This window comes from Dermacentor silvarum, chromosome 5 (assembly GCF_013339745.2).
Source record: "Dermacentor silvarum isolate Dsil-2018 chromosome 5, BIME_Dsil_1.4, whole genome shotgun sequence".
In the NCBI taxonomy this organism is placed as follows: Eukaryota; Metazoa; Arthropoda; class Arachnida; order Ixodida; family Ixodidae; genus Dermacentor; species Dermacentor silvarum.
Window position 1 is genome coordinate 169,469,296 of NC_051158.1, and position 144,179 is coordinate 169,613,474.

At 45.7% G+C, this 144,179-nt stretch overlaps 2 protein-coding genes and 1 long non-coding RNA gene across 12 annotated transcripts in view; 2 read left to right on the forward strand and 1 right to left on the reverse strand.

Annotated features, from left to right (window-relative positions):
- LOC119453884 (uncharacterized) overlaps positions 1-12,675 on the forward strand; it is a 231,062-nt gene extending 218,387 nt beyond the window's left edge. For all 10 annotated transcript variants that reach the window (XM_049666972.1, XM_049666976.1, XM_049666973.1 and 7 more), the window contains 7 exons: positions 342-389; positions 791-844; positions 1,247-1,309; positions 1,488-1,538; positions 2,696-2,841; positions 8,540-8,762; positions 11,641-12,675. In XM_049666972.1, the coding sequence (XP_049522929.1) occupies positions 342-389; positions 791-844; positions 1,247-1,309; positions 1,488-1,538; positions 2,696-2,841; positions 8,540-8,762; positions 11,641-11,756 (701 nt within the window). In that variant the 3' untranslated portion in view covers positions 11,757-12,675. The remainder of the gene's footprint in view (positions 1-341; positions 390-790; positions 845-1,246; positions 1,310-1,487; positions 1,539-2,695; positions 2,842-8,539; positions 8,763-11,640) is intronic.
- A 27,115-nt stretch (positions 12,676-39,790) lies between these two features.
- On the forward strand, positions 39,791-88,737 carry LOC119453887 (zinc finger protein 239-like). Its single transcript, XM_037715937.2, has 4 exons — positions 39,791-39,971; positions 49,810-50,016; positions 81,053-81,934; positions 88,097-88,737. Exons 1-3 carry the CDS (start codon positions 39,947-39,949, stop codon positions 81,706-81,708), a joined length of 888 nt encoding a protein of 295 aa, XP_037571865.1. The 5' UTR covers positions 39,791-39,946; the 3' UTR covers positions 81,709-81,934; positions 88,097-88,737.
- Positions 81,128-90,466, reverse strand: LOC125945278 (uncharacterized). Its single transcript, XR_007466776.1, has 3 exons — positions 90,412-90,466; positions 87,564-87,647; positions 81,128-81,255 (listed from the first exon to the last, which is right to left on the reverse strand). It is a non-coding gene; the product is annotated as an uncharacterized LOC125945278 (long non-coding RNA).
- Positions 90,467-144,179: the final 53,713 nt, after the last annotated feature.

The window sequence follows — 144,179 nt, forward strand, 5'->3', positions numbered from 1 at the left end:
AGTAAAGTGCTATTCTGCGAAGCGCTCCATGTGGCAATCTCATGTAGCTTTTCTATTAGTATCACTGATACTCACTATTTCTTGCCATTTTAGGAGGGCACTTTGTCAAAATGCAGTGGTTACATTTGATGTAGAAGTGGCAAAAATGTTGCTATGAAACTCTGCCAAATGAGAAGCATATATATCACATATTACAGAAATTCGAGGCTTGTTGCATAAACAAAGAATGTGACATGTTTCTATACACCGCTCCAAACATTGACCTTTTTCTGCTCTAACAAATGTTAACAAATTTTAATCGCGAGAAATGTATCTAAGGCGGACTATTTTTTGTTGTTCAGCCCCAAGTGAGACTGCAGTCACAGCTTCACATGGCAAGAGCAAGTCCTGTAAGAAAATGTTTTTGTCATGTTTAGTACTTGTTTGTTTCATTTATTACCTTTAGCATGCCAATCAAGTGTGCATAGATACTTTTAAGCCTAAGCTTGGCCACAGTGGCACCATTTTGATGGGGGCGAAATGCGAAAACAACCGTATATACTTAGAGTTAGGTCCGTATTAAAGATCCCCAGGTGATCCAAATTATTCTGGAGTCCCCCATTACGGTGTGCCTCATAATTAAATTGTGGTTTTGGCATGTAAAACCCCATAATAAAATTTTTTTAAGAGAATGCTTGAGGAAGCAGTATGCTGGGTATATAATGCATTCATAATTTTTCGGGGGCTTGTTAAATATGCTTTGTGGTTATGCAAGAAAGTCTAAATGTGCAATTTTTTTGTTTTTTGACAGTTACCAGACTCCTTTCAGCCAGAGCTGTGCCGGGTAATGTGCAAGAACAGCATTGTAAGCAATTTTTTTGTGATACATGCATTCTTCTTCTTTAGTATTTCAATCTGCTTTTCTGTGCTGCCAAAGTACAATTTGACAGTCTGTCTAGAACAAAATGACCGTTATCTTGTGACTGCATATATTGTCTCATTATGTCTTGCTGACAATGCCTGCTACATGTCCTGTGTCTTGTGGTGGTGCAGGCCAGCCTGGTCAGCACTTTTTTCTCAAGTGTGCTACTTGTTGTGAGCAGTGTAGAAATGAGTTCTTAAATGTGACCTAAGCACACCCTTCAATGTGTTAGATGCAGCCTGATGAAGCAGCAAACAGGCTGCACAGTGCATGTAAAATTTACATTGTATTCGAATAACTTAAAATTTCTGACTGTGGGAATTATGTTTACACTTTTACTTGTAGTGCCACCACCTGGTGCACCCACTGCCTGCCCTGCGTCAGCAGGTGTTGGTGCAAGCCAATCTGGTAAGAAAGCATTTTGTGATATGTGCTGCTGGTTTGCTACTGGAAGTGCATTGAAGATTTATTTAATGCATCATCTGTAAAATACTTTGGTGTCATGTCTTTAAGCAGCTAAATTTCATAACCTGTAACTGGATAGCAGATACAAATATTTTTTTGTGTTGCTCCAACTTGTTGCCAGGGCCACCAGATGCCCTGAGTAAGGAGGCTGTCCAAGACAGTGACAGTTTGGGTAAGAAACCTTTAGCGCATTTTCTTATGACTGGGCAGTAGAGGCTGTACTTGACGTTCTGCTGCCTAACATGAGGTCAGCTTGACCCCTGGCCATACCGTGGCTTCATTCATCGAATTCAGCATGCTTTAGGGTTCACCACTCATTTGCACATCTGCTCCTTGCCTGTTTATCTGTTCTACCCATTCTCAAAAAAGACGCTTGACATAATTAGTGCAAAAAAAAACCTTAAAATGCAATTTGTCGCCTTTGAATACTGATTTACTAGTGTGTCGCAATTGTTTAGTTTAGCACATACATCCACCGTTTGTCGTTCACTTCGAATACAGTGTAAACCACTCAGCACTTACATAAAGTAGTGACGAAAAAGTTCCATAATATACGCATTTGTGCATACGAGCAGGGTCGCACGTCAAACTGAGACAAGCCGATATGAGCAGCTGGGCCCTTTCAAGAATGGCAACTGGGAGCTGTTCGTTTTGATATATCTGGGTCAAGGAAGATCTGGCTCTCACTTTGCACACTTTATCATGCATACAGTCAAACCTCAATATAACAAAGTTATACTTGCAGCGAAAAACTTCATTATATCAAGGTTTCGTTAATTCAATGGAACTAAGATGGGGAAATAAAAATTGTTCGTTACATCGCGAATTTCGTTAAATCGAGGTTTTTATATCTAGGTTTGACTGTGTATATACACACACACACACACACAACTTGTGTTCGGTTTATGTTGCAAATGCAGTGTTAAAGGAACCATCACTTGTTGCCAGTTAAGCATAAGAGGCAAACAGGGCATTTTGGTAATTGAGAAATGTGTCACCATAAGAGCACACACAGATCCTCCACGGTTGTTCATGATGGAAGCATCGGTGAAGGCGACTGGCAGCCTTCAATCGGTGATGTACCGATGGCACCACCATGTAGTGTCGCTGGTTGCCACTTGTGTATGCTCTGTACGAAGCTAAGGGTGGCTCATTTCAAATCGCTGTGGCCAAAACTAAACAACTAAAGAAGTTTCCTTTGTCGTGCATTTCAGTTTAAGAAGCCTGTTTCAACTTGCTTTCAGTTCGAGCTACTGAGGATTCATTGTATTAGTAATATTATGATTGTGTAGCTTCAGATTTTATAATCATTATGCTGTGTTGTGTTAGGTGACCTGGAGCCTGGCAGTAGCCAGGGAGAATTTGGCGGCAGCCAGGAAGAATTAAGCAGCAGCCAGGAAGAATTAAGCTGCAGCCAGGAAATTGCTTTGGGTCTGGAAGACACTGCTATTGGGTCTACGAGAGATGATGGCAAGGTGATCACTTCGAATGTTATAGAATTGAGCTTGCCGAAATGTATGGATGATAAGCAGGATGTCCTTCTCAACATAGCGCTTGTTCTACAAAACAGAAAGACTTATTGGGGAAAGAATGAAGTTTCTTTCAAGAGAAAACTAACTCCTGCATCTCAACTGCACAGGTTTCAGGCTATTTTCACAAGTTTGAGTAGCTTTGTGGCAAAATTCAGCAGAAGTTGCCAGGTGAATTGCTCTTTTGTTATTTCAGTGTGATTGATTTTTTTGTATGTATCTGAATAATGCCGTATCTTCTTGTGCAAATGCTACACTTCTAAATCTAGGCCTAAATATTCTGCAAAGAAAATTCTCTGTGGACCTCTTTTTTGGGGGGTCCACGCCCCCTTTTTTGCAGACGCACACCACATTAGCCATGGCCAAATTGTGGTATCTTCGTAGTACCAACACGTACGGTATATGCGCATATGCATGCACCTGAGAAAACATTCTGTGATACAGAAAACGTGGCAATTTTAGTGACATAGCTTTTCTGTTTCACTTTTTCTGTAGTTTCACTAAAATACTCTGTTAATAACTTTTTCATCATTTTACATAATTGAGCTTTAATGGGAATAACTGGACTCCCTTCCTGCTTGCAGTTTTCAGGGAGTGCGTGTGTACACAGTTGCTATAATGCAGTTGTGCAACCAGATCAACAAGTGTGGAAAACCATTGTTACACGAAGGTACAACACATCTGGCCCTACATATTGAAGTATCAACTGTACCCTGTATTGCTTTGAGTGGCCCACAAGGAAGTTTTTTTTTTTTTCCAAAAAATTCTGACTGATTGACTTGTGTATACGAGATCTGTCTGCCTACACTTATGCAGGTGGTGAAGCAGCACACAATTGTTGATTGAGGATGGTAAAGAAACACTCGCAACTCATTTTACAAGCAGTTTCTGTGGCAAAATTTTCACTTAATTCTATTCTGCACTTAACCGCAAGTGCACCAATACTAAGGCGTAGAGCTATTCTTAGGCACTTTCAGAAATACATGAAATGAAATAAGTACATATTTCATTAAAACTAAGAAGTTCCTGTAGATAGCAATGAGATGAATCTGCTGTAAAAAGATGTGACAGAATTGTACTTGTCTGCACACAACCATCGCTTTAATAATACAAGTTTTCTTGTTGAATATAGAGTTTACATTTTCAATGCATTTTCAATGAAAACCAGTCCAGAGTGTAACATTGACTAATTTACTTTATGTCAAAAGCCTGTTGGACTCGTTGAAAAGTAAACAAGTTTGTCTAACCACTAAAATAATGTTTAGTCCCAAAATTAAAGGTTCAAGATATTTATCACATGGTAAAGTGCAGTTAAAATCTGAAATTGTCAGTTTTAACTGGCTCAGTGAAAAATAAATATATGGCTGAGCAATTATTTCAGTAAAACATTTTTTAAAGCTATGTGATGCTTTCGATAACTACCAGTGTTAGGAAAAATGCACAGAAATGGCAACTGTTGCAAAAATACAAGTGCAAGTTTTTAATATCAAAAGCTGCACCTTGGTGGTATGGCTAAAATGTCTAAAAATATCATTCTGTACTCAAGTTCAAGTACTGCAGACGATACAAGTTGGAATTTCTTAAATATATAACAGTAAAACCTCGATAATTCGAACTCGGTTAATTCGAAATTTCGGTTAATTCGAAGAATTTGAGCGGTCCCGTCATTCTCAATGCAAATTCTACCGGATAATTTGAATGGCCCGCGCGGCTCTATTCGGATAATTCGAAGTTTCCGGCTAGTAGCAACGTGCGGCGGTTAGGTTAGGGCAATCCGTACAGTCGCCAACCGATTTTCCGAGCTCGTGGGGACTGAAAAATAGTCCGGAAAACTCGTTCGGCCGAAAAAAAAAGTCATTAGTGCGGCTTTAAAAAAAATCTTTAATAATGCCCTGACTCATACTACGCTTGGAGAGGATCGACTTGCTTGGATTTGCGCAGCAATGACGTCGTCTCCGTGTACAGTCGACACGAACGCCACCGCGTTGGCTATCTCCGCCAACGGAGTTCGCCATGGAGATCCAAGAAACGAGCTTCGCACCGCTTAGCTCTCGCGAAGGTACAGGAGGTAGCGCCGATCACTGAGACATGGGTCTCCGAGACACCTGCTCGGTGTACACGCCACGTTCAAAATAGCAACCGAAACTTGAGAGAAAAAAAAAAAAAACAAAAAAACTCACTGAAATAACACGCATGGTGTCAGCGCGCACGAGCGAGCGCGGCCGCCGCAGCCCACAGCGAGCGAAGGTTCGTGCGGTCTATCGCTGCGAGCGGCGAGAGCACAGCCCATACGAAAGGTCAGAGCCGTCTGGAGATCGCTTTCAAGATACGCTGCGCGCGAGAAACCGTTCCGGCGCAAAGTACGCAGTTGTTAGAAGAGTAGAAGTCGCCCGAGGGAGGAAGTCGCCTCCGCCGTGCGTTCGCTCTCCATGAAAGCGCGCGTCCCCCGCGCGCTGTCACTCGCACATACGGCGGGCGCGCGGCGATGATCTTATCGCCCTTGGACTTTGTATGGATCCGCAGGGCGGCGACGCCGACGGCGAAAATCCGCTTGAAGTGTCCATATAATTGCTGTCGCAAAAAAAAAAAAAAAAAAAAAGTCCCACAATAAATGGTTACAACGATGGCATGGCCTCCGAGACTGGAGGATTGCGCGAGCTCTCTATTGATAGCGCGCGTTCTGATCTTGGAGGCTATACATCGAGTCACTGGAATTCAAGCCAGTGCAAAATCCAACATGGCGGCCTCCAAGATTAGGTAGCGCGGCTAGGAAAGAGCGATTTAGTCCGCAAAATCGAACTTTGGGGTCTCAATTCGTCCGAAAAATTGGGTGCGAAAATGCATGAACTCAATGGGAACCCTGATGGTGCATTTTTGAAGTCCGGAATATCCAGCAAGTCCAAAATTCTGGAGTCAAGCACCACCACGCCCGCTTTCGCGGCAGTTATCGATTCCGTGAACATCGTCCGCAACTTTGTTGAGTGCAGTGCGGGTGATATTTGTATGCTACGTTTTTTGAGCCAGCTGGAGAGCATGGCACTAGGGGCGGCGAACCAGCGCGCCAAGTAATCCCGCATCGGTGATTACTTTGAGTAATTTTTCTCGGACATGGAAAATAAAGGTGATTTCTTTTTGCGGCAAGTTCTTGCTCGTTTTCTTTTTTTATTCATTTCGGTTAATTCGAAAATCCGCTTAATTCGAAGAATTTTCGCGGTCCGGCGACCTTCGAATTATCGAGGTTTTACTGTATATATATCAGTAATGGGCAGGTTTACAACAGTTTTTCAAAGCGATGCGGTCCCAGTTTGGAGTTCAGTGAGCAATGATGGAATAAATAAATGAAATGTTCCCCGGCCTTGCACAGCTGTTTGGAACATAGGTTGCAACTCTTCTTTATGTTGTGCAAGAATGCTTTTGGCCGTCAAAGTTGATCGTACTTAAAGACGATGATGTTTGCATGGGAACGACTGATAACGTAATAATAGCTAGTCACCATAAAGGGGGAGAGGGGGCTCTGTAGGAGCCTTAACTGCTAGCCTCTTACATGGCAAGAACTTATGCCATCACCTGTGACAAGAAACAGTCCAAGCTCCTGAGAACTCGTCTTCCACATGGTGACAGAGGTCCATGAAAGTCTGTGTTTTGTGATGCTGTGCCATCAAATTAAAAATGGGTGTATTTTATGTCCAGTAGCAGGGTCATATGTGAGGTCATTCATTAATGCTTACTGAAATTCCTTGGAAATTTGCTGATAAATCGGTGCACCATCAAATTGAGATGTTTTGTAATCTCGTCAGATGTCAAAATTAATCTGTAGCCTCCGTTGTTCTCTACTGACCCACTGGCAAAGAGTGTTGTTACTGGGTCAGTCAAGCACTGGTAATGCTGATAGCCATATCTGCACATCAAGAGCACTGCTCTGCTCCATTATGACACTGTTAACAACTACAGACAGATAATTTTATCTGAGTTGCAACTGGTGTGAGCTAACACCTCCAAAATTAAGTGATGCCATCCAGAGCAGTTGCTGCAATTTTTCCTGAAATGGAAAATGCAATTGAGACACATATTCTAAAAACATTTTGTCATGGTTTAACAAATACTATGCTTTTGTAGCTTCATTTATCTTAGATAATAATAAGCCACATACGCCCATTTTGTTTAAGGAAACAATTTTATTCTTTCAACATGGTACACATTTAAAAGTTCCAATATTCTAAAGTATGGCTCACGCTGGCTACCAGCTCACTCAATTTTATATGTATTTGTGAATTGTTTTTTGATAAAGTTTGTTTCAGTGATTGGAGCAACTTATTTAATTAAACCCTGCCCTCTAGGAAATGAGGTATCTTTCATTCTTAAAAAAAAAAAAAAAGTTATGTCTCGAGGCACACCTTCAGACTGGTTTCTGCTGTAAATTTTAGCCTTACAATTAACCCTTTGCGGTCCGTTGTCGGGCAGGGTCCGACAACGCAACGCGGCCGTAGCGGTCTGCTGTCGGGCTCCGCCCGCCAAGGGTGTTCGGGGGTTAAATTTCGCGGTTTTTCTCACTGCGATTCGTGCGCATTCTCTGTATACATGATGCACCATCTCTTGAGGGATAAATAAACATTGTTTGTTGAAGTTTACTTCTTTTTGCACTAGGGTGCAGCACAATGTTCAGCACGGCTGCTGGATACCCGAGCGTTCTCACTTGCGCGCGCAACCGCATGTTCACGCGGTTCGCTGAGAAGCATGACCACATTTTCACCGCGTGCGTTTTACGGTGGTGCGTTTAGTGAAAGCTTCTAGGGGTTTCCATTGTCAATAACTTTATTTTGAGGCGCACACAGCTGCAGAATCATGCTGAGAAAGAACAGCGACACCTGCAGTACCGCCGCAACCTCATTCTACAGCTGGTGGTTGACGTGAGGGCTAGAGCCAAAAATCGAGGTTTGTCTGCGCGGAAGGAGTGCGAGGAAAGGCTAGATCGGAGGAGCCATTTCAGCTACAAGCTCCCAGGCCAAAGCAGCAAGGACTGTGCCGCTTGTAGCGATCAAAAAACAAAAAGAGGCAGCAGGGAAACTGTTTTTCTGCAAAACCTGCAGTAACAACCCTGGCCTGCACCCAGGAGAATGCTTCGAGCAGTATCACACGCTGCTCAAGTATACGTAGAAGTGTTCCCTGCAGAATGCAAGCGAAAAAATATATATATCCTGTGAGTTTTTCTTCCTCAGTTGGTGGTTTTGTTAGCGGTGCCACAAACTAGCAAAATAGTTTCGGACCGGAACAGCCGGAAAGTGGGTAAAAGTTTCGGACCGCAAAGGATTAATGAGAAAACTTAACGGACAAATTAAGGTGAGGAAATAGTTTTCATTAGCCACTAGCACAAATAGATTATCTTCATGGTTGAAAAAATCTTATCATCATCAAAAATCTTATCAGGATAACTTATCAAAGAATAACTCACCTCTTTGCAAGAATGTCATGGTAAAACCTAGCCCTAACTTGAGGTGTGCTTAGCTGTTGCAAGTGTGTGCAGTGCTCCACATTTGACACAGCACTATTGTATATTGTATGCAGTATTAGGGTTATGCAGGTGCAGTGTTGTTTTGCATATGTGCATGTTAGCAATTTTGATGTTAGCCCTTCCCTGTGCATGCAGGTCTACGCTGGCAGTGGATACTGGCTGGACAAAGAAGCATGGGGCATGCTTATGAAATCCCCCAGCGATTCGATGTTCTGCCGGTTGGCGTCCATGGTGTATTGGACACCGGACCAACTAAGGTCTCGTAGCGTGACCGGGTCATTGTCAAACAGATACAGGTCGTTTGGGAATACCGAGGCGAAGCCAGCGCTTTCGCCGCAGAAAGTCGCTTCTCTGAAAGGTATGGATGCCTTACATTGGATGCTTTTACATGCCATTGTTACTAATCATTTCCCTTCTATTAATACTTTCACTGGCCGATCATTTGCACTTGGTGGGCATTGCAAACAAGTTTGAATAATCAAGGGAATGCACCAGAGAACTCTCTTCATTCTTGAAATGGCCGGCTTGTCAACACGTTGCTGCACACGCATACACTTGCATGCCACATGGTTGGTCTGTGTTTAAGCCATCACTACAGATAGATGAAACACTCGATGCGTGCACCAAATATGCATTCCCCTAGCAATTTTAACAGATGTGCTGCGCTAGCCAAATGATGATGGGTTTCTTTGCAGGTGTAGTACTGTCGTTTCTGCATTATGGAAGTGGTCGATCTGCTATTTGAAACTGCTTGTTGGTTCTGAGCACGAAAAATTTGTTACAGCAAGTAATGTAATTATACCCACGACAGTATATATTGGCCACTTAAGACACAAAAGAACTAAGACTGAGCTTGTGGGATATTCACACAACAAACTTGCACTTTCAGGCTTGACAGCTTGGTTTCTTGTAGTTTGGGTACAGTTGGGTATTGAATTGACTAGGCTAAAGCGGCAGCGTTCTTGCACTTTCGATTTCAAGCAAGTTCTGGTAGTGTATCAAAAAGAAAATTAATTCTGCTGATCTTGGTGGCCGAATTAGCATGCATTTGTGTAAACTAATTTTAATATACTGGAAGGAAGGTTCTCGGGTGTCCAGAATTTAGCTATTCGTTATATTTACATCAATTGGGTGAGTGGCAGTGCTGAACATCTGTCCCAATAATTCGAGCTTGTCAAAATTGGCTGTGTATAAATTATCTGTCAGTAGCTATTCATTTTAACAGTACCTGCCATTTAATTTATGCTACACCTGATGAGTGCAAAATATTTTGACCATTTGTAAGAAATTTCTCACATCTTATTAAAGCTACTACAGTGGTGGTAAGTAATCATAATTGTGTTCACGGAAGTGAAGTAGAGTTCCATAGCCTCCTCAGGCACTTTGTCTAGAATACAGTCGAATCTCGATAATTCGAACTCGAAGGGGCCTGGAAATTTGTTCGAATGAAAAGAAGTTGTATTAAAGAAAGGACATATTTTTGAAGTATTCAAACATCATAGCACATGCACGAACGGTGGAGTCGTGAAATATCGCGGCGCCAACCACCCACGCCGGCCAACACTCGGTTCCCGATAGCGGCAGCAAACGAAACTTCAGGGAGCGGACGGCGCGACGGGTGGGCGCGCGCGGAGAAGGTGAGGGAGGAGGGCGGCAGGGAAGCGGATTTGGCCTCGGCAACTCCGCCGCTTCGGTGGCAGTGGCTTTGGTGGCTCCTCTCGCCCTCTCTCTCAGCTCCCTCACAGCTCCTTCCCCTTCGACTGTCCCCGTGCGCGCCTGCCGCCGGTACAGCCGGCCGGCGCCTGCTTAACGCGCTCCCTGAAGTTTCGTTGTCTGTCGTTATCGGGAAGCGAGCATTTGCCGGCGTGGGCAGTTTCGTTGGCTGGACTGGGCCTCTGCCACTGCATTAGAGGTCACTCCTAAGCTTTTGCTTTATGGTGGTGTTGGAGCAATGCCGGTCGGAGGCGCCGCCGCGTTATTTGGCGCGCTGCTGAGAGCATTGTCGGTCCACGGTATGTTCGAATTAACCATTGCAAATGCTTTTGCGTTTGAATTACCGAGCGTTTTCGCTTAATGAAATACACAAAACTTTGACGGGACCACAGCGTCAGTTAGAATAAACCGGCAGTTCGAATTAAGCATGTTCAAATTAACGAGATTCGACTGTAGTATGTGCCAAGGTGATGCCTTGAACTTGCAAGCGCTATAAAGAAAACAGTCGCACTTAGAGCATGCCGCACATGTGTTATGATTTTTGTAAATATAGTCTTGTCGTACATTTGTAAATATATGTTATAGTAACGTGCAGGAAAAGCTACATGTCCGCAATGTTTCTGCTGGTGGCAACTTGGTTTCATTGCTTTTTATGTGCTGCAGTGATGGGGGAGAATGCACGCTTGTTTTTTTTATGGCCTCGCAGGTACCATTCGGCCACATGATGCACTGTGCTTATTCATTCAAAACTGCCTAAACCTGTAGAACTGGTTCAGGCTACAAGGGCATTTATTGTACGAGTGATGCACATGCACCCGTGGCTGCATCCTCTCAGGTGCGGAGAGCAAGTCAAGGACATGAAATTAGCAACAAGGAATGGCATTTTCCATACCACAATGACATTGTAGCATTACGTGGACTGAAGGCTTTGTGGCAGTGCTGCCAGCATTATTATACTCACACAGTGCATCATAGTTCTTGATCAACAACTTCCAATAATTTGAGCTTCACTTTATTTGAGCAATTCTTGCTCTCCAGTTCTGATTAATTAAATATCCATGCATATAAGCCTTACATTTGTGGCATTAATATATTCGTAGTGAAAAAGAATTCTGAACGTGCAGTGGGATCGAGTAACGATAATAACTGAGGCTTAAGTTCTAAAGCATGCATGCACTATGAATGTCACTGGATTGGATTCCCGAGTAGTACTTTCTGGCCATGTTTGGTCAGCATAATGTCAGAACATGAGGTTTGTGCCTTCTGCACCTGTTTCATTCAGACTGCTCTTGTGGCCGAGAAAAAGATCCTACCATGTCATGCTGTATAGCAGTTTCATTGCTAATTAGCCAGTATGTTAAGGGCTTTGGTCTGTACTTTGGAAAAGGCAGGAGCTGCTTTGCTATTGTTTGGTGTGGAGCTGAAATTTCTCCATAAATTTGTTACCAATACCTAACGCTCCAACATCATGGAGTGTACTCTTAAACGTGTGTGCCCTGATATGATGCACTGTTTTTGCACAGCCGTTTTCCGCATCTTCATTGGGGACGCCGTGCCCGAAGACACCAGAGAAAAGCGACTGAAGTGTGTGAGGAGGCACCTGGCACAGAAGCTGGGGGACATGCAGAGGAAGAACTGATCCTGACAGGCTGTGGGATTTCCGCCATGGGATTTCCGCCAACTAAATTCTAGCCAAGGTTGAAGACATTGTATAGCGTTGTAGAGTGTTGGTATAGCATACTAGAGGTTGGATTGCGCAACATTTCAATGAGGCACACAGAAGAGAAACACACACAACAGAGCACTTTGTTGTTGTGTGTTTCTCTTCTGTGGGTCCCGTCGAAATGTTGCGCAATCCAACCTCTAAAATCATTCTGTTCATTAATAAAACAAACCTGAAATATGTCATTGTCATCATGTCAAAATCAAGTAGTCGTATAGACATAAATCATTCATTCACTTTTTACAGCAGTCGCATTAATAAACCATATTAAATCTACTGGCGCAAATGTAGAGCAAAATGTCGGTTCCAACCAAGCTGATACTTAAAGTACCGCTGGCCATGAGTAGGCAGGCAAAAAACAAATGCAAGCCTAAGCTCTTAGGTAACCATGAGCAGGCATTGATGAGCAGACTGGCACGTGCAGACTGATACGTGCAGACCGATAAATGCAGGCCCATACATGCAGGCCGATACATGCAAGCCCAAATTACGTGTTCCTTTAGACTGAAAGCCTGTTGGATTATTTTGACTGGGCAGCGAGTCTCTTAGTTATGCCTAAGTCAGTATATTAGTGTAAAAATATAAATATAGACCAATGCGGAATATAAGTCAACCCATGTTCGAGGTCAATAAAATTCAAACAAAATTTGAATTCTTTGATGCAGTTACTTTGTTTTATCAATATGCTCTGTCAAGAAGACGACGTGCCTCCGTCCAGCAGCATCACCAACGCTCAGCTCGCGCTGCTGGTTGTTGGTCTCTTGAGACAGTGCCTCATGCTGCCTTGCTGTTCCTTGAACTCATAGCATCCTTGAAGGACACTGTCAATAAACCTCTTATCGATTGGTGGAGGTTACTGGTGTCCCTTGTCGCCTGCGCCCTGGAGCTTCGCACCCGCATGCCCATCATGCCTGACAACACCGACCTGCCGGCACCTTGGGCCCTGTCCGTCATCTGCACCGGGGTTCCTCGCCAACGTGACCCGAAGGTGTTCAGTGGTACAGGTGACACATACGTGGAGGACTGGTTTACATCTTACGAATGGGTGAGCGCTCATAACAAGCGGGATGACGCCACGAAGTTGACCAACGTTGTATTTTATCTTACTGGCGTTCTTACTTATATTTTATCTTACTCGCGTTCCATAATCACGAAAGCAACATTCCGACGTGGTCAGCTTTCAAGACGTCATTCACTGAAGTATTTGGTCGACCTGCTGTCCGCAACTGCGCGCTGAATAGCGCTTGCGCGCCAGGGCACATCCAACAGGAGAAACTTTCACGAGTTACATTGAAAAAGTTGTTGACCTTTGTAAACATGTCAAAGCCGCCATGCCCAAGCTGATAAAATTCAGCCCATTCTCAAAGGCATCGATGACTGCACATTCCAGATGCTACTGGTCAGGAATCCGCGCACCGTTTCTGAAGTCGTCACCTTATGTCAGAGCTACGTCAATTGAGGAAGGAACGCACCTTGACTCGGCAGCCCGAGTCAAATGCCGACTCGCTATCAAGTCTTGTTGCTGTTCCCGAGGACTCTCTGCTGCTTCAGCAGATCAGGCTTCGTGTGCGAGTAAGTTGCCCGTCAACTTTCCTTGGTCCCCTTCACTCAGGAGCTGTCCTCTCATCTGCCGCCAACGCTTCGCACTGTCATTGCCAAAGAGGTTGCTCAAGCTGTTCCCGTCACTCACCACCAACAGCCCGTGGCTCTTACCTATATGCAGGCAGCGCAGCCTGTAGTTGCGCCCCCTACTTACATGCAGATAGTGCATAGACCTTCCCCACCATCAATCTTCACCGCCCGCCGCTCCTACTGCAACTTGGGGCGGGCCGAGAGTCAGCAATCCTTGGGCGGACACCTGACAATCATCCCATTTGTCACGCCTGCTGCACTCCAGAGCAGGTCGCTCGCTATTGCCACCGTCGCCTTCCAACTTCAAGCGACACTGCTTGGCCGTTTCACTACAGCAGTCAGCTCATGTGCCAATCCGCTCCTGGTCCCTCAAAGCGGTATATTTCTAATGATGCCCCTGCATTTCTGTCGTGCTGCTCAGCATTTCCATCGTGTCGCTGAGCATCTCCTTGTTGACGATCGATCTCCCCAATGCATTGCTGACCCACACCCTCCAACCAGGAAAACTAAACGCCGCAGTTCAAGAGGCAAGAACTGCGCCATCATCGAACTGCCCAAGTCCTCGCTCCTTTTCCGCTAACATGGTCGCAGTATCTGTCGAAGGTGTTTCTACATTTGCGCTTGTGAACACTGGCGCCGCCGTTTCTGTTATAGCCACCAAACTCTGCCGTCCTCTGCGCAAGGTGACCATGCCTCTCTCTGGTCTGTCGCTTTACACGGCAAGTGCACAGCACGTTACACCTCTTGCAGCCTGTACTGCCCGTGTGCTTATACAAGGCATTATGTACATTGTCGAGTTTATTGTTCTTTCTGCTTGCTCACATGACGTCATCATGGGGTGGGACTTTCTATCCTGTCATAATGCTGTCATCAACTGCGGACACACAGAAGTGGAATTTTCACTGCTGTGTGACGCACCATCCCACGAACCTGTTGATCGGCCGCCTAAACTGGTCGTGCGCGACACCGACATTGCGCCTGGCTCATTTGCCCTTGTCCCTGTCTTCAGCGGTGCCATCACCGATGCAGCGGCCTTCTTTACACCGTCTGATATCTTCGTGAGTCTCAAAGCTGTTCCACTGCCTTTTGCAACGCTTGACATCACCGCCGGCCGTAGCAATCATTTTGTGTTTTTGTGTACAATCCCCTTTCTGCATCTGTTACGTTGCTTATTGGCGAATGTCTCGGCCGCGTGGAACACTTTGACTCTTCGTTCTTTGTTACTGTGCCAGACGAATCTTGCTCTATTGACTACGAAGAATTACATGCCCTTTCAAGAACTTCATGGCTTCATTGCGGCTCAGCTGCTTTATCCTGTGGCACTTTTTCAGCCTGGAGGCCTTCATTTGGTCTTTGAGCAGCTGGCCTTTCGCTGGTTTGTGCACCGTGAGCTTGAGATCCTCTTTCACGAGTCGCTGCATGGTCGAGCTGCTAACTCTGTGCTCTCGGGCCAGTTTTCTCATGCTTCTCAGTGGATTTCTCTTGATTTCCTTGCTGACGGCCAATTTTAGCTCACGGGTTTTTGCCCGTGAGCTGAAATGCAAGCAAGGGTGTTTCAGTGAACACTTTCAAAAATTCCTAAAGGTTGCCTGTCGCGGATAGCACAATTCTAGTTCATGAGCTGGTCTATTCGAAGAGGTGGACATTACTTGCAGAAGAAATTGAAATGCATAATCGAATAATTGACAGAAATTCACTAATTAAGTTTCTAACTAATTACCTGATGGCCATATTGCAATTTACAAATTGTAGCCGTGGAGTTCGCAGGTGGATTCACTTGGAACGAATTCTCGGGATGACACCAGTTTCGCGATAATTCCCGAACTTTGCGGAGAAATTCATTGGCGTTCCAGTTAGGTTCTTAACAAAACGTTGCTTTATGCATTGAAGCACAAAATTAACTGTAACCAAATTCAGTCATTTGCATGTGGGGAGCTGCCATAGGTCATGTTGGCTTTTTCTTGCAGATGTGTTGTAGTCATGTTTACCTGCACAAGTATGTGTGGTTGTGATCACGTACATGAGGTGATATATTGCTATGAACACGCTGCGCGTTGTTATGAACGCACTGCCCGTTGTTCTGTATGCGATGCGGCCCTCAGCCGCGAAGGCTTCACCGCCGCGCTGTGGCCATGTCTAAACACGCAGCCCCTGTGCAGTGCCCTCTCCCTTGCTGGCACCCCTCTTGCGAGCTGCAACCTCACATGCAGAGCTGCAACCTCCTCCGGTGGATATAAAAAGCCTCTGGCATTCAGCGCCTTTTTCGTCATCATGCTTCCTCCTTGTTAAGAAGTAAAAGCATTATTCTTTGGTTACCTCATGTCTCGTCACTGTCGGGATCTCCTCCAGCCCACACCTTCTGCCCTCGTGTCATGCTACCCATGGGAGCCTGGTACCTCTTGTAAGAGCTGGACGGCAGCTGCGGGATGGCAGCGGACCTTGCAACTTGTGCCAACTGAACCAGTGTGGCCTGTGGACCTCGCAAGGAAGCCCGTGACTGCAGCTACGTGAGTGTCGGACTTTTCCCCTTTGAGATTTGCCAGGCTTTTGAGATTAGCGGTAAAGCTTGAAGCTGGCAGGTTGTCTTTATCAATAATTAGCCTTTTGGATTATTGTACTTGCTGAGAGGTGATAAAGAATAAATAGGGAGAAGGTTTCAGTGTCCGAGCCAGGCATGGATCTCAATTCTCTGCGCAAGCCTGAATTGTTATTGCTATGTGCAGCTATATGGGTGGAAGCGGCAAACGCCATGCGCAAGCCGCAAATCATCCAGGCTTGACTTGCCTTGGAAGCAGATGACAGCGAGCTCATTGAATGTTGGGAAGTTGTCAAAGAGCGTGAGGCGTGCTGATGAGAAAGAAAAACAGTTGCACGAGCTCGAATTAAAGCGCTTAGAGCTAGAATTGCAGGAAGCGAAGGCGACGAGTGTTGAAATGCAACCCCCAGCCGCAGAAGCCAGCGAAAATTTTAGTATGAAGGGTCTGATGCAGCCGTTCCAGGTAGGAGAGGACATTGGAATGTCTCTCGTGAACTTTGAAAGGACATGCCAAAGTTCCCTAAAGCGTCGTGTTCGCAGCGCCTGTTGGACGTATTGCCGTGTCACGTAGCGGACGAGATGGGGAGACTTAGTGTGGAGCAGTATGAGGATTACAATGTTGTAAAATCCAGTCTTTTGAAGAGGTACCTCTTGTCTTCAGAAGGGTTTCGGCAGCGCTTTAAAGAAGCCACGAAGTTGAAAGACGAGTCGTATGTTGAGTTCGGATACAACTTAAAGCTCGACTTTGTCGAATGGCTTAAGAGCGCGAAAGTCTACAGAGACATGGTGAAGTTGGCAGTCAAGTGCTTGTGCCTTGAGCAGTTTTACAGCACGATCCCTGACCGAATGTGCTTATTGATCCTCAACAGGCCCAATGTGACCTCAGTTGCAAAAGTGGCTGAGCTCGTTGAGGAATACATGTCACGCCACGTTTCGCATCCAAGTGAAGGGCAGATGCATGGTCATAATGTCTACAAGATACAGGTGGAATTTGCTCGCGCTTTGCGATGGTTGTGGATGGTGTGGACATTTAGGCGTTAAGAAAAGCAAGATGCGCACCTACTTCTGGAGGAGTTTTATTGGCCGGGTAGCTTAAGAGACGTGAAGGAGTTCGTGCAATCTTGTGACAGTTGTCAACGCATGGGTAAGCCGCACAACAAATGTAAAGTTCGGCCCCACTGTTTTGAGTTTCGGTCTCAAAAATGCGCCGTATTGCTTCTCCAGTCTCATGAGCTAAGTGCTGCGCAGTATGGAAAAGTTCGATGGTGTTTACCAATAGCTGGGAGGAGCACCTAGTTCATCTAAGGAGCGTGTTTTCCATGCTGAGAGATGCTGGGCTTACGAATAAAGCTGAAAAATGTCAGCTAGGTCGCCAGGAGGCCAACTACCTGGGGCACGTTGTAGGAAATGGTATCTGCCGACCCTCTGAGGTAAAGTTGACGGCTATCTCGTCATACCCTCAGCCGAAAACTAAGAGCGACATTTGGGCATTTCTAGGCCTCACAGGATATTACAGGCAGTATAAACTGCAATATTCTGAAATAGCTTCCCCCTCACCGATGCTTTGCACAAAACCAGCCGGAACAAGTTGTATGGAACGATGCAAAAGAGAACGCGTTCCAGTAAAGAAAGCGCTTTTGAGTAATTCCATTTTCAACCCCTCGAATTAAAACATGGAGTTTATAATACAGAGTGATACAAGAAACATGGGCATAGGCGCGGTGCTTTGTTAGAAAGGTGAAGAGGGAAATGAGCATCCGATCGTGTAGTATCGGCAGGAAATAAACTGCCCGAGAACAAGCTTACTGTGCTTCTGAAAAATAATGTGCCTGTCTTGTATGAGTGATTCAGAAACTATCCTGCTATGTGTCGGGCTCAAAGTTCGTAGTCGAAACTGACCATTGTCCTCTGTCCTGGCTGAAAAATATGTCCGAAAAAAAAAAAACGGGCGGCTTCTTCGCTGGAGCCTCGCACTGCAGCCATTTAATTTTGAAATACAATATAAGAAAGGAAAAATGAACGGCAATGCAGATGGCTTAAGTCGCTGCTTCTAATAACAAGTGCACCTGGATGTGATCTGAATTTCGCCTGTTAGGGTGGTTGACAAAATGTCATTGAACTGTTCAAAGGGGATAGTTGTTCCTTTGATTTAGAGAATTGGTGGTTCTGGCGAACGCATTGGGCTGTGAATCTTTGTACCTATCGCCTGCCAGTTTTTTTGTTTGCTTAAGATTAGCCTGGTAGATGTCTGGGGGAATTGTCTGGTGCTTGCTGGTTGTTTTCAGTGGCATGCCTCTAGTGAAGCAACATAGGCAGCAGGACCACAACTGAAAATGGGTGAGGACAGATCCGCTTTTCAGGGATCACAACTGTCGGAGAAAATGTGAAGCTGGGCGTACATAGTGGTGTCTGCTAATCAGTGTTGCTGTGTCACCTTGCCGTGGTGCGGTTCTCACTTCCCAGGCGGATAATGTTGCTACAGCTGCCAACGCTAAGGGCCACACCGCCATTCCACATCAAGGTCAAGCGGCCCGGCAACTTGCATTTCGGTTTCCTGCAAGGCATCCCTCTGGACAGTGGCTGCAAACCCTTGTCCATCACGATAGATTCAACCCCAGCGGAGAAGCTGTTATGAACGCACTGTGCGTTGTTGTGAACGCACTGCGTGTTATGAATGCACTGCGGCCCTCAGCTGCAAGGGCTTCTCCGGTGACCATTCATTGCCGAGCTGTGGGCATGTCGGAACACGCAGCCCCTGTGCAGTGCTCTCTCTTTTGCTGGCACCCCTTTCGCACCCGGACATGCAGAGCTCCAACCTCCTCCGGTGGATATTAAAGGCCAGTGCCTCTGGCATTCAGCACCTTTTTGTCATCATGCTTCATCCTCGTTAAGAAGTAAAAGCATTATTCTTTGGCTACCTCATGCCTCGTCACTGTCAGGATCTCCTCCAGCCCATACCTTCGGCCCTCGTGTAACGCTACCCATGAGAGCCTGGTACCTCTTGTAACAATATTGATGTTTATTTGTAATAAACGCCAGTTGGAAGTCCGCGCTTGTCCTCGTCGCCTCTTTTTGTGTTTCGTGTCTGTTTTTGCGCTCGTTGTAATACCAACTAGCCCGACCTCACGCCTTACTTCAGGAACTTCTTTGAATAATCTTGGTCGAGGCAAGTACTCCGCTATACATGGTGACTAGTGCTGCCATAAAACAGCCACACAGATACGGTTTCTTTAAATGCATTTTTTGTCATCTGGCACTGCCTCTTTCTTTAGCACCTTTACAGGTTTTTCTCGAACTGAACCTATTTTCTGTAAAACTTGACGCAACTTTGATTTTAAAAAATTCAGGAGAGTTGGCAGGTATGCAGGGAGTACAAAAGTGACCATATGTTGTTATAGAATGAACTGTGAAGTCACTTCACAGGATATCCAACGCGACTGAACAAATCATTGCACCATAGTAGGATGTAGCTGCAGCTGGCTGTGTTGGAGGTTGCAGGGTCATTTGTTGTAATGAGATTGCAGTGCATTCTAGCCACCATGCTCATGTGTGATTCCTTCGTGTGAAGATGCAAGAAAATTGCAAGTGCTCATCGTTCAACTATGCTTTGCGAAAACCAAGCACGAGGGTGGACCCCAAATGTAACCAGAAACTAAGATTTTTCACACTTGCCTGCCTTGTTATGCATCCAGATGTTTAAGTAATGTTAGGTTATACCGGCTAGTGTGTTAATTTGCATTGTGCTTTGCAGAGGGAGAGGTTTGTTTGGACCATTCCTTGTCAGTTCCAGCAGTCATTTGCCACAGTTTTGTGATGGCAGATCACAAGCAGCAGAGTGCATGTCAGATAGTTTTAATTTGAGCAAAACTACAGCTAAAGATGTTGTCATGCTTTGTTAAGCCTATAAAGACGACGCTGAGTAAAAAAATTCGGCAAGTAGTCTTCTCAGATAAAGAATGGTGAGTTATCACTGAAAAAAAAAAAGCTACCATATTTTTCCATGTATAACACACCAAAAATTCAGAAAAATTAAAGTGGTGGTGCAGATTAAATAAACATAGATCTTAGGTGTGGCTTCAAGGTAACAAAGCGTGCGCTCCGATAACAAAGCATGCGCCGCACTTCAGAGCAAAGTTCTCCACCATTCAAACTCGTTATCTCGGGAACCCCACCCTCCTCCGACCCCTGCGTGTTGAAACTCCCTTCTCCCCACCTTCATGGTCGCCCATTCTCCTCTGTACGGGTTGCCATTTTGTGTTTAGCAGTTGGCGAATAATGCACACAGCATGAGCAAAGTAAAACTTGAATCACGATAAGCTGCTCTCAATGGCCCAGCAGCATCTCCTGAAAGTGGGAACAGAGTCACTGGCCGAAGATACGACATGGGAAAGTCACTTATCCCCGAATGGAAATTGTCTTTGAAAAAATTTAAGGGCTGTATGGCATGTATTTCAGTGGGTTATATGGGCATGCTTTCTTTTTTTATCCTGTCTGTTCGGAAAGGGGGTGCGGGTATAAGGTATGTCCTAGCTAGCTCTTTACAATCTCAAGTTACGAAAACGTTGCCAAAGTTCGGCATGTGATCAACAAGAAGAAACCCGCTCATGAAATCTAATATGAGATAAATTTGTCATGCAAGTGCCGGCCACCAAACCTCGTGTGCTCATTGAGGATCATAAACTAAGCTGGGTCGAAGCTTTTTGATACAGTTCTCTAAGGGCTGTTGAAATTCATGAAAATCTTCAAAGATTCCAAATTCTTTTACTTCATGATTTTTTTTTTACCTTTCTGGAAAATTACTTCTTGGTAAATATAGGGGTGGACTTCACAAACAGGGTCATGAACCATTCAAATACAGAAATATTGTGTAAATCAAAAAGGACCACTAGGTGTCCTCTGTTCCATCATACTGAAATCGCCCTCAAAGCTCCCAAATCAAAAAAGAAAAATCTCATCATTATCTGTGTTCTTTTTTGCATTTCATAATAAATTTACTTTTGTTTTATTTGTGCAGCATCAAGGCCTTCTATTTCTCCATCAACAGCGAATAGTGACACTTCACAGCAGGGATGCCTCCACCAAGATCATCTCTGCGATTATGAGGCTTATAAACTGTTACGTCTGGAAGCACACGCCAAGGTCCATACTGGCGAGCGTCTGTTTAAATGCCATTTGTGCTCTCGGAGCTTCTCAAGAAAAGCCAACCTAAAGAGGCACCTGCTGGTCCATACTGGTGAGCGTCCATTTAAATGCAATTTGTGCCCTGAGCGTTTCTCAAAAAAGGATGCCCTGAAGGGGCACCTATACATCCACACTGGTGAGAAGCCATTTCAGTGCCCTTCATGCCCTAAAGGCTTCGTGAGTAAGTTTAGCATGAAGAAACACCTGCGCACTCACACAGGTGAGAAGCCATTTCAGTGCCCTTCATGCACTCGGAGATTCTCACAGAAGAGTGCCATGAAGCAACACCTGAGCATTCATACAGATGACCGACCGCACCGTTGCTCTGTGTGCTCCAGGTCCTTTGCGCGGGCTAATTACTTGGGCAGACATAGGAGAAAACATCACAGTGATACTTTAGAGTAAGTTATTAAGTTTCTCATATAAATATAGCCTGGAGGAACACTCGTGCATTCACATTGGCTACTGACCAAACTACTGCACCATCTGCTGCAAGTCCTTTGTGCAGGTTTTGTCCTTGAGCATACATAAGAAAACACAGCACCATGATACAGTAGAGTAGGTCAACAGCCATGTTGAACTAAAGTTTGAATTTGGAATCTACAGACGTGTAGCATGCTGCAGCGTGTTCTGTTGCATCAGGTAGCTCAAGTGTCCTCATACGCTCTTAAAGGGGCCCTTGAACACTTTTCGGGTCACCATATTTGCTCTAGATCTATTCTCAGGATGTCATATAACATAGAGCAAAAGAAAAGATGACAATCGACCCACACAAACCCATGTTATCGCTCGTAAAAAATTCAAGATACAAGCAAAGTGAGAGCTAAGCTCAACCTGCACTGGAATTTTAGCTGCTCCAAATGCCACATTTCATTCTGCCTTGAAGTCATGTGGTGATGCCAATATCTGCGGGGCGTTAGCGGAAGTCGGCACGCCATGGTTGCCAAGCCTGCTCTGTCTGTTCATGGCATATGCATGGCTTCTATGATCTGGCGGCGCACTGTCTAATCTGGGAGGTGGAGAAGATGTGGACCGAATGAGCTAGGAATAAAAAAAGATAACAGCGGCGGCCGTGTTATGTGGGCGCGCGGGTGTTGCCCAGGTGACGGAGAAATCTTTGCTCGACCACTCATTTACGGTTGAGCACTATCTTCACTGCTGTCAGTTTAAGCAGGGTTCCGTAAATTAAGTTCAGAGCTTTCAAGCTTTATGTTCACATGCGAGTTTCCGCCATTCCTACCCGTACGTGCACATACAAACTTGGTAGGCGTTCGCAGTAGTTGCCGCGGCTCATCGCCCAAGAAACCAAACTCCGCTTTACACGCACTGCTGCCAGATCTGCCTGTGTGCACGATCGCAAGCCCCATCTCCGTCTCATCATCTACTGGTACGAACATATCAAGGGCAAGTCTTCAGCGACGGCATGCCTCCTGACACCCCTGCCAGATAGGCCTAATCAGCGTGCCTCATTGGGAGTCGGCGACCAAAGTTGTGTATTTGTGCCAAATAATTGAAATGTGTCGCATTCGCAGATAATTGAAATGTGTTGCAGTGGTTGTATGGCACTTAGAAAGCGGGGAAACCACATCAGTAACAAAAGGGAGGGCGTGGGCAACACTCGAATGGTGGCGACTTCTTTCGCAGTCTCTATGTTTTCGATATTGTATGCATTCGAATCGGTGTGAGAAATAGCACAAGGTACTGTATGACATCCGAAGTTTTGATCACCATTCTACGTAAGTTCCGTGGGGTTGATAGCGGCGTCGGGGGGAATTCGAATAATCGAGCAGATCTGAAAATTTTTTCAGCGACTTACTTTCCTCTGTCACGTTTTTTTGTTTTGTTTTACTTAGTCCACTTCATGCAAAGACCACGGGTGCCCACACATAAACCTTCCAACATTAATAAATTTAGGCGGATGCAAGTAGCCTGGTCCCATGCTTCGATCTTCAGATACGTGCGGCAGCTTGGTCTACATGTTTTGCACTACTGCAGACTTAGAAAAATGTTGTTTTGGCTGTAATGTGCATATTTGCAATTCTGGCGACTTACGCTATGAGCGGTCTGTGCTGTATTGCAAGGGTATAAGGATTATTACTATTACACTACTATAACTATCAAAGTAACATCTTAACCTTCTTGTGAGTTAAGGGTTAGATCCGGATAAAGCATGGTGCAATCTGGCGGCACTGTCTGAACTTTTTGGCGACATTTCTATAATCATGGGCCGTCTACCTGGAATTGGCTATAACGAATGCATATTCAAGCTCCTAGCTTATCAATATCAAGAAATCAATATATCGGAGGTTTTCAACATTGTAAGGACAATGAAATTACCCAGAACATTCAGGTGTGGAATGGGTAAACATTATAAAACCACGGCCGCTGGATAAAAAAAAAGGTGCAACCTGCCGCGTGCATCGAAAACGGTGTGATCCGCCGCGGCGCGACACGTCGGGGGCTGTTGTCTGACATCGGCATAGCAAATGCGTCAGGAAGGCGCTTGGAACGCCGTCGCGCGTGCAAGCCGATGCGTTCCATCGCCGATGGCTAGCGCCGTTCAGCCCAGCCAAGTGGCCGACAATGCAACTACGGATGTCACGTTTGCTCCCATTGCAGCGCGCCCGATGCGGCAGGCCGCACCTTTTTTTTATCCAGCAGCCTTGATAAAACAAACTGAAATTTTTATACCTATCATTAGAAGATGTTTCATCACACATTTGTCTTGGACGTATATCCAGAAGTGCTGAAGACAGGGTGATATTATCTTACAAAATCAGTGATCTGAATGCAATATATATTTACCGTCGTATGTCTATCTTGTTATGTATAAACCACTTTTTTATGAAAAGCCCATTGTGAAATGAATCATAGCATTTCTTAAGAATTATAACAGTAACTATAAAGCAAAAAGGTATTTATAAACGTGAACTTACATAGTGGAGCAGGCTATACTGCTGAGAGAGTCTGGCTTTCTCGGCCCTTACCGTGGTCATTTGCTCTTTCCAAAGAACCCTGTTTGTGTGAACAATCTGTTTGTCTGTTTTCTAGTGCTCTGTGCTTTTAATAAACGACGTTTCATAACATGGCAATGTAATGACAGAAAGCTGCTAACATTAGAGCTAGGAACTGATCACCGTTTTATATTAGTACTTGTGTAAGGGACTGTTAATTATTCGAAAAGTGTTCAATATTTGATTTGATTTCTTTGTTGTACTGTTTGATATTATCTAAAAATTACTGTTTGCATGCCCCTATGAAATATGTATGTTCAGTGTGTAATGCATTGTAATGCTTCTGTTTACACTTCAGATGTCTGAATGATTTGCTTTCTAAGTTCTGTTATAAAATGTTGTGTGTTTCTTTGTCTTTCTTTGTGTAGTGTTTCTTGATTTACATCAAACCTGGATATAATGTACACAGGTATCACAAAATATGGGATGTAAATAATCAGATATAAAATTCGATTTGTCATGCTTTATTTGTGTGTATTCTCCTTCTACCGTGAAGTTGAGAATTAGGGATCCTTCACAGTATCGATTATAACCATGCATTTATTTGGTTGGAGATAATATATTCTGGCAGCAAAACATTATTCACACGAAATGAGAGTAAAAGTGAGTTATTTTTGCATTTTGTATGCTACATGCAATGTAGTAGGTAAATCTCACTTTAAAAGGTAGGTGAAATGTTTTTTGCACAGTTCATTATGCAACTTTACCAACCAGCCCAACTTGTCACATTTGTCACCATCCTGCATGTGGCAATTCCTTTAGACACCAAAAAGAGCTGCTCACGGGGCACACTAGTGTCTGGTATCGGCAGGCATATCTTTGCAAGTCAACAGTAAGCACCATAACATAAGGTATGGTGCCTATGGTGTGGTGCCTACTGTTGGCTTGCAAAGATATTCTGAAACTGAAGGGAATTGTCATGGAGCGGCATAGTTTTGAGTCATCGACACGCCCATTAACGGCACCAAAAACGGTGCGGCATATAGTTTCGAGATAGCGACATGCCGATTAACGGGCGTCAAAAACGTCGTGGTCTCACGGTTTGGCATATAGTTTCGAGATAGCGACACGCCAATTAACGGGTGTCAAAAATGTCGTGGTCTCACGGTTTAGCATATAGTTTCGAGATAGCGACACGCCGATTAACGGGTGTCAAAAACGTTGTGGTCTCGCAGTGCGGCATAGTTTCGGGACAGCGACACGCCGATTAACGGGAGCCGTATGGCCGGCGGCCGCTGTTGCTTCTGTGCTGATCAACGGCCTATAGTTTGGAAGGTCACGCGCAAGTTGCGCCAGTTGATGAGCGACGCTACTGCGCGAGTTCGTGACAAGTTGTGTTTTGTTTGACAGCAGTGCTTTGCTTTCAAGGCACGTTTGGTAAGTTGCATTCATTATTAATTTCTCTGATGATACTTTGGAACAACTTTTTTAGGAATGTTCTGTTAGGCAGAGGGCAGTGTTGGTCCAACGCCTCCTCTAAATATATGCCAGTCAAACAGGTGGTGGGAGCACTGCCAAATCCTCTCCTACCACCCTCTCAGGGTGACCGCTAGAGGCACTGAGATCTGACATTACGCTCCCTCCTCTGGTGGTAGGCCCAAAGCCTCCGTAAGCAGCAGTCGTGGTACTGCAGTGTGTTTAGCGTGTGTGCTGGCTTGTTCCAAGCTTATCGAGGCTTCTCTTAACGCTAAATACTGCAATTATGCGGTATTGTTGTGTGCCGTGGTGCACGCAGAGTTAGCGTAAAAAGGAGCCAGGTGTCTCGTTTCACGAGAAAGAAGAGCAAACCCGAGAACTTTATTACATAGAAAACTTACCATGCACTCGTGATAACAACAAAGTCGAATGTCAAGTCGAAACCTGCTTCTTGTCAGAAAATTCGAGTTTGTTTCGACGAGGAAAATGTCAAGTGGGGCCCCAATTAAATCCTTGTTTGGATTCCTGCGCAGAAGTGCCGGGGGCAATGATGCGCTGGATGTAAAAAGTGCTGTATACGGGCTGGAAAAGATGCTCAAGAGTGGAATTGTTTTTGCTGCGAGTAGCAATGTGCAAAGTTCATCCTCTTTCTCTGCCAATAAAAAGAAAAACCTAATTCCAGCTAACTAGCACTGCCACCCGTTCGATGATGCGATGGAGAAGCTTCTTAAAGTAGCAGAGGAGAACTGTATGAGCAATGCGTCAGCACAATGCCGCTCGGTTCAAACCCGGACATGACCAGTGTAGCTTTAATGGGAGGGTTCATCGTTCGCGTGGCAAGTGAGCGAATCCTATGCGAAAATTCCATTTTGTTCCTGCAGGCGCTTAAAAGCAACAATCCCCTACACAGTCTCATGGCTCACCAGGACCTAGGAGGACTTTACTACCCGAGCGAGAAGCTGGTAAAGCCCAAACCGCATGAGAGTGATTTTGTGCGCGACGGTGACAGCTCAAGCGACGAAACGGGTTGTCACATGAACAGATCGCTGGTTCTTGTCGCTCGATCGCTCAGTTCTGGAAATCTAGAATTAGTCGCCCATCACCCGGAAGTGCTATGAGCGACTAGCCAATAGCACGAAGCCAGAACAGGATGTACATCAGTCAAGTACTACCAATTGTCGCACGGAACGAGCAAACGACAAAATTTTCATATATATATATATATATATATATATATGTGTGTGCAAGGATAAGAACCTAGTGCAAGACTTAAAGTATTTATGCTGCTGTTTACAGTAAAACACATCAACCTAAATTAATAAAGCATGCGTCACGCTAGTTTCGGCACATATTTGCTGCCCTCATACCGGCAATACAGGGAAGACGTCGCTCAAAGTCGTCGCCCGCGTGCGATACGACTTGTAGGCGACGAGCGAACGTGACAGCCACCTCCGTCGCGTCGCTTGGCGTTGTCGAGCACAAGATTGTGTGCATGTGGTTTATACTTGAATGTTCTGAGAGGGCTTCGGAGAGTTGCCAATACCGCGCTCTAAAACAGAAGTTCTATTGCTAAGCCGTTAGAAGTCTGCGTTGAAAGCAGCGTTCGGGCTCTCATGGAACTTCCTGTGCTCCGTTGCGAAACGTGCGATGAAAAGCAAAGAAAGATGGTTCTCCAAACCAAAGAAGTTTATGAGGCCCATTTTCACGAACTATGCAATTGGAGTGACGGACAGAAACCGGGCGACTAAGCTTCTTGAGCGGAAACCATTGTCCCGCAGACTGTTGAAGCTATAGCTGGACAAGTCCGTGTTGTTCTTCATGAGGAAGTAGACAATGCGTGATCATTTCAGTTGCCCATGGTAAGCGTGAAGTAAACACAGTTTATACCTGCGTCTCTAGTATGCGGCATCCTTCGTTTTTGCATGTTTATCGAAACAGACCGATCGCTCTTCCCGCTTGGTGCCGCTCCGGTACTGCAAGCTGCTTATGATTTCCTTGGCACTGATGCGAAAGATACTTAAGATCTACATGTGATAGTCTGCTAGCAGCCGCAGCAAATGTTTAAATTATAATGCCCGAAATGTTGGAACGAGAAGCCGCTGCTGTGTCCCGCCCATTGGAACGGCCTTTCCCTGCCCATAGAAGTGCCGTGCAAGACAGTGTCGGAGCGTGGCGCCACCCCTCGGTGAAAGCGCCAAATCCGCAGCAGAACGTCAACAATGGAAGAGCCAGTCGTCTGCCTGGCATCTAGCTAGAGGAGGCGTTGGTTGGTCTCTTCTGATCGTGGTAGGGGCAAATAAATTTTCGAGTTAATTTGATGTTTGCTTTCAGGAAAACGTGACAGCTGAACGCTCGAGAAAGGATAGCGTCAGTGGTTTTTTTTCGCAGATATATGTAGATAGTTCGCATGAGTTTGCGTTAAACTTAGACTTTCTTTTCGGATTTCGCGAGTTCTGAACCGGTTATTCTGCAGACTAATTAAGCTGATTTTAGAAATCGCTGGATGGTTGTTCCCGCACGTAGAGTACCGCGTCTTAGAAACGGGCTGCGCAGATTGCTTTTAGTAATGGTATACTCTACAGATTTCTTCTCTCTTCGATGTATTATGTAAGGGTATCTCTAAGGCTGTGCGTGTCTCGCACATGTATTTAGAAGACGGCAGCATTTGAGTTTCATTTATTGCATGGAAGTACTTATAAATAAGCACGAATCTTGTAGTCCTGAATGCGCAATTTGCGCAAGATTTAGTTTTTTGTTTCTTTAATGCGTGAGTCGCAAGCAAGAGTTTGGACCGCAAAGTGAAAGCGAGTCTGTAGTACACCCGTGAAGTCAACGAGGCTCTCAATGGCACTATTATGTGCGTTAATAATGGATGTAGAGTACGAACATATGCCATTTCAATTCTCAATGATTTAGGGTCATTCCGCAGTTAAGTTGGAGGAATTTGGTGTTGTATGCATAGACATGTCGTGTTCTGTTCGATTTTTTTTTTATGCGTGAGTCGCACTTAAGAGTTTTGACCACAATGTGAAAGCGACTATGATAGTACAGAGGCCAGTGGGCGCGCGTAGGGAGCTGTGGGAACTAAAGCCCCTCCATCCACGCGCCACCGACACTTTAGTGGGAACCGATGCCACCAACGCTTTAGTGGGCTTTAATGGGAACGTTGCTCTAGTTCCAGTGACAGCAGTGGTCCAGTGACAGCCTGTCCAGTGACAGCTGTGGTCCAGTGACAGCCTGTGGCTGTCACTGGACTTTCGGCAATGCGCTCCTGTGCATGAGATCAGAGGCAAGGTCGATAGGTTCGAGCAAGGTTGGAAGTTAAGCAGCAAGGGGTAGGTAGACTTGCTCTGGGAGCACACGGAAATGCACCAAATCAGGGGGTACAGGGTGACATGGGATGGACGTCATTCGAGGGCATGGAAGCCAGCAGCAAGATAGAATTTGAGGAGTGGTTGAGAGAAATGGCAGAAAAGCGGTGGTCAAGGAGAGTTTTCAGTTATTTGTACATGAGGAATGTTGACACAAAATGGAGGAAGCTGACCAGAAAATTGTCAATCAAATATTTGGACTGCAGGAGGCGTGCAGACTAGGAAACAGCGGTTAAGAAAAAAGGTTAAAGAAACAGAGGGGTCTGTGGAAAACATGGTTGCAGACGAAATCGGCACTGGGAACATACCGAACTTTCAAGCAAGAAATTGCCAAAGAAAATATCTACGATAATTCTAGAGGAAGCTCTTTGTTGTTTGAAGCCATGACAGGAGTATTGATGACTAAGATGTACTGAGTCAAGTACCAAGGGAAAGACACGTTGTGCGGTGCGTGTGGAGAGGAAGAGGAAACGGCTGAGCACCTCATACTTTTCTGTAAAGGGCTTAACCCTACAGTGCAAAGCAACGGGGCTGCTTTTTCAAAGCATTGGGGTTTAAAGACAATGGAGGCAAAATAGACTTTATGCGGGTAGAAAAAGTGTTGCAGTTTCACCCGAAAGGTGAAGCATCAACTGCGATAGCAACTTAGTACAGAGCTATACGGAGTAAAGATAGCAGTTTTATAAGCTGTATAAACTTGGACATGCAGCAGCACCAGCAACGTGCAGAACTGTTGTCGACGCCGTCGCCGTTTTGCCCGCGTTCGCACCAAACATGTGCGGCGTTGGTGACTGTTACTGGGGCCTCTGGGGGCAGCTCGGAGGTTTTAAACGAGATAAGAACGGGAAACTCGTCGAGCAGTGTCGGAAGTCTTTAACACCTTCTCGCCTCGCAACGTTTTTATATAACTAAGGATTTGGTGCGGCAGCTAAACGTCACCTCCCCTCCCTCCCTCCCGTCCCCCCACGGCCTTTCGCGCGACGGAAGAAATTGCGTTTGCTCTATATATATATGATGATTGTAAAGGAGGAAAGAGACGCTTGATTCTGCAGCCCTTCAGGGAGCATGGCGAAGAATGCACGTTTGTGCTCCGCCATGCGTTCGCTCCACGTGAAAGCGCGCGTCCCTTGCGCTCTTTCACTCGCACATAGAGCGTCTGGCGCGCGGCGGCGATTTCATCGCCGTTGACGTCCCAGACAACATAGTGACATGCTCAGGACGGGCTCAGTACGTACAATTGAGTACGTATGGACGTCCTCAAGGCATCCCCACATGAGCCTCAAAACATCCCTCTCAAGTCCACATGTCCGGCCTCGGCACGTCCTCAGGAAGGATTCGAGGATCTTTACAGTACGCATTCAGGACATTTTGAAGACCTAGGCATTTGCTGCGCCCAGTAAATATCCTTTTATTTTGTTCACTGAAGTTCACTGTTTTTCGTCCACTAAGTGAGAAATTCATGCTTAAAACTGCAATACGCACTTACTGCTTGACAGAGCATACTTTTGAGCCCCGTTGCACAGGGCTCAGTATATGGCCGCACGAAATGAAAATGTAGACCCATAGCGATGCACACAAACCTATTTCATTAATTTCGCTTAATAACGGTGTATGTCAAGGCTGAAAGTAGCGTGATAAAGCCAGGAGACTTCACCGTTTGAAATGTCTTCGTCCGAAAACACAGAACAGCGAGAGCCCATAAGAGGTGCTGGGGGAACTACAAAATGGGTTCCGGAAACAAAGAAGGTTAGAAGATAATCTGTTCTCATTGACGCAGTGTATTGAAATAGCAGAAAAGGAACACAGGTCCCTATGGCTCGCATTACTGGATATCAATGGAGCCTATGGCAGTGTAATTCAAAAGGATTTGTGGGACATACTGGGCACTCTAGGTGTGGAAGATGGAGTAAGTAATCTTTTAAACGATATCTATAAAAGTAACAAGGTGCTTATAAAATGGGAAAACAAGGTATTTGAGCCTATAGAGATACAGCAGGGGATTAGGCAGGGGTGCCCTCTGTCACCTTTGTTGTTCATGCTGTATTTACAAGGATTAGAGAAAAAATTACAGAGGAGTGGACTTGACTTCAACCTTTCCTTTTTCAAGCAAGGAGAATGGATTAAACAGTCATTACCAGGACTGATGTACGCGGATGACATTGTACTTATGGCTGACAGCAAGGAAGACTTGCAGGGATTAATGGACATATGTGGTAAAGAGGGAGATAGCTTAGGTTTGAAGTTTAGTAAAAAAAAATTATCAGTCATGATTTTTAATGATAATCAGGGCAGCGAGCATAGGATACAGGAGGTTACGGTGGAGGTAATGGATAAGCACAAATATCTTGGAGTGTGGATAAACAATGGGGCTGAGTACCTAACGGAACATGAAAAATATGTAACGGCTGAAGATAGCAGGAATGCAGCTGTGATGAAAAATAGGGCACTGTGGAATTACAATAGGTATGTAGTGGTGAGAGGGATTTGGAAAGAGGTGATGGTCCCTAGTTAGACTTTCCGCAATGCGGTCCTGTGCATGAGATCAAAGGTTGGCAGTTAAGCAGCGAGGGGTAGGTAGGCTTGCTTTGGGAGCACACGGAAATCACCAAATCAAGGGGCACAGGGTGACATGGGATGGACGTCATTCGAGGGCAGGGAAGCCAGCAGCAAGATAGAATTTGAGGAGCGATTGAGAGAAATGGCAGAAAAGCAGAGGGCAAGAAGAGTTTTCAATTATTTGTACATGAGGAATGTTGACACAAAATAGAGGAAGCTGACCAGAAAATTGTCAATCAAATATTTGGACTGTAGGAGGGGTGCAAACCAGGAAACAACGGTTAAGAAAAAGGTTAAGGAAACAGAGAGGGGTCTGTGGAAAACAGGGATGCAGACGAAATCAGCACTGGGAACATACAGAACTTTGAAGCAAGAAATTGCCAAAGAAAATATGTATGATAATTCTAGGGGAAGCTCTTTGTTGTTTGAAGCCAGGACGGGAGTATTGCAGACTAAGATGTACCGAGTCAAGTATCAAGGTATAGACACGTTGTGCTGTGCGTGTGGAGAAGAAGAGGAAACAGCTGAACACCTCATACTTTTCTGTAAAGGCCTTAACCCTACAGTGCAAAGCAACGGGGCTGATTTTTTCAAAGCATTGGGGTTTAGGGACAGTGAAGGCAATATAGACTTTAAGCGGGTAGAAATAACCAAACGGAGGTTATCTGATTGGTGGATAAAATCAAGGCAGGGGTGTAATTTCACCCACCACCAAGTACAATATATGTTAATAGTCATGGCTAGGTGGCGTATGCCACCGCCCGATTTAGAAGGTTCAGCCTCATCCATCCATCCATCGGGAAGGCAGGCAGCCGAAATGAGCGCATCGCCAGCCTCGCGTCGGCTGCCATCTCTACCACCGAAGTGAAAGTGAGCCCGTTTCGGATATCGCGCGCTTTCTGTGAGCGTCAAAGAATAAATCTTTATCATGAAAACAATGTTATGTCAGCCCACATGCTTACTCCTGTGAAGTTTTACGGGCTCAGTTCGTATCGTATCGAGATTCAAACGCGTTTTGTCTGTGCACATTTCGTGAAGCGGCTCGGGGTGTTAGGGGCTTGTGGGGGGCTTCGAAATAATTTTGATGGCTTCGGGTTCTTTAACGCGCACTGACATCATACGGCACACGGGCGCCTTGCATTACGCCTCCCTGAAAATGAGATCGTCATCCTCGAGATCAGCAATCACCCTATGCGTGCCATAGGACCTTTAAACTGCAGATGCATTACCTGACAACGTTTCGACGTATTTACAAACCACTTTTTTTTCTTCTGCGCTTGCAGCAGTAGCGCATCCAGGATCTCTGCCAGGGGGGGGGTGACAGTTTGCCTTAGTTGGCCAATACCATCTAAATAGCTAGCACTAATTTCAATGTCTTCACGGGAAATTGTTAAAAAATTCGCTTTTTGTTCAAGTTTACGAGTGTGCAGACGATTGCGCGTCTTACATCTTAGTTGCAGTACTCAAAGGCGCAAGGAAAGAAAAGGGGTTAAACAAAAAGGGGGGAGGGGGGTTAACTCCGCCTCAGGGCAGGGGTTACAACCCTCCTTCCCCCCCGTCGGTGCGCCACTCGCTTGCAGACATGTAGCATTTCATTTTGACGCTCATATAATCATTGCAGAGAGTGAAGCAATAGATCTGGTCATGACATCACTTATTTACAAGTGAGGGGGAAAATATGGGAAACTTTACAACCCAAAAAATTTCAGTGTTTTCCGTTTCTTCTCACTTGGATCCCTGCTGATTCACACTTTTAAGCAAAAAGTTAATCCTTGTGAGGCAATAAAAACGTATAACTGATGCTGTCAGGGCAGCAGAATGGTCTCGGCAACGAATTTTGGGTATATCACCAATAGACTGCAAAATCTCGGCCACACCTTTGGCATGCAAGCGTGTTACACTGAATGCACGAGTGAGTTATTTTTCAAGGGCATTGACCAGCTTATCCAAGGTCCCACTCTTTGGATGCCTCTGATGGAAGTTCTCTGGGGAATATTGCCTTTATCGCTAACACATGCTGCTTTGCAGTCTTAACATGATACTTAGTAGCGCAAAACTCGAAATAAAAGACAACAGTAAAAGACGAGAGGAAAGGAAAGACTCGTCTTTCGCTGTTGTCTTTTATTTCGAGTTTTGCGCTACTAAGTATCATGTTCAGTAAACATCAACTCGCCCAAGAAGAAGCTATTCTGAAGTACTTTGCAGTCTTCACTATGTGTGGTTAAAACACGCCTTCTCGCCACATAACCTGCAATGTAATAGACTAGCCGTGCGTCGCTGCGGTGCTCAACATAACTTTGGTGCCAACTAGAGTGTACTAGAATACGGTCGAGTGGGACGAGCGGCTGGGGCGGTGAATGCTTTGCAGTAGAGCACTGCACGGGCCTGATTTTTCGGCCCGAGCCCGGCCCGGGCCCACTTGTATATGACCGAGACCAGCCCGGGCCCAGCCCGGGCCCGTGGTTCCAAGCCCGGGCCCGACCCGGGCCCGTGTTACTGAGCCCGGGCCCGGCCCGGGCCCGAGCGTTCATTGCTAAGCTTAGCTAGGGCCCGCATGTGCATGACCAGGCCTGGCCTGTAAAAAAAAAATTCTTTTTTTTTACTTACAGATTGTACCGTATCTGTCAGCCTCACCTTCTCGAGGTTTAATCATCTGCAGTATATAGGCAATAAAAGGCCGAAATCTTTGTTTCTCCCACGGCAACATCAGTAATCCGGCCCATTGCCTGTGCTACTATTTTCCTGGTGGTGCGCATGCACTTACCTTGATTTTTACGATATGGTTCTATGATGTCATTTAGCATGCAAATATACAGGGCGTTTCATTTTAGCTGAACCAAATTTTTAAAGATTGCCTGTGGCAGATAGCACACTTATAATCCTTGACCTAAACTACTCGATGAGGCGGCGATTACGTCCACGAGAAATCAAAACGCCTATAATTGAAGACTTACCATAATTACGCCAATGAACGTTTTAATTAATTATTTTATGGCACATCTTTCAATCTACGAATTATAGCCGCCGAGTTCGCAAGGCGTATCCACTTGGAATGAATTCTCAGGACTACACCAGTTTCGAGATAATTTTCAGTGTCCGACGAAATCAATCAAATCAAATTAATTTATTGTCCAGTTTACATGCTGGACGGTCATTTTGGACTAAAAGCTACATATGTAGCTTGACGTGACCCATGAGACCAGGCAAGGCAATAGTACAGCAAACAGTGTGCACACATGCACAATAATTCCCATATATTTCTAGCTATGTCTGGAATTCGTCATAGACGAAATAGCTATGAACGGAAAGACAAAGAATATTTGCGTCCCGGCGAGTTAACAGAATTGGAAAAAGTTTTAACAGAATGCATTTTAAACAACACTACAATATCAATAATAGCTATACAAAACAACGCAACACCAGCTATACAACATAGCATGAGACTGAATTTTACAAGATCAACATTTGCTAAGAAAACGAAACAGGATTTACAATATATACTCAGAACCATACACAAAAGCAGAATAATAATCACATCAGATACATTACAAGCGACCAAAGTGTTAGCTGAGTTCTTTCTTACTGAAATTACTGTCATTCTTATATCTGTTCAAAGTGAATGGTAGGTCATGTATTAACGATTGATGCTTATAGAGTTGTTCTTCTTTCTGGGGTTTTACGTGCCAAAACCAGTTCTGATTATGAGGCACGCAGTAGTGGAGGGCTCCGGATTAATTTTGACCACCTGGGGTTCTTTAACGTGCACTACAACGCAAGCACACAGGCGTTTTTGCATTTCGCCTTTATCGAAATGCGGCCGCCGGGGCCGGGATTCGACCCGCGACCTTGTGCTCAGCAGCGCAACGCCTTAGCTGACTGAGCCACCCCGGCGCGTTGATGCTTATAGAGTGTTCTGAAGTATGGAATTGACCATATCTCAGGATTTTTTGTGTTCGCTTTAATGCGACGACGCTCTAAGGAGGCTAATTGTTTTATGTAGTTCCAAGCTAATTCTGATATGGATGGCCTAATAGATGGTCAGAACGCCTTATTGAATATTGAACATAATTACGCAAATTAACTTTTTCATTAATTATTTTACGGCACATCTTTCAACCTACGAATTCTAGCCGCCGAGTTCGCAAGGCGTATCCACTTGGAACGAATTCTCAGGACTGAACCAGTTTCGAGATATTAATTTTCAAAGTGTCCGACGAAATGCATGGGCGTTCCAGTTAATTTTTTGAGGAAAACGCTGTTTTATGCATTGAAGCACAAAAGCAACTGGCCTTAGCTCTAAAATAATGCCATAGTATCGACACTGGTAATAGTGCGATCGCAAAAGCGGTAACATGGAAATGGTTTGAGGAGTGGTTCTTTGTATAATTTATTTTTACTTACGCGGAAACAATGTTTGTTTTTGCGGAAAAGAAAAAAAAAATTAGCATAGTCAATTGCACTGGCGGCGCAATGCTAAAGAGACAGCGGAGATGATGGGCACCTAGCTAGTCCTGGCTTTTGGGCTAGACTAAGCACTACCAAGTCATCCCCAGCATTTCCCGGAATTTATTTATTGATTGATTATCGATTAGCTATTGATTGGCTATCGGTCGATTGTAAGATCTTGGCCACGTATTTTGGCTAGGCTAAGCACTACAAAGTCATCCCCAGCATTTTCAGGAATTTATTGATTATTGATCGATTATCGACTAGCTATTGATTTGCTATCATTTGCCTATGGATAGGCAATTAGTACCCACCATTTTTAGCTAGACTTAACCAGGCTCAGCTTTGCTAGTTCACAGGTGTGTGTGCCATTGCGCTTGGACCCTTTCTGCACTGCTGCCAGGATCGGCCCACATTTTTGGATTCAGCGGACACATTAGGCCCGGCTGAAACAGCTCCGCTGTTAAAAATGAGAACTTCATCTGGTTTACTATTTTCTTTGATAAGATATAGTCATGTGATAAGATATACACTTAAGAGAGCAGTGTGGATCTGAGAACAAACGGGGATAACCGATATTCTAGTTGACATTAAGCGGAAAAAATGGAGCTGGACCGGCCATGTAATGCGTAGGATGGATAACCGATGGACCATTAGAGCTACAGAATGGATACCAAGAGAAGGGAAGCGCAGTCCAGGACGGCAGAAAACGAGGTGGGTTGATGAAGTTAGGAAATTCGCAGGTGCAAGTTGGAATCAGGTAGCGCAAGACAGGGTTAATTGGAGATCGCAGGGAGAGGCCTTCGTCCTGCAGTGGACATAAATATAGGCTGATGATGATGACAGTCATCTTGCACGTGTCACTTCAGCTTGGCACAGAATGCACTGAACCATGCAATGCATAACGGTCGCGTGTGCTCGAAAGCCTCATTAGGCCATTCAATGAGCGGGCCCGAGTCTGGCCCGCGGCCTCAAGCCGGAGCCCGTGCAGTGCTCGAATTTGCAGTGAGGCGCCCGACGTGGAAAAATACTGGGGCGGCGCTGCGGTCGAAGTGGATTGGGCCGCATCAAGGTCGCGCCGTTGGAAACTGCTGGCGATACTGCTCGGCAGGGTCATTCGTACTACTTCGCGCGCTGGTATTTGCGTTCAGACCGCTCAAATGGTGTTCATAATTGTATATGACATGTATTTATGCCTTAACAATAAATTCCTTTCCTTTCTCTTCTTTATTTTTTAATATTTTCTAATGCCGCTCGGTGATTGCGCGTGCATTGCGGGCGCAGTGTCGGCTTTCATTCTACTACGTTATTGTACGGTTCCCTTTGGAGAAAAAAAGATATTTTTCTCGTTCTTCAAGCAGCGTATGTATCTCTCGTGTGTATTGTTGCGCATATAGCTTTCCATCATAGGTTTTGCGAAACGCAGACGGAGAAACATATGTAACCTTCCTGCTTGCCGCTTCAAACAAGTAAAGCATATCTGCCCCATCCGGCGCCTTGCACTCATATTTACGGGAAGCATTGTTATAGATAAAAAAAGAGTAAACTGCAGCGCAACATTCCATTCAAGTTTCCGCCTTTCTCGCGTAGCAGAATGCGAAGGGGTCATTTATTGCGGTAGGACCTCGAGCGCCGAAAACGGTTTTAGTTAGCCATTCTATACGCTAATCTTTGGCCGTAAGCCATACGTGGGATTTTTTTCCAGTCGATACTTAAGAAAAAAAAAAAAAAAAGCCTGCGCAGTAGCCTAATGAGTGGCTATATAGTGGATAAGCCGTTGCCCTGATAAACTGGAGCTCGCGGAATTAGATGAGAACGAAATGGAAAAAGACTCGTGTACTTCTATTTAGGTGCACGTTAAACAACCCCAGGGGGCAAAAACTAAACCGGGTGCCTCATAATCATATCGTGGTTTTGCCACGTAAAACCGAAGAATTTGCTTATATTAAAACAAGAAAAAGAAAAAAAAAAAGCAGGTGTCTGCGTTCTTCGGCTTATTTCTGGGGGTGTAAACAACATAGATTATTCTCGAGTCTGATTTCCAAGGAAAACATGTTACGCATATCCTATATTTCATGCATAAATGTAATGCCGTTCCCAAATATATGACCGCTCAACTCAGCAGCTTGTATATTATAAACGGCTGCGTTCAGTTATCCGGTGCACTATCATAACGACCATAATGAAACAAAGGAACGGCATTATGTGCAGATCTGTTGCGTTCGTTGAAGAAGATAAGTGTGGTACCACATGGGGCACTCAGTTTTAATGGGTTGCAAACATGGTGAGACTGTCAAAAATTCTTGTCTAAATCAAGTTAGCATATTTACAGGTTGCCCCAAAACGGGACGTTTATATTGAATGAGAGCTAGGAACTTGTTAATTAGGACTTATTAACACCCGTCCGTTAATTATCTCAGGAACTGCGCCTCTGCGCAACAGCCACGACTCTCCGGCGGCAAAATCATTCGGAATAACAGTCCTCACTTGCATGCAGTCACTCACCTTTGAGATTTCAATAGTGCTCTCATGCGTTACATTCCAACGGAAATGTCATAATATTCATAGCCGGCAAAACCATCTTATATATATGGTTTTGCCTGCTATGAATATTATTTCTGCGAATGCGTTTTGTTTTATGTGCAGTATTCACTAATACGTGTGTTTGTTACTGCAAACACGTGCGCTTATTCCGGTCGGGAGTGCTCACTTTTTCAATTATTGCATTTAGAATATTTGTTATTTTTTCCCTTACATATATATCCTGAATATATATGTCTATGTACCCTTTGATTTAATTACCTGAAAATACATTGGTCATTCTTCGCGCCACGCAGTTAATAAACCTGGTTTATTTCACTCTAATATTTTTTTCTTCGATCATTGTCCCTGATCAATATCCATCAACAAGAAGCGCGCGTAAAATGACACGATATCAATAATAAAATTTTCATACGTAGCCTTCATGGTGCGGAGGTACCAGTTACTTAGAGGACAGTGGTAAAAACAGCAGTTCACCTGGCTAAAACTACATTTGGCACCGACCCTCAAGAGTCATAGGCGCACCGGAGCAACTAAAACATAAAAAAAAAAAAAAAAATGCACTGCACAGAGGTTCTGCGAGAAAAACTGGGCGCCCGCCAGCGTCCGCGTAGCGAACGCGCGCTCGCTAGCAGACGACGCGCTTGACAACGACAGCAAAATTGAAGACGTCGCGTTCTATAATCTATGCCTCAAATATATATGTTTGGTAAAATGGTGTAAACATAAATTTGCAGTTGAAATAAAGCGCTATTTTAAGAGCGTACTATGCGCAATTGGCCTCGGTGCCCGCAGCGAAAGTACGTTGAATATGCCGCGGAGCGCGTGTCCGCCCCAATCCAGTTCGCTCGCAGCGCCCTCGCACTCTTTTCCACACGCGGCGCCTCAGTGGCAGAGCGCCGTTCGGCCCACTCGACCACTGTCTAGTACACTCTATATAGTGCCAACATAACTAGAGTGACCTAGAATGTCACTCTAACATAACAAACTGCCGAGTTCTCCTGCGTTGGCCCTTACGATCGCTCGAGCCCATTTGGCGAACGCTTGTTTGCAGGCAGGGGCACGGAAGAGAGATACTTTTTCTGGGGTTTTCCTGTACCCAGTATCACATCCAAGCACAAAGCACCAATTTTTCGCTGACGACTGCATCTCGCCCTCGAATGACGGAATGTCGCGAGACCATATTCCAAAACAGGCGACGAGACTTAACTGACAGCGCGCTGGCACGGAGGCGCAGACCAACGTGGCTTTACCGCGTCGCGAGCGACAGCGCCACATTCCCCCTGGTGGCATCGGTGCGCAAGGGGGTCACGCGCGCCCGAAGGAAAGCGCCGCCGGTATTCACACCTCCCCTTCTAGCCACTCTAGCACAGCTGCCGGTGCTACCGAAACCTAACATGTATTTAGGATGCTATGCCACAACGCATGTGGAACAATGGTGAGAGTACTACTAGGAGTTTTGCACGATTACCCGAACCTTGGGTACTACACCGCGATTGCGAAGTCAGGCTCTCGGAATGCCAGTTAACGCGAAACGGTTGCTGATGTCTCGCAGAGATCGCAGGATAATCTATTCGTGCCTTCGATGAACACTGCTGCAGCCTTAGTTGAAATAGAGTGCCACTGTTAGTAAGGTGCGACAGCTAGGCGTGTGTTGCAGTGTCTTTATGCGGAGGTGACGGGTTGGTTGTGCTCACTATTCTACCACACATGGCTGCATTTCTTTCCCGTCCTCACTGCTTGTGCTGACCACGTTGCGGGCGTCAGCACTTTCCATTTGTGGCACTCAAATAGTGACAGTATATTTCCTGCACTTAAAGCTTACTAGCAGCTCTTATGTGTGGGCTGTGGTGTTATGTCATGCTATGTTTACGTAGTAAGTGAGCAGGTAAACAAACTCGCGTCACTGCTGTTGTCGCTTACGAGCCCTTTCAAAGGTAAACATGAACGAGTGCACGAAACAGCTCATCGCTCTATTATAAACACGGTCGTTTCTTTTGATGTTCACGTATCATGTGCGTAACTTTGCATTCGTGATCGACAATGTAAACAACATCAAGAAGGCAGATAACACAGGCACTACGTCTGCCTCAATGTTAGTCTGTGCTGTTTTGAGGATATCAATTACGAACTAAACCTAGACCAACTCGATACACTCGTGAAGCATACAGCTAAAAGAAATTTTCCCCCCGTGTATGAGGAGCATGCTTCAATTTGTGGCAGTTACGGGGTGAAATGCCCGGAGCCCATATCCCTGGCCGTGTGTTTTTGTTTTACTGTGCTGCTGCTGATGCAGGCTGTCTCTGCATCATTGACAACAAATAGCCACAAGTGCTGATTGCGGCTGGTTGGCTCAGTCCAGAATTTGGTATGTATATCCATTTGCTAAGGGCATGCTGTTGCTTGTATGCTTGTGCTGCTCGAGTAACACAGGATTTAATTAATGGTGGCTTGAGTGATGTGTGACATCCTATCATTATATTGTGCTATACAGGTGGCAAGGCTTGTTCACAGATTAAGCTATTAGGGTTTGCCCTAATGTTGGAAGTTCCCGCAATGTTTTCAACTCGCATAAAAAATTCTGTATACCAAAACACTTATAATATTGTATTGTATTGGATTTGATGCCTGATGCTATAGACAGTAGAAGAAGAATCCAGAAAATTTGGTTCCAGCTGTCCCGAGACAATAAATCGTAGAGGAAGAATTGTGTTGCAAGCTACCAACAATCATTCTCGATCAGCAGTGAGCTGGTTTTCTATGGGAACACAGTTGTTCACCAATGTGTTTAGCATCAGGGGCACTATCACTTGCCAATTGCATCCCGAGCGTCTGACTTAGTCATAAGGTTGTGCCTGTTTGCAGGACGCAATGACTGCGCCATGAGCAATGCGTATGAATGGTGCGTGAAAGTTTTAGTTTAGGTTAGGCCTCGTGCACAGGGAATGCCAGTCGGCCGAAACCACGTCAGAAATAGCTGTGCAGGCTAGCAGGTATGCTCAAACGTCTCAGTATTTATCTGAGTTGAGATTGGCACGTGTTGGTATGGTGGTGTTATCTTGCAGCTTTGCCACGCCACTTCGTCTGGGCTTTCTGTGTAGCAGTCATTTCATTCTGGCGTGGACGTGTGGCTACGGTGAAATCTTTTAATGCGGATAGCTTTTTCTTTGGCTCTTTTGGCCATTTTTGTTGTTAGTTGGAGGTCTGTGATGGTTGGTGGTCAGACTCGGCAAGGAAAGCATTCGTTCGCGTGTTTCTTTTGTTCGTTCACCCACTCGTTCCTAGTTTGGGCCATTCGATTACATTGACAATCGTCTATGGTTCCTGCACAATTTCTTTCACACAAGTTCACACTCCTAATTTGCTGAACAAAGGGCCAGCAATTGTACCAACAATAGCTTAGGGCTTGTACTCTTGCTTGCTAACATTGTGGAAATTTCATAGGTCAAAATGCATCTTTGATAAGGTTCTATCTCTCCTCCCTTATTGCAGCAACTTGTTTATCATTCTGTATTCATAACATGGTGCTTTTATGAATAATTTATTAAGGTATCTCTTTTTTTATCACAGCAAAATGCCTGAAGTCCACTGTCACCTTTTGTAAACAGGGGTTATGACAAAATGAGTCCGGCTAATATCAACACTGCATAGGCTAACATGTTCCCATGTCAGATGTGTTTGTCTCCTCTCCTCCAACCACACCAGCCATGTCCTGTGAAATTTGTCTATATTACTGTGTCTTATCATTGTTTGTTAAGCTAATTTTATCACGACAGTTCATCTGATTGCCTCCACGAAGGTGAAGTTTTCGTCCCTTCCCATTATCTTGTCAAACCATATTGGTCTTTCCATTTTGTACACTGGCTGCAGTGCTTGCAATCTTGGATTTTTGCAATGCTTGCATTCTTGGATGTGGTCATTCCAGATTCTCTCTCCTATTAATTCTACACATTCACCTCAGTGTCCTCATTCAGTCTTTTATGTGTTTTTGAATATTTTACTTGTTAACACTCATTTGCCTTGTATACATCATTCCTTGGAAAAACACTTTTATGTTGCACGTTTTATGTTTTATATTGAGCAACACGAAGCTGTGTAGGGAGTTTTTCATGTTGCTCTACTATTTTCTCATTGACACTTTTCATCTAATTATAATATTTGAGAAGTTGATTAAGACTTAGGTGGAATGCAAAAAATATTCTCAGTATCTTGAAACGACGGCTAACAACATTACATTGGTTTGGTCCAGCTACGAGGCATTTGCATATTTTTAAATCTTAGTGCATGATAGTTGAGACACCCTGAATACACATACATGCTCTCTCATCCACTTTCTACCTCTACCACGAACCGTCTTTTCACACCTCAGACAAACTTTTTCAACTTTGACACTCCTAATGGTAACGCATTAAAACATTAATATTTGACTTTGTGAAGTGCAGTGATTGGTTCTGCCATACAGAGAAGCATGCCAAATGTGGATAGGGGCCTAGTAAGCGTTCCTTATACACGTGCGCACCGCCATCTCCAGAAAAAACACGATTTTTTTCGAAAAAGATCGATTTTGTGTTTTGTCATGTTTTATATTTCTCCAAGCTCCTCCTTTATGTACTAAAAAATCGAAGCTGAGAATCAACTAGAAGTTAGTAAAAAATGGAAAAAGCACTTGTGGTGGCTCGTGAAAGTACTAATTTGCCCAAATTTCACGCACACGTCATTTCGCTCCGCAGCGTTGCCTGCTCTTGAATTTAGCGGGTATGTAGGCCTAACCCTCTTCTCCCAGAGCCCACTTTGGCAGCGTCACATTCTTGCTGAAAATATGAAAAAAAAAAAAAAATTGTTTCCCCACCGAAGTTCAGCGTCGCGAAATTTTTGTTTTAACTTTCAAACGGGGTTTTCTCAATTCATTTTGTAGCTTCTTCAGAGTTTGTGCACTAAAATTTGTGCAATTTATGTAGTCTGATCATAATGAAATTTGGCATGCTTATGCTTTAACATGCCCTGAATTCAAAAAACAACATATTCAGTAAGATAATTTTAAAAATTTCTTTGTTCAGAATGGTACAATTGAAACTCATTGTTGGAATATTTTTCTAGACTAAAACACAAAAGTTACACTATTTTTTTACCTTTATTGAATTCTACTATTCATTGGGATCTATTTGTTAGTGTTTTATTGTGCTCACTGCTGTCACCTAAGCTTGAACAAAAATGCATTGTTCTTATTGTGCAAAGAATTGACCAAATGAGCTATGAAAAACTAAAAGCAGATTTGAAAAGAGGAGATCAAACTCTGTAATGATGAAAGTTTCATTGAGATGTCATAAATATTTAAGGAAAAGTGTGTCTGAGAAGCATCTCCCCTTAAGAGGAGCAGGAAGGAGCCTCCAGCATGCGCTTGATCACATTACTGCGCACTCACCTGCCCCCTCCCTTCTGGCACGAGCTCGATCACGTCTTCTGCAACATTGGGCATACGTGTCAAGCCACCATCCTTCTCAGCTTACCCTCGCATGTTTTTCCTTGCACCCACAGCAAATGAGGCACAATCTTATCCCACTTGGACCTTATGTGGAACCTAGGCTTTTTCTGTCCATGTTTGCTCAGATGGAGGAAAGATAACAGTTATTCAATGCAAGCCCAGTGACAGTTTTGGTTTTGCATGCTGTACCACACAATTGATCGGGCGCTATATTATAATGGGGCTCTCCTTAGTTCGAACCTCACGTTATTTGAATAAATTTCCGGTCCTCTTAGAGTTTGAATTAACGAGATTCTAATGTATAATTAACTGAATAATCAGTAGCCTGACAAGAGAATGAGAACTCAGGATTGGCAGTGATCCTCTAAAGTTTGTTAAAAGGTGCATTCACGTAAGCAAATTAGTCAGAGGTCATGAGAAGGAAATGTACAAAACAGAGCTTGGAATGCATCTACAGGAATTATAAAGTCGTGATTGTCAATGTGCTGCTCTTTAAAATAAAATTGTACAATCATACTGTTCTACCTGTAACCACATAAAGCCAACAGACAACGAAGCCAAGGAAAGCATCGGGGAAATTAAGTCTAGTTAAAATTAGAATGTAGAAAATAATGAAGAAAAGGGGGGAGAAATGGGAAAGTGGACGAAAAGATAACTTGTCGCCAGCGAGAGCCGAACCCGCAACCTCCGCATTACGCATGCGTTGCACTACCAATTGTGCTACGGCGACGGCCATCAATTCGTACACTAACTTGGGTATTTATGTTTACTAGATCTAGCCCTAGGAGTGTTAGCCAGCGCCACTTAGAACCATGGTGGGCGGATGTGGAACATCCTTTTTAGCCCAAATCCACATCCGCCTACAAAGTAGGTACACAAAGACAGCAATGTGGATTAGGGAGCAAATGGGACTAGCAGATATTCAAGTTCAGGTTAACCCTTTGAGGGTCAAAGACGCAAATATCTAGCACTGCGAACAAGTCCCACGTTGTTGATGCCGTTTATTTACGGCTCAGTCTGTATGTTTGTAAAATGTGTTTTTAACTCTTTGTCGTCGAGCAAGTGCCTTCACTGTCTGTGGATGCAAGTATGTTTTTTCTTCGCTCCATGTCCTCTTGGCTTTCATTCCACAGCTTTTTTATGCTGGTGTTACGGTGACCACTTGTGCATCCATGCTTCCTGGGCACGCGGCCGTTAGTTTTCGTTTTGTCTCGTGGGCTGTTTCCGTTCATTGCACTAGTAAAAACGGATGTCTATCTGTTTCTATTCTCTAAAAGGGTTACTGCTAGATGCTTGTCGATTGCTCACAGGTAGGCACTGGTACATACAAGTGATGCCACGGTATACGAATGATGCTGACATGTCTGTGTTTCTTTTCTCGAGACTCGTCATAACTGATTGCCCTGTGTTTGTGATGAGAGGAAGGATTACTGCAAGTTTCTGACTCGTTTGGTTTTGCTGATAGGCGCAGAACCATTGGATTTTCTTGCATGTGCTCATATACAAGATTAGATTATGCCATGGGCGTGCACGCTGGTTGCTCTGCTTTAAGTAAGGCGAGTCGTGATTCCTTCGATGATAACTACTGCCCAAGTGCCGAATCGGAATACATCTATTTCAGTGTATCTACTTCTTTATTCTTATATTTATGCAAACCCATCTGTATTTATGAATAAAAAATCTATGTTTACCCATGAAAAATATGTTTTGTCACTTTATTGTAACTGTAAAAAGTTGCAGTAACTTTTTTGCAAGATAGGTAGGTGAGTCTAAAAATTTTAAGTCTTCATTAAAGAAATTCTACCCGGGGGGTTGCATTTGGCAAAAAAATAACCCTTCAAAGGGTTACGAGCAAGAAAATTGATGGTGCATCCATTCTTTGAAGATGATTGGTGACTTTAATGTCATTAGCAATCCTATTATTTGCACACAATTGTTGATTGTATGTTTTATATGATGAACAATATGAAAAGTGCACGTACCCTGTGACCCAACTTGGCATCAAAGAGGTTCAATGAACAGCGGCAAATGCCCAGTGACCCAAGTTGGTGTCAGAGTGGTTCAGTGAAGAGCAGTACGTACCCATTATGACTGTGGAGCACTTGACCAAGGCGGTGGTTAGAGCAGCAGAACAGCAGAGGGTGCTATCAATCTTTGGATCTGGACAGGCTGCCACTGGAAATTGAACGTGGTGTGGGCATTTGTTAAGCGATTCTTTGTCATCTGTACATGATCATCATCACGTGGGGTTCACATGGGGTTCTTCATCATCGCTTGTGGGGTTTTCTGTTGAGTGTGATCTGTGCTTTGGGCCTGGTCGGTTTGCCCCATCTCCAACGCGTAATAAACATCGTGATAACTGCTGTATCAGAAGTGGTGGAGGTGCAGGGTACCGACCACGCCCAAAGCAAGATTTAACACATGAAACCTCTCTAGTGAAGCTAGCTTAGTGGGGCTCTTTGAGGTATTATCAGGCATTGCCCGAGATACCATTGGCCGTAATGAGGTTAGAAAAATGTGAAGCTTATACAGAGCTGACTGATGGCCACACCCTCTGCTACAGAGGTCTTCTAGACAAGAGGGAATATAGCGTAGGATTTCTAATTCATAGGGACATAGCGGGCAACATTGATGAATTTACAGTAATGACATGCGTGTGAATAGTTTCTTTTCGGTGAATGTGTTTCCCGGGCCAATCTCTTGTTACAATGTTGTCACTCAGTCTAAGACACACCTTTCTCTATCGGTAGTTTCTCGAACGTTATCGCTGGTTCTATTCGTTATCTGTTGTCACTGAACCTTGTGTAATCAGATTCTATGTACCACACGAATTATGTAGTACTTTCTGGAAGGCATGAACGCACCAGCGATTACACTGGAACCTTGGACAAGTCATGTATCAAAGCCGATGCGCTTGATCCGCAGATCAGATTTTGACGAACGATGAGTGTGCTTACCACAATCATTGTGTTGAGTGGTACTTGTGCTGGGCACGGGTTAGCCGAATGCGTTGTGCCACTGGTTGTTCACCATCAATACAACGTGGCAGTATTAATAGAAGGGTGACAGTCATAATAAAACTTAATACGAGATATGGATTACAGGTAGCACTAGCCTACTCTCCAACCTCCAGTGATGATGATGGAGAAATAGAACAGTTTTATGAGGATGTTGAATTAGCAATGAGACAGGTGCAAACTCGGTGTGTTGAAGTCGTGGGTGATCTTAAAGCCGAAGTGGGGGGAAATTGGGTGGCAGAACGGCGAACCGGCAATTATGGCATCAACTCTGTGAATAGTGGACGAGAGATGTTGGTAGAATTCATAGAGGGGAATCGCTTCCGAATGCTGAATACCCTCTTCCGGAAGTGCAATAACAGGAAGTGGACCTGGAAAAGCCTTAATGGGGAAACAAGAAATGAAATAGATTTCATACTCTGTTCTGACCCTAGCATAGTGCAGGATGTAGAAGTGTTAGGTTGGGTAAATGGCAGTGATCATAGGTTAGTGATGTTCTCAGATCGTAGGTTGGTGTTTATTCTCAGTTTGAAGAGAGAAAGACCAAATAAGTTAAGAGGAAATAAGCCAGCCTAGACGTGGTCAGGGTAAAAGTAGATGAATTCAGGCTGGTGCGCTCAAACAAATATGCAGCTTTAGAACAGAAATATAAAGATAACATAAAGATAATGAATGAAACCGTAGCTAGGCTGATTTCAGAAGCAGAAATAGAAGTGAGAGGTAAGGCACAAAGGCAACAAAGAATGTAATAAATAAAAGAGAAACCATGAAAGTGCACAAACTGCAGGCATTATCGAATCGTGAGCAGGAGTTTACTGCTATCATTGAAAATTAAAGGGCACAATAATTGTATTCTACCTGTACTAACAGATGGGGCAGAAACTTGGAGGTTAGCGAAGATGCTGGAGAACAATTTAAGGACGACGCAATGAGCGACGGAACAAAAAAAAAAAAAGGTGGTTAAGTGTAACTTGAAGAGATAGGAAGAGAGCAGTGTGGATATGAGAGCAAACAGGGGTAGCTGACTTTCTAATTGACATGAAGAGGAAGAAACTAGCTGGGCAGGCCACGTAAGGCATAGGGCAGATAAAAAGTGGTCTATTAGAGTTACAGAATGAGTGCTAAGGAAAGGAAAACACAGTTGAGAACGGCGGAAAGTTAGGTGGAATAATGAAAGCAAGAAATTAGCTGGCACAACTTGAAATCGGCTAGCTCAAGACGGGTAATTGCAGATCACTGGGAGAGGCTGCCCAGAGTCATTGAAGAGAGGCACATACCCAGTGACCCAACTTGGGTTCAAAGAAGTTTGTCGAAGTACCGAATGTTACATGCTCAGTGATCCAAGTTGGGCCGACAGTTGGTTTTGAACCATTTTCCTCAGCACAGCAGCCAGATGCTCTACCCATTTGACCATAGACTACCCAGTTACCCAAGTTGGCCTAAAAGAGGTTAAGTGCAGACATACAGACATACGCACAGACCTACCACTAACTGGGTGAAGTCCTTAAAGAATGCTATTGCATTATAAGTGAACTTTAGTGGGCAATGTAATGTGTAGGGCAGGTCACCGACAGTCCATCAGGGTTTAGGTACCAATAGAACTGACGCGCAATCGTGGACAGCAGACAACTAGGTAGTGTTATGAAACTGAAAATTTGCAAGCGTAGGATGGAATCAGCTGGCACAAGACATAGGGCGATTGGGGATACTACAGTGGATATAAAATAGACTGATGGCAATAACCTTAGGATCTTGCAATAACTTTTTATTGCGATAGCAATTATATGGACACTTCAACCGGGTTTCTGCCGTCGCCGTCGCCGTGAGGTTCCGTATAGATTCCAAGGGCGATAAAATCGTCGCCACGCGCCGTATGCGCGAGCGAAAGCGCGCGCTATCACGGAGAGCAAACGCATGGCGGAAAGCAAACGTGACCGTCAGCGGGGCGATGCTGTGCTCGACATCTCAGGGAGGCGGGGCGACGCTGTGCTCCGGCACCAAAGGCGTATCTTGCAACCGGGCATAACGGGAACTTGCCACTTAATCTCCCACGCGAAAGCAAGAAATCGGGAAGGCAGCGCGGGGAGGGAGGGGGGGGGGGGGCGCAGCTTTTACTCTGCCAACAACTGCGTTCATACTTTGCCCAGCTGTGGCCGTCGCCTGCACCATCTCTTATCTCCACATGGCTCTGACCTTTGTATGTGCTGTGCATCTGCCGCTCAGTTTCCTTTGAAGCGATAGACCGCACGGACCTTGCCCGCTGCGGCGGCTGCGCTTGCTGCCAGCGTTTTGACAGTCATCTGCGGTCATTCAGTGTGATCTATTCATGTTTGCTTGTGCGCGCTGACACCACGCTTGTTAATTCTGTTAGTAAGCGGATGTGTCCAAGTTTACGCAGCCGATAAAACTACTATCCCTACTCCGAATAGCTCTCTACTAATTTGCTATCGCAATTGATGCTTCGCCTTTCGGGTGAAACTGCAACTTTTTTGTTAGTTAGACTCCAGCAATAGCTTTATAATCTATTTTAGATGAAAAAAAAAAGTCTGAGATATGTCCGGCTGTCGTAAACTTTTCACAGAAAAGAGATTGCCTTGCTTTTGAGTATGCGGTGTGGATTGTCCCTTATAGCCCTTTAGGAATACTGAACCGAAAGGCTTATTTTGTGTTCCATGGCTATGCATTGTAAAGTGCCCCTGCATTTGTTATATTGTTGTATTTACCTCTTGTTCTCGATGCTGTCACAGGAATACAATCACTCCAATTATTTTCTGCAGGCCTCACAAATGCGATGAGCCTAGCTGAAAGTATCACTACCAATACGGCATGCCACACCCCTTCCAAGGTCATCAGTCAGGTCGAGGTTGGCCTGCAGTGCAGCTTGCTTCTGGTTGACAAGTCTGTCGAGTGCTCCTTGAAACCATGGGGCGTGTCGAGGAGCATGCAGACTATGGAGGCTGGGGATCAGTTAAGCTCCATCTCAGGTAGGCAGTGACTGGCACTTCTCTTACTTTTGCTTGCTTGTGTGAGTTTGTGATAAATGGGCAAGGGGGGGGGGGGGGTCTGCCTAGCCTGGTACGACTTGTTCAAGTGTGTACGGTCGAACATCGATACAACACACCTCGATTTAACGAAATTCGCGATATAACCAACTATTGTTATTTCCCAATCTTAGTTCTAGTGAATTAACGAAACCTCGATATAGAGAAATTCTCGATATGATGAAGTTTTTCGCTGCAATTACAACTTCTTTATATTGAGGTTTGACTGTATGACATTCTGCTACTGAGGACAAATTAGCAGGTTTGTGATTCTTGTCGGCATTCTGATTGGGGCAGAATGCAAGAATACGGCTTTACCTAGCACATTGAAGCACCTTAGATGGTAGAGCTTAATCCAGAGCCCTCTTGTGATGGTGGTGTTGCAGCCCTTTTGTTGCTGTATGATAACGTTACACCCAGAGTCTCTTAGTTATGCCAAAATCTATATAAAATAGCGTAAAACATGAATATAGATCAATGCTTCCGGAATGTAAGTCGACTCCAGTGTTTGAGGTGAATAAAATTTTAAAAATTCGAATTCTTTGATGCCGTTAACTACAAAACATACTTTGGTTTATGAATATGCTCCTATATTGAGGGAGGTGAAAAGCGCACGAGAACAGTCGGGATTCTTGTTCTTGGACAGCTATGAATCACGACATCCCACAGCACATCATCGTTGATGACTAAGCAGGACTAGACGTGCACAATACTGTCATTGCGCAATGAGCAGCAAGCATTGGAAGTGCACGCCAGCTATCACTTCAGCCGACCTGTAGGTGTCTTCTGGTGACTGCTGGCCATGCACTCCTTTTGATCTTCCCCTGTCGATAGCAGTTTCATTTTTTTGTGCAGTGTTTTGCAGACTGCAGTGGCCGACGAGACCTCTTTCGTACTGCCAATTTTTCCCAGCGCATAGTTGTTCTTCCACTGCACTCTTGTTACAGTGTGCTAAAAGCTCATCCGCCTTTGCTGATGTGAAAAGACGAGCCTTTTCACTTTGAGAAGCGAGACACTAGTGAGCAAATTCAATTGCCTTTGCACTGAATTGAATCTGCTGTTATCGGTAGAACTCATGCGCGGCGCTCACAAAGAAATGCCACCACGGTGTCTTCAAGTTGACTGTCAACAGTGTAGGCATTGCCCAACAAAGCTTCCAGTGTTTCACACTTACACTGTTTCACTTTCTGTTCAGAGAGACCAATTGGTGCTCTGTCACAAACCATGTCTTGATGCAATTTGACAAGCAGGTACATCATTGAATGGAGATTTCAAGTGTGCAAACAAATTTCAAATATCTCATCTTGAGAAGAAGATATGGCAAAATGCCATATTGCAATTACCTAATTTCTTATGGGTTGTTATAGTAATTTATTATTTGAAGAGTTACTTTTTGGAAATGTGTGCAGTAATACCTCGTTAATTCGGATCTCAAGGGAGTAAAAAAAAAATGTCTGAATTATCCGAATGTCAAATTATCGAGGGTACCAGACAAAATATAAACATATGCTTACTACGTCAACACCCTTTTATTTGCTGAATGAATGAGCAAACCTTGCTTCTATTTTGCAGAAAAGCAGTGCAGAAGCTGCAATTATCGTCATCTCGTGACTGGCTGGCTCTCGCAGTGTGGCCATGGCACGCGCCCTTATCCGAGACACACTTTTTAATATCGTGCACACATCCCGCTCATTTTTTCACTAGTGAGCTGGTCGCCAACAGATCATCAGTCCATCACGACGTAGCCGGTGCTCTTCATCCTTGACAGCTTTGCACCGAGTCAAAATGAAACAACTGTTTGCCGCAACTGCTGTGGACGAAACTGCGGCCGGTATCGATGCGATCATGGACGGTGACCTTGTGGCTCTGAAGGCATGCAGCCGACGAATGCACCAATTCAAAACGGAATTACTGCCTGCAGCAACTGCTGCAGACGAAACCGCGGTTATAGAGGCAATCATGGATAACGACTAGACAGTTATGAAGGCATGGGACTGACATGACTCAAAACGAAACTACTGTTTGACGCAACCGCTGCGGACCAAGCCGTGGTTGCTATCAGCTAGATTATGGATGGCATTTATGGACCAGTATCGTCGTTGGCTTGCTCCAGTCCGAATTAACCAGTGCACGTGCAATTTTGTGCTGAATAACGAAGGTTTGCTGTCATAGGGCTTTGTACATTTTTTGAAGGGAGGGAGCAGGGACGCCAAATTATCCGAATTTCTGTAATAGCGGAGGCCGAATTTACTAGGCTTTTAGTGTAGTTATTCTCAAATGTCCACCACATAGGCTAAAAGCTAATAAAATTTATATACAGTTATTCTATTGATCAAAACGAACTTTCAAAGTTGCAGATAAGAAATTACCTTACTTTAATTAGCTTACACATCATCTAATTACAAATGTATCAAGATTATAAAAAATTTAGGAAAGCTTTAGCCTGTAGTTGAGTTTTTACTAAAAAAAATTATACCAAGATTGTTTGTACTTTCACAGAGACATCCTCAAAACTTCCGTAACGCAGAGGCACCTCACGAAAGAACCATAGCTGAGAAAATCGCATTCAAAATTTTGCAAGTGTTGTAAATTTTATCAATTGAGCCTATGATAAAAAGAAAGGCTTTGGAATGAAGCTCAGCTTTTGATGAACACAATGAAACCACATTTATTTAAATCAGTTGAGTCAAATGTGAGGCACATTGATTAGCTTTTTTTTTTATAAACATGGGCAGTTTCTCTGCTCGTATGTAACAGCATTAATTTTCAAAGTGCGAAAAGGGCACTTGCGCCGCGAAAATCACCACGGTTAACGATATGCACACGAAGCCCATGTTGTGTTCAACAAGAATTGCATTAAAAAATTAAATTATGGGGTTTTACGTGCTAAAACCACGATCTGATTATGAGGCACGCCGTAGTGGGGGACTCCGGAAATTTGGACCACCTGGGGTTCTTTAACGTGCACCTAAGTCAAAGTACACGGATGTTTTTGCATTTCGCCCCCATTGAAATGCGGCTGTCGTGACCAGGATTCGATCCCGCGACTTCATGCTCAGCAGCCCAACACCATAGCCACTGAGCAACCACGGCATGTCACGGACACGAATGCGCTGTCTCTGCTAATGGTGACATTATAGATGCACCTAGTCTCTAAACAGGATTAGACAGGCAGAACCCGCGGCTGTGCGGAGAGTCGCGAGAACAAGTACTGCTGCACCCTCTGTGGTCCTGTACAGTTTGCTAAGTAAAACGGCACGCAAGCAACGTCTGCATCGTTACCTAATCCATGACTCCATGACACAGGGCTTTGCCTTGCTAGAGCTAAACTGCTGACGCAGTATCGGACTGCACGACGCATTGAAGACATTTGCGGTCCAGCGCGATCCAATCACTGGCTCGTCTGATCTTTGCGACAAACGCTTCCTCTTTCTTGCCACATGATAACTGTTGTGCTTTGCTTTCCGTACGCGAGTCCGGTTTTGAACTTCTTAAAACAAGCGTTGAATAATCACTGTTTGCAATCATGGTGTGATCAACGAGGAAATGGCAGATCACCTTCGAAGCAGGCCTAGCAGGTGCGTGCCTAGCAATTGTGCCTGCAGCGTTGTTGCACTATTGGCGTAGCAACAGCCAATCATAAGGCGCCTGTCAGCAGGCTGGCGCGATGAGCCAATTGCAGGGCCGCTTGCAACACAAACTTCGTCAGACTGGCCCCTGATTTTATTGCGATAGCAATTATATGGACACTCAAAGAGGATTTCTGCCGTCGGCGTCGCCATCGTCGTTGCCATCGCTGTGAGGTTCCGTATGACGTCAACGGCGATAAAAGCGTCGCCGTGCGCCAGACGCTGTATGTGCGAGTGAAAGGACACGAGGGATGCGCGCATTCACGGAGAGCGAATGCACGGCGGAGAACAAACGCGCATTCTGCGCCGTGCTCTCTGAAGGGCTGCAGAATTAAGCGTCTCTTTCCTCCTTTACAATCGCCATATATATATATACAGAGCAAACGCAACTTCTTCCGTCGCGCGAAAAGTTGTGGGGGGACGGGAGGGAGGGGAGGTGACGTTTAGCTGCGGCACCAAATGCGTAGTTATATAAAAATGTTGTGAGGCGAGAAGGTGGTAAAGACTTCCGACGCTGATCGACGAGTTCCCGTTCTGATCTCGTTGAAAACCTCCGAGCCGCCCTCAGAGGCCCTGGCAACAGTCACCAACACCGCGCGCGTTCGGTGCGAACTCGGGCAGAACGGTGACGGCGTCGACAGCAATTCTGCGCGTTGCTGGTGCTACTGCATGTCCAAGTTTATACAGCTGATAAAACTACCATCCTTACTTCGTATAGCTCTCTACTAAGTTGCTATCGCAATTGATGCTTCGCCTTTCCGGTGAAACTGCGACATTTTTTTATTGGGCTTGCACTCTTCCTATGTGGCCATTGTAGACGAGGAGTTCAGGAGCTAAAAGGCGGAACTTTGAGCTTTTGAACGATACCAAGATGTTGGTGCTTAGTGGCGGGAAAGACTGAAGATGGCTCCGTGAACTCTGGTGTTTCTGCTTGATTATGGGCTCTTTTTTGCCATCTGTGCTGACGAAATAATTTTTTTGAGAGTGCGTTTTCAGCTAAATCATTTTGATAAAACATAAATTGAGCATTGTTGATGCCGAAACAAAACGTTTCCAAAAGAAAAAAAAAAGAAAAGCTACTGAGTCTGGGTGTCCACACAGTGATGCTACCGATTGCACCGAACCCTGCTACATCCTGCTGCATTTTAGAAATATATGAGAAATCTGCGCCCATCCTGCACCGAAAAGGTTACTCGGGTTTTTGAAAGCCGAACTTAGTCCTCTAGCACCCTTTTTCCGCACCATCGAAAGCGACATGGCGTGGACCAGCAGCTGCGTTAACTTCGCGGTGGACAGAGTCGAGCCTCCAAATTAAGCCTGGATTGTACCGGTCTTTCATTCTTGGATTCTTGTCTGTTTTGAATACCTTCCACACCACCGCGTGCAGGCTCCTTAGGCAACAGGATAGCATCGCTTTTCAGGCAGCAGCGAGCGATCGCGCTGCCACCGAGCAAGACCCCGCGCTCCTCTCTTGTATGATTAATCTAAAATTATAATTGAAGTTTCAGACGCTATATAGTGTCTTGTTCGATTTTTCTGACATAATGCACACAATGTCTGTGGCAGTCAGCAATTTTTACACTATTCACTTTGTCCCCTATCCCTCCCTTTGGTTGGTGAGGCAATTGAGCGGCTCTAAAAATGACGTACAGCGGCTACCAAGATATTGGTCGACTCTGCACAAAAGAGCAACTTTTGCCACACGATACTGACAAAGCCCTGCTGGTTAAGCCAGAGCTTAAGCTGGTTGCATCATATGGTCATAACGAAAATTCACTGCCAGCCGACATGGTGGCAGCCGCACAGCAGGTTGTCACGGTTAGATGGCCTCATGTTTGTTCAGACCAGTAAAGCACCTCAGTGATCGGGCGTGAGATTGCGCACTAGACTGTTGGCCAGAGCCAGAGAGAGACGACATGCTGGCAGCTACCACGAACGCTTTCGCCAAACTGAATGCATGCATCACAGCCTAATCGGCCAGTGTTGCAGAGTCAAAGGTCACGTTCATATAGTATCTGCATTTCACAATGGTTTGCGAGGCACATCAAGCTGCGGGACAAACGAAAGCAAACCGCCTCTCGGTGTCCGGCGTGGCAGTATTTCAAGTATGCAGTATATCAGTCAAGCACAGTACAAAGCAGTTAGTTGCCCACTAAGGTTGCCGTTTCTGCACTGCCCGCACAATTATTTGGACATTCTTGCGAGAAATTCAAAAAGGTTTGTCAGAGACTTTCTTTATGAAGTTTTATGCTCAGTATGCTAATTTAACATTCTGAGGCGAAAGTCCTGACAGAGACAAACCCTCCAAGTGACGTACAGTAAAACTTTGATAATTCAAACTTGGTTAATTCGAAATTTCTGCTAATTCGAAGAATTTGAGCGGCCCCGTCATTTTCAATGCAAATTTTACCGGATAAGTTGAATGGCCCGCGGAGCTCTATTCGGATAATTCGAAGTTTGCGGCTGGTAGCAACGTGCGGCTGTTAGGTTAGGGCGCTTCGTACAGTCGCCAACCGATTTTTCGAGCTCCTAGGGGCTGAAAAATAGTCCGAAAAACTCGTTCGGCCGAAAAAAAATTATTAGTGCGGCTTAAAAAAAAACTAATAATGCCCTGCCTCATACTACGCTCTGAGGGGATCAACTTGCTTGGATTTGCGCAGCAGTGACGTCGTCTCTGTGTACAGTCGACACGAACGTCACCGCGTTGACAATCTCCGCCAACGGAGTTCGCCATGGAGATCGAAGAAACGAGCTTCGCACTGCTTAGCTCTCGCGAACACACAGGAGGTAGCGCCGATCACCGAGACATCGGTCTCCGAGACACCTGCTCAGTGTACACGCCACGTTCAAAATAGCAACCGAAACTTTAGAGAAAAAAAAGCTAACTGAATTAACAAGCGTGGTGTCAGCGTGCACAAGCAAACATGAATAGATCACACCTGACGACTGCAGACAACCACGGTCAAAACGGTGGCGCAAATGAGCGCAGCCACCGCAGCAAGCGAAGGTTCGTGCGGTCTATCGCTTCAACGGCAACTGAGCGGCGAAAGCACAGCGCATACAAAGGTCAGAGCCGGCTGGAGATCGCTTTCAAGATAGGGTGAGCGCAAGAACCCGCTTTGGCGTACGCAGTTAGAAGAGTAGAAGTCGCCCCCCCCCTTCCTTCCTCCTTCCTTTCGCGTGCGAGATTGCGGCCCCTTGCACGCGGTCGGTTGCAGGTTACGCATTTGGTGCCGCAGCACAGCGCCGCCCCATACCACACGTCCTTTCGTGCGACTGAGGGAGTCGCGTTTGCGCTGTGCCGTGCATTCGTTCTCCATGAAAGTGCGCGTCTCCCGCGCGCTGTCACTCGCACATACGATGCCCGGCGATGATTTTATCGCCCTTGCACTATAGGAAACCTCACGGCAGCGACGCCGACGGCAGAAATCCGCTTGTAGTGTCCATATAATTACAATCGCAATAAAAATAATAAATGGTTACAACGATAGTGCTGAGCGTATATACTAGAAAGAAAAAGAAAGTGCAGTACTCTGGAGCGTTTTGTCAATCCAGGAAGAGTGGGCATGGCCTCCAATACTGGAGGATGGCGCGAGCTCTCTATTGATAGCGCGCACATTCCAATCTTGGAGGCTATACAGCGAGCCACTGGAATCCAAGCCAGTGCAAAATCCAACATGGTGGCCTCCAAGATTGGGTAGCGCGGCTCAGAAAGAGCGATTTAGTCCGGAAAATAGAACTTTGGGGTCTCAATTCGTCCAAAAAATTGGGTGCAAAAATGCATGAACTCAATGGGAACCCTGACAGTGCATTTTTGAAGTCCAGAATATCCAGCAAGTCCATATTTTTGGAGTCGAGCACCCCCACGCCTGCTTTCGCGGCAGTTATCGATTCCGTGAACATCGTCCACAACTTTGTTGAGTGCAGTGCGGGTGATATTTGTATGCTAAGTGTTGTGAGCCAGCTGGAGAGCATGGTACTAGGGGGCGGCGAACTACCGTGCCAAGTAACCCCGCATCAGTGATTACTTCGAGTAATCTTTCTCAGACATGGAAAATAAAGGTGATTTCTTTTTGCAGCAAGTTCTTGCTTGTTTTCTTTTATTTTTATTCATTTCGGTTAATTCGAAAATTCGCTTAATTCGAAGAATTTTCGTAGTCCGGCGACCTTCGAATTATCGAGGTTTTACTGTAGGTGATTATGTAGCACGGCAGGCTAGAAATCTGGCAAAGCTTGTAGCAGCTGCACTACTGCCCTCCATCAGCTGACATTTCCCTGCAATAAGCTACATCAATTGTGGGTATTGGTGGTGGCCTTTGTCTAGAATCATATCTATGACTGCGAAATTTTCCTACTGAGTGTCATATTTGATAATTATCTCGGAACAGAAGGGTTTTTGAAGAATCAAAATGTAGCTCTCTTCAAGATGATCACTGAAGTTTTTAATGTAAACATAATTGCCATAGGAAACGGTATAAATGAAAATATATTTACATACTACTTACAGCGAGCTGTAGCACTGCCAAGATAGCGGAAAGACAATCTTTTCAATAGTCGTTAAGATTAGAAGTAGTGACCGCGGTTGGTGAAAAGCTGATGATTAGTGCCGTGATGTAAAATCGCGTCTTGCATCAAGAAGTCGGCGATGTCTGTAGCGAAACTGGTCTGGAGAGGTCTTGTGATAGCGTTAAGGGTCGCATAATCAGTAGCAATGGCAATCCATTTATTGCCAGCGGTGGAGAGAGGGAAGGGGCCGAGAAGGTTGAGGCCAACGCGAAAAAATGGCTCAGCTGTCATGTCAACAGGCTGGAGGAGCCCAGCTAGTAAAAGAGCTGGCCTTTTCCGTCGTTGGCATGACTCGCAGGCAGCGACATAACGGTGAGCAGAATGGTAGAAACCGGGCCAGAAAAAGCACCACTGTACACGGTCATACTTCCTGGAGACATCAAGGTGGTCGGCTGTAGGGACATCATGCAGTTGCTTGAGTACGGTCGCCCGAAGATGTGCGCGAATAATGAGTTGTAGTTCCTGCCCCTCGGGGTGCATGTTCCGGCGATATAATGTGCCATTTACAATGACGAACAGGCAAAGTGACCAGTCCGATGAACCAGACTGCAGGCGGTTGATGAGGTCATTTAGAAACGTGTCCCGCCGTTGCTCGTCACCAATGTGGCTGAAAGCAGAGAGCGAGAAAAGGCCCGTCGGTGTATCCTCCGTGGTAGCATCTGGGGCATCATTGGGGTGCTGAGACAAGCAGGCGGCGTCCTGGTGTGGTGGGCCGGACTTGTACACCACAGTGTATGTGAATTCCTGAAGATGTGCAGCCAAGCGACCTAGACATCCTGTGGGGTTCTTGAGGCTCGAAAGCCAGCGCAGAGAGTGGTGTTCAGTGGTAACAGTAAAAGGCCACTCGTATAAGTAAGGGCGAAATTTGCTAACTGCCCAAACAAATGGAATAATTGCGCTTGGCAGGGGAAAGACGCCTGCTGGCGTACGCAAAAATGGGATCATAGCCACGTTGGCATTGGGCTAAAACAGCGCCAATGCCATAGCCACTCGCGTGTGTGCGTACTTCAGTTGGAGCATTGGCATCGATCGAAGTGGGCAAAAATCGGTGGGGTAGTCAGCAGCGTAATATGGTTTGAAAAGGCTATGGCTTGAGTGAGACCCTACAAAAATCTAGCGTCTTTCATGAGAAGGATCTGTTAGTGGACGGGCTATGTCTGTAAAATTTTTGACAAATTGGTGGAAATACGAGCACAAGCCCACCATAGGTCTGCAGTGTGGGAGAATACTCACTCACACTCACTAGCCATAATTTTTTCCAGGCCCCACACTCACCTCCACTCACACTCACAGCACTCGCTCGCACTCACTTCCACTCACACTCACTGGCACTCACTCGCACTCACCTCCACTCACACTCACAGACACTCACTCGCACTCACCTGCACTCACACTCACTGGCACTCACTCGCACTCGCACACCTCCACTCACTCACAGACACTCACTCGCACTCATCTCCACTCACACTCACTCGCACTCATCTCCACTCACACTCACTCGCACTCGCACTCACTTCCACTCACATTCACTGGCACTCACTTGCACTCACCCCTATGAAACGAACGCGAGTGTGAGTGAGTGCACACTTGAGTCACTGTGCCGAACTATACCGCTTACAATTCGTGTATATTCATAACGAAGCTTCCAATTTAGTACTTGTTGCATGGGGAGTGCGCCAAGGCAGTGTTTTGGACCCAGTTTTATTTTTAATATACATAAATGATTTGCCTTCCCGATTACATGGTAACATTCATATATTCCCTGACTACTGTATTTCGTACCGTGAAATTAATCACAGTGATAATCACCATATACAAAATTCTGCCTTTTCTTGGTGTCAGGAGTGGCAGATGACTCTAAATGCCCAAAAATCTGTAACGCTAACAGTAAGAAAGAAACAGATATCTGCGTTTACTTACATTATTAATGACACACCTCTCACTTGTGCATTTCAGCGTAAATATTTAGGTGTCACTTTAGCATACACTCTCCGATGGGAAAGCCATGTTAACAAAATAACCTCAAGTGGAAATCAATGTACATGCTGAGCACTAAAGCGACTCTTCTTTCTGAGAAGACAGCTTTGTCTTGCGCCCCCAGATAAAATTTGCTGGCTTACAAAATGCTTGTTCGAACAGTGCTGGAGCACGCCAATATTGTTTGGTTTCCGTACACAAATAAACTCTTTGCAAGAATGGAAGGGATGCAGAGGAAGGCAATAAGGTTCTGTTTTAATAAGTACAAGTTAACGGATTCATTGACTGAATTATTAAAAAGAGCTGGTTTATTAACACTGCAAAGTAGAGCAAAACTAACACGACTAAAGTTTTCGTTTCAATTTATTCATGTTGTCATAAACATTGGCGTCAGCCCCAACCTCTCTCTGTCCATCTCTCTGTCATTGACATTAGATGTGTGCATGCTTGCCGCCCATGCTCGCTAAGCTCCCCTTCGGTCGGATTGAGCCAAGAGAGTGGGAAATAGTGGGAGAGATTGACTGTCCGTATACTTAGTCAACCACTTAACGCCGAAACAAACAAAAAAGGGAGAACAAAGCGGTATCTATCATTGCATCTTCACTTTTTCTACATATATGCGAGCGTGCGTGTCTGTTACTCCGTGCTAACTTGGCTAGTCCCGCTTCCGCTCTGCTTGTTTATATAAGGAGCCTGTATGTGTACGTTTAAGAGGGAAGCAGGAAACAAATGAGCCATTCCACCCTCTGAAGGCGGATGATCAGCGAAGGTGTAGCAAATCACACGCTATTAAGCGTCTTCACTCAGTGGAAGGGATGGCAAATTTGCCGGTCATAATTTGGATATGTCTGCCATCAGCGCTCCAGCCCATACATATTCCCTGGCGTGTTAAAGAAAATGTCGCAGTTTCGCCCGACAGGCGAAGCTTCGATTGCAATAGCAAATTAGTAGAGAGCTATACGAAGCAAGGATAGTAGTTTAATGGGCCGTATAAACTTGTAAACATTCACCTACCAACTAAATAGACAAGCACGGTGTCACGCGCGCACAGGTAAACATGAACGCATCTCGCTCGATGACCGCGGAAACTTGCTGTCAGAACGCTGGAGTAAGGAGGCGCAGCTATAGCCGCGAGTGAATTGACCTTACTTCATGCCGCCTCTCGCTTCAAAGCGAACTAAACGTCGAAAACAGCACATACGAAGTTACCGGCCTTAGTTGAACATAGTTCACGTCACAAATCGCCTTGAAGAGGAGGCCCGCGCGGGCACGCACTTTTTCCACGTCGCAGATCGCTTTCGAGATACGACACCCACGCGGCCGCCGCCGGAGCAAGGCGACCCTACCCCCCCTCTCCTTCCCCCCCCCCCCCTCTGTGCCTGATGCATGACAGAAGCAGCGCGCTTACACCCCGCATTTTCCCTTGCGTGCGTGAGATTGAGCAGCAGGTGTCGGCTGACCCTCGCAAGCTTGCACTCGCATACGCAGCGTACCACCGGCACGCGGCGACGATTTTACCGTGTTTGGACTTTATACGGAACCTCACAACGATGTCCACGACCACGGCAGAAGTTCGCTTGGAGTGTCCATATAATTGCTATCGCAATATAATATATCCGCTCATTTCATTATACATTGTCTCACTCATGCCTGAACCTTGGATTATAACAACCTTAGTGAGCGGTTTCTATCTTGGCGTGCACAATCTGCTAGCGCGATGAGTCATCACCGCGAGTGAGCTTGTACACACAATGCGCCTCCATTTTTCTGCAAGCAAGGTGAACTGATATCACCTCTGCTTATTATTCAAGCACTCACCACGTTCACACTCACCTGCACTCACACTCACGTTCACACTCGCCACGTTCACACTCACAGCACTCAGTCACGTTCACACTCATCTCCACTCACACTCACAGGCACTCATTCTTGATATAAGCGCGAAGAAGACACGGACGCAGGCGGAAGAACGCTAACGAAGTAGAGTTCTTCTTTCTTTTTTCTTGTTTAAATTTTAGCGGCTTCACCATTTCCTGATTAGATTTGTCTGGTAACTGCTATCCTTTTGACCATGTGATGTTTTCTTTGCTACGGTTTTCGCAATCACTTATATATATGTTTGTTATTCCCAATAAAGATTTAGTTGTGAGTTAGCGCTCGTCCTGTTTTCTTCCGCCTCCGTCCGTGTCTTCTTCGCGCTTATATCAAGAATATGTTACCGTACCAACTCGCCCAACTATCCATTCTTATGCAGTCACAGGCACTCACCACGTTCACACTCACTTCCACTCACACTCATTGGCTCTCACCTCCCCTCACTGGCTCTCGCCTCTACTCACACTCACTGGCACTCACTCACACTCACTGGCACTCACTCACACTCACTGGCACTCACTCACACTCACTGGCACTCACCTCCACTCACTCACACTCACCTGCACTCACACTCACCGGCACTCACTTACACTCACTGGCACTCACTCTCACTCACCTGCACTCACACTCACTCACCTCCACTCACACTCACCGGCACTCACTGGCGCTCACTCTCATTCGCACTCACTTCCACTCACACGCACTGGCACTCACGCGCACTCTCACTCACTTCCACTCACAGTCACTGGCACTCACTCGCACTCACACTCTCTCCACTCACACTCACTGGCACTCACTCGCACTCACCTCCACTCACAGGCACTCACTCGCACTTGCACTCACCTGCACTCACACTCACTGGCACTCACTGGCACTCACTTGCACTCACACTCACTGGTACTCACTCACACTCGCACTCACCTGCACTCACACTCACTGGTACTCAGTGAGTACTCAGTGAGTACTCAGTGAGTACTCAGTGAGTACTCAGTGAGTCAGTGCGCCGACCTATGAAGCCCACAAAGCTTCAAACATCCTTGGTACAGGTTGGTACAGGAAACTTGATGACAGCAAGAACCTTGGCGGGATCGGGACAGACGCCAGTTGAGCTGACGAGATGCCTGAGGACGGTAATTTGGTGGCGACCGAAGTGGCATTTCGAAGAATTAAGTTGTAGCCCAGCCGGGCGAAACACCCATAGGATGGATGAAAGACGTGTGAGGTGTGGGACAGATGTCGAGGAGAACACAATCACGTCGTCCAGGTAGCACAGGCAGATAGACCATTTAAAGCTGTGCAACAGCATGTCCATCATTCGCTCAAATGTGGCTAAGGCATTGCACAAGCCAAAAAGCATAACTCTGAACTGATAGAGGTCGTCAGCTGTAACAAATGCTGTCTTTTCATGGTTCGTGTCGTCGACGGCGATCTGCCACTAACCGGAGCGCAAGTCGATGGATAAAAAATAGGTCGCGCCGTGAAGGCCATCCAGAGCATCATCAATTCTTGGAAGAGGATAGACATCCTTTTTGGTGGTCTTATTGAGATGCTGATAATCAACGCAGAATCGCCAACTGTTGTTTTTCTTTTTAACTAAGACAACAGGGGAAGCCCACGAACTCGCGGACAGTTCAATAATGCCTTTGAAAGCATTGTGTCAACCTGTTGTTGAATAAGTTGGTGCTCGGATGGTGACACGAGGTAAGGTTGCCGGTGAATCGGAGGCTCATCGCCAGTATGTACACGATGTTTGACGAGAGGGGTTTGACCTAAGGGACGGCCACCAAAGTTGAAGATGTCGGAGTATGTGACGAGCAAATGACGGAGGTTGTCTACTTGCAAGGGCAGAAGGCCCGGGGCAATAATCTTAGTGATATCACTATACCGACGGAGAAGTGATGCGACAGTGGAAAGAATTGCTGACGTAGGATCAGGTGACAGTGATGAAATCTGGCACTCATCTGATGGTGACAGAGTGGCCAAAACTATGCCTTGGGGAAGAACTTGTGGACAGAGTCCGAAGTTCAAGGGGGGCAGCCAAGTCTGGTTGGTCGCAACAGTCAACAGTGGGGGGAAAGGAACCGTGCAGCAAAAAGACTCCGGTAGACGGAGTAACCACATAGCCACTATCCAGTACACTGGGGCAGGGTACAGCAACAATACAGGTGAGTGCTTGAGGCGGCAAACAAACTAACTCGGCACAAGAGAGCTGTCTCTGGACTGCGTCAGGAACGTCTGGTGAAGCGGGAAAGTCAAGTTCAACGACGACACCAGCCGAGCAGTCAATTACAGCAGAGTGGTCAGTCAAGAAATCAAGTCCAAGGATTACGCCATGAGGGCAGTGGCGAAGAACATGAAACAACATGGAAGTGTGGCAGCCAGCGACGCTCACGCGTGCGGTGCACATTCCAAGCACGGCCGGAGTTCCACCGTCAGCGACACGCACAACGCGAGACTCGGGAGTTTTTAGCACTTTGTTTAAGCGTTCACAGAGATCAGAGCTCATGATACAAATATGTGCACCAGTGTTGATAAAGGCAGTAACGGGTAGGCCATCCACTTCTACGGCATGTTGGTTCTTGTGCATGGGCAAGGTTAAAAGAGGCTTTGCAGGTCGTGGGTGCAATGCAGTGTCACCTCCGGGAGCTACATTGCTCAGGTTTCCTTGGAAGAGCGGCCAGAGGGGTGCAGCAATAAATAGCGTCGGGGCAGAGGTGACCGGCACGACGATTGTGCGGAGAAGGTGAACAGCTGGAGCTGGCGGGTTGCTGCTGGAGCGTCTTGGAGCGGTGAGTTGTTACGAGCAGGAAACTGCAGGGGCTAATTGTCGTTGCGGCGAATGTAAAAAAATTAGCGAGGGGAGGAAGGTTGGCAATACTGGCAGTAACGGGAAATATGTCAAATGCCGTGGCAATGAAAACATATGGGCTTATCGTCCTGGGTTCTCCACTGGGCCAGGTCACGATAGCGGTACAACATTGCTGTATTTCTATGAGGCGGAAGAACAGAACTGACCCGAGGGTGAGGAGGGGCGGTAACAGGCTGGAGTCCTACGTTAGCCAGCTCTTCCCTAATGACGGCTTAGATTTCAAAGACTGTCAGTCGAGAATCGTCGGAAGGGCGTGCGAAATAGGACTGTGGTGACATCGCCTCAATAACACGACGCACCATGTGGACAAGGCTATCAGTGGTCGGTTGCTGATTGGGCGGCTGAACGTCCGCGCAGGACTATGTAGCGGTGTTGGGAAGCGGCATGAATTGTTGGGCAATGCGGTGACTGTTCAGTACTTCAAAATGCCTGCATTCTTTGATAGTGTCTTCAACGGTCAAGCAGTCATTAAAGACCAGCAAGTTGAATGCATCATCAGCAGTGCTTTTCAGGATGTGACTTTGTCTGCCTCAGTCATGGTGGCATCAACTCGGCGGCAAAGGGCGATAACGTCAAGGATGTATGACACATACGACTCCGTGGGAGATTAGGCGCGACAGGAAAGATCTTTCGAATCGGCGTACTGGCGGCCAATTGGTTTGCCAAATAGGTCACAAAGCTTCTGCTTACATAGATCACAGCTGGTCAGCTCTGTTTTGTAAGTGTCAAACCAGACGCGCGTTATCCTGTTGAGGTAGGAAGCGACATTGGCGAGTGTCACTGTCGGGTCCCACCGATCGTTCCTTGCGACATGCTCGTTATTCCCAAGCCAGTCGTTGAGGTCGACATTGTCGGTGCCGCAAAAAGAGCCAGGGTCGCGGGGTTGGATCAAGATCACCGGCTGAGGTGGTGGTGTTGCAGTTGACACAATATCCCCGCTTGTTGACATGGTGGAACTTGCCAGGACACGTCAGTTGCGCAGTTCCGTCTTGAGTAGTACCTAGCACCTACGCCAAAATGCCACGGGAAACGGTTTAAATGCAAATATATTTACAAACCATTTACAGCGAGCAGTAGCACTGCCAAGATGCGCGGAAAGACTAATCTTTTCAATCATCGTTTTCTTCATCTCAGTGGCCAACGTCGTCTTTATCACATTGCGTCCCCCCCCAAAGATCATTTTGTTTGCCAGCTCTATTTGTTCTGCCATAGCAGATAAACTACCTATGCAAGCAACTATTTGAGTGGGTAGCCTTGGTTTTAACAAAATTACTGATATTTTAACTTGTATAATGTGGAGATGATGAGTTGCGATAACGCAAAAAATCAAAAAAATAAAAATAGCCAATTTTATTTAGGGACACAAGTAAAGAGGATGCCTATCTGATGCTGTGCTTTATTATCAGCAAAGTTATTCACAGAGTGCTCCGTCTTAAAGCATACATTTATAGCAGTGAGATGTTCTTCTTTTTTCTGGGGTTTTACGTGCCAAAACCAGTTCTGATTATGAGGCACGCCGTAGTGGAGGGCTCCATCGAAATGCGGCCGCCGCGGCCGGGATTCGATCCCCCTACCTCGTGCTCAGCAACGCAATGCCTTAGCTAACTGAGCCACCCCGGCGGGTGGTGAGATGTTCTCAAAACACCTCCGAAGTCTTCACGCAGCATGTCTAAGTGCTTCCATGCTTTTCTAAGCCACTGAAGTGGTCTTTAACCATATCTTAGGCACCACCACTTCGTCGCAGTCTGCAGTAAGGACTGCGATGAAGGGGGTGGGATAATAATAGTGTTTGGATTGAGTTTATGAACGAATGACCACTTACTGCTTTCACATAACTTGCCCACTGCATAAGCTCCATTTAATAAAGTTTGCAATTGCTTTCATAAATGTGCTCCGAAGATCTGTTTTACTGCGTCAAAATGCATTTTGATGCAGTAAATGCATTTGATGCAGTTTAAAATCTGCTCCAACATGGCATGTGCCAGTAGCATCACTGTCCAAAACACGTGGAAAGAGCTGGCGGACGCTCATAGAACAAGCCAACTCGAGAGACTCAAGCTGACCAAGCCGGTAAGAGACAACCCAAGAAGTCTGGGATGTGGAGTAGAAGGCCATATAGGCAAGAAATTAATATTGTTGCATCTATGAAACAACATCAAAGGTAACATGCTTCCCGAGTATCATAGGGGAAAAAGAACGGCAAGAATCGAGAAGCTCGGAAAGGCGTACGAAGATGACGATGAACGTTATGCAGGCGCCGCAAAGTACAGAGAGATGGAGGTGCACGCTGCCAGCGTGACGAACAGTAGAGAACAGCTCGTGGTCATGTTGGTTGGCACCTGGGACAGGGACTCAGCCAAAGAGGCAGTGATCGCCCTCGCAGCTATCACAACGAGGGGGCATGAGCAAGTAGTGGGGATAACGGACTCGCAAACGGCGGGTAGGCACCGCCAACTTGGAAGGATAAGTGCTCTGGTTTCAGACGTACTCAAAGGACTGAGGACCTCCCAGATATACACAAGTCTGGAATCCGGGGCACGAGTCTCTGGCGGAGAACGGGGCGGCACATGCCGCAGCCCGAGAACACACTCTTCGGGCTAACCTGCTGGAAGTTGACGCTGCGGAGGACCTGGACAAAGGCATACCCAGACAATACATCGAAATCGTGGCGCATTACAGACTCGGCAGAAGAAGGTATCTTCCACCACAAGCCAAATTGATGAGAGAGGATGCCATTGCATGGACAAACATGTTTACACACGGGACACTGTTGGATGCGATGTATCCGACATGCTATGACTACGCCTGCAATAAATGCTCAGTGCCATGCACTACCATATGGTATTGCAGTGCGCACACAATGTGACACTGCCTCCAATCCCCTAACCCTCTGCCCCAGAGCAATGGGAGGCCCTGCTGACCAGCGCAGGCCCTAAGGGCCAGTTTCGACTCATGGGCAGAGTGTGACGAGTGGCGAGGGACCACAGCATTCCCGAGTGAGGACGCCGCCTACCTGGGGATGATCTTCGTTGTCTGCTGTTTAAATAAATATTATTACGTGGGAGCGTATATGCCCCGTCTTTGAGGATTCGCGATGCGGGTGTATGAAGCTTGGCAATAAAAGGTGGTACAGCTCCAAGAATGAGGTCAACGGTGAAGTAACAGACGCCGAAACAGGAATGAACACAGGTTTATTGAGTTAGACGTTTAAGTAGTCAACTGTGGTGTGACGTCATGTCACTCAGGCATCCACGTGTGCGCTCGTGGCATTCGCTGATACTACAATTCCTTCCCCTTAAGGGGAGCTCTAGAAACGGTCTGGCGCCTTGCGACGCCGGTTTGATCTGCGCACTGGAATTGCCAGAGGCCCAGCATTGGCAGTATCTACGTCGTGCTCTTCCGGGACTCCAGTGTTTGCAGCTCCTGTTTCGTGCTCTTCGATTGCCGAGGGAATGGGGATGGTGTCCGAAAAGTCTGCCAGAGAGTCTGCATTTTCGTTTGTCGGGGCCAACACTTCTTTTCCTTCGGCGCCTTCCTCGTCCAACGATGTTGGTAGGTGACCATCCGAGCGGTGCCTTAGCTGATCTTCATGACACTTACATAATTCACCATCTTCCGTCTTGACCGTGCTCAGGCGGGATCCCCTGGTATTCTGTATCACTGCACGATCTCCAGCTGGTGCCTGCCCCATAGCTCTTGCACCATATGGGTTCTCCGGGCGAATGTTTGCGGGGAAGTGTACCTGCGGCAGAAAAAGGTTGTGACACCACATTATCCAACAGCGAACATGGTTCAAAACCAAGAAGCATGAAGCCTGGTGTCTTTCCGTTTCGGAGTGGGGTGCGCTGATAACGCAGTAGCCATCGGGCCAGGCATCTTTCGAGGCTACCATGCACATTTTTGTGCAGCCCTTCTTTAACAGTGCGCACTGCCCTCTCAGCCAGCCCCTTGGATTGCGGATGATATGGAGGGGATCGTAGGTGTAGGATGCCATTATCTTCCATGAATTGGCGGAACTGTCTACTTGTAAACTGGGGCCCATTGTCGGACACAACTGTTCGTGGCAACCCAAATCTGCTGAAAATGCCCCGCAAGGCTTCGACAGTGTTATTTGCGCTGGTTATTTTCAGTGGAACAACCTCGATCCATTTGGTATGTGAATCCACTACGATCATCAACATCCGCCCTTCGACTGGCCCTGCGAAATCAAAGTTAATTCTTGACCATTGCTCAAATGTGTCCGGCCACGGCACCGGCTCTTGCGCGCTGGCATGCTGCAGTTTTGCTGACACACTGCACCTGCGTGCACAATATTCTGGATATCCTTGTCAAGTCCGGGATACCAGAAAAGTGCCCAAGCCAGATTTTTCATCGCAGTCATGCCTTGATGGGTATCGTGCAGCAGCTGCAGCATTGATTTCCGAGCAGCGGCGGGTATCACGGCCCGATGGCCCCAATAAAGGATACTGTGGCTGCACGTCAGCTCGTCTTTCTTCTGGAACAAAGGCCGCAATGCTTCTTGTGCTGCCGACAATTTTCTTGGCCAGCCTTCCTGAACATAACACATGACCGGCCTGAGCATGCCATCACGTGCCGTCATTTCGGCCAAATTGTGCGCCGACACAAGTCCGGAGTCCAGGTGGTCTGCCAGCAGCACATACTCTCGTTCGTCTTTCAGCATTGACTTCACTGTCTTGTCATCATGTGGCACTTGCGCGGGAAGACGGCTCCAAGCGTCGGCCACAATTATGTCTTTTCCCGGTTTGTACTGAATTGAGTACTTGTAACCACCCAGTAAAAGAGCTCAATGCTATATACTTGCTGCTGCCAAGGGTGGTATTGGTTTATCGGGGCTAAAAAGGCGCATCAGCGGCTTATGATCCGTGACCAATGTAAAATTGTTTCCCAGCAAATACTGGCGGAACTTCGTCACGCCGAATACCACCGCTAAGGCTTCGCGCTCAACCTGAGCGTAATTTCGCTCGGCTGAAGAGAGGGTGCGAGATCGAAACCCGATTGGTTGGTTTACGCTGTCCACTCTGTGGTACAAGACTGCCCTGACGCCGCTTGAGGATGCGTCCGTTTCCAAGATGAGGGGTTTGGTTGGGTCATAGTGGGTCAAAACCTTCACCTCCTTTATCAACCGCTTCACTGCCTCGTATGCCTCCTCTTGCTTAGCTTCCCATTGCCAAGGCACGTCTTTTCTTAACAACTCGTATAGCGGCGCAAGTACTGTAGCCAAGTCCCCCAAGAATGCATTGTAATACGTAACCAGACCTAGTAGTGTGCGTAGTTCTGTAACACCCGTAGGTCGAGGCATTCGTAAGAGCGCGTCGATGTTTTCTGTCTTTGGCCTCAGGCCTTTTGCGCTAATGCAATGACCAAGGAATTCCACCTCCGGCTGGCGAAATCTGCATTTGAGCGGGTGCAGTTTAACACCGGCTTCCCTTAACCGCTGGAACACCTTGCGCAACGTGTCACAATTTCCTCTTTTCTCGGCGACCACCACATCGTCCAGGTATACTTGTACACCCGGTAGACCTTGCAATATAGTTTCCATTCGCTTCTGAAAAACCGCTGGTGCCGACGCTACCCCGAACGGTAGCTGGTTGAAGCAATGCAACCCTTTTGGCGTGTTTACCACAAGCAGCTTCTTTGTCGCGTCATCTATCGGTAGTTGGTTGTATGCATCCTTCAAATCTGTTGTACTGAATACTTCCCCTTCGTTGAGCTTCTCAAATATATCCCTTATCTTTGGCAGCAAATATTGTTCCGTGTGGCATGCTGTATTGACGGTCGTTCTAAAATCGCCACACAAGCGGATGGAACCGTCCTTGACGATGGGAACGAGTGGCGCCGCCCACTCGGCACTGGTGACCTGTGTCAATATGCCCGTGTCAACCAGCCTTCCGATTTCTTCATTTACAGGTTCTCGTAGCGCGTACGGTACAGAACGGGCCTTACAGAATCGCGGTATGCTTCCTTCGCGCAACTGTAAATGAACCGGAGGCCCCTTGATTAATCCTAGCCCTGGAGAAAACAGATCGGCATATTCTGCCCTCAGCGTGGCAGCAATAGAATTTTCGTCCACGTTGAGCACTGGGCCTCCAGTCAGCTGAATTGCTTGAATTATATCTCGCCCACAGAGGTTTGGACCTGAGCAGCCGAGCACCACTAGCGTCGCGTTGACAGTTTTTCCAGTGTAGGTGACAGGAACTTCCAGCTGTCCTTTCACAGGTAGTCTACCGTGGAAGCAACTCAGTTGAAACGACGACTTGTCGAGCATGGGCCAACGGTGATGGTGCTGGGCGTAAGTTGGCCATGTCACTATTGACACTGGTGACCCGGTGTCCACTTGCATCTTCCGGGCACCCCTTTCCACTGTAGCATTCGCCATATAGGCCCGACCAGTCCTCTCGACGACTCACGGAGGTGTAACAGGAGCTGTCTGTAGTCCTCGCTGTCGTAGGTTGAATCCTCACAATGAGCTACATTTTCTTGGCGTGGCTTGGATTTGCACATTGCAGCCAGGTGTCCCCTCCTCCGACGAGAAACACTCAGCATGGCGGTACCTGCATTTGGCGGTCTTGTGGGAGTCACTACCACAGCAAAGGCAGCCGGTCTGGTGCTCGTTGCTGGACTCAGCCATCCGGCTTGGCTGCGGCCTTCTGACGAACTTCTGCCGCTCTTGCTTTGTTCGTACTGCGTGGATGCCCTCTGTGATTGGTGCATCTCCCATCTGTTGTACGTTGCGTGCCGCCATCTCGGCAGCTATCACCGCATCCTCTGCTTCCTGCAGCGTGAGCGCGTGCCTTGCTAGCAGATTATGACGCACTCCAGCATCCCGTATACCGCAGACAAGCCTGTCGCGCACAAATCCTATCTAGCGCCTGGCCAAAATTGCACCTATTAGCCATCTTCTGTAGTTCGACAATGAAATCGCTTGTCGACTCGTCGATTTGTTGATTCCTTGTGAAAAAACGATAAGATTCCGCTATCTCGTTTCTTTTCAGTGCAAAGTGCTCAGCCAGTTTTTGAACTGCTGCTTCGTACGTCGGATCCTGAATCTTGTCAGGTGCACAACGCCCTGCCAAGAGATCTATCGTCTTGGTACTAAGGGCGGCAGCAAGTAAGGCCCAACGCTTCTTCGGATCGACAATCTCATGGGCTTCGAAGAAAGCTTCTAATCGCACCTGATATGCTTCCCACTTGTCGTCCCCTTCGTCAAAAATAGGAGGCCCGGCATGCGTTGCTATGCTTTACCCTGGCCGTGGGGGTTAATCACCTTGTCGCCACTGAAGTAACAGACGCCGAAACAGGAATGAACACAGGTTTATTGAGTTAGACATTTAAGTAGTCAACTGTGGCGTGACATCATGTCACTCAGGCATCCACGCATGCGCTCGTGGCATTCGCTGATACTACAAACGGCACAGCTGTTACAGTGGCTGATGGATAACCTAGATAAGAAAAGGCGAGCAGGGCTGCGGATGACACCATTGGCACAGCTTGCGTGGTGCCAACTTGCACAGGTAGCACGGCGTGGAGCGAATGACTTCAGCACCCGACATAACTTGGTGCTCGGAGAGATAGGTAATCAGTTCTGTATTGGCGCTTGGAAAGAACAGTTGGTGGTTTATCGCTGAGAAGTGGTATAGACAGAGCGGTTCCTTTTCGTGATCTTGCAGCTGAATGGCAAGCTAGAAGGACCGAGATGCAACAGAAGTGCTGTCTAGAACAACACGAGTCTACCAATCCGGAAGTCATTGCTCTAGTTGGAAGATAAAGAAGAAGGTGGAGCAGAAGCAGGAAGTATTATCCAGGAATAGGAACTATTAAGCATTGCTTTGGGTTCTAGATAAGAAGCCCAGATATGTACGACGTACTGTGTAACCTGGATACAGAAAACAAGTTTGTAACAGCTCAGTCAAGGTTTACAACTAGAATGTGTGGTCTTTGTTAGACGGTTATTGTTGCACAACATTAGTTGCTCCAGCAATAAACATCCCAGGAACACATGGTCTCACAGGTTGTACACATCCGAAAACAGCATGTTTAATAACTGCATCTAATCCGGTTCCAGAAAAATGAAAATGACAATTTTGTGGTGTGTTATTGTAACATTTTCCGACACACAAAAGCATTCATTGATACCAGATGGTTCTGGTCTCACTGATGATGTATGAGTCACACGGGACCAACGTGTTACTACAAGTTTCTTTCAAGGGGGCGCAGCAAAAATGTCTTACACCATTAAGTTACAAAGAGAATGTATCACAAAACATGGTTACATCGAATAAAAATAGCAGCCACTGCTGATATTTGAATGTCAAAAAACGTGAAAATGCCCCAAAAGTTAGCTTTTCTGCACGGTGGCCAGTCGAGCTGCCAACACCGCCTCAAAAAATAAAATAAAAATAATAATAAATAAATGAAAGCAAAGAAAAAGCTAATCTGTGCCTGTGCAGCTCTACCGCAACAGTAAGTTAGGGCCTAACTAGCTCACTGTAAAACTTTGCAACCACGCTATGAGTGTGCAATCCCCCCCCCCCCCCCCCCTACAGATAATGATCCGGGCTCACTCGCACAGCGATTGCCATTGTTTCGTTGCGTTGTTTTCGCTTCTGTTTTCTTCGTTTTTGCATGATGGCTAGTGTGAAGATGCAGAATCTGCTGTTCACCGTGAAGGTAGAAATTATCGAGATGAGCGCAGAGAGAAATGAAATCTGACGTTGCTGCTGCATCTGAGGTCACATTAAGAAGGAAATGATTCGAAACTGCTTCTAGCGGGTGGGGGAGTCCTGCTGGTTTCCACGGTCCCTGTGACCATTGTGAAAAGCGTTTGACCAGTGCAACGAATCGGTCGCTGGCTTCCAAGCACTTTCAAGCAAGTTGTCAGCATTTCCAGAAGCCACTGATGGGTCAACGGTCCACAAGCTTGTGTCCGCGGACATTGTTCTGTTTACTGCATTATACAATTACACTAAGGTCAAAGTAAAAGAAACGGACACAAATGTCCGCAATGTGTGTCAGTTTTTTTTTTATTCTTTTGTGTAACAATATAGCACACCTGCCGCGGTGGCCCAGTCAGCTACGGCGTTGCGCTGCTGAGCACGAGATCGCGGGATTGAATCCCAGCCACGGCTGCCGCATTTCGATGGAAGCCAAATGCAAAAACGCCTATGTGCTTGCGTTGTAGTGCACGTTAAAGAACCCCAGGTGGTCAAAATTAATCCGGAGCCCTCCACTACGGCATGCCTCATTATCAGAACTGGTTTTGGCACGTAAAACCCCAGAAAGAATAACAATATAGCCCAGTAAACAGAACGATGTCATTCCAAGTGGCCCCTGTCGAAGCCGTATTGTCCACGGATGAAGGTGCTGCGATCACTGGAGGGCTTGAGAACGAGGAGGGAGCCATTTGGGGTTGAAAATTTAGGTCCTGATCCGGCTGGATCCCAATTGAAAGTGCCCATGTGGTACGAGTATTAGCCCATGTCATCAATAAAGTGCTGTTTTAAATGGTACATGCTTTTATGTTATGCAATTCTTTAGAATGTTTGTATTCAATGTGGCCTTTGTCGAAATGTTTTTTTTTTCCGCAAGTTCAGTATTGTGAGGGTCGACTGTACTATTATGATTAATGCATATGTCTGCAATCAAAGGCTTCGTGCAGGAATGAGAATGAATACAAGAAATGAAGGAACATACTTGGACCCAAGGTTAAAAATAAAGGTATTTGTTCAAGAAGCATTATAAACATAAGAAAGCAAGGGTTGCCAAACTTTGATTGAACTAAGCAGGACAAGACTAATGATTTAGGAGTGAAGCTGAAGACTCATTTAAAGAAAGCGATTGAACAGCGGTGTACCAAAAGTTAACTCTGCAGAGAGGAGTTAAAATTTTGCTTTGTCATTGTATCTTATATCTTATGAAAGAGAGGTATAGCAGTGGTAGCACAGTACTAGCAGTGGTGTACCAAAACTTCACTTTACAGAGAGGAAGCTTAATTTTCCTTTCTCGTGGTATCTTACAGTCTAATTTGATCAAAGGGAAGTACAGTAACAGAACTTCAGTGATCTCTTCCTACCACGCATGCTTGTAGCAAGCAAACCTAATTTCCTCCCTGACACTGTAAATCTTGCTTATTTGCTATGAGTGAAGAATGAGCCTGATATTAAGATTCTATGGGATATTTCCCTATAGTTTTGTGTTGTGAACGAGATGATGGGCAGGGAGGCATAATGACTTCTCACCAACAGTCAATCACTAGGAGTTGCAGCAGAGCCATCTTTAACCATTGTGACTATGCGACTGGCATGCTGCCCACTCATTCAACACAAGTGCAAGCACTTGGGGAAGGAGCCACTTCATTGGCACTTCTGCAGTCGGAGCTTTTCGCAAAAAAGCAGCTTTAAAGGGTCCCTGTCAAAATCTGGCCATTTTGAGCTGACAAGTGTAGTGCATACGATATGTGCTAACGATCGTGTATGCAAAGCATTGCAAAGTATTGCAATGCTGAGCGCAGTGAAATGAACTTTTCAAACATTTCTAACTAAACACTGTGCACCCTTCTTCTCGTGGGCGCCGCATTCTTAGCCGCTGAGTCGACGTCAATCTCACTAGTGCACCTACGTAAATTGCAGTGCTGTGAGGTTACTTACAGTGACACCAGACTTTGTAAATTACTGAAGGCAACATCAGCTATTTGTTTAATCTGTTGCTTCAGTAGAGGATTTAAAGTATATATAAATTATAAAACCTACAAAATAAATGTCTGCAAGCCTTTGTTTTACTCCGTGCCATAGCTAGAGGGACATGCTTCCGTTTTGTCTGCTTGTTCTCACATCGTGCAGAAAACAACTCTACCTGCCATGTTTTACCCATTTTCGATGCGTGATTGTGCTCTTTGATCTGCTTGTGTCTGCCTCAGTGCTTGTGACCATGGCACTGACTTATACCACTAAACAGGTGTTCTTGTGCAGAGCGCGCAAAATCGTGCACTGAGCAAAATGAGACAAATGCGAGATTGTTACTGGAAGTGCACCACTCAGCAAAAACGAGAGAAAGAGAAAAAAAAATGAAAGAAAGAAGGCGGAACCCGAGACGTATTTGTCACGCAATCCTCTGGCTATGCTATGGGAGAATTCAGGGAAGGGATTTCGCTTGCAGAGGCTAGATGGGGGCAAATGGAGAGAGTGTCCATGTTGGCGGTGACACTCGCTTCTGAAATCATGGGTTCATGGCACTTCAAATATTTGTCTCTGCTATTAATGAACCTATTTGAAAAAATTGTTGCCGTAGAACACTCCTTAGAGGGCATGTAACAACTTACAGTGCACAAAATTTGCTATGTGGCCTGGTAAGGGGCCCCTTAAGACACAATAGTGCAGGTTACTCATGTGATGCATTGGAACATGGAATTGCAATACAGTGGAACCCCATTGACACGTTCCTGGTCGTTGCGCTTTCCCGGCTGCTACATCGTGTTTTCATGGTACCGACCTAAATCCCATCAACGCGACTAGCAAGTTGCAGCAAGTGACTCGCGTGTTACAAGTGACCGAAGCTTGCAATAAGCGGCCAAAGTTGCACAAGCATATTGAAAGAAAGCGTGCACAAAGCACTTGAAGCACCCAAAGAAGTATGCAGAGGAGAAAAATGATCAAGAACCACGTGCACCAGACCACTGAGCTTATGGGCCCATTTATTTTGGGGCTTCCAAGGGTCTTGTAAGCATTGCATAATTGCCACTTCACCTTATTCAGCTTTGCTACGATAGAGCTGTGTTATGCAGTGAAGCATATCAAAGTTGAAAGTGACCACTTTCATGGAACATTTTATGTCCCTCCTTTAGTTATACGCACGTGCACACTCTGTCACCGATCAAGGTACGAGCACCAAGATTTCTAATAACTGTGCTGGCAGCCATTCAGAGCTGTTTGTGGCATTGCTGGGGTGATTTGCAGCCTTCGTAACGGTTACATTTTCCTGCCTGTTACGTTTTTTTTGTTGTTGCGCTCTTGAAAAACCTACCAGCTGGATTGTACTGTATTTACCGCAGAGTAAAAAAAACTAGTCATTTCGGCGCATCTGATAGAGGTAAAAGGACTGGAACTAGGCTTCTAAATGCGTCTTCAATACGCTGCACGGCATTCTGATGTGTCGGGGAAATACCTGCCAGCCTGTGAACATTGAAATGCATAAAAATTCTGCTGTCGTGACAAAGGGGGGGGGGGCAGACGTGAAAGCGAACATTTACTTACACAGACTGACAATGGAAAGGTTTATGATACCCATTTCTTTTTTTTTCGGAAAAGTTACTACTCAGTGTGTCGAATACTGCGATGGTGACACGGAAAACGTTGAGCATTCTTTATCTGCATTCTATCTGAAGTTGCGTTTGTGTTTCTTAATCTTTATGTTGGAAACAGTAAGAGGTGAGTGTGATGGCAATAGTATGGGGACTTTGGTGAGAAGCATATGACGAGTATGGCCCTTACTTAATGCAAATTATGTAATGTTTCATTTATTAAGGTGATGTTCATGCACTTCATGGTTCCGGAACTGCTGCTTTGTTATTTCCGTAATAACTGCTACATCCTGTTGTTTCCTGTCCAACTGCTTTGACCATATACAAGTGAAGCCCAAGTTTTTTACAACGAAGCTGTTAAGGGCCCAGTCTTCGATGGTTGCGTCCAGATGTAGAAAAAAACTCTCATTGGCCATATGCTGTGTGTGCGAGTGAAAGCACGCTAGGGACGCGCGCTTTCACGGCGAGCGAACGCACGGCGTAGCGCAAACGTGACTTCTTCCGTTGTGCGAAAGGACGTGGGGGGCGACATTTAGCTGCGGCACCAAATGCGTATTTTGCGACTGGGTGCAAGGGGAACTAGTGACTCAATCTCCCACGCGAAAGGAGGACAGTGGGAAGGCAGCGCGGGAGGGAGGGCTTGCAGCTTCTGCTCTGTGAGCAACTTGTACTTTGCACGGCGCCGGGCAGTTGCGCGCGCCGTATCTTGAAAGCGATCTGCAACACGGCTCCTACCGCTATGGTACACCACCATAGGGTGTACGGCAAAGGTTGGCACATTTTTCATAAACACGTCACCAATGCCATGTGCGTTTGGTGCGAACACGGGCAAAACGCCGCCATCGTCGAGAACAGTTCTATGCGTTGTTTGTGTGACATTGGTGACGTGTTTATGAAGAACGTGCCTACCTTTGCCGTACACCCTATGGAGGCGTACCGTAGCGACCATAAGGCCATGGTCCCTGTCTGTGGTCACTAAATAAATGAAAACCACCGGATCATATATATTTCTCATTCTTTAATAGTTCGAATAACCAATTACACCATCTTTATATCTTTATAGTCATAATTGGAAATATACATAATACCCACCATAGTCGCTGGTCTTCCATCTCCACCCCAGTGGAAGGGCTGACAGATTTTTTTAGCCAAGCCAACCTTTCGAATTCGAAAGGACACTCGTAACGGTGAACTGTACTTTTACATGATTGGCAGTTCAGCATGTTGTGATTCGGAAGCATGTCTGCTCTTGAAAATCGGAGCGAGCTCTGAAAATAACTTTAGCTTGAGTGTGCGATCAGAACTTAGATTTATGCGAACTAGCATGTGAAGCATCGTAATGTGTGTTGCCATGAAATTAGAGTAACCATGGTTCTGCAGTTTTACTCGCTGCGTCAATGCCTATGCCTGTAAGTGTGAACTTTTCTTAAATTGTAATAAATTTAGAATGAAGTGAAAATTCCTAGAGAATATAAAGAAAGCGATTTTAAATAATAGATATGGAACACTATGTATAGTAATCTGTGGTCACTTGGTAATAATACAGCCTTAGCACCACAGTGCCACTTCAAAGCAAACTGTTTTTTGCAACTATCTTACCAATTTAAAATTGTGATTTCTACTTGAACCACAAACGGCATGTGCGATTCCTAGGCATTCTCATTCCCACCAAAATCATGACACTTCCTGGACAGTTCTCTTTTAAGTGTGCCCTGAGAAAATACCTTTTATGGGATGCATGCACACTTTGTTAATAATTCACCTTAAGACTGACAAGCAATGCATAATCTTGAGATCACAGTGACTTTTCCAGTGACTGAGGACTTCACTTGCATCAGGAACGTCTCCAAATAATCTTGCTCGAGGCAAGTGCCCTGCTAATATATGGTGACTAGTGCTGCCACAAAATAGTGACACAAATGCTGTCACAATCACCTTTTTATATGCATTTTTGTCATCTGGCACTACCCCTTTCTTCAGCACCTTTAAAGGCTTTCTCGAACTGAATCTATATTTCGTAAAACGTGACAGAATTTTCTTAACGAGACGTTCAGGAGAGTTCGCAGGTATGGAGAGAGAACAACTGGATTGTTGTTATAGAATGAACTGTAAAGTCACTTTCGCAGGATATCCAACACGATTTAACAAATTATTGCACCATAATAGGATGTAGCTGGCTGTGTTGGAGGTTGCAGGGTCATTTGTTGTAATGAGATTGCAGTGCATTCTAGCCACCGTGTTCATGTGTGATTCCTTCGTGTGAAGATGCAAGAAAATTGAAAGTGCTCATCGTTCAACTGTGCTTTGCGAAAACCAAGCACGAGGGTGGACCCCAAATGTGATCAGAAACTTAACATTTTGCACACTTGCCTGCCTTGTTCTGCATCCAGCTGTTTGAGTAATGTTAGGTTATACCGGTACGGTGCAGAGGGAGAGGTTTGTTTGGCAAATGGACTGCTGCAATTGACAAGGAATGCTCCACAGTTTTGTGATGGCAGAGCACAAGGAGCAGAGTGCGTGTGAAGTTTCACTTTGAGCAAGACTGCAACTAAAGATGTCATACTTTGTTATGCCCATAAGGACGACACTGAGTAAAGCCCAGGTCGGCAAGTAGTTTTCTCAGATAAACAATGGTGAGTTGTCACTCAAAAAGAAGCTATTTATTTTTGTGCATATAACTCACACTAAAAATTAAAAAAAATAACAATAAGGTCAGGGTGTGGCTTCCACAAATTTCGATCTGAGGTGTGCCTTAATGGCAGCACAGCATGTGCTGCCTTGCAGCCCCACTTCAGGGCAAGGATTTTCACCATTCAAACTTTCGTTATCTCCTTGGGAACCCCACCCTTCTTCCACCGCTGTGTGTTGAAGCTCTCTTCTCCCCACCTTCATTGTCGCTCATTCTTCTGCTCTTTACGGGTTGCCATTTTGTGTTTAGCATTTGGCAAATAGTGCACACGGCGCTGGCAAAGTAGAACTTGAATCACGATAAGTTGAGCTCAACGGCACAGCAGCATCTCTGAAAAGGGGGGAACAGAGTCACTGGCCGAAGATACTACATGGGCAAGTCGTTTATCCCCGAATAGAGACTGTTTTTGTAACCATTTGAGCGTTGTATGTAGTTATTTCTGCGGGTTATACGCACCTACTATTTGTTTCTTTCCGGGCTGTTATGAAAGGGGGTGCAGGCTTTATGTGTTGGCAATTTATACACAGAAAAATACAGTATGTCCTCGCTGCCTTTTACTATCTCAAGCTATAAAAAGGTTTGCTAAAGTTCGGCATATGATAAAAAAGGTGAAACCTGCTGATGAAGTTTTATATGAGACAAGTTTGTCGTGCCAGCAAATCATTACAACTTTAGCAAGTGCCAGATACGGCCACCAAACCTCGAGTGCTCATTGAGGATCAGAGAGCAAGGTGGGTCAGTTTTTTGGCATGGTTTTATAAGGGTGGTTGAAATCTGTGAATATTTTGACACTCCACAGCCTCTCATTTTGTAGTATTTTACCTTTCTGAAAAATTGTCTTTTGGTGAAAACATGGGTGGGCTTCACAAACACGGTCGTGAAGCATTTAAATACAGAAATAATGAGTTAATCAAAAAGGACCACTAGGTGTTCTTTGTTCCATCATGCCTGCAATAGCCAACAATACATTCCAAATCAATAAAAGAACGCTCATTTACTTTAGTATCTGTCTTCTTTTTTTGCATTTCATAATAAAATCTCCATTTGTTTTATTTGTGCAGTATCGAGGCTTTGTATTTCTCCATCAACAGCCAGTGGTGACAACTCGCAGCAGGGATGCCTCCACCGATGTCGGCTCTGTGATTTTGAGGCTGATGAACTGTTTCGTCTGGAAGAACATGCCAGGGTTCACACTGGCGAGGGTCTGTTTCAATGCCATTTGTGCCTTCAGAGCTTCTCAAAAAGGAGCACCCTAAACAGGCACCTGTTCATCCATACTGGCCAGCGTCCATTTGTGTGCCATTTGTGCTCTCGGTGCTTCTCATCAAGGGACACCCTGAAGGTACACCTGAGGGTCCACGCTGGTGAGCGGCCATTTCAGTGCCCTTCATGCCTTCAGAGATTCTCACAGAAGTCCAAGCTGAAGGAACACCTGCGCACCCACACAGGCGAGAAGCCATATCAGTGCCCTTCATGCCCTCGGAGCTTCTCGCGTAAGTCCATCATGAAGCTACACTTGCACACCCATACAGGCGAGAAGCCATATCAGTGCCCTTCGTGCCTTCAAAGATTCTCACAGAGGAGTGCCATGAAGCAACACCTGAGCATTCATACTGATGAGCGACCACACCGTTGCACTGTCTGCTCCAAGTCTTTTGCGCGGGCTGGTTACTTGAGCAGACATAAGAGAAAATATCACCATGATACTGTAGAGTAGGTTAAGTTTCTCATAGCCTATAGAAACACATGTGCATTCACACTGGTCACTGACCAAACCATTGCACCATCTACTGCAAGTCCTTTTTGCAGGGTTAGTGCTTGAGAATACATAAGAAAACACAGCACCACGATACAGTAGAGTAGGTCAACAGCCATGTTGAACTAATGTTTGAATTTGGAATCTACAGACGTGTAGCATGCTGCAGGGTGTTCTGTTGCACCAGGTAGCTCAAGTGTCCTCATACATTCTTAAAGGGGCCCTTGAACACTTTTCGGCTCACCGTATTTGCTCTGGATCTATTCTCAGCATGCCATATAACATAGAGAAAAAGAAAATATGTCAATCGACCCACACAAAGTCAAGTTATGTTGTTGCTCCAAAAAATTAAAAATACAGTCAAACCTCTATATAATGAAGCTTCTAAAATCTGCAATTTCCTTTGTTATATCGAAATTTCTTTATATTGTGACTGTTCATTATTCAAAAAGTATTCAATATTCAATTTGATTCTTTTGTTGAACTGTTTGATGCGATCTCATGAATTTACTGTTTGCACGCCTCTATAAGATATGTGTGTTCAGTGTAATGCATTCTAATGCTTATTAGTATTACACTACAGATGTCTGAATGATCTGCTTTCTAAGTTCAATTTTTTTCAGTATTGTTTTTTTTGTTACATGTAAACTTGTTCTGTTAGGCTCATTCGTGTATTTGTTGCCTTTAGTTCTGGTATAGTATGTGGTTCATCATGGAGACTCTTCATCTTATTCTGTTCGCACCTTTTTTTTGCAGATAGGTACTTCTTTAAAACAATTGATTGTTTAAGAAGTTTGCTTGCCACTGTGTTTCATCAGATCACCGAATAAATGCCTGTGTGCAATGTATATTTGTTGTCTGTGCTTGGTATTTTAGTACTCGCATGACAGGATGCAGTGTATTGATATTAGCATTTTATTGTTGCCTCAAGGACTGCAAGAGAAGTTGAGTGATGGCAGTTGGAAGTTCATTATTAGCACAGAAGGCACTTGTTATAACAGATATGCATGAGTAATTTAAGTCTTCAGTCAAATGTCAAGTCCCTCATTCCTAATTCATTACTCCATTTTATATCAACTAATGTATCGGCGTTTCTGTAAGCACTAGTGCGACTCATATCTGTAGAAATATTTGTACTCGTATAAAATTAACATTTTGAGTAAGCACGCAATAACACCTGCAATGTATAAAACATTATTGCACAGAAGGCAAGAAATTGGGCGGATCCTGTCTTTCAGTGTTCAGAAAGATTTTCTGAATTGCAGTTGTACTAGTCTCTCATAAGGAAGTTCCTCAACAACAAAATTATTGCACAGGAAATGTCTTTAAGTTTAATAAATCCAAGAATTAACTGTTTTAAGGATGTGCGAATATTTGAACCTTTTGAATAAGCACTTCGTAAATACAAATATTTTTTCAACATTCTTCAAATACTTAAAACATCTGTGCACAAATAAACCTCAAATTGAAGCAGTACAATAAATTTCATCCCCGTGGGCATGGTATAGGCATAAAATATGAGAATGTGCATAGCAGAGGAGGCTAGATACGTTTCTCAGGGAGCTAGACTTTCCTGGCTATACAGTGATCATTTGCACTCTCCGAAGAGCCCTGTGTATGCGAGCAAACTCATTTGTTTCTCATGTTTCATTTGTGTTTTTAGTAAACAGTGCTTCATAACGTGCGATGTAATGACAGGAACTTGCTAATGTTGTGAACACTAGGATGTGCGGATTGTTTTATACATATTTTGATAGTAGCTGTTTATTTTTCTAAATCTACTCTAAACATGTTCTACATTTGACTTCATTCACTTCTGGCACTGTTGGATTCAATTCAATATGAAAAATTACTTTTACACACCCCTAGTTTTGATCTATACTGGGCAACAATGTAGCTGCATGCAATAAATAAACATGAAACTTTTTGCTTTTTGGCTTGTTTCTCACCTGAGGATTACCTTCACATCCACTCAGCCGTTCTAGTGCAACTTACGCCTTCAGACTTCACGTTACAACCATGTGCTCCATCTTAAAGCATACATTTATAGCAGCAGTGAGATGTTCTTAAAACACCTCTGAAGTATGCACACGGCATGTCTAAGTGCTTCCATGCTTTTCTAAGCCACTGAAGTGGTCATTAAGCACATCTTAAGTACCACCACTTCGTCGCAATCTGTAGTAAGGACTGTGGTGAAGGGCGTGGGTAATTATAGTGTTTGGATTGAGTTTGTGAATGAGTGACCACTTACTGCTTTCATATAACTTGCCCACTGCAAAAGCTCCATTTAATAAAGTTTGCAATCGCTTTCATAAAAGTGCTCCGAAGATCTGTTTTACTGTGTCAAGCATTTATAGCTGTTCAAAATGTGCTCCAACATGGCATGCGCCAGTAGCATCACTGTCCAAAACACGTGGAAAGAGCTGGCGGACGCTCATAGAACAAGCCAACTCGAGAGACTCAAGCTGACCAAGCCGGTAAGAGACAACCCAAGAAGTCTGGGATGTGGAGTAGAAGGCCATATAGGCAAGAAATTAATATTGTTGCATCTATGAAACAACATCAAAGGTAACATGCTTCCCGAGTATCATAGGGGAAAAAGAACGGCAAGAATCGAGAAGCTCGGAAAGGCGTACGAAGATGACGATGAACGTTATGCAGGCGCCGCAAAGTACAGAGAGATGGAGGTGCACGCTGCCAGCGTGACGAACAGTAGAGAACAGCTCGTGGTCATGTTGGTTGGCACCTGGGACAGGGACTCAGCCAAAGAGGCAGTGATCGCCCTCGCAGCTATCGCAACGAGGGGGCATGAGCAAGTAGTGGGGATAACGGACTCGCAAACGGCGGGTAGGCACCGCCAACTTGGAAGGATAAATGCTCTGGTTTCAGACGTACTCAAAGGACTGAGGACCTCCCAGATATACACAAGTCTGGAATCCGGGGCACGAGTCTCTGGCGGAGAACGGGGCGGCACATGCCGCAGCCCGAGAACACACTCTTCGGGCTAACCTGCTGGAAGTTGACGCTGCGGAGGACCTGGACAAAGGCATACCCAGACAATACATCGAAATCGTGGCGCATTACAGACTCGGCAGAAGAAGGTATCTTCCACCACAAGCCAAATTGATGAGAGAGGATGCCATTGCATGGACAAACATGTTTACACACGGGACACTGTTGGATGCGATGTATCCGACATGCTATGACTACGCCTGCAATAAATGCTCAGTGCCATGCACTACCATATGGTATTGCAGTGCGCACACAATGTGACACTGCCTCCAATCCCCTAACCCTCTGCCCCAGAGCAATGGGAGGCCCTGCTGACCAGCGCAGGCCCTAAGGGCCAGTTTCGACTCATGGGCAGAGTGTGACGAGTGGCGAGGGACCACAGCATCCCAGAGTGAGGACGCCGCCCACCTGAGGATGATCTTCGTTGTCTGCTGTTTAAATAAAGTTTATTACGTGGGAGCGTATATGAAGATTCGCGATGCGAGTGTATGAAGTGAGGCAATAAAAGGTGGCACAGCTCCAAGAATGAGGTCAACAGCACAGCTGTTACGGCGGCTGATGGATAACCTTGATAAGAAAAGGCGAGCGGCGCTGTGGATGACATCATTGGCACAGCTGGCGTGGTGCCAACTTGCACAGGTAGCAATTACACCATGAAGTTACAATGAGAATGTATCGTAAAACATATGGTTATATCAAACAAAAACAGCAGCCACTACTGATATATTGAATTTCCAAAAGCGTGAGAATGCCCCGGAAGTTGGCTTTTCTGCATGGTGGCCGGGTGAGCAGCCTAAACCAGGTAAAAAAAAAAAAAGCTGTTCAGCCCATCTGCGCCTGCACAGCTCTACCACAACAGTAAGATAGACTGGGCCTAACGAGCTCACTGTACAACTGTGCAACCACAGTCACGGGTGGGCAACCCCCTACAAATAATGATCCTGGCTCACTCGCACAGCATTGTTTCGTTGCGTTGTTTTCACTTGTGTTTTCTTCGTTTTTGCATGATGGCTAGTGCGAAGTGGCAGTATCTGCTGTTCATCGTGAAGGTAGAAATTATCGAGATGAGTGCAAAGAGAAATGAAATCTGACGTTGCTGCTGCATCTGAGCTCACATTAAGAAGGAAATGATTTGAAACTGCTTCTGGCGGGTGGGGGAGTCCTGCTGGTTTCGACGGTCCCTGTGGCCATTGTGAGAAGCATTCTGATCAGTGCAACGAATTAGTCACTGGTTTCCGAGAACTTTCGGGCAAGTTGTCAGCATTTCCGGAAGCCATTACCAGGTCATCGATCAACAAGTTTGTGTATGTGAACATTGTTCGGTTTACTGCCTTATACATTTACATTAAGGTCAAAATAAAAGAAACTGACACAAATGTCCGCAAAGTTTCACTTTGAGCAAGACTGCAACTAAAGATGTTATACTTTGTTAGGCCTATAAGGACGACACTGAGTAAATCCCAGGTCAGCAAGTAGTTTTCTCAGATAATTAATAGTGAGTTGTCACTCAAAAAGAAGCTATTTATCTTTGTGCGTATCACTCACACTAAAAATTCGGAAAATAACAATAAGGTCGTGGTGCGGATTACACAAATTTCGATCTGAGGTGTGCCTTATTGGCAGCACCGCGTGCGCTGCCATGAAGCCCCACTTCAGGGCAAGGATTTCACCATTCAAACTTTCGTTATCTCCTTGGGAACCCCACCCTTCTTCCACCGCTGTGTGTTGAAGCTCTCTTCTCCCCACCTTCATTGTTGCTCATTCTTCTGCCTAACGGGTCGCCATTTTGTGTTTTGCAGTTGGCAAATAGTGCACACGGGGCTGGCAAAGTTGAACTTGAATCGCGATAAGCTGCGCTCAACGGCCCAGCAGGATCTCTGAAAAGGGGGGAACAGAGTCACTGGCCGAAGATACTACATGGGCTAGTCGTTTATCCCCGAATGGAGACTGTTTTTGTAACCGTTTAAGCGTTGTATGCAGTTATTTCCGCGGGTTATACACACCTACTATTTGTTTCTTTCCGGGCTGTTATGAAAGGGGGTGCAGGCTTTATGTGTTGGCAATTTATACACAGAAAAATACAGTATGTCCTCGCTGCCTTTCACTATCTCAAGCTACGAAAAGGTTTGCTAAAGTTCGGCATATGATAAAAAAGGTGAAACCTTCTGATGAAGTTTTATATGAGACAAGTTTGTCGTGCCAGCGAATCATTACAAGTTTAGCAAGTGCCAGATACGGCCACCAAATATCGAGTGCTCATTGAGATCAGAGAGCAAGCTGGGTCGAAGCTCTTGGGGAAGGTTTCATAACGGTGGTTGAAATCTGAATATCTTGACACTCCACATTCTCTCATTTTGTAATATTTTACCTTTCTGAAAAATTTTGGTGAAAACATAGGTGGACTTCACAAGCATGGTTAAGAAGCGTTGAAGTACAGAAATAAGGAGTTAATCGAAAAGGACCACTAGGTGTTCTTTGTTACATCATACCTGCAATCACCCTCAATATGTGCCAAATAAAAAAAGAAAGCTCACTTAATTTAGTATCTGTGTTCTTCTTTCATATTTCATATTAAATTCTACTTTTGTTTTATTTGTGCAGTATCGAGGCCTTGTATTTCTCCATCAACAGCCAGTGGGGACAACTCTCAGCAGGGATGCCTGCACCGATGTCGGCTTTGTGATTTTGAGGCTGATAAACTGTTTCGTGTGGAAGAACATGCCAGGGTTCATACTGGTGAGGGTCTGTTTCAGTGCGATTTGTGCCTTCAGAGCTTCTCAAAAAGGAGCACCCTAAACAGGCACCTGTTCTACCATACTGGCCAGCGTCCGTTTGCATGCCATTTGTGCTCTCAGTGCTTTTCATCAAGGCACACCCTGAAGGTGCACCTGAGGGTCCACGCTGGTGAGCGGCCATTTCAATGCCCTTCATGCCTACAGAGATTCTCACAAAAGTCCAAGCTTAAGGAACACCTGCGCACCCACACAGGCGAGAAGCCATTTCAGTGCCCTTCATGCCCTCGGAGCTTCTCGCGCAAGTCCACCATGAAGGAACACCTGTACACCCACACAGGCGAGAAGCCATATCAGTGCCCTTCGTGCCTTCAGAGATTCTCTCAGAGAAGTGCCATGAAGCATCACCTGCGCATTCATACAGGTGACCGACCACATCGCTGCACTGTCTGCTCCAAGTCCTTTGTGCGGGCTGATGGCTTGAGAAGACATAAGAGAACACAGCACCATGATACTGTAGAATAAATCAACATCCACGTTGAACTAGAGTTTGAATTGGGAATCTACAGATGTGTAGCACGCTGCATGGTGTTCTGCTCTATCAGGTAGGACAACAGTCTCCGTATGCTTCTTAAAGGGGCCCCGGAACACTTCTTGGGGGGTCACGATATCTATTCTCAGCATGTCATATAACATAGAGCAAAAGAAAAGACAATCGACCCACTTGAAGTCAAGTTATGTTATTGCTCCCCAAACTTAAAAATACAGGTAAACCTCTATATAGTGAAGCCGATAAAATCTGCAATTTCTTTTGTTATATCGAAATTTCTTTATATTGTGACTGTTCATTATTCAAAAAGTATTCAATATTCGATTCGATTTCTTTGTTGCACTGTTTGATGCGATCTCATAAATTTACTGTTTGTATGCCTCTATAAAATATGTGTGTTCAGTGTAATGCATTCTAATGCTTATTAAAGTATTACACTACAGATGTCTGAATGATCTGCTTTCTAAGTTTCAAATTTTTTAAGTATTGTTTTTTGGCACATGTGAACTTGTTAGGCTCATTCATGTATTGTTGCTTTTAGGTTCTGGTATATGTGGTTCATCCTGAAGACACTTTTCATCTTATTCTGTTCGCACCTTTTTTTACAGATAGGTACTTTAAGCAATTGATTGTTTAATAAGTTTGCTTGCCACTGTCTGTTTTATCAGAGCACCAAATAAATGCCTGTATTCAATATGTATTTGTTGTCTGTCTACAGTATTTTAGCACTCGCGTGACAGCATGCAGTGTAGTGATATTAGCATTTTATTGTTGTATCAGTGGCTGCAAGAGAAGTTGAGTGATGGTAGTTGGAATTTCGATATTAGCACAGGAGGCATTTGTTATAACAGATATGCATGAGCAATTTAAGTCTTTAGCCAAATGTCAAGTCCCCCATTCATAATTCATTCCTACATTTTATATGAACTAATGTATCAGCATTTCTATAAGCACTAGTGTGAGATGTAATGGTGAGTTGTCACTTGAAAAGAAGCTTTTTATTTTTGTGCGTATAACTCATACTAAAAATTTGAAAAAACAATAAGGTCGGGGTGCAGATTACACAAATTTCAATCTGAGGTGTGCCTTAATGGCAGCACAGCATGCGCTGCCATAAAGCCCCACTTCAGGGCAAGGATTTCACCATTCAAACTTTCGTTATCTCCTTGGGAACCCCACCCTTCTTCCACCGCTGTGTGTTGAAGCTCCCTTCTCCCCACCTTCATTGTCGCTCATTCTTCTGCTCTTTACGGGTTGCCATTTTGTGTTTAGCATTTGGCAAATAGTGCACACGGCGCTGGCAAAGTAGAACTTGAATCACGATAAGTTGAGCTCAACGGCACAGCAGGATCTCTGAAAAGGGGGGAACAGAGTCACTGGCCGAAGATACTACATGGGCAAGTCGTTTATCCCCGAATAGAGACTGTTTTTGTAACCATTTGAGCGTTGTATGTAGGTATTTCTGCGGGTTATACGCACCTACTATTTGTTTCTTTCCGGGCTGTTATGAAAGGGGGTGCAGGCTTTATGTGTTGGCAATTTATACACAGAAAAATACAGTATGTCCTCGCTGCCTTTTACTATCTCAAGCTATGAAAAGGTTTGCTAAAGTGCGGCATATGATAAAAAAGGTGAAACCTACTGATGAAGTTTTATATGAGACAAGTTTGTCGTGCCAGCGAATCATTACAAGTTTAGCAAGTGCCAGATATGGCCACCAAACCTCGAGTGCTCATTGAGGATCAGAGAGCAAGCTGGGTCGAAGCTCTTTGGGATGGTTTCATAAAGGTGGTTGAAATCTGAATATCTTGACACACCACGTTCTCTCATTTTGTAATATTTTACCTTTCTGAAAAATTATTTTTTTCGTGAAAACATGAGTGGACTTCACAAACACGGTTAAGAAGCATTTAAATACAGAAGTAAGGAGTTAATCAAAAGGGACCACTAGGTGTTCGTGGTTCCATTATACCTGCAATCACCCTCAATACGTGCCAAATAAAAAAAAAGAAAGCTCACTTACTTTAGTGTCTGTATTCTATCACATTTCATATTAAATTCTTCTTTTGTTTTATTTGTGCAGTATCGAGGCCTTGTATTTCTCCATCAACAGCCAGTGGGGACAACTCTCAGCAGGGATGCCTGCACCAATGTCGGCTCTTTGATCTTGATGCTGATAAACTGTTTCGTGTGGAAGAACATGCCAGGGTTCATACTGGCGAGGGTCTGTTTCAATGCCATTTGTGCCTTCAGAGTTTCTCAAAAAGGAGCAACCTAAACAGGCACCTGTTCATCCATACTGGCCAGCGTCCGTTTGCATGCCATTTGTGCTCTCAGTGCTTCTCATCAAGGGACACCCTGAAGTTTCACCTGAGGGTCCATGCTGGTGAGCAGCCATTTGAATGCCCTTCATGCCTTCAGAGATTCTCACAAAAGTCCAAACTTAAGGAACACCTGCGCACCCACACAGGCGAGAAACCATTTCAGTGCCCTTCATGTCCTCGGAGCTTCTCGCGGAAGTCCATCATGAAGCTACACTTGCACACCCATACAGGCGAGAAGCCATATCAGTGCCCTTCGTGCTCTCAGAGATTCTCCCAGAGGAGTGCGATGAAGCAACACCTGCGCATTCATACAGGTGACCGACCACATCGCTGCACTGTCTGCTCCAAGTCCTTTGTGCGGGCTGATGGCTTGAGAAGACATAAGAGAACACAGCACCATGATACTGTAGAATAAATCAACATCCACATTGAACTAGAGTTTGAATTGGGAATCTACAGACGTGTAGCGTGCTGCATGGTGTTCTGGTTTATCAGGTAGGACAACAGTCTCCGTATGCTTCTTAAAGGGGCCCCGGAACACTTCTTGGGGGGTCACCACATTTGCTCTTGATCTATTCTCATCATGTCATATAACAGAGTAAAAGAAATTATGTAAATTCATCCAAACGAAGTCAAGTTATTGCTCCAAAAAAATTAAAAGTACAGTAAAACTCTATATAAGAAAGCTGCTAAAATCTGCAATTTGCTTTGTTATATCGAAATTTCTTTAAATTCTGACTGCTCATTATTGAAAAAAGTATTCAATATTTGATTCGATTCCTTTGTTATACTGTTTGATGCGATCTGTTAAGTTCACTGTTCGCACGCTTCTACAAAGTATGTGTGTTCAGTGTAATGCATTCTTATGCTTATTAGTATTAGACTACAGATATCTGAATGATCAGCTTTCTAAGTTCTTCAATTTTTTTCAGTATTTTTTGTTACATGTGAACTTGTTCTGTTAGGCTCATTGGTGTAATTGTTGCCTCTAGGTTCTGCTATATGTGGTTCATCCTGGAGCCTCTTTTCATCTTATTCTGTTGCACCATTTTTTTTACAGATAGGTACTTCTTTAGAATAATTGATTGTTTAAGAAGTTTGCTTGCCACTGTCTGTTTCATCAGATCACCGAATAAATGCCCGTGTGCAATGTATATTTGTTGTCTGTTCTTGGTATTTTAGTACTCGCATGACAGCATTTAATGTAGTGATATTACTTGTGCACAAATAAACCTAAAATGGGAGCAAAAGTATGATAAATTTCGTCCCCATGGGCATAGTATAGGCATAAAATATGAGGATGTGCATAGTAGAGGAGGCTGTATACGTTTCTCAGGGAGCTAGACTTTTATCATTTGCAGTCTCTGAAGAGCCCTGTGTATGCGAGCAAACTCATTTGTTTCTCATGCTCCATTTGTGCTTTTAGTGAACAATGGTTCATAAGGTGCAATGCAATGACAGTAACTTGTCAATGTTATGAGTACTAGGATGGGCACATTGTTTTATACATTGTGATGAATGAAAGAAAACGTCGACGAAGTGTGCACGCATTCTTTCGCGAGTGGACCGTAGACCACGCATTTGAGTGATCCCGCAAATCAGTGATGGCCCAGTGGTATTCCGTAGATGTGTCTTGCCACGATTGGGCCACGTATGGTGAGCACGTGACGAAATGCTTCGTGGCGAGACAGGCGCCTAGTCAGCGGGAGACGGAAGACAGCAGGCCGACGTGTTGGATGCCGACAATCAAGGCTCCAAGGAACGCGGCCGTCCACGGAGCTGCCGCCCAACCGTTGCCCTTGGCCAAGGCATTCGCGAGCACGCTCGGAGTGTGGTGTGGCCTGCTGTGCTACCACTTGCTGCGAGCATTGCGGATCACGGGCAAGGCGTCTCCTTGGTCAGCTGTTTGACGGAGCACCGTTCGTGGCCTGGCTAATGGCCGCATATGCACCGAGCACTGCGGCTCGCGTGCAAGCTGTCCGCTGGGCAGGCTGACCATTCCTGCAACATGCACTGCGGCTCGGATGCAGGCTGACTGCTGTGCAGTCATCCCCGGTTAAGCAAGAGCCATCTCCTTACTATTCAAAATTGAGGCGTGTCCGACGTCGTCACGTCATCGCCCCTCACTCCGGCAATGTCCACGTACTGTGAGCTGTTTCGAACTGTGTTTGTCGAACTGATAGCAACCTTAGTTCTTTTAACATATTATGTGTGTCATGTGCCTTAACATTCAGTTCGGGTGTACTTTGGCTTTTGTTATAAATGTAGTTTGCATTTTTCATCCCGAGTCAGACTACTTTTCTTGCGTCCTTTTCCTCATCGCCCGACAAACAAGTGTGACGAACGTCCTCGTAATTACCTTTACATACATATTTTGATAATAGCTGTTCAATTTTCTGAAACTACTTGAAACGTATGCTGCATCTGACTTTATTCACTTCTGGCACTATTAAATTCACTTTAATCTGAAAAATTACTTTTACAAACATTAGTTTTAGCCTATACTGGGCAACAATGTACCTGTATTCAATAAATAAACATGTGAGACTTCCTTGCTTCTTGGTAAGTTCCACACCTAAGGATTATGTTCACATCCACTCAGCTGTTCTGGTGCCACTTACGCCTTCAGACTTCTTCACGTTACAGCCACGTGCAGAGGCACCTGCACCAACACACGCGCATGTGACTATTTCAGTGCAGGTTCTTCTTTCAAAGCTTCTTTGTAACTTATCAACTCGAGGAACACTTGTTTATCGACACAATTAAGCCGTGTGAGTGTCTTTGTACTGAGTAAAATCTGAATTTGGAATATGCATACGTGTGAAGTATGCTGCATGGCATTCTGTTACACAAGTGTTACCGCATGCTTGGATGTGTTAGGCTGTCGAGGTAAATCACAGGTAGCATAATCCAGCATAATCATTCCAGCGTAATCTGACCAGTTGTTTAATTGCATTTTCAAAACCTAACGAAACAATTTGAGAACACCGATATGACGTGACGCCCCAAGCAAAAAAACGAGGTCGGCAGGAAATTGGGCTAACGCCTATGGCCAGTTAAAAAGACGAAGGCCCGATCTCGGCCATCTGGGTCGGGCCGGACTCTGTTTTTGCACGTGGCCAATCTGTTTGCCGACCACTGGTAGGTGATCAGCAGTCGGCATCGGGCCGACGTCATGGCTGCCGGGTGCTTCATTGGGGCCATGGTTGGCCGCCATGTGGACTGACGGCTTCCGCACGACAGTCACAACATGGCTTGTCCACGGCCAGAATTCTTTTGCCGGCATTTATATGTAGGGTTTTTTTTTGCTCACATGCACTGAGTGCTTTTTTTTTTCTTATGTTGATTTTTAAGGCCCCTGGTGCAGATACCAAATATTCCCCTTGTTCAACAGTTACCTGCAGACCTTACATTCTGGATAACTTGCAAGTGCAGCAGCATTTAATTGAAAGAGTCGCGCTAATTGAATTTTTAATTAATTGCTTTAGGTACATGTAATGGCGGAATTAGAGGCCGTAAGCGCGCAGGACCTATTCAATTGGAACAAATTTTGTAACTAGCACCAATTTCGAGATTACGAAGTCAAAGTCAGCAAAATGAGTTGGTGTCCTGAAGACTTCCCTAGACCATTGCATATAGTCGCAGCGCAGCAAGAAAATACAGATGACACCAATACATTTTTGCCCCATACTTTGACGTATATCTTGAAACTGCCACTAGTTACAAAATTGGTTCCAACGGAATAGGCCCCGGGTGTTAATGGGTTCATTTCCACCATTGCAACATGGGCACTAAAGTTAATAATTTAAAAGAGAATTGCCACGATTTTGTCAATTAGCAACTTATGCACTATATTACTCATTTAGAAGGTAATCTCCACCCAGTAGCGCACCCAGGATCTCTGCCAGGGGGGGGGTTGACAGTTTGCCAATACCATCTAAACAGCACTAATTTCCATTTCTTCACGGGAAATAGTAAAAAAAAATTCGCTTTTTGCGAGTGTGCAGACAATTGCGTCTCAGATCTTAGTTGCAGTACTCAAATGCGTAAGGAAAGAAAAGGGATTAAACAAAAGGGGGGGTTAAGTCGGCCTCAGGGGGGGTTATAAACCCCGATTCCCCCCCCCCCCCCCCCCCGTCATTGCGCCACTGTGTCCACCTGTTAAATACAACCCAGATGAAGAAACAGAATGCTGGTATCTGCAACAAGACTTGAAAAGTCTTGTTGCAGAATTCATGCAGACGTTTGTGTCCTTAAGCGCACTATATATAGAAGGCGAGCGCTTTGTAGACAAATTATCACTATGCAGTTGATTTTTTTCGACATTTATTGAACTATTTAGATACAAACACAACAGAAACTGGAAATACTTTGTTGTGAAATGCTGTAATAGTAGGAATTAGCTGTTGTGACAAACATAAAATGAGAATCAATTACAGTCTTGTATGGATACTTGAAGATGTCCTTGCATTGCGTAAGCCCATTTACTAGAGAATTCTGCAGCCAGGTCACTTGACTGATTTTGCTATGGTCCCGCCCTTGTGTCTGAAATACAAACATGTACTACGTAAGGTTCAGAAATGGGACATGTAGAACTATTGTTTGGGTGATGAATATTGGACCAGATGCTTCATGGCCTCTCAATAGCTCTTTAAGCATTGTACTTAATTATGAACAAGTTCTGTTAAATCCATGATTTTTCATGACAAACCCTAAATATGCATCGCACATGCAAACGCAGTCTCACATTATTTAGCCTCAAAACAAGCGTCGCAAAAATCTGACGCTAGCGGGACGAAATTCGCCTTTCTTCAAATTACCTTAGGTGGGTCACCAGGACTGCAAAGTAACATACATCGTGCACACGGTATATACAGGGTGTCCCAATTACCATGCACCAAGATTTTAAAATATGCAAGTGCCACGTAGCTGGACAGAACGAAGGTAATGTTTGCCGTCGCTTGGAGATATGTACTCAGATTATTTTTGCATTCCGCCTAATTACATAATTAGTCCTAATTATTTAATCAACTTCTCAGATATTACGATAAGATCAGAATTGTCAATGAGAAAATTGTCGAGCAACACGAAAAGCTCCCGATGCCGCTCGAGGCACTTTGCGTGTATTCGCGTGCTTATTTCACATTTGGAAAAACACTTATGTAGCACGTATTAATTGCAACATAAAGCTGTATCGGGAGTTTTTCATGTTTCTCTGCAATTTTCTCATTGACACTTTTTATATTTGAGTACTATATTAATTAAGACTAATTATGTAATTAGGCAGAATTTTAAAAAAATAATCTGAGTATCTTCAAGCGACGGCAAACAACATTACCTTGGTTCTGTCCAACTACGTAGCATTTGCATATTTTTAAATATTGGTGCATGATAGTTGGGACCCCCTGTATACTGTGCGCTACGGGCAATGCATGCACACATTGGTGCTTCATGCATATCACGACGCACCCACAGGCTCTTAATTCGCTTGCACGACAAGCTTTGGCATGTGAACTCTTGCACATTGTGTGCAGCTCCAGAAACCGCAAGACATCAAATTTTGGCCGCGCTGTTATAATGTCACTTTCAACAGATCGAAAAGCGCAGACGAGCTCTCGAAACAAAGAAACGCATCAGCCTTACGCGCTAGCCTTCCAAATTAACGCTACAAAAGATAGCCTCTAATAACCTAAGTGATACGTGCAACTTACACGTAAATGTGGACGTCCGTAGGAAGGGAAAATCCGCATGCTGGAAATGTCCATTTTTCGCGAAGAAGCGCAGCGCCATAGAAACCGTGCGAAGCTGCGCCGATCAAGCAGCCACTGAACGTCTCTTCCCACCAAAAGCTCCCCCTGAATTAACAGCCAGCAACTACATGCCTGCCTCTTGCCGGTTCCTTCCCCGTGAATGCTGCCTGAACTAGAGCACTGCACGGGCCTGACTTTTCGGCCCGAGCCCGACAAGGGCCCGCTTTACGAGGCCCGAGCCCAGCCCGGGCCCGTAATACAAAGCCCGGCCCGGGCCCGGGCATACATGACCGAGACCAGCCCGGGCCCGACCCGGGCCCGGGCGTTCATCATGCACACGCCCGGCCTGTAAGAAAAAAATTCTTTTTTTTTTACTTACAGATTGTACCGTATCTGTCAGCCTCACCTCGAGGTTTAATCAGCTGCAGTATATAAGCAATAAAAGGCCGAAATCTTTGTTTCTCCCACGGGAACATCAGTTATCCGGCCCATTGCCTGTGCTACTATTTTTCTGGTGGTGCGCATGCACTTACCTTGATTTGTACGATATGATTCTATGATGTCATTTAGCATGCAAATATACAGGGCGTTTCATTTCAGCGGAACCAAATTTTTAAAGATTGCCTGTGGCAGATAGCATAGTTATAATCCTTGATCTAAACTACTCGATGAGGCGGCCATTACTTCCACGAGAAATCAAAACGCCTAATTGAAGAATTACCATAATTACGCTAATTCACGTTTTAATTAATTAATGTATGGCACATCTTTCAATCTACGAATTATAGCCGCCGAGTTCGCAAGGCGTATCCACTTGGAACGAATTCTCAGGACTAAACCAGTTTCGAGATAATAATTTTCAAAGTGTCCGACGAAATCAATCAAATCAATTTATTGTCCAGTTTACATGCTGGACGGTCATTTTGGACTAAAAGCTACATATGTAGCTTGACGTGACCCATCAGACCAGGCAATGCAATAGTACAGCAAACAGTGTGCATACATGCACAATAATTCACATGTATTTCCAGCTCTCGCTGGAATTCCTGATAGACGAAATAGCTATATATGAACGGAAAGACAAAGAATATTTGCGTCACGGCGAGTTAACAGAATTGAAAAAAGTTTTAACAGAATGCATTTTAAACAACACTACAATAACAATACTAGCGATACAAAACAACGCAACAACAGCTATAAATATAGCATGAGACTGAATTTTACAAGATCAACATTTTCTAAGAAAACGAAACAGGATTTACATTATATACTCAGAACCATACACAAAGGCAGAATAATAATCACATCAGATACATTACAAGCGACCAAAGTGTCAGCTGAGTTCTTTCTTAGTGAAATTACCGCCATTTTTGTATCTGTTCAAAGTGAATGGTAGGTAATGTATTAACGACTGATGCTTATAGAGTGTTCTGAAGTATGGAATTGACCATATCTCAGGATTTCTTGTGTTCGCATTATTGCGACGACGCTCTAAGGATGATAATTGTTTTATGTAGTTCCAAGCTAATTCTGACATGGATGGCCTAATGGATGGTCAAAACGCCTAATTGAATATTTAACATAATTACGCGAATTAACTTTTTTATTATATTACGGCACATCTTTCAATCTACGAATTATAGCCGCTGAGTTTGCAAGGCGTATCCACTTGGAACGAATTCTCAGGACTGAACCAGTTTCGAGATATTAATTTTCAAAGTGTCCGACGAAATGCATGGGCGTTCCAGTTAACTTTTTTGAGGAAAACGCTTTTTTATGCATTGAAGCACAAAAGCAACTGGCCTTAGCTCTAAAATAAAGCCATAGTATCGACACTGGTAATAGTGCGATCGCAAAGGCGGTAACATGGAAATGGTTTGAGGAGTGGTTCTTTGTATAATTTATTTTTTCTTACGCGGAAACAATGTTCGTTTTTGCGGAAAAGAAAAAAAAAAATTTGCGTAGCTTGCACTGGCGGCGCAATGCTAAAGAGACAGCGGAGATGATGGGCACCTAGCTAGTCCTGGCTTTTGGGCTAGACTAAGCACTACCACAGGTTTATGTGCCATTGCGCTTGGACCCTTTCTGCACTGCTGCCAGGATCGGCCCACATTTTCGGATTCAGCGGACACATTTTTATTTATTTTTTTTTATTTATTTACAGTATACTGCGGTCACGAAGGACCATGCAGGTGGGAAAATATACAGTTTCAAATTTACAAGCACAAATGGAGCCGTAAGGCACTCAAGCTCACAGAAAAGGGAAACAAAGCAATCTTACGCATATCTAGAAGTAGAACAGCGCAGCCTGTCAAGATAACAAAATAACACAGTTCATAGTAAGTGACGCATACTATAAGAAGTATAAAAGTAAACAAAAAAAAAGAATTCTTCCCGGAATACGTCGGGTGCGTAAATACAGTATTTGCAAATTATGAAGTAACACTGCATCAATAAAGCACGTAGTGAAAAAAACGACGAAATGCAAAAGTGAAAGCGAAAAAAAAAAAAGTCACATGAACATTTAGTGGTTTACTGCATTTCTAAATCAGTAAGTAGCGCACTTTCAAATGCACTTGCAGATTCTAAAGAAACAATATTTTCAGGCAGCGAATTCCAATCAGAAATGGTTCGTGGGAAAAAAGAGTACATTAGGCCCGGCTGAAACAGCTCCGCTGTTAAAAATGAGAACTTCATCTGTTTTACTATTTTCTTTGATAAGATATAGTCATGTGATAAGATATACAGTCAAGAGAGCGGTGTGGATCTGAGAACAAACGGGGATAACCGATATTCTAGTTGACATTAAGCGGAAAAAGTGGAGCTGGGCCGGCCATGTAATGCGTAGGTTGGATAACCGATGGACCATTAGAGCTAAGAATGGATACCAAGAGAAGGGAAGCGCAGTCCAGGACGGCAGAAAACTAGGTGCGGTGATGAAGTTAGGAAATTCGCAGGTGCAAGTTGGAATCAGCTAGAGCAAGACAGGGTTAATTGGAGATCGCAGGGAGAGGCCTTCGTCCTGCAGTGGATATAAATATAGGCTGATGATGATGATGACAGTCATCTTGCACGTGTCACTTCAGCTTGGCACAGAATGCACTGAACCATGCAATGCGTAACGGTCGCGTGTGCTCGAAGGCCTACTTAGGCCCTTCAATGAGCGGGCCCGAGTCTGGCCCGGGCCCGTGGCTTCAAGCCCGAGCCCGGCCCGGGCCCGCGGCCTCAAGCCCGAGCCCGAGCCCGCCGACAAACGCTTCGGACGGCCCGGGCTTTCGGGCCGGCCCGGGCCCGTGCAGTGCTCTAGCCTGAACCGACTGCCACAGACGGTTGAGGCGACCTCATTCTCTCTATTCTTTCGCTCCCCAATCCCGTCCCCGCCCGGCGGAAGTCGGCGCCGACTAGGCGGCGGGCGGGGGCGGCCAGCAGCGTCAGGCCAGCGTGAAGCCGACGTCTCTGGCCAGCCAAAACTTTCGTGCTCGGCATTATGCAGCCCTACGCATCCGGGCCAGCATCCGTGGCCAAGATAGCGCCGACGGGTTCGGCAACTTAAGTCGGCCTTCTTACGGTCCAAGCTCTTCAAGCCGACATGATCGGCTCTCAGTGATCTGCCGAGCACCGCCCGATGTCGGCCCTCGGCCAATTTTGCTTGGGGCATGACACTGACAACATCACAATACCACAGCCAAGTACGGTACCCGTTTTCTAGATATACATTATGGAAATAAATATATTATGAATTAACTACTTGTTTAATTGTGTTAAGACACAGCTGAGTGGCGACGTTGCATACGCCATCACTAGAGTTACACTGCATGTGTAGGGTTCCTTTAGGGAGCCCTTATGGGAGCCTACGTAGCAACTCTAGCCATCACTGCCCTTTACTGCCGTCGGTGATTTAAAACGGCGACCGACAGACGGCACTACCGTTTTGGCGCAAAACTCAAATGCGCGGCCATGGAGAAACTGAGCCAAAAAAAAAAAAAAAATGTTGGATTCGCCGCTGCAGATGCTCTTGGTCAAGTGGCGTGGACCGTTCGGGAATCTCGCGACATTACACGGACATGGCATTCCCTGCTACGTGCAGTTTGTGTGAGTTTCGCGAGCCAGCCCAACCAGCGCAGCAATATACGATAACGAAACTTATGAAACGTGAAAGCGCGGATGGCGCAGAGTGGAGAAAACGAAACCTTTCGACCGCCCGCGTCGTTGTCAAGGGTAACGCCTATGAGTTCTTTTTTTCTAAAAATCGAAGAGAACTGGACAAGTAGCATTTTTATCCGTCTTATAATGCAACACAATGGTCTCTTTATTAAGAGTGGTTGAGTACTAGTGACAGAATTATAATGAGTGCCTTCGTCATCGGGTTAGTACTCGAATATCCCGGTGGAGTCTCTAATCGTGTCCTGCATTTACCACAATTTCTCGATTACTAAAGCTCGTTCGCGATAACATTGACATTTTAAGGTTCTTGAGCACTAAACTACATATCACTTTTTCTTCACTTAATATTTGCCTTTAGTGTCCCTTTAAGATCAGACCACACGCACGCCGGCCAGCGCGTGCTCACTTTTGGCTGCTCCTTGTAAGATGCATTGGCAGACTTCGCTTCGTATTGAGCTATCGATAACGCTTGAAAATGCGCAAGTTGGATGTGACTATTATCCATCGGTCAAGCTGGTACAGGATATAGCCGGTACGCACCACGTAGCACGGCCATATATCAACGCGAGCGCGCACTCAAGCCCCGTCGTGCACAAACCAAACGCTGCAAATACACACTGCAGTTGCATGTAGCTGCAGTCTGCTACGTAGATACCGCGGATGCTGGAAGGTGCCGCGACGAGTCCGTTGAGTTGGGCCTGTTTTGCAGTCAGAGAAGCGAATACCAAGGCACTGTCCTTTGTGTTATCGTACAGATTTTCCCTTCTAATTTCTTTCTCATTCTTGTAAATATCCGTGGTCCTTTTTGTTTACATTCTTTGCATCCAATTCACGGTCTCTATTTCTCTCACTTTCTTTCTGATGACTCCTGGTTGTCTATATATGGTTTCGATTATCCTGCACTTGGTTGCCAACTTTCTTGAACTCTTCCTCCATTCTATGTCCACGCTTTTCAGGTACAGATACTTATGTACTTTAGCCGCCCATTTATTTTCATCCATGTTCCTGAGTCTTCAAAACTAATTTTGTTCTGTGCAGCAGGGAATACGATACGACCGGACCTCTTACAGTCATAGGTAGCGGTACAACCCAATGGGCAATAAAAGTCCGGTGGACATCCACTGGTCCGCCAGCTTTGGACATATGGATGTCCGTCGGAGATCCACAGAAATTCACAGGATTTACTACGGACGTCCATAGGACGCTTATGCGCAAGAAAATTGGCAGTCCGTCAAACATCCGATGGCTACAAGAACCGTACATTCGCACGTTACAGGGACATGCAAAATCATGCACTTGGGCCTAGGTTTTATGTACATCTATCGGACATCCACAGAAACACAGTTATTGAAACTTCTGCAGTGACGAGGTTGCAAATTCAGGGCGCTTGAACTGTATGCATTGTTATTTTTTTATTTTGAGGAAGCGTACAATTTTGCCACGAAAAATTCTGTGAATTCACTATCGAGACTTTATGCGATGTCCATTGCAGATGTCGCTTGCACCACACGCAGTGCAGAAACTGTTGAGAAATAATTAAATAGATCATGTCCCATGGATGTCCCTCTGTCGTCTGAAGCATGACGTCCGCATAAAATCCAGCGCAGATTCCCTTAGGACGTTGGAGATTAAAACAAAAACGTACGTTCAAAATAACAGGAACACAACGTCCCTGGGTAATCCTGGGGATAATTGGCTCTGGACGTGGACGTCCGGATATGATTTGGATGTCCACCAGATTGTCATGACCCATTGGGAAGGTATATTCTGAAGGAAAAAAAAAGACTAAGGAGGTGTATACAAAAATGCTAGACAAAAAACACATATAGCCTGCCCGATTAAACCAAGCAGGCTAGGTGACTATTTCTCACCGCCCCGTTTCAAAGGGGATGCCATTAAATCATCATCATTATCTGAGCGCACTGCGGCTTGCTGAGGAGAACCGCGCATGGCGCTTCGTAGGCGCCCAAATCGGAAGTAGGGCGGCGTCTACGTGGACATCCAAAATCAGTGACCTTCATTTAAGCGGAGCGTTGTGAGCCACGCACCGCTCCGCCGTAGCTTTGGTCCGCGGGCCAAGGCCTTGAAGAAGAAAGAAGCGGGAGCACTTTGAGAGGAATGTTTGATTGCCAATAACTCCACTTCTGCTGAACACACTGGAGTACTTCTTGCGGCAAACTATTTTTTATTTTATTTACAAAATACTGCAGGCCCAAGCTAGGGCCCGTGCAGGAGGGGTATCAAAAGGTTTACACAAGAAAAAAAATCGCACAAAATTCATTACAGATCACGAAGAGGGGACAAAAATAATATATACATAAACGTTACACATCAATGACCACCCTATGGCCGTGAAAACAATTATAAAGATTGCAACTTTAGGGAAAACAGTCCTATGGTTCACGACAAGGAAGAAAGAAAAAGGAAAGAAAGAAAGCAAGAAGAAAACAAAAGAAAGCGCGTCACATTATGACGTTAATGCGTCGAATAAGTCACTGTGCTGTAGCAAAGATAGCGGCAAAGCGTTCCAGTCTGTAATGGTTTGCGGAAAAAATGAAAACTTCAATGTATTAGTACGTGTTCTAAACGGTGTTAGCGATTCAGCATGACGATTTTGAGTCAGTCGTGACATCAGAGGTTGGATGTACGGAGCAGGGTCTAATGCGAGATGGTTGTTTTTCAAGTGAAAAAGAAACTTTAGTCTCAGAATTTTGCGACGGAGCTTAAGTTCCTGGATATCATTTTGTTGCATCATAAGAGTTGGGGAGTCCGTCATGCGGTATTTAGAAAAGTTAAACCGAATGGATTTACGTTGAATCATTTCTAGAGCATCAATGTTTTATTGCGATAGCAATTATATGGACACTTCAACCGGATTTCTGCCGTCGGCGTCGCCGTGAGGTTCCCTATAGATAAAATCTTCGCCCCGCGCCGTATGCCCGAGCGGAAGCGTGCGGGGACGCGCGCTGTCACGGAGAACGAACGCACTCCATCTCCCACGCGCAAGCAAGGAAGCGGGAAGACAGCGCCGGAGGGAGCGGGGGGGGGGGGGGGGGCGCACTTCTACTCTGCCAACAACCGCGTTCGTCGCTCGCCCGCACCGTCTCTTATCTCCCCACGGCTCTGACCTTTATGTGCCGCCGTGCATTCGCCGCTCAGTTTCCGTTGAAGCGATAGACCGCACGTACCTTCGCCGCTGCTGCGTATGCGCTTGCTGCCAGCGTTTTGACAGTCGTTGTCTGCAGTCATTCAGTGTGATCTATTCATGTTTGTTTGTGCGCGCTCACACCACGCTTGTTCATTCAGTTAGTAATAGTCGGGCCACATTTTCCAACGCACGCTACACATGCAATACTGCCCGGATCGGCAGCGCAGAGCTACAGGTGTGTCCCTTCGCACGCGCTGCCCACGGGAAGCGCTTCTCATCAACACCACCGTTTCACACGCGCCTTCTCGTGGTCATCCAGTCTGTCTTACTTACGCCGCAGCACACCTGCTTACTTAATCAGCTCATGTTTAGTACAATTCATATTGCTACCAAAGCCGCTCACCTTACTTCGTATGACATTGCTGTGTTGCTATCGCATTCATTGCTTCGCTCTATGGCCGAAACTGTGACATTTTTTCTTAGTGTGTGGGTCCCAAATAATACATGCATATTCGAGGGCAGGTCTAATGATTGAATTATAGGCCAACAGTTTGACGGATGGAGGGGCTTGTCGAAGTTTATATCTGAGGAAGCATAGCTTGCGGAAGGCGGATGCGCATATGTTAGATACGTGGTTATTCCAACTGAGATTCTTTGTTATTGTTACGCCAAGGTACTTATATTCGCTGACTTCTTTGAGTAAGCGAGATGATAGCATATATAGAAACGAGAAGTAATTTTTCTTTCTGGTTACATTCATGTACAGTTTTTCAGAGTTTAGCTTCATACCCCATTCGTTGGACCATTGATAAACGTTACTCACGCATTTGTTTAGAAGCACCTGATCGTCTACGCTATCAATTTTCTTAAACATAACACAATCGTCAGCGAATAGCCTTATTTCGACAGGTTCAGGGATAACATTACCAATGTCATTAATATATATTAAAAAAAGCAATGGTCCTAAAACACTTCCCTGAGGAACACCTGATGTAACCGGAAGTTTGGATGAGGAGTAACCGATTATATTAACGAACTGTGTGCGATTAGATAAGTAAGCGGAAACCCAATCCACAATAAAACTTGGAAGGCCGATATGTTTAAGTTTGAAAATGAGTTTAGCATGAGGAACTAAATCAAAGGCTTTCTTGAAGTCCAAAAAAATAACATCAATTTGCCCGTATTTATCTAGAATAGATGCGAAAGTATGTATGACTGAGACCAATTGAGTAACAGTGGAAAAACCCTTCCTAAAACCATGTTGAAAAGGGGTTAGTATATTCATATTGTTTAGAAAGTCAGTGATAAGTTGGCTACGATATGCTCAAGATTTTTGCAACAGGACGAAGTGAGAGATTTGGGGCGATAATTTGAGACCAGTGACTTATCCCCTGTTTTGAATATTGGCACGATTCGCGCTGTTTTCCAATCGCTGGGAATGCTAGATTTGTATGCTGAATGTATTTCTGCAATAGTCTATTTTAACTTCAATTTCATTTCTCAACTTCGATAAAAAAGTGGTTCAGGACCCCTTTAAGCTTTATTGCTCGCTGTCGCTGCTCAACAAGCTCATAAATGGTATTAAGCTGTGCGTACCCTTGTAGCGTTGGTATAGTTGTAAGATTTGTTGATAAGCTCAAGTTTGTCCCACTGTGGAGCAGTCAGCCGTAGGAACTTCGCTTGATGCCCTTTTCGCGGAGCAATTTGTTCACGAGAAACGAAATGGCGCTTTCGGAGGTGCGCCATACGTTGCCTCAGCGAAAGCGCACGAATACGAAACCATTATCGCTTCTACCCTGTTTCTGTGCGATCAGCTCTCGGAACTGGGCTCGATCACGCACTGTGCTGAATTCATGCTGCAAAATGTGCAGCGGTGAATTGAAAACGTGTGCAGTAGTTGGCTGCAGAAATAGTGACTGGAATTTTGAATGGAATGAGTATGTGTGACCATTATAATTTTTAATCCATTTTGTGACCTTGCAATTACCAAATAAGTTAACAAGTTTCCAGAATAACTTAGTGTGTGATACCCGGTCAAATGCTTTTGATAGATCGAGAAAGATAACGTCAGTTTGTCCGCGGTTATTAATGGACGTTGCGAGGTGATGGATTGTTTCAATTAGTTACGTTGTCGTTGACCGGCCTTCTCTAAACCCATGTTGATTTTCACATAGAAGTTTGTTGTCGTTAACTTTGTTGTCGAGCGCGACTGGCCGCTCGAGGCACTTTGCGTATATTTGCGGTCTTGTTTCACGCTCGGAAAAACACTTTGATGTGGCACGTATTGAGCAACAGAAGCTGTATCGGGAGTTTTTAATGCTGCTCTACAATTTTCTGATTTGCAGTTTTAATCCAATAATATCTGAGAAGTTGGTTAATTAAATAAGAGTAATTATGTATTTAGGCGGAATCCATAAAATAATCTGAGTATCCCTAAGCGACGGCAAACAACATTACCTTGGTTCTGTCCAGCACCGTGGCATTTGCATATTTTTAAATATTGGTGCATTATAGTTGGGACACCCTGTATAGGATGTAAGGCAACTCTCCATTTGCAGATGGCCCAATAAACAATAATTTTAAAGCTTTTTCACGCTATCTGGTAGTTTTCTATTTTTGTTTGCTTATTCGCTCATTAGCTATCCTGCTTTTATCCCCCTCTCGCATACTCGATTATGAACAGCTTTAGTGGCGGGCACATCCAGCCACAATTGATGTCGGAGTAACTTCGCAGTGTAGCATAGCCGTTGAAATCGAAGTGTACACGTCGCCCTTAGGATTCGACTGCGCTTGCGAAGCTGTCCCTCATAGCGAAAACCATGAACTCTGATTACGAAGGCGGTATAGCTTTTCAGTGGAGCAATAAACCGACGCAGACGAGTGAACGCATGTGCAATACCAAGCTGCCGCGCCACTACAGCAGCAGCCCACGCGGTCAAGCGATAGCCGGACGCGACCACAGCGCCGTTAGTTCGCGTGACCACCGCATCGGCCACATGCTTGCGCTGGCCACGGTGTGGCGCTGGCCAATATGCGGTCTGCGGATAAGAAAGGGGGGGAGGGCATTGTGACTTCGGGGGCAGCTTTCGGCGATGAGGGGAAAGGAAAGCGTCGAGTTGTCTTTGTTGGGGATTCCAACATGCGTAAAGTAGAACCGGCGATAGCAGAGAGGGTAGGGGCAGACGAACGAGTCCAGGTTAGCGCGCTTCCCGGAAAGCCGATTAGAGAGGTGATAGCGAAGGCCAAGGAACGCATGTGGGACACAATGGAGGAGAGACACCTAGTGGTGATAATGGGCGGAGTGATTGACGTACTGAACGGACGAGGAGCAGGAATCACAAAGCAAATAGCCAAAGGGGTCACCGACCTGCGGAATGTTTCAGAAGAAGTACAAATCGCGGTGTGCACGGTGCCAGAGGTTGAAAGGCAGGGTTATAAAATTGAAAGGGCAGTTCTTGCAGTAAACAGGGAAATTTGGACTCTAGCTAAAGCAATGAATTTTACGGTCATTGACATCAACCGAGAAGTGCACCGAGCAGGCCGCGAAGGCGCTTTTGTGCGTGACGGGATACATTTTAGTGAAAGTGTAGCAACACCGGTCGGAAGTCGATTCGCGGCACGAGCTGTAGCTTTTTTAGGCGGGCCCCAGGCAATCAGGAAGCAGGATTGAGTATTGAACATAGCGAAACACCAGTAAAGGGCAGAATTAGGCGACCAGGAGTCAGGAAAAGACGCAGAAAGGATAAGAATAGAGAAGGTAAAATTTGCTACATTAACATGCAGGGTGGTCGTAAGCAGGAAAAATGGCTGGAAATTCAAACGCAACTGAATGATGAAGCGATTAGCGTGTACGCCTTGACCGAAACGCATCTACGAGATTTGGAGCAGCCGCCTGTTATTGACAACTTTGTATGGGAAGGGTGCAACAGAATGACCGGGTCAAGGAAAGGCGGAGGCGTAGGCGTACTAATTAGGCGAGGTCTGAAGTGGCGAAGGGTAAACGAGACATGTAAAGAGCATTTATGGATTAGTGGTACATGGCAAGGTAAAAAGACGTGGCTGGGAGTAGCTTACTTATGGACAGGTAGTGATAGCAGGGAAAAAAATAAGGAATTGGTCGATTGCATTAAAAGCGATATTAATGAGTTCAGTAACTCGGGCCAGGTCATATTAGTGGGAGATATGAACGCGCACATGGACGATTTAGACGGATATGCTGATTACAACGGCTCTCTAGTGCTGGATTTGTGTGATGAACAGAACCTTATAGTAGTTAACAGGGAGAATAAGTGTCATGGACAGGTAACGTGGCAATGCGGAAACAGGCAGTCATGTATCGACTACGCCTTAGTCTCAGAAATGGTCTACGAACAACTGGAACAAATGATAATAGACGAAAATGGAAAAAAATAGCCTGGGAAGCGATCATAGACGTTTAGCATTAAAGTTTGGGAGAGATACCAGCGCAGAACATGAAACAATAGCCTCAGAGTTTTTAAAAATGAATGATGAGCAAATAACAGAGATCGCAAACAACATAGAAAAGCAAATTGAGGCTTTTCCTACAGCAGTCTGGGAATATAAGGAACTGGTGGAGGTTATGCAGCATGAAATAAGGCGGACACGGCAATACAATTGTTGGATTGGAAAGAAAAAACCACGTAAGTGGTGGAACAAGGAAATTAAACAAGCTATAGAAGAGCGTAAAGAGGCATCTAGGGTTCATCGAGAAGCCAAAAAGTTGGGATTACAAGAAGAAGAGGTGCTCCTTAGATGGAATACATACAGAGAAAAGAAAAGGGTTGCGAGTGAGCTCGTGCAAGAGAAAATTAAATGCGCAAGTGAACGTTGGGTGCATAACATTCACAAAAGAGACAAAGGCGCCCCAAAAAGATTCTGGAACCATATAAAAGCACTCGGAGCTCCAACTAGAAACTCGCAAACGGCTATAAGGGATGAAGACGGTAACTTCTATGAAGGCGATGATGCGCTGCGGTACATCACAGACGTTATCAGGCATAACTTCGGTACGAGAAAAAGTGTAGTTCAGACAACAGATCCAGCAACAACAGAGAGGCTTGAGAGATCAAAATTCAGCATAGAAAGCTTCTATTGGAAAAAGGCAGCAGAAAATGTCCCTAACAACACGGCAGCAGGACCCGATGAAATCCCAATACAGCTAATCAAAAACCTCGGCCCAAAAAGCAAGGCACTGCTGACTAATGCCATAGAGCAAGTGATTAGAACAAAGAATATTCCCGTTGGATGGCGTGAAAGCAAGATGAATCTCATCTACAAAGGCAAAGGAGATAAGGATAAGACGAGCTCGTACAGGCCAGTTACAGTAACGTCGGTGATATATAGAATGGCAATGCAAGCCATAAAATTAGAACTGTCGAAGTGGGTGGAGGAAAACGGTGTATTGGGGGAACTACAGAATGGGTTCAGGCCAGGCAGACGCTTAGAAGACAATATGTTTGTACTAACTCAGTGCATAGAGATTTCAGTAGCTCAGAAAAGACCTTTATGGGTAGCATTTCTAGATATTAAAGGAGCTTATGACAACGTAGACAGGGAATTGTTGTGGGATATTCTTCAATACGAAGGCATAGATGACGATTTCGTGGAGCTGCTGAGGGAGATATATCGAGACAACCAAGTACAAGTGGCATGGGAAGGCCGAAAAGGAAATCAAATGGTGGGAATTCACCAAGGATTGAAGCAAGGATGCCCTCTGTCACCATTGTTGTTCACGCTTTACGTCAAGGGCATAGAAAGACGACTGGAAAACAGCGAACTAGGTTTTGATTTATCCTACATGCGTAATGGACAAATGGTGCAACAGAAGGTCCCTGGATTGATGTACGCAGACGACATTGTGCTACTAGCGGACAATAAAAAAGATTTACAGATACTTGCGAATATCTGTGGGAACGCAGCGACAAATCTAGGCCTTAAGTTTAGCACAGAGAAATCAGGGATTATGATCTTTAATGAACACACGAGTAACTTCGTGGTGTCGATTCAACAGCAAGTAATACCCATAGTGAAGCAATATAAGTACCTCGGCGTACACATAAACGAAGGAAAGAATTACTCAAGCAACCACCAAGAAAATCTGAAAATAAAGGGGAAGCGGAATGCAGCATTAATGAAACACAGAGCACTGTGGGGCCACAATAAGTATGAGGTGGTGCGTGGAATCTGGAAAGGAGTAATGGTGCCAGCGCTAACATTCGCAAATGCCATTATATGCTTAAAATCGGATATATTGGCGGGTTTGGAAGTTAACCAAAGATCAGTAGGCCGGTTGGCTTTGGGAGCACACGGTAATACGACAAGTGAGGCAGTGCATGGAGACATGGGTTGGGCCTCTTTTGAAGTCAGAGAAGCACAAAGCAAAATTAGTTTTGAAGAAAGGCTCAGGAACATGGATGAAAATAAATGGGCGGCTAAAGTGCACAAGTATCTCTACATGAAAAGCGTGGACACAGAATGGAGGAAGAGGTCAAGGAAGTTGGCAACCAAGTACAGGATAATCGAAACTGTAAATAGACAACCAGGGGTCATCAGAAAGAAAGTGAGAGAAATAGAGACCGTGAATTGGATGCAAAGAATGGAAACGAAAAGGACAATGGAGATTTACAAGAATGAGAAGAAAGAAATTAGAAGGGAAAATCTGTACGATAACACAAAGGGCAGTGCCTTGCTATTTGAGGCTCGAGCCGGTTGCCTAAGGACGAAAACATATCGGAACAAATATTCGGAACTAGATGAGATATGTGTATGCTGCAGTAAAGATCCAGAGACCACTCAGCACATCCTAATGGAATGCGACGGGATCCACCCAGCGAGAACCGTAGGTAACGTGCAACTCCCAGAAGCGCTTGGGTTTAAAGTGGAAGGAAACATAAACAGATCAGCCGTAGAGATCAGCAAGAGACGATTAGAGTACTGGTGGAAAAAAAGCAGGGAAAAGATGGATACGACCTGATCTCTTAAAATCATAGGCAGCGGTACAAGCTAAATTTTTGAAAAAGTTATACAAAAATGCTAGATAAAGAACATGTGTAGTATACCTGATTAAATCAAGCAGGCTAGGTGACTATTTGTCGCCACCCCGTTTCAAAGGGGATGCCAATAAATCATCATCATCATCTGTGGAAAACAGGGATGCAGACGAAATCAGCACTGGGCACATACCGAACTTTCAAGCAAGAAATTGCCAAAGAAAATATCTACGATAATTCTAGGGGAAGCTCTTTGTTGTTTGAAGCCAGGACGGGAGTATTTCGGACTAAGATGTACCGAGTCAAGTACCAAGGTATAGACACGTTGTGCTGTGCGTGTGGAGAAGAAGAGGAAATGGCTGAACACCTCATACTTTTCTATAAAGGGCTTAACCCTACAGTGCAAGGCAACGGGGCTGATTTTTTCAAAGCATTGGGGTTTAGGGACAGTGAAGGCAAAATAGACTTTAAGCGGGTAGAAATAACCAAACAGAGGTTATCTGATTGGTGGATAAAATTAAGGCAGGGGTGAAATTTCACCCACCCACCACAAAGTACAAATTATGTTAATAGCCATGGCTAGGTGGCGTATGCCACCGCCCGATTTAAAGGGTTCAGCCTCATCCATCCATCCATCCATCTATCCAGCAACTCCCAGAAGCGCTTGGGTTTAAAGTGGAAGGAAACATAATGAATATTAAGAACCAGACAAAAGACGAAGGACAGAGAAGAGACGTGGCACACACGACGACTGGATCGTGTGTGCCACGTCTCTTCTCTGTCCTTCGTCTTTTGACTGGTTTTTAATATTCAGTATGTACCAACTGGCCTAGACTGCTACTCTACAGGAAACATAAACAGATCAGCCGTAGAGATCAGCAAGAGACGATTAGAGTACTGGTGGAAAAAAAGCAGGGAAAAGATGGATACGACATGATCTCTTAAAATCATAGGCAGCGGTACAAGGTAAATTTGTGAAAAAGAAAAATAATAATGAGAGGTATACAAAAATGCTAGATAAAGAACATGTATAGTATACCTGATTAAAGCAAGCAGGCTAGGTGACTATTTGTCGCCGCCCCGTTTCACAGGGGATGCCAATAAATCATCATCATCATCATCATCAGCTTTGTGGGAGATTTGTGGGACATACTGGAGGGAGCGACTAAATCCCCACCAGAACCCACTAGTGTTGCCAGATCTCGTCTTGTGCGGTTCCCTAGATTTGCGAGGCGGAGATGTCCCTAGTGAAGTCACGCGACTGCTTGCGCGCTCGCCTTCTTATCGCCTCCCCCTCCTCGTACGTGCGTGCGCCAGATTTCAACATGTGTGCACGCAGGAGATGAACGTGGGCGCAATGTTTACACTTGCAGCTTATTCTGAAGAGAAATGAAACTATGTTGCATTTATTTATGAGAAATCTAAGTTAGCACGTGTAACGACAGGGTAGGTGAGCCTCAGCTAGGCGACTGGCCACGGCCGTCTGGTGTTGAGCGATCGGGCAGTGACGAGACGCTCTCTCGAATCGTTCTTGACGCCTTTTATACGGTCCCCTCCGCCCCCCCCCCCCCCCCCCCCCTATGCTCAAAATTATTTTCTGTTACGTTAGTCACTGTCGCACTCTTCAACATTCACCTGATTTTTGAATGGCGTGGCGGCGCCTAGCATTCCTATATTTGTTTCTGCGTGGACTTCAAAGCCATTCACTTACCTGCCCTCCCACCTGTTTGTTGTGGCGGTTTCTTAGCTTCCCTGGTCCAGCACACCCGTCCTTGACATATCTTGCCGTGCGCAAATCAGCGTTCTGTAGGTCGTTCGATCTTGTCGATGCTTACATCATGCATTACATTTAGCAAATGTAATGCTATCTATTCCGCAAGGCAGTTGCTAAGCTTATGGTGGTGCAGTTGGGTTGCAATCAGCATGTCATCAGCACTGCATGGTTCCAGCTAGCAGGCTGACCTGAACCGACGTTTGTTGTAAAAAATTTGCACGTCTGAGAAAACTCGATCTCGGTTCCGTTTGTGCCTTTGCATATTCTGCATCTCATAGCAGCACACACTGCGCGACTTATCGATTCACAAGTTCAAATAAAGTCAGCCTATAATCTGCGTTGACAAACGCGCTCACGATCTACAGGTGCATTGCAACAGTCGCCTTACTTTTTCGACCTGCCACGCGGACTTCCCGTAGCTCTAACCGGCAACAGCTTACTGGTTCAAGAAAACGGAAAGTTCATGTTTCTAACCTGACTTTTTGGAATCATGAGGTTAGTGGGCGCACAGATGTGAACAGATTGCGCAATTTGAGAACATAGAAAGAGCCTGAAGCATTACGGCGGAGCGAACTAAATTTCTGGTCAAATAAACGCACACACAGGTTAATGCGACCAACCGATTCCTTATCACGCACAATCGACCACTTGCATGCACAAAAATACGCGCATTGGCGAGTCCATCATTAATCATATGGGCAGCAGCGAAAAAATATGCACAGCAAGTTTCACTTCGCCTGTTCAACTGGTCGACTTGACTAGGGAATTTCGGCCTTCATTCTGGGTACATGAAAGAGCTAGTTTTGGTGAGCAGCCCAGAGTTGCCAGCATGATGTTTTCTATACCGCTAACTTTGGGCGATGTTGTGGTCGGTATTTAGTCTCGCGCCATACTGGACACTCTAGATGTGGAAGATGGAGTAAGTAATCTTTTAAAAAGATATCTATAAAAGTAACAAGGTGTTTATAAAACGGGAAAACAAGGTATCCGAGCCTATATAGAGATACAGCAGGGGCTTCGGCAGGGGTGCCCTCTGTCACCTTTGTTGTTCATGCTGTATTTACAAGGATTAGAAAAAAAAATGTGGTTGATCCCTCTTATATAGGAATCGGTATAGAACACGAAAGTGAAACGTGTCTTCACAGAAGTAGTGTAATGTTTATTGCACATTGATATATAATGTCTATTGGTGTTTTGTGGCTAAAGCGCCCTTAGGCGTTGATGCACCCACGCTGACGCCTGGTGGCACGTCTCCTCCATCACGACTACCAACGTCGATGACCATGAGCAACCGTCGTGCATATGGAAGCTGCACTACGCTGCACACGCTAGCACAACGCGAAAGACGAAGCACGTAACTGACACACTAATACAACGCGCAAGACAAAGCACGTAACTGAATCGTCACCGAGTCAAATCAGCGCGTACAGCGCGTCATATAATTGCAGCCTCAGCGATCAACTTCAGAAACATTTTCAGAGCTAATTGCGGAGGCCACGCTCCGCTGTGCTGAGTACGGTGAACGCCACTACCAACGCCACCTAGGTGGCGTTGGTAGTGCTTCTTGATGCCAGCGTCCCTTCGAATGCTGGCATCAAGGCGTCGTAGTGCTGAGACCACCGAAGCGTTCACTGTCGGTGCGCGTTAGTGTCATAATGCAGTACTTCTCTTTTCTGCTCGTAGGCGGCGGCACCGCCCCGAGCAAGAGGGCGGGTACACGGAGGAGTGTTAGATTTATAAGGCGCGTCTGTGTAGCTCTCTGCAAATGCGTTTGTGGCGCAATGGGTTAAACGCTCGGCGATCTATCGTCGCGGACCGAGAGGTCGTGGGTTCGATTTCGAAATTTTGCATGTTTGTGGAACTTTTTCTTCTGGTTTCTTTCTTTGTATTATGTTCTATGACGTATTTCCGTGACGGAAATACGTCAGTGAAGTCTTGGTGGACCCCGGCATAAAACACTTTCGTGTTAAAAATTAGAGAGGAGCGGACTTGGCTTCAACCTTTCCTTTTTCAAGCAAGGAGAATGGATTAAGCAGTCATTGCCAGGACTGATGTACGCGGATGACATTGTACTTATGGCTGACAGCAAGGAAGACTTGCAGGGATTAATGGGCATCTATGGTAAAGAGGGAGATAGCTTAGGTTTGAAGTTTAGTAAAGAAAAATCGGCAGTCATGATTTTTAATGATAATCAGGGTAGTGAGCATAGGATACAGGAGATAACACTGGAGGTAGTGGATAAGTACAAATATCTTGGAGTGTGGATAAACAATGGGGCTGAGTACCTAACAGAACATTAAAAATATGTAACGACTAAAGGTAGCAGGAATGCAGCTATGATGAAAAATAGGGCACTGTGGAATTACAATAGGTACGAAATGGTGAGAGGGATTTGAAAAGGGGTGATGGTCCCTAGTTTGACTTTCGGTAATGCGGTCCTGCGCATGTGATCAGAGGTTCGAGCAAGGTTGGAAGTTAAGCATCGAGGGGTAGGTAGGCTTGCTTTGGGAGCACACGGAAACACACCAAACCAGGGGGTACCGGCTAACATGGGATGGACGTCTTTCGAGGACAGGGAAGCTAGCAGCAAGAGAGAATTTGAGGAGCGATCGAGAGAAATAGCAGAAAAGCGGTGGGCAAGGATAGTTTTCAGTTATTTGTACATGAGGAATGTTGACACAAAATGGAGGAAGCTGACCAGAAAATTATCAATCAAATATTTGAACTGCAGGAGGGGTGCAAATCAGGAAACAGCGGTTAAGAAAAAATGTCGCAGTTTCACCCGAAAGACCAAGCATCAATTGCGATAGCAAATTAGTAGAGAGCTATACGGAGTAAGGATAGTATTTTTATTAGCTGTATAAACTTGGACACGCAGCAGCACCAGCAACGCGCAGAACTGTTGTCGACGCTGTCGGCGTTTTGCCCGCGTTCACACCGAACGCGCGCGGCATTTTTATATAAATACGCATTTGGTGCTGCAGCTAAACGTCGCCTCCCCTCCCTCCCACCCGTCCCCCCACAGCCTTTCGCGCGACGTAAAAAATCGCGTTTGCTCTTTATATATGGGAAGGAGGAAAGATACGCTTAATTCTGCAGCCCTTCAGGGAGCACGGCGCAGAACGCGCGTTTGCTCTCTGACGTGCGTTCGCTCCCCGTGAAAGCGCGCGTCGCTCGCGCCCTTTCATTCGCACATACAGCGTCCGGAGCGCGGCGAGGATTTCATCGCCGTTGACGTCATACAGAACATCACGACGACGGCGCCGACGACGCCGACGGCAGAAATCCGCTTTGGAGCGTCCATATGATTGCTATCGCAATAAAAGGTTAAAGACATAGAGAGGGGTCTATGGAAAACAGGGATGCAGACGAAATCAGCACTGGGAACATACCGAACTTTCAAGCAAGAAATTGCCAAAGAAATTATCTGCGATAATTCTAGGGGAAGCTCTTTCTTGTTTGAAGCCAGGACGGGAGTATTGCGGACTAAGATGTACCGAGTCAAGTACCAAGGTATAGACACGTTGTGCTGTGCGTGTGGAGAAGAAGAGGAAATGGCTGAACACCTCATACTCTTCTGTAAAGAGCTTAACCCTACAGTGCAAAACAACGGGGCTGATTTTTTCAAAGCATTGGGGTTTAGGGACAGTGGAGGTAAAATAGACTTTAAGCGGGTAGAAATAACCAAACGGAGGCTATCTGATTGGTGGCAAAAATGAAAGCAGGGGTGAAATTTCACCCTCCACAAAGTACAAAATATGTTAATAGTGAAGGCTAGGTGGCGTGTGCCACCGCCCGATTTAAAGGGTTCAGCCTCATCCATCCATCTATAGCTGCGAAACTGTGTTGGTTCTAGTAATGTTGGCCCGAAATGAGTGTCTTGCGACCGGGGGGCAAAGGGAACTGGCGACTCAATCTCCCACGCGAAAGGAGGAAAGCGGGAACGCAGCGCGGGAGGGAGGGGGCGCGGCTTCTACTCTGCCGGCAACTGCGTACTTGTACTTTGCGCGGCTAAGGGCTGTCGCGCGCACCGTATCTTGAAAGCGATCTCTACACGGCTCTTGCTTTTAGGAGCGAAGCTCCTTATAGCGGCACCCGTTCCGTCCCCGTAGTAGTAGTAGTAGTGTGTAACCAGTCTGAGAAAAATGAGAAAAAAATGTGGTTGATCCCTCTTATATAGGAATCGGTATAGAACACGAAAGTGAAACGTGTCTTCACAGAAGTAGTGTAATGTTTATTGCACATTGATATATAATGTCTATTGGTGTTTTGTGGCTAAAGCGCCCTTAGGCGTTGATGCACCCACGCTGACTCCTGGTGGCACGTCTCCTCCATCACGACTACCAACGTCGATGACCATGAGCAACCGTCGTGCATATGGAAGCTGCACTACGCTGCACACGCTAGCACAACGCGAAAGACGAAGCCCGTAACTGACACACTAATACAACGCGCAAGACAAAGCACGTAACTGAATCGTCACCGAGTCAAATCAGCGCGTACAGCGCGTCATATAATTGCAGCCTCCGCGATCAACTTCAGAAACATTTTCAGAGCTAATTGCGGAGGCCACGCTCCGCTGTGCTGAGTACGGTGAACGCCACTACCAACGCCACCTAGGTGGCGTTGGTAGTGCTTCTTGATGCCAGCGTCCCTTCGAATGCTGGCATCGAGGCGTCGTAGTGCTGAGACCACCGAAGCGTTCACTGTCGGTGCGCGTTAGTGTCATAATGCAGTACTTCTCTTTTCTGCTCGTAGGCGGCGGCACCGCCCCGAGCAAGAGGGCGGGTACACGGAGGAGTGTTAGATATATAAGGCGCGTCTGCGTAGCTCTCTGCAAATGCGTTTGTGGCGCAATGGGTTAAACGCTCGGCGATCTATCGTCGCGGACCGAGAGGTCGTGGGTTCGATTTCGAAATTTTGCATGTTTGTGGAACTTTTTCTTCTGGTTTCTTTTTTTGTATTATGTTCTATGACGTATTTCCGTGACGGAAATACGTCAGTGAAGTCTTGGTGGACCCCGGCATAAAACACTTTCGTGTTAAAAAAATTCCGGAGTTGTGTCCGTAGCGCGGAATCGAACCAGGGACCCCTCGCTTCCGAGCGCGCAGGGTTAGCCCACTACGCCACGAAGCGCACATAGACACACGCACCACGATGGCAATAAATACCCAACATTAACGAAAGGCCGCGTTTCTAGCGCGTTTCTAACGCGTTTGTGCTAGCGCGTTACGGCCCGTGTAAGAAGCTGGTGTAAGACGCTGTGGCCTCTCCGCCTTACCTTCAACGCGTTTCGAACGCGCTGCCCAAGGCGGTGGCAAGTCAAGTTCAAGTCGAGGAGCGTTTATGAATACGGGGGGTATACTCTCTCAGCAGTCATGTGATGGCGTCGGCAAACGCGGTGCACGTTCCGGCATGTGTAAATGGCTGCTTAAGACGCTGTGGCCGCTCCCCCTTACTGGAGAGTACTGCACGTTTCTAACGCGTTTGTGCTAGCGTCCCCTTAAGCGGGAGATCCGATGATTCCCTCCGGAGCTTCGCCCACTCATCACCATTCACCCCGTGGATATGCTGTGATTTTTGCTGTGGAACTTTTTCTTCTGGTTTCTTTCTTTGTATTATGTTCTATGACGTATTTCTGTGACGGAAATACGTCAGTGAAGTCTTGGTGGACCCCGGCATAAAACACTTTCGTGTTAAAAAAATTCCGGAGTTGTGTCCGTAGCGCGGAATCGAACCAGGGACCCCTCGCTTCCGAGCGCGCAGGGTTAGCCCACTACGCCACGAAGCGCACATAGACACACGCACCACGATGGCAATAAATACCCAACATTAACGAAAGGCCGCGTTTCTAGCGCGTTTCTAACGCGTTTGTGCTAGCGCGTTACGGCCCGTGTAAGAAGCTGGTGTAAGACGCTGTGGCCTCTCCGCCTTACCTTCAACGCGTTTCGAACGCGCTGCCCAAGGCGGTGGCAAGTCAAGTTCAAGTCGAGGAGCGTTTATGAATACGGGGGGTATACTCTCTCAGTAGTCATGTGATGGCGTCGGCAAACGCGGTGCACGTTCCGGCATGTGTAAATGGCTGCTTAAGACGCTGTGGCCGCTCCCCCTTACTGGAGAGTACTGCACGTTTCTAACGCGTTTGTGCTAGCGTCCCCTTAAGCGGGAGATCCGATGATTCCCTCCGGAGCTTCGCCCACTCATCATCATTCACCCCGTGGATATGCTGTGATTTTTTTTGTATGCGCTGTGCTTTCGCCGTTCAGTTTCCCTTGAAGCGATAGACCGCCCGAACCTTCGGTCGCTGCTGCACCGCGCTTCCTCACGCCAGCGTTTTGACAGTGGTCTGCGGTCATCGAGTGTGATCTATGCATGTTTGCTTGTCCGCGCTGACACCAGGCTCGTTAATTCAGTCAGTAAACGAATGTGTCCAAGTATACGCAGCCGATAGAACTACTATCCTTACGCCGTATAGCTGTCTACTAGTAAATTTGCAATCGCAATTGATGCTTCGCCTTTCGGGCGAAGCTGCGACATTTTTATGGACACTCCAAGCGCATTTTACAGTCGCCATCGCCGTCGGCGTCGCCATGAGGTTCCGTATAAAGTCCAGCGGCGATCAAACCGCCGCCACGCGCCGTAAGCTGTGTGTGCGAGTGAAAGCGTGTGAGGGTGAGCCGGCAACTGCAACCTGTTGCATGAAGCTTTCTTCCATGAGGTGATGACACGACTTCTTTAGGGCAACTTGTAGCACCGCGGTCACGATGCCTCGTTTTACATTCTTGGAATGGTCGGAAAGTATGGCAGGAACCCGTTGCAAGAGCGGGTCTTGCGTTTCGAAGGTGATGGCCAAATCAAAGTGTCATTTCAAAGGTGAAGTTTAAATCCGGACATGCTTAAATCCGGACATCAGGGAAGGTGTCCTGACTACATCACATGAAGCATGTCTAGATTTAAACTTCACCTTTGAAATGCCAGAAAGAAAAATAATTAGATCTCTTGATTTGGCCATCACCTTCGAAACGCAGCAGACATGCTGGAAGTACGACACCCGCTCTTGCAACGGGTTCCTGCCATACGATTCCGACCATTCCAAGAATGTAAAACGAGCCACCGTGACCACGGTGCTACAAGCCGCCCTAAAGAGGTCGTGTCATCACCTTATGGAAGAAAGCTTCATGCACCAGGTAACCAGGCTGAACACACAGGCTATCCGAAAGGCCTGCTAACAGCAGTCGCCAAAGGGTTGCTAAAGAAGATGAAACTCCTGAACAGCAAGCCTCAAGAAGAAAAAAAGATTCAACAGAAAAGGAAGAAGGTCGCTGTTGTGCCTTATGTACACAGCCTAACCCACAAGCTAAAGAAGATAGCCGGAAAGGAAGCCGTCACGGTTGTATGTTCAGCACCAAACAAGACGTATTCAATGTGCGCGCGAGTCAGCAATGGCCGGAAAACTAGGCAAGGCACAATCAAGGAGGTTTAAAAATATATATTTTTTAAAACCTCCTTGGGCACAATCAACCAACCGAAGAAGTATACTGCCTGCAAGACAGGGTTGATATAGGATATACCTTTATTATGTGGCCAAAGACATATTGGACAAACAGGCAGGTGTGTGAATGACAGGTCAAGAGAGCATGCAGCATCTTTAGAAGGAATCTTCGCTGGGCATCTCGGTTTTCATCATCGCCAGCACCATAACAGCGTACAATTTTACGACACCAATGTTTTAGAAAAAAAGTAAAGACAAGCTGACGCGCGAAATTTTAGAAGCCATGACCATTGACAGAAGCGGGTAATCTTGCATCAGTACACCATCGATAATACTAACAGAAAAAAAAAACTACTTGCGCAAAGACGATATTTCGCTCTCAGAGACGTATAACCGGCATGACAAAAGGAAGGAAAAAAAAGAAGCATTGGCTGTCTTGTGCTATAAAAGGTGTGAGAAACGAAGAACAAAAATTCAGTCGCTAGTCCAGCGTGTGTCGTCGTCCCTTTCTGTCCGTGTCAGTACGTTCTGCTGGAAACCATTTATACTATGTGCAACCAACGAGCTCAGGCAAACACTGTATGGCTGAAACTATAGATCACTGTTTTATAGACTGTACAGATGCTATATTTTTCTGGGACATTCTCCAACGGACGCTTAAAAAGGACATTGACATCACTCCATACGCAATTAGATTCCTACCGTTTAAGATTAGTGGCGGTCCTCCCTATGACATGTTCGTAGTACTGGGTTTGTATAGCCTATGGAGAGCTAGAATGTGTGATCGCCATGCCGAAAGCCCGCGGTCTACAAGATCATTCTTTCAAGAAAGTGCAGCTTATATAAGAAGTGTGTACGCCGTGCAGGAACCTCCGCCTGACTGGATGCACTTGTTGGACGCATGTGTGTGTTTGCCCGAGTTTTAAGTGTGTAGCTATGTCCGCACTGTAATATACCTTCCACTTTATTTTCCATGCATTAAAAAAAAAAAAAAAAAAAAAAAAAACACTGTATGGCTGAGTGGCTACGGCGCTCGCTTTGGGATCATGCGTACGCTGGTTCGAATCCCGCCCGGGCTAGAATTTTTTTTCTTAATATCACGCTTTTCTTTTTTTCCTCTCTGTTTGCCAGCGTGGTCGTTTGAACCCCGGTGTCACGGCGGCAGCCGTGGTACCGGGCGCCGACGCGAAGCGGCGGTCGTTGGGGTGTTGCGGAGCGCAGCGTAGCAACACCCCAAATAAAAAAATACTGCTCCAGCCAGGTAGACTGCTCCCTCCCTGATAGTGAGATTATATTTGGATCATCAAAACAGTGATGCGTTTATAATACCACCGATCCCATCAGCAGGCTAGTCACCACAAGCCCAGCGTTTTCTCCGTCGACGCCTCCTCCGTTCCAATGGCGGCGGCTACAAACATGGTACGCCCGAGCGGCGCAGCGTGGCGCCAGCGGTCAAACGCTGTACCTACTAGCAATTGGAAATACGCTGCCCGGTCAGCTTCGGATACAGTGGATTCCACGGGACACTATTTCTGCTCACATACAAGCTGACACCGCCACCCACAGTGAGCTACCACTAGCTTTGGAAGCACCTTTCCCAAGTGACCCCCAGGTTGATTTCCTCCACCGCAAGGAGATTCTCCGCTGCACCACACGAGATGAACATCAATAGTACTCGATGGTTAATTCCACCGTGTGATTCAAACCGCCCAGGCGGCCTTACCCGCCAGAAGGAGGTGGTGTTGCGGAGACTCCGTGTTGGGGTGGCACTTACCCCATCGGTCACCTATGCCTGGCCAGAACAACTCCGTGGACCATTTGGGGATACCTGCCCATATTGCCCAGCTCGAGCGTCCGCGGCTACAATCAAACACCTGTTGTGGACATGCGCTGGTCTAAAACAGATACGACGGCGCTACCTGCAAACAGTGGGCCTTCATCCCACGAGACCACCGGACTATGATTCTTGGCTCTATGGGACCAACCATCGAGCACTACTGATGTTCATCGCCGAAACCGGCCTACATTTGTATATTTAACAGATTGTGGCGATGGGCGAACTTTCCAAATAATAAAACAATTTTAAAGAATCAGACGTGAGCTGCTGTGGTATTTAAAAATGGCTGCTGTGGTATTTAAATATTTATACGACCTGTGGTATTTAAAAATGCAGCTCCACTAACCTGAAGCCTGGGGAGGTGCGGAGGATGCAGTGATGCACCGCTAATGGGCTCATACTGCCTTAATCACGGGCTCATAACCCCGTAAACGCGACCTCCCCATTACGACGACAGAAGTGAAATTCTACGCTCGAATGATAAGCGACAAGCGCAGCCAGCTGTGGAAGACGACGCCGAGCTCGGGAGCAGTGGCACGAGCGCGTGCCGAGCGCGAGCACGAACCGCTTGCTTAATCTAATGTCAAGGCGATATCACGCGTGATATCCCGCGTAACATCCAAGAATAGAGGCATGAAGGAAGGGGACACCCTTCGACTGGTCAGAAGCCTCGTAGTGAGCAGAATCACATACAGCCTGCCCTACTGTCCTGTGGAAGACGACGACGAACGCGGGAGCAGTGGCACGAGCGCGTGCCTGGACGACGATGACGACGACGACGATTACGACAGGAGACGCCGACAGCCCGGGCGCATAAGGTCTTCGCACCTAAAAAAAGCTCCTCCGAGATCGGTTTCTCGCCCAATCCGTTCGCCATGGAAGTAGACGACGAGGACGCCGGGCCAAGTGTTGTGTACCGTCGGGTTTCTGACGACGAGGACGCGGGGCCTAGTGTAGAGTAGTGTAGTGTAGTTTACATTGTTTATATAAAGAATTCACCAACACTCTCTGTCTGTGTCATACTTCACTGAACATGAGCACATCTCGCTCGATGACCCGCTGTCAGAACTCAGGAAGCGCGGCAGCAGCAGCGAGCGAAAAAAACCACGATCCAGTCTGATCGTGGCACGCCGCAGTGGGGGACTCCGGAAATTTGGACCACCTGGGGTTCTTTAACGTGCACCTAAATCTAAGTACACGGGTGTTTTCGCATTTCGCCCCCATCGAAATGCGGCCGCCGTGGCTGGGATTCGATCCCGCGACCTCGTGCTCAGCAGCCCAACACCATAGCCAATGAGCAACCACGGTGGGTGCACTTCAACCTATCTGTGCGATACGCTTGATAAGAATTCGGAGAAACTTCGCTGTCGGCAATCGTTTCGTTCAGCCAACACCACCTAGGCCTACGTACTCCACCACCAGCACAAGGCCTACGTACTCCGATCCAGGACGTCATATGATGCCTGGCCCAATTGCCATAGAATCTAATGGGGATGCTCCCGCGTAAGCAACAGTGATTTTGACGTCACCGCTTTCGTCACGCCAGCCTTGGCAATAGAAATTTCGGGCCAGGTAGCATGACGTCATAGATCGGAGTCCGTAGGCCTTGTGCTGGTGGTGTTGGTTGGCTCAGCTGGTTTTGTTGAACCTAAAGAAAGAATAACAACTTTACGATGTGTCTGCGCTGCACGCGCGCGTCATGGACGTGTCATTCGTACGACTTCCTGTGTTTTACTAACCAAAAGGTAATTTGCCACTAATACTGACACGTGTACTTATTCCTTTTCCAGGGACTGCATTTCACCCGCTGACAACTTAAAGGTATGGCTCAGCGCAAAACGGGTCTGCATGATTTGGAACTTGCTCGAATGTTATCGTTGATTCTTTGTGTTGTGTATGTTCTCGCCGAACTTTGTGTAATCGGATTGCGTGCGCGACACGAATCGTGTAGTACCTTCTGGGAGGCATCTCGGGCACTAGTGATTACGCTGGAACGTTCGGCGAGTCATGTACCCGCAGATCAGACTTCTACGATCGCTGACTGTGTTCGCCGCTATCGTTGTCCTTCGAGTGCCGCTTGCCTTTGTGGGCACAGTATCGCCCAATAAAAAGCTAGTTTCTTGATTCAGTTTTGCTATACTGTGTTCTTGACCGTCACTACAAAGTACAATATTCAATTTATCATGAGAGAGCTTGACATTGCGATACCCTTCATCTTTCTTAGTCTTAGCGTACTCCCAAAGATGTTTGCGTTGCGTTCGCACTTCCCTCGAGTAACCTCGCTGAGCGACAGCCCAGCGTTCTTCAACTTGGGAGCATTTCCAAGCAAGTCTGCCTTTTCATTGAAGTTGTACAAAGGCACTCGAACTAGTCTGTTGTTTCCGTAGCTTTTGTTTCCAACGCGATGTATACGTTCCACGCTGGACGCCCTAACGCCTTTGTTTCAAATGTTTTCGTGTTTATCCGCTCTTTCAGTGAGGCCGGTGTCTTGCTAGCATCCTTCCGTCAGGCCATAAATAGTCATATTACTGCCGCGGCCGCGATACTTAAGTTCGTCTATCTTCGCTCACATAGCCCCTGTCTTTTTCATTTCGCTTTCAGCTTGGTCTACATTTAAAGCAACCCTGCCGAGCCGTTCAATCTCAGATTTCATAGACATTAGCCTGAAGTCAGAATTTGCAATACAGTCGTCCAGTTTCATACTAATTGCACCAAAGTTTACAAGCGTCCCTCTGTCCTTTCAGAAGCGCCTGCATTGCGGTGGGATTGGGTCCGGAATATGACTCGACATCTATCTACAACAGTGATATCAATAACTACAATGCATCCAACCAGTCAGCAGCACTCTGCAATACAACTTCTTTGGGAGGCAATACCACTAGGTATCGAAAACTAGCTTAACACTTATAATAGCAAGGCTTCACACCAACCTGCAGAGAGAAGAAGTAATTTATTGATTGGAAAATGTAGAGAGGTCGTCCGGAAAATGAAGTATCTGGCCTGCTACTCTACGTAAGGGAAGGAAAGAGGGGAAGAAAGGGGGTCATAATGGGGGATTATAATGGGAGAAACGAGGTGAAAGAACAGATCGCATAAACGTTACCATCACAAGCATGAGTCCAGGCCTTTGTCGCCTAAGAAACATGAAAGAGCACGCATTGCCGCTGTCGTCTGCCAACTCTCCGGCCATTCGCCAAGCAGGAGGTCCTCCGACAGCGGTCTGTTGTCTAAGTGCCTCAAAGTAGCTGCTAGTGTCAATATTTGGCGCGCGTGCACAGGGTACATCACGAGCACATGGTCTAGAGTCCGAGGAGTCTGGCCGTCCAATGATGTGTAAGTATTCGCGCGTGAAAGCGACGCCTAATCGTAGTCTGTGTATCAGGCAGCATAGGCGGAAAGTTTTCATTTTTCCCGGGGGGGGGGGGGGGGGGGGGGGCTGGGGCCCGACCAGCTTTCGGAAACCTGCCCATATATATATATCATCAGCCTATATTTATGTCCATTGCACGACGAAGGCCTCTCCCTGCGATCTCCAATTACGCCGGTCTTGCGCTAGCGTATTCCAACTTGCGCCTGCATATTTCCTAACTTCGTAATCCCACCTTGTTTTCGGCCACCCTCGACTGCACTTCCCTTCTCTTGGTATCCATTCTGTAACCCTAATGGTCCACCGGTTATCCATCCTACGCATTACATGGCCGGCCCAGCTCCATTTCTTCCGCTTAATGTGAACTAGACTATCGGCTATCCCCATTTGTTCTCTGATCCACACCGCTCTCTTCCTGTCTCTTAACGTTACTCGTAACATTTTTCGTTCCATCGTTCTTTGTGCGGTTCTTAACTTGTTATATATATATATATATATATATATATATATATATATATATTGTAAGGAAGATGACGAACGTCGACGCAGAGTCAGCAGCATCGGCAGCATCAAGCGCGCAGCAGAAGCTCGAGCGAGAGGACTGGGCTCGGTACATCCTACGACCCGCTGTCGCTACGAACCCCAATAAATCCCCTTTATAAGTGGTGGAGCCGTGCTGGGTAACGTTCCACTCTACCATCCTGGAACTTCGTTCGCGGACGCTACCCTCTGCCATGCCGGACGCCGACCAGCAGACTCTTCCATCGCCCCCCGTCCCTTGCGCTGGCACCGTTCGCCAGCGGGAACCTCCCATCTTCAGCGGAACCGACGACAACGACGTTGAAGAGTGGCTGTCATCTTATGAACGGGTGAGCGTCCACAACAAATGGAATGACTCGGACAAGCTGGCTTACGTATCCTTCTATCTTGCGGGCGTCGCCAGTCTCTGGTTCAGGAATCATGAGAGGGATATCCGAACGTGGTCGGCGTTCAAGACGTCGATTACCGAAGTATTTGACCGACCCGCCGTCAGGATACTCCGAGCCGAGCAGCGTTTGCGTACACGCGCACAGGACACGGGTGAGACGTTCACCAGCTATATAGAAGACGTCCTCGATTTGTGCAGGCGCGTGAACGCTGCCATGACGGAAGCGGAAAGGATTAAGCACGTCATGAAGGGGATCGATGATGACGCGTTCCAGATGCTTCTGGCCAAGGACCCGCGCACTGTTGGTGACGTTATCAGCTTGTGCCAGAGCTATGATGAATTGCGAAAGCAGCGAGCTCTGACAAGGCGACATCCCACACCTAATGCGGCGTCACTCTGCAGCCTGACCACCGGCCCCGAACAAGCCTCCCTGATAGCCCAAATCAAAGATTTCGTCCGCGAAGAAGTCGCACGCCAGCTGTCTCTGGTGTCCATCACTCCGGAGTCTGCCAGCACTTTGCCGTCTCCTCTCCGTAATGTGATCCATGAAGAGGTCACGAAAGCGCTGCCAGCGGTTCACCAGCAGGATGCCGTGGCTGCACCGTTAACTTATGCTGCGGTTGCTGCAATGGCCCCGCGAAGTGCGCCCGTACCACGTTTCCAGCAGCCTGTGCACCGCCCTCCTCCTCCCGCTCCCTGGGCCAGCACTGCCGTCGCTAACCCGTGGCGTACGCCGGACAATCGGCCTATATGCTTTGCATGCAGGTATCCCGGTCACGTCGCAAGGTTCTGCCGCCGCCGATCGCAGGCGTTCGATGACGATCGACGAGCGTCCTATGTGCCGCCCGATCCAAGTGCGCCTTACGGACCCTTCGATCCATCACCACCTCGCTCCCAGACTGATCGCCGTCCTCGCTTCGAACGCTTCCGGTCACCCTCCCCACGTCGCCGATCGCTTTCCCCTATGCGTCAGCGACCCGTCTCTAACGAAGAGGGAAACTAGACGACGCAGTTCCTGAGGCAAGAACTGCGCAAGTGTCGACATGCCGAAGTCCTCCTCCTTTACCTGCCAACGTCATTGATGTGTTTGTCGAAGATGTCGCTACAGTCGCCCTCGTCTGGTTGTTAGTGCCACACCACACGCCTGGGCTCGCTTCAAAACTCCTTCCGAAGTACGACGGGCCATACCGCGTTCTCGAGAGAACATCACCCGTTAATTACCTGGTTGAGCCGCTCACGCCGCCGTCCGACATGCGACGTCGGAATCGGGAAGTCGTTCACGTTCAGCGCCTCAACCCGTATCACCTTTCTATCGTCCTTCCGGACAACTAAGTCGCCAGGATGGCTCCTTTATTTCCACGGGGCCCTTGTAAGGAAGATGACGAACGTCGACGCAGAGTCAGCAGCATCGGCAGCATCAAGCGCGCAGCAGAAGCTCGAGCGAGAGGACTGGGCTCGGTACATCCTACGACCCGCTGTCGCTACGAACCCCAATAAATCCCCTTTATAATATATATATATATATATATATATATACCCTCTGCTAACAATTTTCTATTGATAGCTTTATGGCGAAAGCAATTATATGGACACTTCAGGCAAAATGTCGCGGTTGTCGTCGCCGTGATGTTCCGCATTAAATCCAAAAGCCATATAATATACATGAGCGACCCATACCCTGTGGGTGCGGGAAAAAGCACGTAACAGTGAGCCGAAAAGGATGGCGGCTTGATCGGCATTATCTTCCCACGCGCTCAATATTCGGGTTAATTGTAGGTCACGTAACCAAACGCGAATGGGAAGGAGAGCACGCGTCTTCTCTAGCCCTTCCGTAGCTGTGAATGACTGTGCGCGGCTGACGCTTATGGGGCCCGCGTGCCATATCTAATTTTTGGTAATCATTGGTGGGTGCAATGATAAAGGGCGACCAGGGATGGCTGCTAACTTCCTGCGCGCTGTCTTCCTTGCCGGGTTGTCTTTCTGCGCCCCTATGTTGCAGAGTTAAGAGACAGAGGTCATCGCAGATCACTCACAGAGGCGGTCAGTAGTGGACATAAAAATAGGGAGATAATGATGATGAATCTAATTTTCTGAGTTGCGGTGAATCGCGCGGCTGTACGAACCGTTCACCTCCGCTGCCGGCGTTCTTCACAATGCTTCCGTTGTGAAAGCGAGTGCTCGAGGTCATCCAGTGAGGTATTTACAGGTTTACATGGTCCGTGCTTACTGTGTCCACTATGCTTAATATTTTAATTTTAGGTGAATGTTTACTACAATTTATATGGCCACTCTAACTAACGTATAGACTCGTGTAAGGGCCACACGTTTCTGTCGCGATTTTGACGAACCTTTCATGGGACCGGGCCATTTGACCTCATTTTTCTAACTACGAGTATGAAATCCGCCGTAAACCTCCGCGATCACCTCCTCTCGACATCCAGTAGCGACGCGCGAAAGTTCACTGCGAGCGACAATTCGCTATTGAGCACGATCAGAATCAGCGCACGGAACGCGATTCCTTCTTGGTTGGATGTCTTTTTTTTTAATATTGGCTGTCAAGTTATGGGTGCGGCCCTTACACGGGTGCCATCCTTACACGGATTTACACGTTAAGAATCTTCCTTCGTGTGATTGTCTTGTACTTCGCTATCACTAATACTGCTTCGCCTTGCGGCTCAAACTACACTCTTCTTTATTTTTTAGTACTTTTAGTCCGAGTATAAGCGCTGCTGCGCATGACTTCTAGACTTGTATTTATTCTGATTTTGAGTGAATCCGGCTTGGCATCATTTCGGTTACTGAGTGAATTCTACATGCTAGGTGTTTCAGCGAACAGTTTCCAAAATTTTTAAAGATGGCCTGTGGCAGATAGTACAATACTAGTTCATGAGCTCGTCTACTCGAAGAGGCGGGCATTACTTGCACAAAAAATTGAAATGCATAATCGACTAATTAACAAAATTAACCAATTAAGTTTTTAGCTAATTGCCCTCTTGCTCTCCCAGCGCTTCCCGATATTACCATAACGGTCGAAGGTGTTCTTAATCTTTTACTCAACATCAACACAACTAAAAGCTGTGGTCCAGACGATATTCCAAACACTTTTCTTAAGCGATACTGTGAGTGGAACGCACGTTACCTCGCAATTATCTTTAGGAAATCACTTCTGACATTCCGAGCATTTGGAAAACAGCTAACGTGGTCCCAGTTTTTAAATCTGGTAAAAAGCAAAACATTTCTAACTACAGGCCAATTTCCTTGTTATGTACTACTTGTAAGTTACTTCAACACATTATTCACAAACACATTGTTAGTTACTTAACAGAGAACAACGTTATCTCAGCGTGTCAACATGGTTTTCGGCCCGGTTTCTCGACAATAACACAACTTATTGAGTTTTCGCATGATATTGCTACGGTGCTAAATAGTCGAGGCCAGCTAGATGCTATATTTATAGACTATGCTAAAGCTTTCAACTCTTGCTGTCATAGAAAGCTGCTTCTCAAGCTTCGTGAGGTTATTAAATATGACCAACTAATTAATTGGATTGCCGATTACTTGCATCACAGAAGCCAGTACGTTTCCTTTAATAAAAGTAAGTCCAATACTATCGAAGTTACACCTGGTGTGCCCGAAGGATCTGTGTTAGGCCCGCTTTTGTTTATAATCTATATCAATGACGCCGTGAAGGTCACTGAAAACTCGCCAGTTAAGCTACGGTTATAAGCAGACGATTGTGTATTGTATTCCGAAGTGTCGAATGCAAATGACCAGTCAGTATTAAATGAAGTTTTTTCTAAGTTCTGTGCTTGGAGCGATACTTGGCAACTAGCACCTAACCTAACAAAGACAGTCTCGATGACCTTCACGAATAAGAAAACACCTTTGCACTTTAATTATGGTTTCAGCGGGACTAAAATTGCACATGTAGATGAAAGTATCTCGGGGTGACTTTTGCTCATAACATGAAATGACACAAACACATAGACTGCATACACTCGAAGGCACTTCGCAAATTAGCATATTTAAAACGTACATTAAAAGACGCTACTAAGGATTGCAAACTAACTGCATAAAAGACACTGATCAGGTCAGTTTTGGAGTATGCGTCCGTTGTCTGGTCTCCGTATTCTTCTTGTGACGCTAACAAATTGGAATCTCTGCAAAACAAAGCGATAAGATATATTTATAACAGATATGACCACCATTTTTCACCTTCTTCACATGCCCATGACCTATCGCTTGACACACTTGCACACAGACGCACGTGTGAGCGTCTTATCACTTTGCATAAAATCATACACGGGTCGTCGGTTATTGCGGCACCGGTTTCATTTGTGAAGTGTCCTGCGCGTGCAACTCGAAGCACTCACCCCCTTAATCGTGTTCCATTTCAATCACGCTTGAACACTTTAAAATTTTTCATTTTTCCCGTCAACAGTCGAACTCTGGAATGACCTTGACGGCTCACTTCGACAGTTACCTCCCGCACAATTCGCGAAATAAATCTATCACATCTTTCATTAGTTCTAAGACCTGTTGGTGTACTCTTTATTTTTTGTTGCTTTGAATACACGCCTTTCTATACACGCAATATTGTTTCTACTGACCATGCACATATGTAACATGCTCTACTGCTTGTGTGCTGTATAATGTTTTATTTTGCCTATTTATGCCTACTTGGGCTACTTATGTACCCAACCATGCAATGTCTCACACTGAAACGGCAGTATTTGTAAATAAAATAAAATAAATGGCCCATGTTGCAATTTACAAATTCTAGCCGTGGAGTGCGGATCCACTTTGAACTAAATATTAATTCTCTAACTTTGCGGAGAAATACATTGGCGTGCCAGTCACTTTCTCAACAAAACGTCGTTTTATGCATCAAAGCACAAAAGTATGAAAAGAACAAATTATGGGTTTTTACGTGCCAAAACCACGATATGATTATGAGGCACGCCGTATAGTGGAGGACTCTGGAATAATTTAGACCACCTGGGGTTCTTTAAGGTGCACCTAAATCTAAGTATACGGGCGTTCTAGCATTTCTTCCCATCGAAATGCAGCCGCCATGGCCGTGATTTGATCCCGCGACCTCATGCTTAGCAGTCCAACACCATAGCCACTAAGCAACCACGGCGGGTAAGCAGAAAAGTAACTGGATCGCCAATGCATTTCTCCGCAATGTTCGGGAAATAAAATCTCAAAACTGGTGCCATGCTGAGTAGTTCCTAGGGCATCCACCTTGCGAATTCCATGGCTAGAATTTGTAAATTGCAACACGGGCCATAAGTTAATATGTTAAAAACCTAATTGGTGATTTTTTTTATAAGTCGATTACGCATTTCAATTTTTCGTGCAAGTAATGTCCACCTCTTCAGGTAGACCAGCTCATGAACTAGAATCATGATATCTGCCACAGGGAACCTTTAAAATTTTTTTGAAAGTGCTTGCTGAAACACCATGTATTTATGGCCTCTGCATGCGAGCGGCAATGTTTCCATCCCTAATGCGTAAATGTTGTAGCTAATTAGAAGATCTTTTTTTTTTATTTTGTCGCCAGTCGTTAGCATTGCCTACTGGAAAGAGAATCAATATTGAGACACATATCACTCACGTGCTTTTCAAACGCCGTTGATAGAAGACTCTGCCGAAGGGGTTACTGAAGTCTGCAGGTTTTTTTCAGGGTCAGAAAATCACGCAAAGTAATTTGAAGTGAGGTGAACATACATCAACATATTCATTCTCTAGGTATAGGCTATCCATTTAGTTGGCTACCTCCTTCTCTTTAAAATATATAATAAACTCTATCCTTTCTATATATTTAAATATATTGTGCCTGTGCGTGGTGTTCTCAGCGGAAATTAAAAAAAAAATGTTAAACCAAGGAAACGCGGATGAGGAAGCCGCCGCTGGTGCTTCTAATGCGCTTGTCCTCCTATTGTAAGGATTTGCCGACATAAAGTGAAAGTAGAAATTAAAAGCCGTGCACGTCCGCACCAACAATGGTGCCGTAAGCTTTTAGCCACAACGAAAGTGAAAATATGGAGGCAAGGCAAGAGAATCCTCAAATTATGTGGATAACAGAACTCCGGTAACGACATGTTAGGGGCGGGCCCTCCCCCCCCCCCCCCCCCCCCCCCCCCGCGGAGATCCGTAGCCGTAGAAAATTCCGTAGAAACTTCCGGAGGGGGCTCGAGCCCGAGAGCCCCCCCCCCCCCCCCCCTCCCCCCCACGTAGTCGGCGTCTATGTCAGGCAGGTATGAGGGCGTGGAATTTCACGCAGAACCGAAAAGTACATATCGGGATCCAGCCTTTTAAGGCAGAATTGAGGAGCGTCGGGCTGAGCCCAGTATCTTCTCGTCGCACTCCTCATTAATTTTGACAGGAGGCATGTGATGTCCGGTCTAGAGAACGGCACTATAGTTCGCAGGCCATTGCCGAGAGCGTGCCTTGCTTCCGCATCGGCCATCTCATTACATTTGAGCCCACAGAGTCCCGGGATCCATTGGAACACTATTTGGTGGTGTTTTTTTTTTTTGAGCGCATGAAAGGAGCTCGGTGATATGTAGTGCCAGAGCCTGATACGCGGTGTGGCGCAGAAAGCATCCCCAAATTTGCAGCGCGGGTTTTGAGTCCGTGAAAATGCACCACTCTTGAGGTCGTTTCCCGCAGATGTTGCGAATCGCTTCCCGAATAGCCACAAGCTCTGCAGTGGTTGATGTAGAATTATGATCTAGAATGAAACCTCGAGTCATCTGCTAGGCGGGTATCACCACAGCTGCTATCGATGCCTTTGGTGACGCGTATCCGTCTGTGTAAACATGAACATAGGTATGGTATTCTGACCAGATGTATGCCAGAGCAAGTTGCTGTAGTCCGCTAATGGGAACCAATGATTTCTTTAGTATGCCGGGGACATGCAGGCATACATACATGCAGCATGGTTGAACCATCATCCACGGTGGTTTGACGGGGTGATATGGAAGGTCATAGCCTGATGTTATGTGGGGTAGATGGCAGTGGAGTCCACTTGTGAAACAGCAGTCCGGCCGCTCATGCAGAACCGACGTCAGTGGATGGCGATGGTGTCGTGTGAGTAAGCGTAAATATACACGAAGTGGTTCGTAGGAAAGGTATACCGATAATGGGCATACGCGGGTTTCCTTAATTGTACCTTTGTTGGAGGCACGCCGTGGCAAGCCAAGGCATATTTTGAGTGCCTGCGCTTGAACGCTCTCTATGTCCGTACGCAGGAAATACTCAAGTTTGAGAGTATCGGGAGGCTGTAGTGAATGTAGCCTACGAATAGACACCGATAAAGTCGTAGTAAGCAGCCTTCCTTGGGGCCCCATTTCATGCCTACTACGAAGCGAAGAACATGGCAAAATAGATTAAGTTTTTGCTTCAGCATATTAACGTGCCTCGACCATGACAAACCGCGGTCAATGATAATGCCCAAGTATATGTGGTGGGAGACATAAGGTATAATAACACCGTTAACGGAGATAGGGTAGCAGAGCAAACAGGAGTGGATTACCGGTGACCACATGCTCGTGGTGACGCCTAGCTCGCCCAATGCCGCTGTGATGCATCTTAGCTGATGTTCTATCTGTTGCTTCGTGCACTTGTGATATTTAGAATTTTACTACGGCACAATTGCTGTTTAACGATGTAGGGGCCCGGAACCAAGTCAAGCTGCAATTTGCAGCTTTTTTCCGTTACTCCCATAAATGTTATGGAGAAATAAAATGTTTGATTGGTTGATTTAGTGAGTGACTGAGTTAGTGAGGAAAAAATGTCGCGTAGTGTCATCCGAAAGGCGAAGCATCAATTGCGATAGCAGATTAGTAGACAACTAACGAAGGATAGTAGATTTATCGGCCGTATATGTAATCATTCGCTTACTAACTAAATTAATACGCACGGTGTCACGCGTGCATAGGTAAACATGAACACATCTTGCGCGATGACCGCGGAAACTTGGTGTCAAAACGCTGGAGTGAGGAGGCGCGGCAGCAGCAGTAGCGAGCGAATTGACCTTTGTGCCGTCTCTCGCTCCAACGCGAACTAAGCGTCGAAAGAAAGCGCATACGAAGCTACCGCCACTTGTTACACTTTTTCCACACCGCAGATCGCTTTGAATGTTAGGCCCGCGCGGGCGCGCACTTTTTCTACGTCGCAGATCGCTTTCAAGATATGGGCGTAGCCCCGCCGTAAGCAGCCGCCGGGGCGGCTGGTTACAACGTCGCTCCCCCCACTATCCCTCCCTCCCTCCCATCCCCCCACGGCCTTTCGCGCGACGGAATAGGCCGCGTTTGCTCTTCGCCGTGCGTTCGCTCTCCGTAAAGTGCGCGTCCCTCGCGCGATTTCACTCGCACATAGAGCGTACGGCGCGCGGCGACGATTTTATCGCCCGTGGACTTTACTCGGAACTTAACGGCGACGACGACGCGGACGGCAGAAATCCGCTTGCAGTGTCGATATTATTGTTATCGCACTAAAACATTCGTCACATGAGATCGATCCAAGAGGCTACGGAAAGTTATAGGTTAAGCCTGTTGGTGTCATGCCTAATTCTTATATTGTGAAACGTAATGGAACAGGTGCGTGAAACTTACATTGAAGTTCACTAGAAAATAAAGGCGAGAGAAAAAAGATAGCTGGCGTTCACATTATTTGGAATTACCTATTGTTGGCCCATCCTCTGTAAAAACAGTTTTATGTAGGCAGAACAGCGTCTTTTGTCACGAGACATCGTTGGCGGCCAGGGGAAGAAGATGAAGCGCGAAAAGAGGCGAACTGCAGTTCTTTGACAGCAAGAAATTAGCTTGTTGCTGTTGAGGTTGTTGAGGTTATTGAGCGTTGTTGTCGAGGGACCTTAGCGACAACTGTGCAGGACACCATGCAGGAAGATATCAAGGCTGGACACAAGGCCAGAAACATATCTGCCAGAACATCAATTCAGCAGCGTTTGCGGAGAACTAGTCTGTGGTGAGCGACTTTTTTTCACTTCCATAATCTTCTGAGACACGGTCCTTCCTCAGAGGCATGCTATTCATTGTCAATATTGCTATGCTGCCGATAGCTTGTGTTATGTGTAAGAGCCTTTCAGTGGTGCCTGACTTCGGTGGAGGCGTCGTTGTGCTAATGCATTATCGTTGATTTGTCAATCTAACGAGGTTACTTTACGTCATTGCCACATCACGACATTTAAAGCTTAGCACAGTGCTCACTATCTAGAAAATGGGTGCCAAGGTCATGTGGTGCCGCCAAACATCTTACGATGGTAAAGTGGTTAAAAACTTGTTACCGCAAAACTGCACCAACATTAAGGTGGACCAAAGGCACGGTAAGCTGCAGTGAACGGCATGAACAATGAAAAATAAGAGAACGAAAAAAAAAAACACATGCAAGCGGACTCTCTACTATATTTCAGCAGTCCCTTGCAGCTCTGTGAAAGCTGTAGGACTACTTTGCCACTAAAAAGGGCGAAAGCCCCCTCAAGATGTGTTCATCCGCGCGCATCTTCTGCTCACCGTCTGCCCGCCATCCTGTCGATACATGCATCCCTGGTGCGTTGATGCAAGAAGGATATGAGAACGACAAACCGACGCGTGTAACAACACACTAGTACACTTACAGGCCACGTGTTGTCTAATACTCCTGTTCGCAAATGTGCGCAAGTTTTATTTAGATGTTAGTATTACTGATCACTACCCTGTGCTTTTTGTAATGTCAAACTGCCTGAAATCAGGCAAGAAGTCTTTTACCCGGACAATATTTAACGCTGACATATTTGTAAACAATGTACGCGCAATTGATTGGTCATGTGTATACTCTTCGAACTGTTCTAACAAAAGCTACAACGTATTTGTAGACATGTTTACTGAGGCGATGGTCACCGCCTCCACCACTCACTGTGTGCGCAGTACACATATAAAACCCCGCGAGATCCTTGGGTAATGGGCGCGCTCTTGTTTTCAATTAAAACGAAATATAACATGTACAGAAAATTGAAAAGGCAGCCTTATAACACTTCCTTGAAGGAAAGATACTCTAGGTATTCGCAAACTCCTAATGGAACCTTTTATGGAGGAAATAAATTTAATTGTAGCAACCGCATTCAACAGAACGGGAACGATTAAAAAAAGTGGTCGCAGTTTCACCTGAAAGGTGAAGTATCAATTGCGATAGCAAATTTCTAGAGAGCTATACGGAGTAACGATAGTAGCTTTATCAGCTGTATAAACTTGGACATGCAGCAGCACCGGCAACACGCAGAACTAATGTCGACGCCTTCGGCGTTTTGCCCGCGTTCGCACAAAATGCGTGCGGCGTTGCTGACTGTTGCCGGAGCCTCTGATATAAATAGGCACTTGGTGCCGCAACTAAACGTCACCTCCCTTCCCTCCCCCTCCCCCCCCCCCCACCGCCTTTCGCGCGTCGGAAGAAGGCGCGTTTGCTCTACATATATGGTGATTGTAAAGGAGGAAAGAGACGCCTACTTCTGCAGCCCTTAAGGAAGCACGGCGCAGAACGCGCGTTTGTTCTCCGCCGTGGGTTCACTCCCCGTGAAAGAGCGCGTCCCTCGCGCCCTTTCACTCGCACATACAGCGTTCGGCGGCGCTCGGCGACGATTTCATCTCCATTGACGTTATACGGAACCTCACGGCAACGGCGACGGCGACGGCGACGACGACGGCGACGCCGACGGCAGAAATCTGCTTTGGAGTGTCCATATAATTGCTATCGCAATAAAAAGAACTGGAGCCTTCTCAACCAGTTTCTCGGGCGAGGCGTAAAGCAACACCCTCCAGAACAAAATAATTTACAATGACGCTGCGTACACTACACCCGGAAGTATCTGTAATGGTTTTATCGCCTATTTATCGTCCCACATTAACTGAACTGATAAAGATTTTGATGCAACGTACATTCCATGTACAAATGCTTGTCTTTACCTTTACCCTACTTTTTTATTTATTTCGTGTACCCTCAGGGCCAGGGGCATTACAGAGGGGAGTGAGCGAAGGTATGAAGTAACAGCGCGTAATGAACAAAGACGAGAAAGGAACGAAGACCACAGGACGGTTTGTCAAAGACGAGAAAGGAACGAAGACCACAGGACGGTTTGTCCTGTGGTCTTCGTTCCTTTCTCGTCTTTGTTCATTACGCGCTGTTACTTCATACCTTCGCTCAACATGAACCAACTAGCCCTCATCAAGTTGTTACTAATGCAGAGGGGAGTGGTTACATCAAATACAGAAAAAAAAGTACAGTGCAGCAAAGTGGTTTGTAGTACAGAAATAGATGGCTCTCGGTTATACAATCTTTATTTAAGTGTTCCTGCAGTGCTGGTTAATAAAATGTAATACGGTGCATACAGTGCAGTAATACAGTGTTATGGTAATGCAAGACAGTAATACAATTTGATAGTGCAAAGAAATGCTCCTGTTTATTTAATACGGTCATGAAATGATGATGGTCAACAATAGTAGCGGTTGAGGCGGGTAGGTGATTCCACTCAGCAGATGTACGCGCAAGGAATGAATGAGACATGACATTGGTATGGCATAATGAAATTCCAACTTTGTTATTGTGATCTAACCTTGATGAAATGTATTGAGGAGGGGAAATTAGTTCGTCGCGAAGGGAAGGATGATGAAATATCTTATGAAAAAGTGAAAGCCTAAGGCCTTTACGGCGAGAGGCTAAAGATGGCAAACCAAGATTGATTTCATTACGGAAGTGCTGGCAGTTCGGTTATAGTTAAAAAAACAAAACGAGCAGAGGTATTTTGTACAATTTCTAATGAGTGAATTAGGTTTATCTGAAAGGGATCTCAAACTGCTGCGGCGTACTCAAGCTTTGAGGGGACTAGTGACTTGTATAGCATTAATTTTAGGGAAGACGGTGCCTTAGTGAAGTTGCGTTTTAGGTATCCCAGCATGCGGTTAGCATTTTTAATTACGTAAGAAGCGTGCCTGGACCACGAGAGGTAGCTAGTAATATGGATACCAAGATATTTGTAGGATGAGACATGGTCTAAGGGGAAATTATTAACATAGTAAGAAGGTAGCTGGTTAGACGTTCTGGACACACGCATAAATTTACCTTTTTTGATATTTAATTCCATTGACCATGAATGACACCAAGTAGAAATAGCGTTAAGGTCGGATCGAAGAGAAGATGTATCAGTGTCGCATATTATTTCCCTAAAGATTACGTAGTCATCGGCGAATAAATGAATGTTAGAGGAAACACAAGAGGGCAGATCATTTATGTAAATTAAGAAAAGGAAGGGACCAAGTACCGACCCTTGAGGTACACCAGACTGTACTTTGCTTGGCTGTGAGTTTGAGTCTTTAGCAAAGACAAACTGTGAACGGTTAGAAAGAAAGCACTCAAGCCATGCAAGCAGTCTGAGATCAATGTCAATTCGATGCAGCTTAAACATTAGAAGATTATGGCACACTCTGTCAAACGCTTTCGAAAAGTCTAGAAATATACAATCGGCGGTTGAAGAGTGGTCAAGAATGACGTTTAGCTTATGCGTAAATAAAACTAGTTGTGTTTCACATGAATATGTCTTGCGGAAGCCATGTTGCGATGGTGAAAAGAATGAATTGGTTTCAAGAAAGCTAGCAAGATTAGAGGCAAGTATATGTTCTAGCATCTTACATGGAATAGAAGTGAGCGAGATAGGGCGGTAGTTATATGGAGAATGCTTGTCACCCGACTTATGGAGTGGGATCACCTTCCCGACCTTCCATTCAGCAGGCAAAGAACCCTTGTCTAGCGACTGTTGGAATGATGCTAGAAAAATGGAAGAGTAACAGCTAATGCTTTTCAAAAATTTCGCGTTTATTAAGTCGTGTCCTGGAGCCGAAGACAGTTTTAAAGATGCAATAATTGATACGACGCCTGCTGGCTCAATGATTATGGAAAACATTGCTTGGTAATCGTAGTAGTGCATGGATGGAAGAGTAATGTCTGTGTTTGATGAAAAGTTGTGTAGGAAAACATCATTAAGTGCGGACGCACATTCATTAGTTGGGATAACATTTCCAGTGCTGTCAATCAAGGTTATGATGTCATATGCCTTGGGGTTAATGACGCGCCAGAATTTCTTGGTGTCGGTTTTAAGCATTGATGGCAAAGTATTGCCAAGAAAGTGATCGTTGGCTTGTTTAAGTGCGGCTACATACTCGTCTGCCGCCTGTTTGTATTGAGTCCACCGGCAGTTGCTAGGTGAACGTCTGGCGGATTTGTGCAGACGTTTCTTTTTATTAGACAGACGCTTGAGACGGATGTTATACCATGGGGCGTTTTGATGACATGCAAGGGTGCGCACTGGGATGTATTTGTGTGTTAATTCAGCAATTTTTGCAGCAAACGTATTCCAGTTTGTCTGAACGCTACGACTGTCGAAGTTGTTTAAAAATACGTCTAGAAAAGCAGATAATTCGGCGTTGATGGCTTCAAAATTTCCTTTCGCGTAGCTTCAAAAAAATTTGAATTTTTTTACCGGATTTCGGTCGCAAAATATTTAAGTCAAACGAAAGTGCCGAATTACTCAAGTCAGGTAAATATGTGATTTCGGAAACTAGGTCAGGCCGTGATGTTAATACAACGTCAAGTGTGTTCGCAACGGATTCGGTAGTTCTCGTGGGTTGAGTAACAATTTGTGAAAATGAAAAGACAGAGCACATGTCTAGAAAATCATTGGCTGATGACGAAAATGGTTGTAAAGTTGGAAATTCTGTGTTTCATATTATAATAGGTAGATTAAAATCGCCGAGCAAAAATAAAGGTAATGTATTATCACGAGATCTAACAATGTTTATTTATTTATTTATTTATTTATTTATTTATTTATTTATTTATTTATTTATTTATTTATTGCAATACCCTCAGGGCCTAAGTGGCATTACAGAGGGGGTGGGTACATTCTGATTAGACAAGCGCAATAATGTAAACAACAACAAAGCTATGTATGAAAAAAAAACAAAAAAAAACAAGAAAAAGAGCAATGATTAACAGAGCAGTTTAACAGGTTTAACAATACCAAAGGCCTTGAATGGCAATATCGTTAGCAACGTTATTATACATGTAAAATACAAAACTTATTGAATTAACAAATAGCTGTGTAGGTTATTCTGTGAAGTGGTCAACAACAGCGGCCTTGAATGACTGTGCATCTTCAATGCTGGCCATGGCATTGGGAAGGTAGTTCCAGTCTGAGCTAGTCTTTGGTATAAATGAATCATGAAACAGGTTAGTAAGGCAAAAAGGAATGGCGACCTTATGCTGGTGATCAATACGCGCTGACAAATACGATGGCTGTGATAAAGGTTCGCGTTTCAGTGACTGGTTCAAGAAAAAATTTTATGAAAGAGACAAAGACGTGAAAATTTTCTCCTTAAGAGCAAGTTCGGAAGGCCAAGATTAGATTTCATCAGCGAAACACTGGCAGTACGGGAGTAGTTTGATACGATAAAGCGAGCTGCGCGATTCTGAACAGACTCTATTGCATCTGCAAGGTTACGTAAGCCTGGATCCCAGATAGCAGACGCATACTCGAGTTTAGGTCTAATTAGTGTTTGATATAGTAATAATTTTAAATGGCTTGGTGCTTCAGCAAAATTGTGGCGTAGGTATCCTGGTGCACGGTTAGCATTGTTAATGATATAATTAACGTGAGTATGCCATGAGAGGTCATCCGTTATGTGCACACCAAGATACTTATAGGAGGCTACGTGCTCTAATAATGTGCCTTATATTTCATAAGCTAGGAATTCAGATGGGTTAGAACGACGGGAGAATGTCATGCTCTTGCATTTATTAGTATTGAGAGTCATATACCATTCGCTACACCAGTTAGAAATATTATCTAGGTCAGACTGGAGGGCAGAGTGGTCAGATTCGTTAGCTATTTCACGGTAAACAACACAGTCGTCAGCAAATAACCTTATATTAGAAGTAACTGTGCCAGAAAGGTCGTTTATATTGTTACGGGGATAACGTGCGGGGATAACAGTGTGCGGGAGAACGACAGAGTGCATCAGGACCACGTCGAGAATCGGGGAAACAACGTATTCACCATCGCACACAGGAGGAGAGGGACTTAATGGGACGTACGTGGAGGCTTGCGGTGGCAGGTGGAGGAACTCGACAGAACATAAGCGGCTGGGAGTGTCCGATAGTACGTGGGCGTCGAAAGGGAGCTCCAGTTGAAGTACACCTGTGGAGCAGTCGATAAGGGCTGAGTGCGTCGAGAGAAAGTCTAGGCCGAGGATCACGTCGTGGGGACACTGCGCAAGCACGGCAAACAAACCAATGGTCTGATGGCCAGCAATGCACACTCGGGCGGTGCACATACCAAGAACGGCAGACGAGCTGCCATCAGCGACCCGTACTGTGCTCTGAATTGCGGGCGTAATCACTTTGCGGAGCTGAGTACGGAGAGCAGCGCTCATTATTGAAATCTGCGCTCCGGTGTCTATGAGGGCCGTCACGGTGACGTCGTCCACTTGAATGTCCAGAAGGTTTCGGCGCGTAGATACAGTCAACAGAGGATTTGTATATCGGGTCACTGATGCAGCGTCACCTCCGGGAGCTGCACGGCTTAGTTTTCCGGAGCGTAGGTGCCAGGCCGTGCAGGGGACGATGGCCGGTATGGTCGCGGCGAACGAGATCGACGGCCTTGTGGGGACGGTGAGCGGCTAAACCTGGAGTGTGGAGCGGCGGCATCGGAAGCATCGGAAGCATGTGGATCAGAGCGAGGGGAAAACCGTCGACTGTTGCCTCCAGGACGACGCCAAGATCCAGTACTCCAGTTTGAAGGCGACGACCAGCTACTGCGGCAGTGACGGGCAATGTGTCCAACGCGAGAGCAGTTGAAACATATGGGTCGGTCGTCTGCCGTCCTCCAGTCAGCCGGGTTTCTGTAGCGCGAAGGGTAGACCTGGTTCTGGGTGACATTTGCAGGGGTACGTTCGGATGTACGAATGGAACAGACGGCCGATGATAATCCCATGTTCGCGAACTCCTGGCGGACGACTGCTTTTATTAGTGACACGGTGGGCAGGTTGGCTGACTGAACGTCTGGAAGAACGGCCGTAGGAGCTAGAGCTTCAAGTTCGCGGCGGACAATACGCGTTACATCTTCTGACGCTGTAGCCGGTACAGGCGTCGGTGGGTCTTCGCATGATGATGTGGCGGCAGTGTTAGGTAGCCGAAGGAACTGGCGGGTGATGCGGCGACTCTTCGCTTGTTCAAAGCGCTGGCATTCCTTAACTATGGCGTCGACCGTCGTACAGTCCTTACACACCAGTAGATTAAACGCGTCGTCGGCTATTCCTTTCAAAATATGCGAAATCTTGTCATCTTCGGCCATTTGTGCGTCAACTTTTCGACAAAGGCCCAGGACGTCCTGTATGTACGAAATGTACGATTCAGTGGTCGTCTGGATACGAGATCCCAACTCCTTTTTAGCGGCCTGCTGTCGGTCAAATGATCTGCCGAACAACTCACGCAGCTTCGCCTTGCAAGCGTCCCACCTTGTAAGATCTTCTTCATGCGTCCGGTACCACACGCGTGCCGTCCCTTTCAGATAGAATATCGCGTTGGCTAACATAACCGTGGGGTCCCACCTGTTGCGGTTGCTGACGCGTTCGTACATGTCGATCCAGTCTTCGACATCCAAGCCATCTGTGCCAGAAAAGGTTCCCGGGTCTTGTGGGTGCAAAAGAATCACAGGAGCCGGTGGCTGCTGCACCGTCGACACTTCACTGGTCATCGCGGAGCAACCAAGACGGCGACCGCTTCGAAGTTCCGTGCTTGGTTGACGGAGCCGGTACGTTGACAGGTTTACCCAGCACCTCCACCAAAGATGTTACGGAGATAACGTTTATTTAGGGAGTGAGTATGGCTATATACAAGGTTTGGACAAGCAGCAGCGACGGATGCAAGGCTGTCGCGCGCCTCTGGCCACTTCGTCGCCGTCGTCTTCGTCCGACCGACAGTAGCAGCCCCTTCACTGTCTCGTGGCACTATATATAAGGGAAAGCAGCGGGCCCAAAACGGACCCTTGTGGAACGCCAGATGTTACTTTGCAAGAATTCGAGTCACAGTCGTTAGTGGTTACGTACTGTAAGCGATTAGTCAAAAAAGCACTCAATCCATTTTAAGATATCCGGGTCAATATTTAGAATGCTCATTTTGTAAAGAAGTAATTGATGGTTTACCTTGTCCAACGTTTTGGCAAAGTCAAGAAAAACGCAGTCAATAACTGACCCTTTGCCTAAAACTGATGCTATGTAATTGGTAAACGATGAAAACTGTGAAACACAGGAATAGTACTTACGAAAGCCGTGCTGACATTCGCTGAAAAAAGAGTTATATTCCAAAAATGACACAAGATGAGAATAGATGACATGTTCCAGAAGCTTACAGGGAATGCTCGTTAAAGAAATAGGTCTGTAATTGTGAGGTGACTGAGGGTTACCGGATTTAAAAACGGGAACCACCTTTCCCACTTTCCAATCGTCTGGAATTTCACAGCACTGTAGAGATTGTGTGAAAAGGTGCGACAGAAAGATAGCGGAATACACTTCAGTATTTTTGAGAATCTTTGAGTTGATGTTATCCATACCACGGCTAGATGACAATTTCAATCCGCGAATTACCTTGGCAACGCCTGAAAAATCAATGATAACAGGATCCATGGGGAAAAAATCGCAACCGTGAAGGGGTGGTGGTACAACAGTAGAACACTCTGAAAATGATTTAGCAAGCACTTCATTTAATACATTGCAACAGTCTTCTTTGCGTATAGCTTCATCATCGAAATTTGTAAGAGATATCGCGTTCTTTTTTCTGGGCGTAACGCTATTCCAAAATCTTGATGGGTTAGTGGTCACGAGGGACGGGAGTGTATCATTAAAGAAAACGTGTCAGGCCTCTCTGATAGCGGCGCGATAAGTTTTAAGGCTGTCACTATAGATGCGCCAACGTGCGGGATTGTTGGCACGTTTTGCTAGGCGAAATTGTCTTTTTTTCTTGTTTAGCAGCCTTTTTAATGTTGTGGTAAACCAAGGCGAGCGCTTTTCAGAAAATATACGTGTTGGTACATATTTATTAATCAGTGATACCAATTTGTTTTTGAAAAGCTTCCAGTTATGTTCAACAGTACGATCAAAGAAACCAGACATACAATCTTCTAAAAACAATTCAAGTTCTCTGTTAATCGAAGTATAATCTGCTTTCGTGTAATCGCGTATTGTTTTAGGGGCACTTATTCTGTGTGTGACAGGGGCTCTTATCAACAAAATGAA

Coding starts and splice junctions, on each gene's coding strand:
- LOC119453887 (XM_037715937.2), top strand. CDS start 39,947: ATGCCACAACGCATGTGGAACAATG. Junction 39,972..49,809: donor ACAACGCATGTGGAACAATG/GTGAGAGTACTA, acceptor TATTTTCTGCAG/GCCTCACAAATGCGATGAGC. Junction 50,017..81,052: donor TCAGTTAAGCTCCATCTCAG/GTAGGCAGTGAC, acceptor TTATTTGTGCAG/TATCGAGGCTTTGTATTTCT.